The sequence below is a fragment of the Convolutriloba macropyga genome, chromosome 9, assembly GCF_964194025.1.
Source record: "Convolutriloba macropyga chromosome 9, txConMacr16.3, whole genome shotgun sequence".
In the NCBI taxonomy this organism is placed as follows: Eukaryota; Metazoa; Xenacoelomorpha; order Acoela; family Convolutidae; genus Convolutriloba; species Convolutriloba macropyga.
The window spans coordinates 23,676,022-23,816,591 of NC_134476.1; the positions used below are offsets into that span (position 1 = coordinate 23,676,022).

The 140,570-nt window shown below is 37.8% G+C and overlaps 1 protein-coding gene and 59 non-coding genes across 60 annotated transcripts; 1 reads left to right on the plus strand and 59 right to left on the minus strand.

Annotated features, from left to right (window-relative positions):
- Window positions 1-14,666: 14,666 nt before the first annotated feature.
- Window positions 14,667-14,785, minus strand: LOC142347161 (5S ribosomal RNA). The gene has a single exon (XR_012760179.1). It is a non-coding gene; the product is annotated as a 5S ribosomal RNA (ribosomal RNA).
- An 8,837-nt stretch (window positions 14,786-23,622) lies between these two features.
- On the minus strand, window positions 23,623-23,741 carry LOC142347058 (5S ribosomal RNA). The gene has a single exon (XR_012760083.1). It is a non-coding gene; the product is annotated as a 5S ribosomal RNA (ribosomal RNA).
- A 2,254-nt stretch (window positions 23,742-25,995) lies between these two features.
- Window positions 25,996-26,114, minus strand: LOC142347059 (5S ribosomal RNA). Its single transcript, XR_012760084.1, has one exon. It is a non-coding gene; the product is annotated as a 5S ribosomal RNA (ribosomal RNA).
- A 1,324-nt stretch (window positions 26,115-27,438) lies between these two features.
- LOC142347092 (5S ribosomal RNA) lies at window positions 27,439-27,557 on the minus strand. Its single transcript, XR_012760115.1, has one exon. It is a non-coding gene; the product is annotated as a 5S ribosomal RNA (ribosomal RNA).
- Window positions 27,558-29,261: 1,704 nt separating this feature from the next.
- LOC142347184 (5S ribosomal RNA) lies at window positions 29,262-29,380 on the minus strand. Its single transcript, XR_012760201.1, has one exon. It is a non-coding gene; the product is annotated as a 5S ribosomal RNA (ribosomal RNA).
- Window positions 29,381-30,517: 1,137 nt separating this feature from the next.
- Window positions 30,518-30,636, minus strand: LOC142347071 (5S ribosomal RNA). Its single transcript, XR_012760096.1, has one exon. It is a non-coding gene; the product is annotated as a 5S ribosomal RNA (ribosomal RNA).
- A 1,128-nt stretch (window positions 30,637-31,764) lies between these two features.
- LOC142347073 (5S ribosomal RNA) lies at window positions 31,765-31,883 on the minus strand. Its single transcript, XR_012760097.1, has one exon. It is a non-coding gene; the product is annotated as a 5S ribosomal RNA (ribosomal RNA).
- Window positions 31,884-33,199: 1,316 nt separating this feature from the next.
- Window positions 33,200-33,318, minus strand: LOC142347074 (5S ribosomal RNA). The gene has a single exon (XR_012760098.1). It is a non-coding gene; the product is annotated as a 5S ribosomal RNA (ribosomal RNA).
- A 1,318-nt stretch (window positions 33,319-34,636) lies between these two features.
- Window positions 34,637-34,755, minus strand: LOC142347340 (5S ribosomal RNA). The gene has a single exon (XR_012760337.1). It is a non-coding gene; the product is annotated as a 5S ribosomal RNA (ribosomal RNA).
- A 942-nt stretch (window positions 34,756-35,697) lies between these two features.
- On the minus strand, window positions 35,698-35,816 carry LOC142347214 (5S ribosomal RNA). Its single transcript, XR_012760229.1, has one exon. It is a non-coding gene; the product is annotated as a 5S ribosomal RNA (ribosomal RNA).
- A 1,706-nt stretch (window positions 35,817-37,522) lies between these two features.
- On the minus strand, window positions 37,523-37,641 carry LOC142347094 (5S ribosomal RNA). Its single transcript, XR_012760117.1, has one exon. It is a non-coding gene; the product is annotated as a 5S ribosomal RNA (ribosomal RNA).
- A 1,324-nt stretch (window positions 37,642-38,965) lies between these two features.
- On the minus strand, window positions 38,966-39,084 carry LOC142347075 (5S ribosomal RNA). Its single transcript, XR_012760099.1, has one exon. It is a non-coding gene; the product is annotated as a 5S ribosomal RNA (ribosomal RNA).
- A 1,317-nt stretch (window positions 39,085-40,401) lies between these two features.
- Window positions 40,402-40,520, minus strand: LOC142347219 (5S ribosomal RNA). Its single transcript, XR_012760233.1, has one exon. It is a non-coding gene; the product is annotated as a 5S ribosomal RNA (ribosomal RNA).
- Window positions 40,521-41,837: 1,317 nt separating this feature from the next.
- On the minus strand, window positions 41,838-41,956 carry LOC142347276 (5S ribosomal RNA). Its single transcript, XR_012760287.1, has one exon. It is a non-coding gene; the product is annotated as a 5S ribosomal RNA (ribosomal RNA).
- Window positions 41,957-43,090: 1,134 nt separating this feature from the next.
- LOC142347215 (5S ribosomal RNA) lies at window positions 43,091-43,209 on the minus strand. Its single transcript, XR_012760230.1, has one exon. It is a non-coding gene; the product is annotated as a 5S ribosomal RNA (ribosomal RNA).
- Window positions 43,210-44,157: 948 nt separating this feature from the next.
- Window positions 44,158-44,276, minus strand: LOC142347342 (5S ribosomal RNA). Its single transcript, XR_012760338.1, has one exon. It is a non-coding gene; the product is annotated as a 5S ribosomal RNA (ribosomal RNA).
- Window positions 44,277-45,412: 1,136 nt separating this feature from the next.
- Window positions 45,413-45,531, minus strand: LOC142347216 (5S ribosomal RNA). The gene has a single exon (XR_012760231.1). It is a non-coding gene; the product is annotated as a 5S ribosomal RNA (ribosomal RNA).
- A 948-nt stretch (window positions 45,532-46,479) lies between these two features.
- Window positions 46,480-46,598, minus strand: LOC142347095 (5S ribosomal RNA). Its single transcript, XR_012760118.1, has one exon. It is a non-coding gene; the product is annotated as a 5S ribosomal RNA (ribosomal RNA).
- A 1,136-nt stretch (window positions 46,599-47,734) lies between these two features.
- Window positions 47,735-47,853, minus strand: LOC142346938 (5S ribosomal RNA). The gene has a single exon (XR_012759972.1). It is a non-coding gene; the product is annotated as a 5S ribosomal RNA (ribosomal RNA).
- A 1,136-nt stretch (window positions 47,854-48,989) lies between these two features.
- LOC142346939 (5S ribosomal RNA) lies at window positions 48,990-49,108 on the minus strand. Its single transcript, XR_012759973.1, has one exon. It is a non-coding gene; the product is annotated as a 5S ribosomal RNA (ribosomal RNA).
- A 1,136-nt stretch (window positions 49,109-50,244) lies between these two features.
- On the minus strand, window positions 50,245-50,363 carry LOC142347343 (5S ribosomal RNA). Its single transcript, XR_012760339.1, has one exon. It is a non-coding gene; the product is annotated as a 5S ribosomal RNA (ribosomal RNA).
- A 949-nt stretch (window positions 50,364-51,312) lies between these two features.
- On the minus strand, window positions 51,313-51,431 carry LOC142347344 (5S ribosomal RNA). The gene has a single exon (XR_012760340.1). It is a non-coding gene; the product is annotated as a 5S ribosomal RNA (ribosomal RNA).
- Window positions 51,432-52,567: 1,136 nt separating this feature from the next.
- LOC142347345 (5S ribosomal RNA) lies at window positions 52,568-52,686 on the minus strand. Its single transcript, XR_012760341.1, has one exon. It is a non-coding gene; the product is annotated as a 5S ribosomal RNA (ribosomal RNA).
- A 948-nt stretch (window positions 52,687-53,634) lies between these two features.
- On the minus strand, window positions 53,635-53,753 carry LOC142347076 (5S ribosomal RNA). The gene has a single exon (XR_012760100.1). It is a non-coding gene; the product is annotated as a 5S ribosomal RNA (ribosomal RNA).
- A 948-nt stretch (window positions 53,754-54,701) lies between these two features.
- On the minus strand, window positions 54,702-54,820 carry LOC142347220 (5S ribosomal RNA). The gene has a single exon (XR_012760234.1). It is a non-coding gene; the product is annotated as a 5S ribosomal RNA (ribosomal RNA).
- A 948-nt stretch (window positions 54,821-55,768) lies between these two features.
- LOC142347218 (5S ribosomal RNA) lies at window positions 55,769-55,887 on the minus strand. Its single transcript, XR_012760232.1, has one exon. It is a non-coding gene; the product is annotated as a 5S ribosomal RNA (ribosomal RNA).
- A 1,136-nt stretch (window positions 55,888-57,023) lies between these two features.
- On the minus strand, window positions 57,024-57,142 carry LOC142347346 (5S ribosomal RNA). Its single transcript, XR_012760342.1, has one exon. It is a non-coding gene; the product is annotated as a 5S ribosomal RNA (ribosomal RNA).
- A 1,279-nt stretch (window positions 57,143-58,421) lies between these two features.
- On the minus strand, window positions 58,422-58,540 carry LOC142347348 (5S ribosomal RNA). Its single transcript, XR_012760344.1, has one exon. It is a non-coding gene; the product is annotated as a 5S ribosomal RNA (ribosomal RNA).
- A 953-nt stretch (window positions 58,541-59,493) lies between these two features.
- Window positions 59,494-59,612, minus strand: LOC142347349 (5S ribosomal RNA). The gene has a single exon (XR_012760345.1). It is a non-coding gene; the product is annotated as a 5S ribosomal RNA (ribosomal RNA).
- A 1,322-nt stretch (window positions 59,613-60,934) lies between these two features.
- LOC142347350 (5S ribosomal RNA) lies at window positions 60,935-61,053 on the minus strand. The gene has a single exon (XR_012760346.1). It is a non-coding gene; the product is annotated as a 5S ribosomal RNA (ribosomal RNA).
- A 1,136-nt stretch (window positions 61,054-62,189) lies between these two features.
- Window positions 62,190-62,308, minus strand: LOC142347351 (5S ribosomal RNA). The gene has a single exon (XR_012760347.1). It is a non-coding gene; the product is annotated as a 5S ribosomal RNA (ribosomal RNA).
- Window positions 62,309-68,074: 5,766 nt separating this feature from the next.
- Window positions 68,075-68,193, minus strand: LOC142347352 (5S ribosomal RNA). Its single transcript, XR_012760348.1, has one exon. It is a non-coding gene; the product is annotated as a 5S ribosomal RNA (ribosomal RNA).
- A 904-nt stretch (window positions 68,194-69,097) lies between these two features.
- LOC142347353 (5S ribosomal RNA) lies at window positions 69,098-69,216 on the minus strand. Its single transcript, XR_012760349.1, has one exon. It is a non-coding gene; the product is annotated as a 5S ribosomal RNA (ribosomal RNA).
- A 1,135-nt stretch (window positions 69,217-70,351) lies between these two features.
- Window positions 70,352-70,470, minus strand: LOC142347011 (5S ribosomal RNA). Its single transcript, XR_012760039.1, has one exon. It is a non-coding gene; the product is annotated as a 5S ribosomal RNA (ribosomal RNA).
- Window positions 70,471-70,749: 279 nt separating this feature from the next.
- Window positions 70,750-70,868, minus strand: LOC142346932 (5S ribosomal RNA). Its single transcript, XR_012759966.1, has one exon. It is a non-coding gene; the product is annotated as a 5S ribosomal RNA (ribosomal RNA).
- A 1,136-nt stretch (window positions 70,869-72,004) lies between these two features.
- Window positions 72,005-72,123, minus strand: LOC142347102 (5S ribosomal RNA). The gene has a single exon (XR_012760125.1). It is a non-coding gene; the product is annotated as a 5S ribosomal RNA (ribosomal RNA).
- Window positions 72,124-73,259: 1,136 nt separating this feature from the next.
- LOC142347354 (5S ribosomal RNA) lies at window positions 73,260-73,378 on the minus strand. Its single transcript, XR_012760350.1, has one exon. It is a non-coding gene; the product is annotated as a 5S ribosomal RNA (ribosomal RNA).
- A 279-nt stretch (window positions 73,379-73,657) lies between these two features.
- On the minus strand, window positions 73,658-73,776 carry LOC142346898 (5S ribosomal RNA). Its single transcript, XR_012759934.1, has one exon. It is a non-coding gene; the product is annotated as a 5S ribosomal RNA (ribosomal RNA).
- A 1,136-nt stretch (window positions 73,777-74,912) lies between these two features.
- LOC142347355 (5S ribosomal RNA) lies at window positions 74,913-75,031 on the minus strand. The gene has a single exon (XR_012760351.1). It is a non-coding gene; the product is annotated as a 5S ribosomal RNA (ribosomal RNA).
- Window positions 75,032-76,167: 1,136 nt separating this feature from the next.
- LOC142347356 (5S ribosomal RNA) lies at window positions 76,168-76,286 on the minus strand. Its single transcript, XR_012760352.1, has one exon. It is a non-coding gene; the product is annotated as a 5S ribosomal RNA (ribosomal RNA).
- Window positions 76,287-77,566: 1,280 nt separating this feature from the next.
- LOC142346978 (5S ribosomal RNA) lies at window positions 77,567-77,685 on the minus strand. Its single transcript, XR_012760009.1, has one exon. It is a non-coding gene; the product is annotated as a 5S ribosomal RNA (ribosomal RNA).
- Window positions 77,686-78,633: 948 nt separating this feature from the next.
- Window positions 78,634-78,752, minus strand: LOC142347358 (5S ribosomal RNA). The gene has a single exon (XR_012760353.1). It is a non-coding gene; the product is annotated as a 5S ribosomal RNA (ribosomal RNA).
- A 948-nt stretch (window positions 78,753-79,700) lies between these two features.
- On the minus strand, window positions 79,701-79,819 carry LOC142347114 (5S ribosomal RNA). Its single transcript, XR_012760136.1, has one exon. It is a non-coding gene; the product is annotated as a 5S ribosomal RNA (ribosomal RNA).
- Window positions 79,820-80,767: 948 nt separating this feature from the next.
- On the minus strand, window positions 80,768-80,886 carry LOC142347053 (5S ribosomal RNA). The gene has a single exon (XR_012760079.1). It is a non-coding gene; the product is annotated as a 5S ribosomal RNA (ribosomal RNA).
- Window positions 80,887-81,835: 949 nt separating this feature from the next.
- LOC142347360 (5S ribosomal RNA) lies at window positions 81,836-81,954 on the minus strand. Its single transcript, XR_012760355.1, has one exon. It is a non-coding gene; the product is annotated as a 5S ribosomal RNA (ribosomal RNA).
- A 1,143-nt stretch (window positions 81,955-83,097) lies between these two features.
- On the minus strand, window positions 83,098-83,216 carry LOC142347361 (5S ribosomal RNA). The gene has a single exon (XR_012760356.1). It is a non-coding gene; the product is annotated as a 5S ribosomal RNA (ribosomal RNA).
- A 1,141-nt stretch (window positions 83,217-84,357) lies between these two features.
- LOC142347036 (5S ribosomal RNA) lies at window positions 84,358-84,476 on the minus strand. Its single transcript, XR_012760063.1, has one exon. It is a non-coding gene; the product is annotated as a 5S ribosomal RNA (ribosomal RNA).
- Window positions 84,477-85,432: 956 nt separating this feature from the next.
- LOC142346974 (5S ribosomal RNA) lies at window positions 85,433-85,551 on the minus strand. Its single transcript, XR_012760006.1, has one exon. It is a non-coding gene; the product is annotated as a 5S ribosomal RNA (ribosomal RNA).
- A 1,325-nt stretch (window positions 85,552-86,876) lies between these two features.
- On the minus strand, window positions 86,877-86,995 carry LOC142347115 (5S ribosomal RNA). Its single transcript, XR_012760137.1, has one exon. It is a non-coding gene; the product is annotated as a 5S ribosomal RNA (ribosomal RNA).
- Window positions 86,996-87,943: 948 nt separating this feature from the next.
- LOC142346892 (5S ribosomal RNA) lies at window positions 87,944-88,062 on the minus strand. Its single transcript, XR_012759928.1, has one exon. It is a non-coding gene; the product is annotated as a 5S ribosomal RNA (ribosomal RNA).
- Window positions 88,063-89,009: 947 nt separating this feature from the next.
- Window positions 89,010-89,128, minus strand: LOC142347362 (5S ribosomal RNA). Its single transcript, XR_012760357.1, has one exon. It is a non-coding gene; the product is annotated as a 5S ribosomal RNA (ribosomal RNA).
- Window positions 89,129-96,636: 7,508 nt separating this feature from the next.
- Window positions 96,637-96,755, minus strand: LOC142347156 (5S ribosomal RNA). Its single transcript, XR_012760174.1, has one exon. It is a non-coding gene; the product is annotated as a 5S ribosomal RNA (ribosomal RNA).
- A 1,512-nt stretch (window positions 96,756-98,267) lies between these two features.
- Window positions 98,268-98,386, minus strand: LOC142347157 (5S ribosomal RNA). Its single transcript, XR_012760175.1, has one exon. It is a non-coding gene; the product is annotated as a 5S ribosomal RNA (ribosomal RNA).
- Window positions 98,387-99,523: 1,137 nt separating this feature from the next.
- On the minus strand, window positions 99,524-99,642 carry LOC142347034 (5S ribosomal RNA). The gene has a single exon (XR_012760061.1). It is a non-coding gene; the product is annotated as a 5S ribosomal RNA (ribosomal RNA).
- Window positions 99,643-100,597: 955 nt separating this feature from the next.
- Window positions 100,598-100,716, minus strand: LOC142347060 (5S ribosomal RNA). The gene has a single exon (XR_012760085.1). It is a non-coding gene; the product is annotated as a 5S ribosomal RNA (ribosomal RNA).
- A 956-nt stretch (window positions 100,717-101,672) lies between these two features.
- LOC142347061 (5S ribosomal RNA) lies at window positions 101,673-101,791 on the minus strand. The gene has a single exon (XR_012760086.1). It is a non-coding gene; the product is annotated as a 5S ribosomal RNA (ribosomal RNA).
- A 948-nt stretch (window positions 101,792-102,739) lies between these two features.
- LOC142347177 (5S ribosomal RNA) lies at window positions 102,740-102,858 on the minus strand. The gene has a single exon (XR_012760194.1). It is a non-coding gene; the product is annotated as a 5S ribosomal RNA (ribosomal RNA).
- Window positions 102,859-104,732: 1,874 nt separating this feature from the next.
- On the minus strand, window positions 104,733-104,851 carry LOC142347282 (5S ribosomal RNA). The gene has a single exon (XR_012760292.1). It is a non-coding gene; the product is annotated as a 5S ribosomal RNA (ribosomal RNA).
- A 1,514-nt stretch (window positions 104,852-106,365) lies between these two features.
- On the minus strand, window positions 106,366-106,484 carry LOC142347279 (5S ribosomal RNA). The gene has a single exon (XR_012760290.1). It is a non-coding gene; the product is annotated as a 5S ribosomal RNA (ribosomal RNA).
- Window positions 106,485-132,784: 26,300 nt separating this feature from the next.
- LOC142345269 (protein lin-54 homolog) lies at window positions 132,785-134,038 on the plus strand. The gene has a single exon (XM_075397251.1). The coding sequence runs from the start codon at window positions 132,842-132,844 to the stop codon at window positions 133,964-133,966; it is 1,125 nt and encodes a 374-aa protein (XP_075253366.1). The 5' UTR covers window positions 132,785-132,841; the 3' UTR covers window positions 133,967-134,038.
- Window positions 134,039-140,570: the final 6,532 nt, after the last annotated feature.

Genomic DNA, 140,570 nt, shown 5'->3' on the forward strand with positions numbered 1-140,570 from the left:
GCTCCACTTGAGCCATAGTTTGGGATAAAATAAAAAAATCTGGCACCGCGAACCATTTTGGACAAGTTTTCACCGATTTCCAAAAAAGTATCCGCGCTCGATGAGGCTTAACTTTTTCGATCACCGAACTTTGTTTTGGTCACCAAATCGTCAATTTTAGTCCGATTTGGCTCATTTTTTGTGGGCATGCTCCACTTGAGCCATAGTTTGGGATAAAATAAAAAAATCTGGCACCGCGAACCATTTTGGACAAGTTTTTACCAATTTCCGAAAAAGTATCCGCGCTCGATGAGGCTTAATTTTTTCGATCACCGAACTTTGTTTTGGTCACCAAATCGTCAATTTTAGTCCGATTTGGCTCATTTTTTGTGGGCATGCTCCACTTGAGCCATAGTTTGAGATAAAATAAAAAAATCTGGCATCACGAACCATTTTGGACAAGTTTTTACCAATTTCCAAAAAAGTATCCGCGCTCGATGAGGCTTAATTTTTTCGATCACCGAACTTTGTTTTGGTCACCAAATCGTCAATTTTAGTCCGATTTGGCTCATTTTTTGTGGGCATGCTCCACTTGAGCCATAGTTTGGGATAAAATAAAAAAATCTGGCACCGCGAAACATTTTGGACAAGTTTTTACCGATTTCCAAAAAAGTATCCGCGCTCGATGAGGCTTAACTTTTTCGATCACCGAACTTTGTTTTGGTCACCAAATCGTCAATTTTAGTCCGATTTGGCTCATTTTTTGTGGGCATGCTCCACTTGAGCCATAGTTTGGGATAAAATAAAAAAATCTGGCACCGCGAACCATTTTGGACAAGTTTTTACCGATTTCCAAAAAAGTATCCGCGCTCGATGAGGCTTAACTTTTTCGATCACCGAACTTTGTATTGGTCACCAAATCGTCAATTTTAGTCCGATTTGGCTCATTTTTTGTGGGCATGCTCCACTTGAGCCATAGTTTGGGATAAAATAAAAAAATCTGGCACCGCGAACCATTTTGGACAAGTTTTTACCAATTTCCGAAAAAGTATCCGCGCTCGATGAGGCTTAATTTTTTCGATCACCGAACTTTGTTTTGGTCACCAAATCGTCAATTTTAGTCCGATTTGGCTCATTTTTTGTGGGCATGCTCCACTTGAGCCATAGTTTGAGATAAAATAAAAAAATCTGGCATCGCGAACCATTTTGGACAAGTTTTTACCAATTTCCAAAAAAGTATCCGCGCTCGATGAGGCTTAATTTTTTCGATCACCGAACTTTGTTTTGGTCACCAAATCGTCAATTTTAGTCCGATTTGGCTCATTTTTTGTGGGCATGCTCCACTTGAGCCATAGTTTGGGATAAAATAAAAAAATCTGGCACCGCGAAACATTTTGGACAAGTTTTTACCGATTTCCAAAAAAGTATCCGCGCTCGATGAGGCTTAACTTTTTCGATCACCGAACTTTGTTTTGGTCACCAAATCGTCAATTTTAGTCCGATTTGGCTCATTTTTTGTGGGCATGCTCCACTTGAGCCATAGTTTGGGATAAAATAAAAAAATCTTGCACAGCGAACAATTTTGGACAAGTTTTTACCGATTTCTAAAAAAGTATCCGCGCTCGATGAGGCTTAACTTTTTCGATCACCGAACTTTGTTTTGGTCACCAAATCGTCAATTTTAGTCCGATTTGGCTCATTTTTTGTGGGCATGCTCCACTTGAGCCATAGTTTGGGATAAAATAAAAAAATCTGGCACCGCGAACCATTTTGGACAAGTTTTTACCGATTTCCAAAAAAGTATCCGCGCTCGATGAGGCTTAACTTTTTCGATCACCGAACTTTGTTTTGGTCACCAAATCGTCAATATTAGTCCGATTTGGCTCATTTTTTGTGGGCATGCTCCACTTGAGCCATAGTTTGGGATAAAATAAAAAAATCTGGCACCGCGAACCATTTTGGACAAGTTTTTACCGATTTCTAAAAAAGTATCCGCGCTCGATGAGGCTTAACTTTTTCGATCACCGAACTTTGTTTTGGTCACCAAATCGTCAATTTTAGTCCGATTTGGCTCATTTTTTGTGGGCATGCTCCACTTGAGCCATAGTTTGGGATAAAATAAAAAAATCTTGCACAGCGAACCATTTTGGACAAGTTTTTACCGATTTCCAAAAAAGTATCCGCGCTCGATGAGGCTTAACTTTTTCGATCACCGAACTTTGTTTTGGTCACCAAATCGTCAATTTTAGTCTGATTTGGCTCATTTTTTGTGGGCATGCTCCACTTGAGCCATAGTTTGGGATAAAATAAAAAAATCTGGCACCGCGAACCATTTTGGACAAGTTTTTACCAATTTCCAAAAATCATCCGCGCTCGATGAGGCTTAACTTTTTCGATCACCGAACTTTGTTTTGGTCACCAAATCGTCAATTTTAGTCCGATTTGGCTCATTTTTTGTGGGCATGCTCCACTTGAGCCATAGTTTGGGATAAAATAAAAAAATCTGGCACCGCGAACCATTTTGGACAAGTTTTTACCGATTTCCAAAAAAGTATCCGCGCTCGATGAGGCTTAACTTTTTCGATCACCGAACTTTGTTTTGGTCACCAAATCGTCAATTTTAGTCCGATTTGGCTCATTTTTTGTGGGCATGCTCCACTTGAGCCATAATTTGGAATAAAATAAAAAAATCTTGCACAGCGAACCATTTTGGACAAGTTTTTACCAATTTCCAAAAAAGTATCCGCGCTCGATGAGGCTTAATTTTTTCGATCACCGAACTTTGTTTTGGTCACCAAATCGTCAATTTTAGTCCGATTTGGCTCATTTTTTGTGGGCATGCTCCACTTGAGCCATAGTTTGGGATAAAATAAAAAAATCTGGCACCGCGAACCATTTTGGACAAGTTTTTACCGATTTCCAAAAAAGTATCCGCGCTCGATGAGGCTTAACTTTTTCGATCACCGAACTTTGTATTGGTCACCAAATCGTCAATTTTAGTCCGATTTGGCTCATTTTTTGTGGGCATGCTCCACTTGAGCCATAGTTTGGGATAAAATAAAAAAATCTGGCACCGCGAACCATTTTGGACAAGTTTTTACCAATTTCCAAAAAAGTAGCCGCGCTCGATGAGGCTTAATTTTTTCGATCACCGAACTTTGTTTTGGTCACCAAATCGTCAATTTTAGTCCGATTTGGCTCATTTTTTGTGGGCATGCTCCACTTGAGCCATAGTATGGGATAAAATAAAAAAATCTGGCACCGCGAACCATTTTGGACAAGTTTTTACCGATTTCCAAAAAAGTATCCGCGCTCGATGAGGCTTAACTTTTTCGATCACCGAACTTTGTTTTGATCACCAAATCGTCAATTTTAGTCCGATTTGGCTCATTTTTTGTGGGCATGCTCCACTTGAGCCATAGTTTGGGATAAAATAAAAAAATCTTGCACAGCGAACAATTTTGGACAAGTTTTTACCGATTTCCAAAAAAGTATCCGCGCTCGATGAGGCTTAACTTTTTCGATCACCGAACTTTGTTTTGGTCACCAAATCGTCAATTTTAGTCCGATTTGGCTCATTTTTTGTGGGCATGCTCCACTTGAGCCATAGTTTGGGACAAAATAAAAAAATCTGGCACCGCGAACCATTTTGGACAAGTTTTCACCGATTTCCAAAAAAGTATCCGCGCTCGATGAGCCTTAACTTTTTCGATCACCGAACTTTGTTTTGGTCACCAAATCGTCAATTTTAGTCCGATTTGGCTCATTTTTTGTGGGCATGCTCCACTTGAGCCATAGTTTGGGATAAAATAAAAAAATCTGGCACCGCGAACCATTTTGGACAAGTTTTTACCAATTTCCGAAAAAGTATCCGCGCTCGATGAGGCTTAATTTTTTCGATCACCGAACTTTGTTTTGGTCACCAAATCGTCAATTTTAGTCCGATTTGGCTCATTTTTTGTGGGCATGCTCCACTTGAGCCATAGTTTGGGATAAAATAAAAAAATCTGGCACCGCGAAACATTTTGGACAAGTTTTTACCGATTTCCAAAAAAGTATCCGCGCTCGATGAGGCTTAACTTTTTCGATCACCGAACTTTGTTTTGGTCACCAAATCGTCAATTTTAGTCCGATTTGGCTCATTTTTTGTGGGCATGCTCCACTTGAGCCATAGTTTGGGATAAAATAAAAAAATCTTGCACAGCGAACAATTTTGGACAAGTTTTTACCGATTTCTAAAAAAGTATCCGCGCTCGATGAGGCTTAACTTTTTCGATCACCGAACTTTGTTTTGGTCACCAAATCGTCAATTTTAGTCCGATTTGGCTCATTTTTTGTGGGCATGCTCCACTTGAGCCATAGTTTGGGATAAAATAAAAAAATCTGGCACCGCGAACCTTTTTGGACAAGTTTTTACCGATTTCCAAAAAAGTATCCGCGCTCGATGAGGCTTAACTTTTTCGATCACCGAACTTTGTTTTGGTCACCAAATCTTCAATATTAGTCCGATTTGGCTCATTTTTTGTGGGCATGCTCCACTTGAGCCATAGTTTGGGATAAAATAAAAAAATCTGGCACCGCGAACCATTTTGGACAAGTTTTTACCGATTTCTAAAAAAGTATCCGCGCTCGATGAGGCTTAACTTTTTCGATCACCGAACTTTGTTTTGGTCACCAAATCGTCAATTTTAGTCCGATTTGGCTCATTTTTTGTGGGCATGCTCCACTTGAGCCATAGTTTGGGATAAAATAAAAAAATCTTGCACAGCGAACCATTTTGGACAAGTTTTTACCGATTTCCAAAAAAGTATCCGCGCTCGATGAGGCTTAACTTTTTCGATCACCGAACTTTGTTTTGGTCACCAAATCGTCAATTTTAGTCTGATTTGGCTCATTTTTTGTGGGCATGCTCCACTTGAGCCATAGTTTGGGATAAAATAAAAAAATCTGGCACCGCGAACCATTTTGGACAAGTTTTTACCGATTTCCAAAAATCATCCGCGCTCGATGAGGCTTAACTTTTTCGATCACCGAACTTTGTTTTGGTCACCAAATCGTCAATTTTAGTCCGATTTGGCTCATTTTTTGTGGGCATGCTCCACTTGAGCCATAGTTTTGGATAAAATAAAAAAATCTTGCACAGCGAACCATTTTGGACAAGTTTTTACCGATTTCCAAAAAAGTATCCGCGCTCGATGAGGCTTAACTTTTTCGATCACCGAACTTTGTTTTGGTCACCAAATCGTCAATTTTAGTCCGATTTGGCTCATTTTTTGTGGGCATGCTCCACTTGAGCCATAGTTTGGGATAAAATAAAAAAATCTTGCACAGCGAACCATTTTGGACAAGTTTTTACCGATTTCCAAAAAAGTATCCGCGCTCGATGAGGCTTAACTTTTTCGATCACCGAACTTTGTTTTGGTCACCAAATCGTCAATTTTAGTCCGATTTGGCTCATTTTTTGTGGGCATGCTCCACTTGAGCCATAATTTGGGATAAAATAAAAAAATCTGGCACCGCGAACCATTTTGGACAAGTTTTTACCGATTTCCAAAAAAGTATCCGCGCTCGATGAGGCTTAACTTTTTCGATCACCGAACTTTGTTTTGGTCACCAAATCGTCAATTTTAGTCCGATTTGGCTCATTTTTTGTGGGCATGCTCCACTTGAGCCATAGTTTGGGATAAAATAAAAAAATCTTGCACAGCGAACCATTTTGGACAAGTTTTCACCGATTTCCAAAAAAGTATCCGCGCTCGATGAGGCTTAACTTTTTCGATCACCGAACTTTGTTTTGGTCACCAAATCGTCAATTTTAGTCCGATTTGGCTCATTTTTTGTGGGCATGCTCCACTTGAGCCATAATTTGGGATAAAATAAAAAAATCTGGCACCGCGAACCATTTTGGACAAGTTTTTACCGATTTCCAAAAAAGTATCCGCGCTCGATGAGGCTTAACTTTTTCGATCACCGAACTTTGTTTTGGTCACCAAATCGTCAATTTTAGTCCGATTTGGCTCATTTTTTGTGGGCATGCTCCACTTGAGCCATAGTTTGGGATAAAATAAAAAAATCTTGCACAGCGAACCATTTTGGACAAGTTTTCACCGATTTCCAAAAAAGTATCCGCGCTCGATGAGGCTTAACTTTTTCGATCACCGAACTTTGTTTTGGTCACCAAATCGTCAATTTTAGTCCGATTTGGCTCATTTTTTGTGGGCATGCTCCACTTGAGCCATAATTTGGGATAAAATAAAAAAATCTGGCACCGCGAACCATTTTGGACAAGTTTTTACCGATTTCCAAAAAAGTATCCGCGCTCGATGAGGCTTAACTTTTTCGATCACCGAACTTTGTTTTGGTCACCAAATCGTCAATTTTAGTCCGATTTGGCTCATTTTTTGTGGGCATGCTCCACTTGAGCCATAGTTTGGGATAAAATAAAAAAATCTTGCACAGCGAACCATTTTGGACAAGTTTTTACCGATTTCCAAAAAAGTATCCGCGCTCGATGAGGCTTAACTTTTTCGATCACCGAACTTTGTTTTGGTCACCAAATCGTCAATTTTAGTCCGATTTGGCTCATTTTTTGTGGGCATGCTCCACTTGAGCCATAATTTGGGATAAAATAAAAAAATCTGGCACTGCGAACCATTTTGGACAAGTTTTTACCGATTTTCAAAAAAGTATCCGCGCTCGATGAGGCTTAACTTTTTCGATCACCGAACTTTGTTTTGGTCACCAAATCGTCAATTTTAGTCCGATTTGGCTCATTTTTTGTGGGCATGCTCCACTTGAGCCATAGTTTGGGATAAAATAAAAAAATCTTGCACAGCGAACCATTTTGGACAAGTTTTCACCGATTTCCAAAAAAGTATCCGCGCTCGATGAGGCTTAACTTTTTCGATCACCGAACTTTGTTTTGGTCACCAAATCGTCAATTTTAGTCCGATTTGGCTCATTTTTTGTGGGCATGCTCCACTTGAGCCATAATTTGGGATAAAATAAAAAAATCTGGCACCGCGAACCATTTTGGACAAGTTTTTACCGATTTCCAAAAAAGTATCCGCGCTCGATGAGGCTTAACTTTTTCGATCACCGAACTTTGTTTTGGTCACCAAATCGTCAATTTTAGTCCGATTTGGCTCATTTTTTGTGGGCATGCTCCACTTGAGCCATAGTTTGGGATAAAATAAAAAAATCTTGCACAGCGAACCATTTTGGACAAGTTTTTACCGATTTCCAAAAAAGTATCCGCGCTCGATGAGGCTTAACTTTTTCGATCACCGAACTTTGTTTTGGTCACCAAATCGTCAATTTTAGTCCGATTTGGCTCATTTTTTGTGGGCATGCTCCACTTGAGCCATAATTTGGGATAAAATAAAAAAATCTGGCACCGCGAACCATTTTGGACAAGTTTTTACCGATTTTCAAAAAAGTATCCGCGCTCGATGAGGCTTAACTTTTTCGATCACCGAACTTTGTATTGATCACCAAATCGTCAATTTTAGTCCGATTTGGCTCATTTTTTGTGGGCATGCTCCACTTGAGCCATAGTTTGGGATAAAAAAAAAATCTTGCACAGCGAACCATTTTGGACAAGTTTTTACCGATTTCCAAAAAAGTATCCGCGCTCGATGAGGCTTAACTTTTTCGATCACCGAACTTTGTTTTGGTCACCAAATCGTCAATTTTAGTCCGATTTGGCTCATTTTTTGTGGGCATGCTCCACTTGAGCCATAATTTGGGATAAAATAAAAAAATCTGGCACCGCGAACCATTTTGGACAAGTTTTTACCGATTTCCAAAAAAGTATCCGCGCTCGATGAGGCTTAACTTTTTCGATCACCGAACTTTGTTTTGGTCACCAAATCGTCAATTTTAGTCCGATTTGGCTCATTTTTTGTGGGCATGCTCCACTTGAGCCATAATTTGGGATAAAATAAAAAAATCTGGCACCGCGAACCATTTTGGACAAGTTTTTACCGATTTCCAAAAAAGTATCCGCGCTCGATGAGGCTTAACTTTTTCGATCACCGAACTTTGTTTTGGTCACCAAATCGTCAATTTTAGTCCGATTTGGCTCATTTTTTGTGGGCATGCTCCACTTGAGCCATAGTTTGGGATAAAATAAAAAAATCTTGCACAGCGAACCATTTTGGACAAGTTTTTACCGATTTCCAAAAAAGTATCCGCGCTCGATGAGGCTTAACTTTTTCGATCACCGAACTTTGTTTTGGTCACCAAATCGTCAATTTTAGTCCGATTTGGCTCATTTTTTGTGGGCATGCTCCACTTGAGCCATAATTTGGGATAAAATAAAAAAATCTGGCACCGCGAACCATTTTGGACAAGTTTTTACCGATTTTCAAAAAAGTATCCGCGCTCGATGAGGCTTAACTTTTTCGATCACCGAACTTTGTATTGATCACCAAATCGTCAATTTTAGTCCGATTTGGCTCATTTTTTGTGGGCATGCTCCACTTGAGCCATAGTTTGGGATAAAAAAAAAATCTTGCACAGCGAACCATTTTGGACAAGTTTTTACCGATTTCCAAAAAAGTATCCGCGCTCGATGAGGCTTAACTTTTTCGATCACCGAACTTTGTTTTGGTCACCAAATCGTCAATTTTAGTCCGATTTGGCTCATTTTTTGTGGGCATGCTCCACTTGAGCCATAATTTGGGATAAAATAAAAAAATCTGGCACCGCGAACCATTTTGGACAAGTTTTTACCGATTTCCAAAAAAGTATCCGCGCTCGATGAGGCTTAACTTTTTCGATCACCGAACTTTGTTTTGGTCACCAAATCGTCAATTTTAGTCCGATTTGGCTCATTTTTTGTGGGCATGCTCCACTTGAGCCATAATTTGGGATAAAATAAAAAAATCTGGCACCGCGAACCATTTTGGACAAGTTTTTACCGATTTCCAAAAAAGTATCCGCGCTCGATGAGGCTTAACTTTTTCGATCACCGAACTTTGTTTTGGTCACCAAATCGTCAATTTTAGTCCGATTTGGCTCATTTTTTGTGGGCATGCTCCACTTGAGCCATAGTTTGGGATAAAATAAAAAAATCTTGCACAGCGAACCATTTTGGACAAGTTTTTACCGATTTCCAAAAAAGTATCCGCGCTCGATGAGGCTTAACTTTTTCGATCACCGAACTTTGTTTTGGTCACCAAATCGTCAATTTTAGTCCGATTTGGCTCATTTTTTGTGGGCATGCTCCACTTGAGCCATAATTTGGGATAAAATAAAAAAATCTGGCACCGCGAACCATTTTGGACAAGTTTTTACCGATTTTCAAAAAAGTATCCGCGCTCGATGAGGCTTAACTTTTTCGATCACCGAACTTTGTATTGATCACCAAATCGTCAATTTTAGTCCGATTTGGCTCATTTTTTGTGGGCATGCTCCACTTGAGCCATAGTTTGGGATAAAAAAAAAATCTTGCACAGCGAACCATTTTGGACAAGTTTTTACCGATTTCCAAAAAAGTATCCGCGCTCGATGAGGCTTAACTTTTTCGATCACCGAACTTTGTTTTGGTCACCAAATCGTCAATTTTAGTCCGATTTAGCTCATTTTTTGTGGGCATGCTCCACTTGAGCCATAGTTTGGGATAAAATAAAAAAGTCTGGCACCGCGAACCATTTTGGACAAGTTTTCACCGATTTCCAAAAAAGTATCCGCGCTCGATGAGGCTTAACTTTTTCGATCACCGAACTTTTTTTTGGTCACCAAATCGTCAATTTTAGTCCGATTTGGCTCATTTTTGTGGGCATGCTCCACTTGAGCCATAATTTGGGATAAAATAAAAAAATCTTGCACAGCGAACCATTTTGGACAAGTTTTTACCGATTTCCAAAAAAGTATCCGCGCTCGATGAGGCTTAACTTTTTCGATCACCGAACTTTGTTTTGGTCACCAAATCGTCAATTTTAGTCCGATTTGGCTCATTTTTTGTGGGCATGCTCCACTTGAGCCATAGTTTGGGATAAAGTAAAAAAATTTGGCACCGCGAACCATTTTGGACAAGTTTTTACCGATTTCCAAAAAAGTATCCGCGCTCGATGAGGCTTAACTTTTTCGATCACCGAACTTTGTTTTGGTCACCAAATCGTCAATTTTAGTCCGATTTGGCTCATTTTTTGTGGGCATGCTCCACTTGAGCCATAGTTTGGGATAAAATAAAAAAATCTTGCACAGCGAACCATTTTGGACAAGTTTTTACCGATTTCCAAAAAAGTATCCGCGCTCGATGAGGCTTAACTTTTTCGATCACCGAACTTTGTTTTGGTCACCAAATCGTCAATTTTAGTCCGATTTGGCTCATTTTTTGTGGGCATGCTCCACTTGAGCCATAATTTGGGATAAAATAAAAAAATCTGGCACCGCGAACCATTTTGGACAAGTTTTTACCGATTTTCAAAAAAGTATCCGCGCTCGATGAGGCTTAACTTTTTCGATCACCGAACTTTGTATTGATCACCAAATCGTCAATTTTAGTCCGATTTGGCTCATTTTTTGTGGGCATGCTCCACTTGAGCCATAGTTTGGGATAAAAAAAAAATCTTGCACAGCGAACCATTTTGGACAAGTTTTTACCGATTTCCAAAAAAGTATCCGCGCTCGATGAGGCTTAACTTTTTCGATCACCGAACTTTGTTTTGGTCACCAAATCGTCAATTTTAGTCCGATTTAGCTCATTTTTTGTGGGCATGCTCCACTTGAGCCATAGTTTGGGATAAAATAAAAAAATCTGGCACCGCGAACCATTTTGGACAAGTTTTCACCGATTTCCAAAAAAGTATCCGCGCTCGATGAGGCTTAACTTTTTCGATCACCGAACTTTTTTTTGGTCACCAAATCGTCAATTTTAGTCCGATTTGGCTCATTTTTGTGGGCATGCTCCACTTGAGCCATAATTTGGGATAAAATAAAAAAATCTTGCACAGCGAACCATTTTGGACAAGTTTTTACCGATTTCCAAAAAAGTATCCGCGCTCGATGAGGCTTAACTTTTTCGATCACCGAACTTTGTTTTGGTCACCAAATCGTCAATTTTAGTCCGATTTGGCTCATTTTTTGTGGACATGCTCCACTTGAGCCATAGTTTGGGATAAAGTAAAAAAATTTGGCACCGCGAACCATTTTGGACAAGTTTTTACCGATTTCCAAAAAAGTATCCGCGCTCGATGAGGCTTAACTTTTTCGATCACCGAACTTTGTTTTGGTCACCAAATCGTCAATTTTAGTCCGATTTGGCTCATTTCTTGTGGGCATGCTCCACTTGAGCCATAATTTGGGATAAAATAAAAAAATCTGGCACCGCGAATCATTTTGGACAAGTTTTTACCGATTTCCAAAAAAGTATCCGCGCTCGATGAGGCTTAACTTTTTCGATCACCGAACTTTGTATTGGTCACCAAATCGTCAATTTTAGTCCGATTTGGCTCATTTTTTGTGGGCATGCTCCACTTGAGCCATAGTTTGGGATAAAATAAAAAAATCTGGCACCGCGAACCATTTTGGACAAGTTTTTACCGATTTCCAAAAAAGTATCCGCGCTCGATGAGGCTTAAATTTTTCGATCACCGAACTTTGTTTTGGTCACCAAATCGTCAATTTTAGTCCGATTTGGCTCATTTTTTGTGGGCATGCTCCACTTGAGCCATAGTTTGGGATAAAATAAAAAAATCTGGCACCGCGAACCATTTTGGACAAGTTTTTACCGATTTCCAAAAAAGTATCCGCGCTCGATGAGGCTTAACTTTTTCGATCACCGAACTTTGTTTTGTTCACCAAATCGTCAACTTTAGTCCGATTTGGCTCATTTTTTGTGGGCATGCTCCACTTGAGCCATAGTTTGGGATAAAATAAAAAAATCTGGCACCGCGAACCATTTTGGACAAGTTTTTACCGATTTTCAAAAAAGTATCCGCGCTCGATGAGGCTTATTTTTTTCGATCACCGAACTTTGTATTGGTCACCAAATCGTCAATTTTAGTCCGATTTGGCTCATTTTTTGTGGGCATGCTCCACTTGAGCCATAGTTTGGGATAAAATAAAAAAATCTGGCACAGCGAACCATTTTGGACAAGTTTTTACCGATTTCCAAAAAAGTAACCGCGTTTGATGAGGCTTAACTTTTTCGATCACCGAACTTTGTTTTGGTCACCAAATCGTCAATTTTAGTCCGATTTGGCTCATTTTTTGTGGGCATGCTCCACTTGAGCCATAATTTGGGATAAAATAAAAAAATCTGGCACCGCGAACCATTTTGGACAAGTTTTTACCGATTTTCAAAAAAGTATCCGCGCTCGATGAGGCTTAACTTTTTCGATCACCGAACTTTGTTTTGGTCACCAAATCGTCAATTTTAGTCCGATTTGGCTCATTTTTTGTGGGCATGCTCCACTTGAGCCATAGTTTGGGATAAAATAAAAAAATCTGGCACCGCGAACCATTTTGGACAAGTTTTTACCGATTTCCAAAAAAGTATCCGCGCTCGATGAGGCTTAACTTTTTCGATCACCGAACTTTGTTTTGGTCACCAAATCGTCAATTTTAGTCCGATTTGGCTCATTTTTTGTGGGCATGCTCCACTTGAGCCATAGTTTGGGATAAAATAAAAAAATCTGGCACCGCGAACCATTTTGGACAAGTTTTTACCGATTTCCAAAAAAGTATCCGCGCTCGATGAGGCTTAAATTTTTCGATCACCGAACTTTGTTTTGGTCACCAAATCGTCAATTTTAGTCCGATTTGGCTCATTTTTTGTGGGCATGCTCCACTTGAGCCATAGTTTGGGATAAAATAAAAAAATCTGGCACCGCGAACCATTTTGGACAAGTTTTTACCGATTTCCAAAAAAGTATCCGCGCTCGATGAGGCTTAACTTTTTCGATCACCGAACTTTGTTTTGTTCACCAAATCGTCAACTTTAGTCCGATTTGGCTCATTTTTTGTGGGCATGCTCCACTTGAGCCATAGTTTGGGATAAAATAAAAAAATCTGGCACCGCGAACCATTTTGGACAAGTTTTTACCGATTTTCAAAAAAGTATCCGCGCTCGATGAGGCTTAACTTTTTCGATCACCGAACTTTGTATTGGTCACCAAATCGTCAATTTTAGTCCGATTTGGCTCATTTTTTGTGGGCATGCTCCACTTGAGCCATAGTTTGGGATAAAATAAAAAAATCTGGCACAGCGAACCATTTTGGACAAGTTTTTACCGATTTCCAAAAAAGTATCCGCGTTTGATGAGGCTTAACTTTTTCGATCACCGAACTTTGTTTTGGTCACCAAATCGTCAATTTTAGTCCGATTTGGCTCATTTTTTGTGGGCATGCTCCACTTGAGCCATAGTTTGGGATAAAATAAAAAAATTTGGCACTGCGAACCATTTTAGACAAGTTTTTACCGATTTCCAAAAAAGTATCCGCGCTCGATGAGGCTTATTTTTTTCGATCACCGAACTTTGTTTTGGTCACCAAATCGTCAATTTTAGTCCGATTTGGCTCATTTTTTGTGGGCATGCTCCACTTGAGCCATAGTTTGGGATAAAATAAAAAAATCTGGCACCGCGAACCATTTTGGAGAAGTTTTTACCGATTTCCAAAAAAGTATCCGCGCTCGATGAGGCTTAACTTTTTCGATCACCGAACTTTGTTTTGGTCACCAAATCGTCAATTTTAGTCCGATTTGGCTCATTTTTTGTGGGCATGCTCCACTTGAGCCATAGTTTGGGATAAAATAAAAAAATCTGGCACCGCGAACCATTTTGGACAAGTTTTTACCGATTTCCAAAAAAGTATCCGCGCTCGATGAGGCTTAACTTTTTTGATCACCGAACTTTGTTTTGGTCACCAAATCGTCAATTTTAGTCCGATTTGGCTCATTTTTTGTGGGCATGCTCCACTTGAGCCATAGTTTGGGATAAAATAAAAAAATCTGGCACCGCGAACCATTTTGGACAAGTTTTTACCGATTTCCAAAAAAGTATTCGCGCTCGATGAGGCTTAACTTTTTCGATCACCGAACTTTGTATTGGTCACCAAATCGTCAATTTTAGTCCGATTTGGCTCATTTTTTGTGGGCATGCTCCACTTGAGCCATAGTTTGGGATAAAATAAAAAAAATCTGGCACCGCGAACCATTTTGGACAAGTTTTTACCGATTTCCAAAAAAGTATCCGCGCTCGATGAGGCTTAACTTTTTCGATCACCGAACTTTGTTTTGGTCACCAAATCGTCAATTTTAGTCCGATTTGGCTCATTTTTTGTGGGCATGCTCCACTTGAGCCATAGTTTGGGATAAATTAAAAAAATCTGGCACCGCGAACCATTTTGGACAAGTTTTTACCAATTTCCAAAAAAGTATCCGCGCTCGATGAGGCTTAACTTTTTCGATCACCGAACATTGTATTGGTCACCAAATCGTCAATTTTAGTCCGATTTGGCTCATTTTTTGTGGGCATGCTCCACTTGAGCCACAATTTGGGATAAAATAAAAAAAATCTGGCACCGCGAACCATTTTGGACAAGTTTTTACCGATTTCCAAAAAAGTATCCGCGCTCGATGAGGCTTAACTTTTTCGATCACCGAGGCTTTTTGAGGCTCTAAAATGTGTAAATATCGAATAAAAGTTTTCTATGAGGTTTGAATACTCAAAAGAAAAAGCCTACAACACCTGGTGTTCCCAAGCGGTCACCCATCCAAGTACTAATAAGGCCCAATGTTGCTTAACTTCGGTGATCGGACGAGAACCGGTGCATTCAACATGGTATGGTCGTAGGCATTTGCGTAAGCGGGAGCGAATTTATATACAACAGTATTGTATTGTAGTCTCATATTCATATACAGGATCACTTTAACTCGCCGCCTTGCGGTTTGCAAAATAGTCACTTAATACATGCAATTTTAGCCACGGTTGTGTTATAATTTATGCAATTCGTAGCCATACAGTGTATTATGACAAACGCGCAAACTTTTTGCTTCCAACCATCCACAATACAGTGGAACGGCCGCAAAACAAAGCACAGATGAATTGGGTACGAGGAACCTGTATAACCGGACATTGAACCGGAAGTATGACTTCAGTGGGTTTAGGCCGGTAATTGGGAAAATCAGTGGCGAATTGCTTTTAGCCTAATTGTTGTGATAAACTTATTAAATAGGTAAGTATTAACTTTATTTGATAAGTTTTATTTGAGTGCACTCTGAGTTAGCGGAGTGCAGCCTAAAGAATGGAACTGAGCGATTTGCACTAAGTTAAAAGTTAGTTTAATAAAGGGAAATTATACAATTAGTATTGATGTTTCCGAGACAGTTCCAAATATCAAATATACATAATACGCAAGCAGGGGAACTATTATAATGGCCTTTACAAGTATATGGGGTGTGTTTGGAGCAATGGTTACTGCTGAAATTGTCATTTACAAAAAGTATCCGCGCTCGATGAGGCTTAACTTTTTCGATCACCGAACTTTGTATTGGTCACCAAATCGTCAATTTTAGTCCGATTTGGCTCATTTTTTGTGGGCATGCTCCACTTGAGCCATAGTTTGGGATAAAATAAAAAAATCTTGCACAGCGAACCATTTTGGACAAGTTTTTACCGATTTCCAAAAAAGTATCCGCGCTCGATGAGGCTTAACTTTTTCGATCACCGAACTTTGTTTTGGTCACCAAATCGTCAATTTTAGTCCGATTTGGGCCATTTTTTGTGGGCATGCTCCACTTGAGCCATAGTTGGGGATAAAATGAAAAAATCTGGCACCGCGAACCATTTTGGACAAGTTTTTACCGATTTCCAAAAAAGTATCCGCGCTCGATGAGGCTTATTTTTTTCGATCACCGAACCTTGTTTTGGTCACCAAATCGTCAATTTTAGTCCGATTTGGCTCATTTTTTGTGGGCATGCTCCACTTGAGCCATAGTTTGGGATAAAATAAAAAAATCTGGCACCGCGAACCATTTTGGACAAGTTTTTACCGATTTCCAAAAAAAGTATCCGCGCTCGATGAGGCTTAACTTTTTCGATCACCGAACTTTGTTTTGGTCACCAAATCGTCAATTTTAGTCCGATTTGGCTCATTTTTTGTGGGCATGCTCCACTTGAGGCATAATTTGGGATAAAATAAAAAAATCTGGCACCGCGAACCATTTTGGACAAGTTTTTACCAATTTCCAAAAAAGTATCCGCGCTCGATGAGGCTTAATTTTTTCGATCACCGAACCTTGTTTTGGTCACCAAATCGTCAATTTTAGTCCGATTTGGCTCATTTTTTGTGGGCATGCTCCACTTGAGCCATAGTTTGGGATAAAATAAAAAAAATCTTGCACAGCGAACCATTTTGGACAAGTTTTTACCGATTTCCAAAAAAGTATCCGCGCTCGATGAGGCTTAACTTTTTCGATCACCGAACTTTGTTTTGGTCACCAAATCGTCAATTTTAGTCCGATTTGGCTCATTTTTTGTGGGCATGCTCCACTTGAGCCATAGTTTTGGATAAAATAAAAAAATCTGGCACCGCGAACCATTTTGGACAAGTTTTTACCAATTTCCAAAAAAGTATCCGCGCTCGATGAGGCTTAACTTTTTCGATCACCGAACCTTGTTTTGGTCACCAAATCGTCAATTTTAGTCCGATTTGGCTCATTTTTTGTGGGCATGCTCCACTTGAGCAATAGTTTGGGATAAAATAAAAAAATCTGGCACCGCGAACCATTTTGGACAATTTGTTACAGATTTCCAAAAAAGTATCCGCGCTCGATGAGGCTTAACTTTTTCGATCACCGAACTTTGTTTTGGTCACCAAATCGTCAATTTTAGTCCGATTTGGCTCATTTTTTGTGGGCATGCTCCACTTGAGCCATAGTTTTGGATAAAATAAAAAAATCTGGCACCGCGAACCATTTTGGACAAGTTTTTACCAATTTCCAAAAAAGTATCCGCGCTCGATGAGGCTTAACTTTTTCGATCACCGAACCTTGTTTTGGTCACCAAATCGTCAATTTTAGTCCGATTTGGCTCATTTTTTGTGGGCATGCTCCACTTGAGCCATAGTTTGGGATAAAATAAAAAAATCTTGCACCGCGAACCATTTTGGACAAGTTTTTACCGATTTCCAAAAAAGTATCCGCGCTCGATGAGGCTTAACTTTTTCGATCACCGAACTTTGTTTTGGTCACCAAATCGTCAATTTTAGTCCGATTTGGCTCATTTTTTTGGGCATGCTCCACTTGAGCCATAGTTTGGGATAAAATAAAAAAATCTGGCACCGCGAACCATTTTGGACAAGTTTTTACCAATTTCCAAAAAAGTATCCGCGCTCGATGAGGCTTAACTTTTTCGATCACCGAACTTTGTTTTGGTCACCAAATCGTCAATTTTAGTCCGATTTGGCTCATTTTTTGTGAGCATGCTCCACTTGAGCCATAGTTTGGGATAAAATAAAAAAATCTGGCACCGCGAACCATTTTGGACAAGTTTTTACCGATTTCCAAAAAAGTATCCGCGCTCGATGAGGCTTAACTTTTTCGATCACCGAACTTTGTTTTGGTCACCAAATCGTCAATTTTAGTCCGATTTGGCTCATTTTTTGTGGGCATGCTCCACTTGAGCCATAGTTTGGGATAAAATAAAAAAATCTGGCACCGCGAACCATTTTGGACAAGTTTTTACCAATTTCCAAAAAAGTATCCGCGCTCGATGAGGCTTAACTTTTTCGATCACCTAACTTTGTTTTGGTCACCAAATCGTCAATTTTAGTCCGATTTGGCTCATTTTTTGTGGGCATGCTCCACTTGAGCCATAGTTTGGGATAAAATAAAAAAATCTGGCACCGCGAACCATTTTGGACAAGTTTTTACCGATTTCCAAAAAAGTATCCGCGCTCGATGAGGCTTAACTTTTTCGATCACCGAACTTTGTTTTGGTCACCAAATCGTCAATTTTAGTCCGATTTGTCTCATTTTTTGTGGGCATGCTCCACTTGAGCCATAGTTTGGGATAAAATAAAAAAATCTGGCACCGCGAACCATTTTGGACAAGTTTTTACCAATTTCCAAAAAAGTATCCGCGCTCGATGAGGCTTAATTTTTTCGATCACCGAACTTTGTTTTGGTCACCAAATCGTCAATTTTAGTCCGATTTGGCTCATTTTTTGTGGGCATGCTCCACTTGAGCCATAGTTTGGGATAAAATAAAAAAATCTTGCACAGCGAACCATTTTGGACAAGTTTTTACCGATTTCCAAAAAAGTATCCGCGCTCGATGAGGCTTAACTTTTTCGATCACCGAACTTTGTTTTGGTCACCAAATCGTCAATTTTAGTCCAATTTGGCTCATTTTTTGTGGGCATGCTTCACTTGAGCCATAGTTGGGGATAAAATAAAAAAATCTGGCACCGCGAACCATTTTGGACAAGTTTTTACCAATTTCCAAAAAAGTATCCGCGCTCGATGAGGCTTAACTTTTTCGATCACCGAACTTTGTTTTGGTCACCAAATCGTCAATTTTAGTCCGATTTGGCTCATTTTTTGTGGGCATGCTCCACTTGAGCCATAGTTTGGGATAAAATAAAAAAATCTGGCACCGCGAACCATTTTGGACAAGTTTTTACCGATTTCCAAAAAAGTATCCGCGCTCGATGAGGCTTTTTTTTCGATCACCGAACTTTGTTTTGGTCACCAAATCGTCAATTTTAGTCCGATTTGGCTCATTTTTTGTGAGCATGCTCCACTTGAGCCATAGTTTGGGATAAAATAAAAAAATCTGGCACCGCGAACCATTTTGGACAAGTTTTTACCGATTTCCAAAAAAGTATCCGCGCTCGATGAGGCTTAACTTTTTCGATCACCGAACTTTGTTTTGGTCACCAAATCGTCAATTTTAGTCCGATTTGGCTCATTTTTTGTGGGCATGCTCCACTTGAGCCATAGTTTGGGATAAAATAAAAAAATCTGGCACCGCGAACCATTTTGGACAAGTTTTTACCAATTTCCAAAAAAGTATCCGCGCTCGATGAGGCTTAATTTTTTCGATCACCGAACTTTGTTTTGGTCACCAAATCGTCAATTTTAGTCCGATTTGGCTCATTTTTTTGTGGGCATGCTCCACTTGAGCCATAGTTTGGGATAAAATAAAAAAATCTTGCACAGCGAACCATTTTGGACAAATTTTTACCGATTTCCAAAAAAGTATCCGCGCTCGATGAGGCTTAACTTTTTCGATCACCGAACTTTGTTTTGGTCACCAAATCGTCAATTTTAGTCCGATTTGGCTCATTTTTTGTGGGCATGCTCCACTTGAGCCATAGTTTGGGATAAAATAAAAAAATCTGGCACCGCGAACCATTTTGGACAAATTTTTACCGATTTCCAAAAAAGTATTTGCGCTCGATGAGGCTTAACTTTTTCGATCACCGAACTTTGTTTTGGTCACCAAATCGTCAATTTTAGTCTGATTTGGCTCATTTTTTGTGGGCATGCTCCACTTGAGCCATAGTTTGGGATAAAATAAAAAAATCTGGCACCGCGAACCATTTTCGACAAGTTTTTACCAATTTCCAAAAAAGTATCCGCGCTCGATGAGGCTTAATTTTTTCGATCACCGAACTTTGTTTTGGTCACCAAATCGTCAATTTTAGTCCGATTTGGCTCATTTTTTGTGGGCATGCTCCACTTGAGCCATAGTTTGGGATAAAATAAAAAAATCTTGCACAGCGAACTATTTTGGACAAATTTTTACCGATTTCCAAAAAAGTATCCGCGCTCGATGAGGCTTAACTTTTTCGATCACCGAACTTTGTTTTGGTCACCAAATCGTCAATTTTAGTCCGATTTGGCTCATTTTTTGTGGGCATGCTCCACTTGAGCCATAGTTTGGGATAAAATAAAAAAATCTGGCACCGCGAACCATTTTGGACAAGTTTTTACCAATTTCCAAAAAAGTATCCGCGCTCGATGAGGCTTAATTTTTTCGATCACCGAACTTTGTTTTGGTCACCAAATCGTCAATTTTAGTCCGATTTGGCTCATTTTTTGTGGGCATGCTCCACTTGAGCCATAGTTTGGGATAAAATAAAAAAATCTTGCACAGCGAACCATTTTGGACAAATTTTTACCGATTTCCAAAAAAGTATCCGCGCTCGATGAGGCTTAACTTTTTCGATCACCGAACTTTGTTTTGGTCACCAAATCGTCAATTTTAGTCCGATTTGGCTCATTTTTGTGGGCATGCTCCACTTGAGCCATAGTTTGGGATAAAATAAAAAAATCTGGCACCGCGAACCATTTTCGACAAGTTTTTACCAATTTCCAAAAAAGTATCCGCGCTCGATGAGGCTTAATTTTTTCGATCACCGAACTTTGTTTTGGTCACCAAATCGTCAATTTTAGTCCGATTTGGCTCATTTTTTGTGGGCATGCTCCACTTGAGCCATAGTTTGGGATAAAATGAAAAAATCTTGCACAGCGAACCATTTTGGACAAATTTTTACCGATTTCCAAAAAAGTATCCGCGCTCGATGAGGCTTAACTTTTTCGATCACCGAACTTTGTTTTGGTCACCAAATCGTCAATTTTAGTCCGATTTGGCTCATTTTTTGTGGGCATGCTCCACTTGAGCCATAGTTTGGGATAAAATAAAAAAATCTGGCACCGCGAACCATTTTGGACAAGTTTTTACCGATTTCCAAAAAAGTATCCGCGCTCGATGAGGCTTAACTTTTTCGATCACCGAACTTTGTTTTGGTCACCAAATCGTCAATTTTAGTCCGATTTGGCTCATTTTTTGTGGGCATGCTCTACTTGAGCCATAGTTTTGGATAAAATAAAAAAATCTTGCACAGCGAACCATTTTGGACAAATTTTTACCGATTTCCAAAAAAGTATCCGCGCTCGATGAGGCTTAACTTTTTCGATCACCGAACTTTGTTTTGGTCACCAAATCGTCAATTTTAGTCCGATTTGGCTCATTTTTGTGGGCATGCTCCACTTGAGCCATAGTTTGGGATAAAATAAAAAAATCTGGCACCGCGAACCATTTTGGACAAGTTTTTACCGATTTCCAAAAAAGTATCCGCGCTCGATGAGGCTTAACTTTTTCGATCACCGAACTTTGTTTTGGTCACCAAATCGTCAATTTTAGTGCGATTTGGCTCATTTTTTGTGGGCATGCTCCATTTGAGCCATAGTTTGGGATAAAATAAAAAAATCTGGCACCGCGAACCATTTTGGACAAGTTTTTACCGATGTCCAAAAAAGTATCCGCGCTCGATGAGGCTTAACTTTTTCGATCACCGAACTTTGTTTTGGTCACCAAATCGTCAATTTTAGTCCGATTTGGCTCATTTTTTGTGGACATGCTCCACTTGAGCCATAGTTTGGGATAAAATAAAAAAATCTGGCACCGCGAACCATTTTGGACAAGTTTTTACCGATTTCCAAAAAAGTATCCGCGCTCGATGAGGCTTAACTTTTTCGATCACCGAACTTTGTTTTGGTCACCAAATCGTCAATTTTAGTCCGATTTGGCTCTTTTTTTGTGGGCATGCTCCACTTGAGCCATAGTTTGGGATAAAATAAAAAAATCTGGCACCGCGAACCATTTTGGACAAGTTTTTACCGATTTCCAAAAAAGTATCCGCGCTCGATGAGGCTTAACTTTTTCGATCACCGAACTTTGTATTGGTCACCAAATCGTCAATTTTAGTCCGATTTGGCTCACTTTTTGTGGGCATGCTCCACTTGAGCCATAATTTGGGATAAAATAAAAAAATCTGGCACCGCGAACCATTTTGGACAAGTTTTTACCGATTTCCAAAAAAGTATCCGCGCTCGATGAGGCTTAACTTTTTCGATCACCGAACTTTGTATTGGTCACCAAATCTTCAATTTTAGTCCGATTTGGCTCATTTTTTGTGGGCATGCTCCACTTGAGCCATAGTTTGGGATAAAATAAAAAAATCTGGCACCGCGAACCATTTTGGACAAGTTTTTACCAATTTCCAAAAAAGTATCCGCGCTCGATGAGGCTTAACTTTTTCGATCACCGAACTTTGTATTGGTCACCAAATCGTCAATTTTAGTCCGATTTGGCTCATTTTTTGTGGGCATGCTCCACTTGAGCCATAATTTGGGATAAAATAAAAAAATCTGGCACCGCGAACCATTTTGGACAAGTTTTTACCGATTTCCAAAAAAGTATCCGCGCTCGATGAGGCTTAACTTTTTCGATCACCGAACTTTGTATTGGTCACCAAATCGTCAATTTTAGTCCGATTTGGCTCATTTTTTGTGGGCATGCTCCACTTGAGCCATAGTTTGGGATAAGATAAAAAAATCTGGCACCGCGAACCATTTTGGACAGTTTTTACCGATTTCCAAAAAAGTATCCGCGCTCGATGAGGCTTAACTTTTTCGATCACCGAACTTTGTTTTGGTCACCAAATCGTCAATTTCAGTCCGATTTGGCTCATTTTTTGTGGGCATGCTCCACTTGAGCCATAGTTTGGGATAAAATAAAAAAATCTGGCACCGCGAACCATTTTGGACAAGTTTTTACCAATTTCCAAAAAAAGTATCCGCGCTCGATGAGGCTTAACTTTTTCGATCACCGAACTTTGTATTGGTCACCAAATCGTCAATTTTAGTCCGATTTGGCTCATTTTTTGTGGGCATGCTCCACTTGAGCCATAATTTGGGATAAAATAAAAAAATCTGGCACCGCGAACCATTTTGGACAAGTTTTTAACGATTTCCAAAAAAGTATCCGCGCTCGATGAGGCTTAATTTTTTCGATCACCGAATTTTGTATTTTGTCACCAAACCGTCAATTTTAGTCCGATTTAGCTCATTTTTTGTGGGCATGCTCCACTTGAGCCATAGTTTGGGATAAAATAAAAAAATCTGGCACCGCGAACCATTTTGGACAAGTTTTTCCAATTTCCAAAAAAGTATCCGCGCTCGATGAGGCTTAACTTTTTCGATCACCGAACTTTGTATTGGTCACCAAATCGTCAATTTTAGTCCAATTTGGCTCATTTTTTGTGGGCATGCTCCACTTGAGCCATAGTTTGGGATAAAATAAAAAAATCTGGCACAGCGAACCAGTTTGGACAAGTTTTTACCGATTTCCAAAAAAGTATCCGCGCTCGATGAGGCTTAACTTTTTCGATCACCGATCTTTGTTTTGGTCACCAAATCGTCAATTTTAGTCCGATTTGGCTCATTTTTTGTGGGCATGCTCCACTTGAGCCATAGTTTGGGATAAAATAAAAAAATCTTGCACAGCGAACCCTTTTGGACAAGTTTTTACCGATTTCCAAAAAAGTATCCGCGCTCGATGAGGCTTAACTTTTTCGATCACCGAACATTGTTTTGGTCACCAAATCGTCAATTTTAGTCCGATTTGGCTCATTTTTTGTGGGCATGCTCCACTTGAGCCATAGTTTGGGATAAAAAAAAATCTGGCACCGCGAACCATTTTGGACAAGTTTTTACCGATTTCCAAAAAAGTATCCGCGCTCGATGAGGCTTAACTTTTTCGATCACCGAGGTTTTTTGAGGCTCTAAAATGTGTAAATATCGAATAAAAGTATTCTATGAGGTTTGAATACTCAAAAAAAAGCCTACAACACCTGGTGTTTCCAAGCGGTCACCCATCCAAGTACTAACCAGGCCCAATGTTGCTTAACTTCGGTGATCGGACGAGAACCGGTGCATTCAACATGGTATGGTCGTAGGCATTTGCGTAAGCGGGAGCGAATTTATATACAACAGTATTGTATTGTAGTCTCATATTCATATACAGGATCACTTTAACTCGCCGCCTTGCGGTTTGCAAAATAGTCACTTAATACATGCAATTTTAGCCACGGTTGTGTTATAATTTATGCAATTCGTAGCCATACAGTGTATTATGACAAACGCGCAAACTTTTTGCTTCCAACCATCCACAATACATTGGAACGGCCGCAAAACAAAGCACAGATGAATTGGGTACGAGGAACCTGTATAACCGGACATTGAACCGGAAGTATGACTTCAGTGGGTTTAGGCCGGTAATTGGGAAAATCAGTAGCGAGTTGCTTTTAGCCTAATTGTTGTGATAAACTTATTAAACAGGTAAGTATTAACTCTATTTTTTAAGTTATATTTGAATGCACTCTGCGTTAGAGGAGTGCAGCCTAAAGAATGGAACTGAGCGATTTGCACTAACTGAAAAGTTAGTTTAATAAAGGGAAATTATACAATTAGTATTCATGTTTCCGAGACAGTTCCAAATATCAAATATACATAATACGCAAGCAGGGGAACTATTATAATGGCCTTTACAAGTATATGGGGTGTGTTTGGAGCAATGGTTACTGCTGAAATTGTCATTTACAAAAAGTATCCGCGCTCGATGAGGCTTAACTTTTTCGATCACCGAACTTTGTATTGGTCACCAAATCGTCAATTTTAGTCCAATTTGGCTCATTTTTTGTGGGCATGCTCCACTTGAGCCATATTTTGGGATAAAATAAAAAAATCTGGCACAGCGAACCAGTTTGGACAAGTTTTTACCGATTTCCAAAAAAGTATCCGCGCTCGATGAGGCTTAACTTTTTCGATCACCGATCTTTGTTTTGGTCACCAAATCGTCAATTTTAGTCCGATTTGGCTCATTTTTTGTGGGCATGCTCCACTTGAGCCATAGTTGGCGATAAAATAAAAAAATCTTGCACAGCGAACCATTTTGGACAAGTTTTTACCGATTTCCAAAAAAGTATCCGCGCTCGATGAGGCTTAACTTTTTCGATCACCGAACATTGTTTTGGTCACCAAATCGTCAATTTTAGTCCGATTTGGCTCATTTTTTGTGGGCATGCTCCACTTGAGCCATAGTTTGGGATAAAAAAAAATCTGGCACCGCGAACCAGTTTGGACAAGTTTTTACCGATTTCCAAAAAAGTATCCGCGCTCGATGAGGCTTAACTTTTTCGATCACCGATCTTTGTTTTGGTCACCAAATCGTCAATTTTAGTCCGATTTGGCTCATTTTTTGTGGGCATGCTCCACTTGAGCCATAGTTTGGGATAAAATAAAAAAATCTTGCACAGCGAATCATTTTGGACAAGTTTTTACCGATTTCCAAAAAAGTATCCGCGCTCGATGAGGCTTAACTTTTTCGATCACCGAACATTGTTTTGGTCACCAAATCGTCAATTTTAGTCCGATTTGGCTCATTTTTTGTGGGCATGCTCCACTTGAGCCATAGTTTGGGATAAAAAAAAATCTGGCACCGCGAACCATTTTGGACAAGTTTTTACCAATTTCCAAAAAAGTATCCGCGCTCGATGAGGCTTAACTTTTTCGATCACCGAACTTTGTATTGGTCACCAAATCGTCAATTTTAGTCCAATTTGGCTCATTTTTTGTGGGCATGCTCCACTTGAGCCATAGTTTGGGATAAAATAAAAAAATCTGGCACAGCGAACCAGTTTGGACAAGTTTTTACCGATTTCCAAAAAAGTATCCGCGCTCGATGAGGCTTAACTTTTTCGATCACCGATCTTTGTTTTGGTCACCAAATCGTCAATTTTAGTCCGATTTGGCTCATTTTTTGTGGGCATGCTCCACTTGAGCCATAGTTTGGGATAAAATAAAAAAATCTTGCACAGCGAACCATTTTGGACAAGTTTTTACCGATTTCCAAAAAAGTATCCGCGCTCGATGAGGCTTAACTTTTTCGATCACCGAACATTGTTTTGGTCACCAAATCGTCAATTTTAGTCCGATTTGGCTCATTTTTTGTGGGCATGCTCCACTTGAGCCATAGTTTGGGATAAAAAAAAAATCTGGCACCGCGAACCATTTTGGACAAGTTTTTACCGATTTCCAAAAAAGTATCCGCGCTCGATGAGGCTTAACTTTTTCGATCACCGAGGTTTTTTGAGGCTCTAAAATGTGTAAATATCGAATAAAAGTATTCTATGAGGTTTGAATACTCAAAAAAAAGCCTACAACACCTGGTGTTTCCAAGCGGTCACCCATCCAAGTACTAACCAGGCCCAATGTTGCTTAACTTCGGTGATCGGACGAGAACCGGTGCATTCAACATGGTATGGTCGTAGGCATTTGCGTAAGCGGGAGCGAATTTATATACAACAGTATTGTATTGTAGTCTCATATTCATATACAGGATCACTTTAACTCGCCGCCTTGCGGTTTGCAAAATAGTCACTTAATACATGCAATTTTAGCCACGGTTGTGTTATAATTTATGCAATTCGTAGCCATACAGTGTATTATGACAAACGCGCAAACTTTTTGCTTCCAACCATCCACAATACATTGGAACGGCCGCAAAACAAAGCACAGATGAATTGGGTACGAGGAACCTGTATAACCGGACATTGAACCGGAAGTATGACTTCAGTGGGTTTAGGCCGGTAATTGGGAAAATCAGTAGCGAGTTGCTTTTAGCCTAATTGTTGTGATAAACTTATTAAACAGGTAAGTATTAACTCTATTTTTTAAGTTATATTTGAATGCACTCTGCGTTAGAGGAGTGCAGCCTAAAGAATGGAACTGAGCGATTTGCACTAACTGAAAAGTTAGTTTAATAAAGGGAAATTATACAATTAGTATTCATGTTTCCGAGACAGTTCCAAATATCAAATATACATAATACGCAAGCAGGGGAACTATTATAATGGCCTTTACAAGTATATGGGGTGTGTTTGGAGCAATGGTTACTGCTGAAATTGTCATTTACAAACAGTATCCGCGCTCGATGAGGCTTAACTTTTTCGATCACCGAACTTTGTATTGGTCACCAAATCGTCAATTTTAGTCCGATTTAGCTCATTTTTTGTGGGCATGCTCCACTTGAGCCATAATTTGGGATAAAATAAAAAAATCTGGCACCGCGAACCATTTTGGACAAATTTTTACCGATTTCCAAAAAAGTATTCGCGCTCGATGAGGCTTAACTTTTTCGATCACCGAACTTTGTATTGGTCACCAAATCGTCAATTTTAGTCCGATTTGGCTCATTTTTTGTGGGCATGCTCCACTTGAGCCATAGTTTGGGATAAATTAAAAACATCTTGCACAGCGAACCGTTTTGGACAAATTTTCACCGATTTCCAAAAAAGTATCCGCGCTCGATGAGGCTTAACTTTTTCGATCACCGAACATTGTTTTGGTCACCAAATCGTCAATTTTAGTCCGATTTGGCTCATTTTTTGTGGGCATGCTCCACTTGAGCCATAGTTTGGGATAAAATAAAAAAATCTGGCACCGCGAACCATTTTGGACAAGTTTTTACCGATTTCCAAAAAAGTATCCGCGCTCGATGAGGCTTAACTTTTTCGATCACCGAGGCTTTTTGAGGCTCTGAAATGTGTAAATATCGAATAAAAGTATTCTATGAGGTTTGAATACTCAAAAGAGAAAGCCTACAACACCTGGTGTTCCCAAGCGGTCACCCATCCAAGTACTAACCAGGCCCAATGTTGCTTAACTTCGGTGATCTGACGAGAACCGTTGCATTCAACATGGTATGGTCGTAGGCATTTGCGTAAGCGGGAGCGAATTTATATACAACAGTATTGTATTGTAGTCTCATATTCATATACAGGATCACTTTAACTCGCCGCCTTGCGGTTTGCAAAATAGTCACTTAATACATGCAATTTTAGCCACGGTTGTGTTATAATTTATGCAATTCGTAGCCATACAGTGTATTATGACAAAAGCGCAAACTTTTTGCTTCCAACCATCCACAATACAGTGGAACGGCCGCAAAACAAAGCACAGATGAATTGGGTACGAGGAACCTGTATAACCGGACATTGAACCGGAAGTATGACTTCAGTGGGTTTAGGCCGGTAATTGGGAAAATCAGTGGCGAATTGCTTTTAGCCTAATTGTTGTGATAAACTTATTAAATAGGTAAGTATTAACTTTATTTGATAAGTTTTATTTGAATGCACTCTGCGTTAGCGGAGTGCAGCCTAAAGAATGGAACTGAGCGATTTGCACTAAGTTAAAAGTTAGTTTAATAAAGGGAAATTATACAATTAGTATTGATGTTTCCGAGACAGTTCCAAATATCAAATATACATAATACGCAAGCAGGGGAACTATTATAATGGCCTTTACAAGTATATGGGGTGTGTTTGGAGCAATGGTTACTGCTGAAATTGTCATTTACAAATAGTATCCGCGCTCGATGAGGCTTAACTTTTTCGATCACCGAACTTTGTATTGGTCACCAAATCGTCAATTTTAGTCCGATTTAGCTCATTTTTGTGGGCATGCTCCACTTGAGCCATAATTTGGGATAAAATAAAAAAATCTGGCACCGCGAACTATTTTGGACAAATTTTTACCGATTTCCAAAAAAGTATTCGCGCTCGATGAGGCTTAACTTTTTCGATCACCGAACTTTGTATTGGTCACCAAATCGTCAATTTTAGTCCGATTTGGCTCATTTTTTGTGGGCATGCTCCACTTGAGCGAGCCATAGTTTGGGATAAAATAAAAAAAATCTTGCACAGCGAACCATTTTGGACAAGTTTTTACCGATTTCCAAAAAAGTATCCGCGCTCGATGAGGCTTAACTTTTTCGATCACCGAACTTGGTTTTGGTCACCAAATCGTCAATTTTAGTCCGATTTGGCTCATTTTTTGTGGGCATGCTCCACTTGAGCCATAATTTGGGATAAAATAAAAACATCTTGCACAGCGAACCATTTTGGACAAGTTTTTACCGATTTCCAAAAAAGTATCCGCGCTCGATGGGGCTTAACTTTTTCGATCACCGAACATTGTTTTGGTCACCAAATCGTCAATTTTAGTCCGATTTGGCTCATTTTTTGTGGGCATGCTCCACTTGAGCCATAGTTTGGGACAAAATAAAAACATTATGCACAGCGAACCATTTTGGACAAGTTTTTACCGATTTCCAAAAAAGTATCCGCGCTCGATGAGGCTTAACTTTTTCGATCACCGAACTTTGTTTTGGTCACCAAATCGTCAATTTTAGTCCGATTTGGCTCATTTTTTGTGGGCATGCTCCACTTGAGCCATAGTTTGGGATAAAATAAAAACATCTTGCACAGCGAACCATTTTGGACAAGTTTTTACCGATTTCCAAAAAAGTATCCGCGCTCGATGAGGCTTAACTTTTTCGATCACCGAGGCTTTTTGAGGCTCTGAAATGTGTAAATATCGAATAAAAGTATTCTATGAGGTTTGAATACTCAAAAGAAAAAGCCTACAACACCTGGTGTTCCCAAGCGGTCACCCATCCAAGTACTAACCAAGCCCAATGTTGCTTAACTTCGGTGATCTGACGAGAACCGTTGCATTCAACATGGTATGGTCGTAGGCATTTGCGTAAGCGGGAGCGAATTTATATACAACAGTATTGTATTGTAGTCTCATATTCATATACAGGATCACTTTAACTCGCCGCCTTGCGGTTTGCAAAATAGTCACTTAATACATGCAATTTTAGCCACGGTTGTGTTATAATTTATGCAATTCGTAGCCATACAGTGTATTATGACAAACGCGCAAACTTTTTGCTTCCAACCATCCACAATACAGTGGAACGGCCGCAAAACAAAGCACAGATGAATTGGGTACGAGGAACCTGTATAACCGGACATTGAACCGGAAGTATGACTTCAGTGGGTTTAGGCCGGTAATTGGGAAAATCAGTAGCGAGTTGCTTTTAGCCTAATTGTTGTGATAAACTTATTAAATAGGTAAGTATTAACTCTATTTGATAAGTTTTTTTTTGAATGCACTCTGCGTTAGCGGAGTGCAGCCTAAAGAATGGAACTGAGCGATTTGCACTAACTTAAAAGTTAGTTTAATAAAGGGAAATTATACAATTAGTATTGATGTTTCCGAGACAGTTCCAAATATCAAATATACATAATACGCAAGCAGGGGAACTATTATAATGGCCTTTACAAGTATATGGGGTGTGTTTGGAGCAATGGTTACTGCTGAAATTGTCATTTACAAAAAGTATCCGCGCTCGATGAGGCTTAACTTTTTCGATCACCGAACTTTGTATTGGTCACCAAATCGTCAATTTTAGTCCGATTTAGCTCATTTTTTGTGGGCATGCTCCACTTGAGCCAGAATTTGGGATAAAATAAAAAAAATCTGGCACCGCGAACCATTTTGGACAAATTTTTACCGATTTCCAAAAAAGTATTCGCGCTCGATGAGGCTTAACTTTTTCGATCACCGAACTTTGTATTGGTCACCAAATCGTCAATTTTAGTCCGATTTGGCTCATTTTTTGTGGGCATGCTCCACTTGAGCCATAGTTTGGGATAAAATAAAAACATCTTGCACATCGAACCATTTTGGACAAGTTTTTACCGATTTCCAAAAAAGTATCCGCGCTCGATGAGGCTTAACTTTTTCGATCACCGAGGCTTTTTGAGGCTCTAAAATGTGTAAATATCGAATAAAAGTATTTATGAGGTTTGAATACTCAGAAGAAAAAGCCTACAACACCTGGTGTTCCCAAGCGGTCACCCATCCAAGTACTAACCAGGCCCAATGTTGCTTAACTTCGGTGATCGGACGAGAACCGTTGCATTCAACATGGTATGGTCGTAGGCATTTGCGTAAGCGGGAGCGAATTTATATACAACAGTATTGTATTGTAGTCTCATATTCATATACAGGATCACTTTAACTCGCCGCCTTGCGGTTTGCAAAATAGTCACTTAATACATGCAATTTTAGCCACGGTTGTGTTATAATTTATGCAATTCGTAGCCATACAGTGTATTATGACAAACGCGCAAACTTTTTGCTTCCAACCATCCACAATACAGTGGAACGGCCGCAAAACAAAGCACAGATGAATTGGGTACGAGGAACCTGTATAACCGGACATTGAACCGGAAGTATGACTTCAGTGGGTTTAGGCCGGTAATTGGGAAAATCAGTGGCGAATTGCTTTTAGCCTAATTGTTGTGATAAACTTAGGTAAGTATTAACTTTATTTGATAAGTTTTATTTGAATGCACTCTGCGTTAGCGAAGTGCAGCCTAAAGAATGGAACTGAGCGATTTGCACTAACTTAAAAGTTAGTTTAATAAAGGGAAATTATACAATTAGTATTGATGTTTCCGAGACAGTTCCAAATATCAAATATACATAATACGCAAGCAGGGGAACTATTATAATGGCCTTTACAAGTATATGGGGTGTGTTTGGAGCAATGGTTACTGCTGAAATTGTCATTTACAAAAAGTATCCGCGCTCGATGAGGCTTAACTTTTTCGATCACCGAACTTTGTTTTGGTCACCAAATCGTCAATTGTAGTCCGATTTGGCTCATTTTTTGTGGGCATGCTCCACTTGAGCCATAATGTGGGATAAAATAAAAAAATCTGGCACCGCGAACCATTTTGGACAAGTTTTTACCGATTTCCAAAAAAGTATCTGCGCTCGATGAGGCTTAACTTTTTCGATCACCGAACTTTGTTTTGGTCACCAAATCGTCAATTTTAGTCCGATTTGGCTCATTTTTTGTGGGCATGCTCCACTTGAGCCATAGTTTGGGATAAAATAAAAACATCTTGCACATCGAACCATTTTGGACAAGTTTTTACCGATTTCCAAAAAAGTATCCGCGCTCGATGAGGCTTAACTTTTTCGATCACCGAGGCTTTTTGAGGCTCTAAAATGTGTAAATATCGAACAAAAGTATTTATGAGGTTTGAATACTCAGAAGAAAAAGCCTACAACACCTGGTGTTCCCAAGCGGTCACCCATCCAAGTACTAACCAGGCCCAATGTTGCTTAACTTCGGTGATCGGACGAGAACCGTTGCATTCAACATGGTATGGTCGTAGGCACTTGCGTAAGCGGGAGCGAATTTATATACAACAGTATTGTATTGTAGTCTCATATTCATATACAGGATCACTTTAACTCGCCGCCTTGCGGTTTGCAAAATAGTCACTTAATACATGCAATTTTAGCCACGGTTGTGTTATAATTTATGCAATTCGTAGCCATACAGTGTATTATGACAAACGCGCAAACTTTTTGCTTCCAACCATCCACAAAACAGTGGAACGGCCGCAAAACAAAGCACAGATGAATTGGGTACGAGGAACCTGTATAACCGGACATTGAACCGGAAGTATGACTTCAGTGGGTTTAGGCCGGTAATTGGGAAAATCAGTGGCGAATTGCTTTTAGCCTAATTGTTGTGATAAACTTAGGTAAGTATTAACTTCATTTGATAAGTTTTATTTGAATGCACTCTGCGTTAGCGAAGTGCAGCCTAAAGAATGGAACTGAGCGATTTGCACTAACTTAAAAGTTAGTTTAATAAAGGGAAATTATACAATTAGTATTGATGTTTCCGAGACAGTTCCAAATATCAAATATACATAATACGCAAGCAGGGGAACTATTATAATAGCCTTTACAAGTATATGGGGTGTGTTTGGAGCAATGGTTACTGCTGAAATTGTCATTTACAAAAAGTATCCGCGCTCGATGAGGCTTAACTTTTTCGATCACCGAACTTTGTATTGGTCACCAAATCGTCAATTTTAGTCCGATTTGGCTCATTTTTTGTTGGCATGCTCCACTTGAGCCATAATTTGGGATAAAATAAAAAAATCTGGCACAGCGAACCATTTTGGACAAGTTTTTACCGATTTCCAAAAAAGTATCCGCGCTCGATGAGGCTTAACTTTTTCGATCACCGAACATTGTTTTGGTCACCAAATCGTCAATTTTAGTCCGATTTAGCTCATTTTTTGTGGGCATGCTCCACTTGAGCCATAATTTGGGATAAAATAAAAAAATCTGGCACAGCGAACCATTTTGGACAAGTATTTACCGATTTCCAAATAAGTATCCGCGCTCGATGAGGCTTAACTTTTTCGACCACCGAACTTTGTTTTGGTCACCAAATCGTCAATTTTAGTCCGATTTAGCTCATTTTTTGTGGGCATGCTCCACTTGAGCCATAGTTTGGGATAAAATAAAAACATCTTGCACAGCGAACCATTTTGGACAAGTTTTTACCGATTTCCAAAAAAGTATCCGCGCTCGATGAGGCTTAACTTTTTCGATCACCGAGGCTTTTTGAGGCTCTAAAATGTGTAAATATCGAATAAAAGTATTTATGAGGTTTGAATACTCAGAAGAAAAAGCCTACAACACCTGGTGTTCCCAAGCGGTCACCCATCCAAGTACTAACCAGGCCCAATGTTGCTTAACTTCGGTGATCGGACGAGAACCGTTGCATTCAACATGGTATGGTCGTAGGCATTTGCGTAAGCGGGAGCGAATTTATATACAACAGTATTGTATTGTAGTCTCATATTCATATACAGGATCACTTTAACTCGCCGCCTTGCGGTTTGCAAAATAGTCACTTAATACATGCAATTTTAGCCACGGTTGTGTTATAATTTATGCAATTCGTAGCCATACAGTGTATTATGACAAACGCGCAAACTTTTTGCTTCCAACCATCCACAATACAGTGGAACGGCCGCAAAACAAAGCACAGATGAATTGGGTACGAGGAACCTGTATAACCGGACATTGAACCGGAAGTATGACTTCAGTGGGTTTAGGCCGGTAATTGGGAAAATCAGTGGCGAATTGCTTTTAGCCTAATTGTTGTGATAAACTTAGGTAAGTATTAACTTCATTTGATAAGTTTTATTTGAATGCACTCTGCGTTAGCGGAGTGCAGCCTAAAGAATGGAACTGAGCGATTTACACTAACTTAAAAGTTAGTTTAATAAAGGGAAATTATGCAATTAGTATTGATGTTTCCGAGACAGTTCCAAATATCAAATATACATAAGACGCAAGCAGGGGAACTAATATAATGGCCTTTACAAGTATATGGGGTGTGTTTGGAGCAATGGTTACTGCTGAAATTGTCATTTACAAAAAGTATCCGCGCTCGATGAGGCTTAACTTTTTCGATCACCGAACTTTGTATTGGTCACCAAATCGTCAATTTTAGTCCGATTTGGCTCATTTTTTGTTGGCATGCTCCACTTGAGCCATAATTTGGGATAAAATAAAAAAATCTGGCACAGCGAACCATTTTGGACAAGTTTTTACCGATTTCCAAAAAAGTATCCGCGCTCGATGAGGCTTAACTTTTTCGATCACCGAACATTGTTTTGGTCACCAAATCGTCAATTTTAGTCCGATTTAGCTCATTTTTTGTGGGCATGCTCCACTTGAGCCATAATTTGGGATAAAATAAAAAAATCTGGCACAGCGAACCATTTTGGACAAGTTTTTACCGATTTCCAAAAAAGTATCCGCGCTCGATGAGGCTTAACTTTTTCGATCACCGAACATTGTTTTGGTCACCAAATCGTCAATTTTAGTCCGATTTAGCTCATTTTTTGTGGGCATGCTCCACTTGAGCCATAATTTGGGAAAAAATAAAAAAAATTTGGCACAGCGAACCATTTTGGACAAGTTTTTACCGATTTCCAAAAAAGTATCCGCGCTCGATGAGGCTTAACTTTTTCGATCACCGAGGCTTTTTGAGGCTCTAAAATGTGTAAATATCGAATAAAAGTATTCTATGAGGTTTGAATACTCAAAAGAAAAAGCCTACAACACCTGGTGTTCCCAAGCGGTCACCCATCCAAGTACTAACCAGGCCCAATGTTGCTTAACTTCGGTGATCGGACGAGAACCGGTGCATTCAACATGGTATGGTCGTAGGCATTTGCGTAAGCGGGAGCGAATTTATATACAACAGTATTGTATTGTAGTCTCATATTCATATACAGGATCACTTTAACTCGCCGCCTTGCGGTTTGCAAAATAGTCACTTAATACATGCAATTTTAGCCACGGTTGTGTTATAATTTATGCAATTCGTAGCCATACAGTGTATTATGACAAACGCGCAAACTTTTTGCTTCCAACCATCCACAATACAGTGGAACGGCCGCAAAACAAAGCACAGATGAATTGGGTACGAGGAACCTGTATAACCGGACATTGAACCGGAAGTATGACTTCAGTGGGTTTAGGCCGGTAATTGGGAAAATCAGTGGCAAATTGCTTTTAGCCTAATTGTTGTGATAAACTTATTAAATAGGTAAGTATTAACTTTAAGTTTTATTTGAATGCACTCTGCGTTAGCGGAGTGCAGCCTAAAGAATGGAACTGAGCGATTTGCACTAACTTAAAAGTTAGTTTAATAAAGGGAAATTATACAATTAGTATTGATGTTTCCGAGACAGTTCCAAATATCAAATATACATAATACGCAAGCAGGGGAACTATTATAATGGCCTTTACAAGTATATGGGGTGTGTTTGGAGCAATGGTTACTGCTGAAATTGTCATTTACAAAAAGTATCCGCGCTCGATGAGGCTTAACTTTTTCGATCACCGAACTTTGTATTGGTCACCAAATCGTCAATTTTAGTCCGATTTGGCTCATTTTTTGTGGGCATGCTCCACTTGAGCCATAATTTGGGATAAAATAAAAAAAATTTGGCACAGCGAACCATTTTGGACAAGTTTTTACCGATTTCCAAAAAAGTATCCGCGCTCGATGAGGCTTAACTTTTTCGATCACCGAGGCTTTTTGAGGCTCTAAAATGTGTAAATATCGAATAAAAGTATTCTATGAGGTTTGAAAACTCAAAAGAAAAAGCGTACAACACCTGGTGTTCCCAAGCGGTCACCCATCCAAGTACTAACCAGGCCCAATGTTGCTTAACTTCGGTGATCGGACGAGAACCGTTGCATTCAACATGGTATGGTCGTAGGCATTTGCGTAAGCGGGAGCGAATTTATATACAACAGTATTGTATTGTAGTCTCATATTCATATACAGGATCACTTTAACTCGCCGCCTTGCGGTTTGCAAAATAGTCACTTAATACATGCAATTTTAGCCACGGTTGTGTTATAACTTATGCAATTCGTAGCCATACAGTGTATTATGACAAACGCGCAAACTTTTTGCTTCCAACCATCCACAATACAGTGGAACGGCCGCAAAACAAAGCACAGGTGAATTGGGTACGAGGAACCTGTATAACCGGACATTGAACCGGAAGTATGACTTCAGTGGGTTTAGGCCGGTAATTGGGAAAATCAGTGGCGAATTGCTTTTAGCCTAATTGTTGTGATAAACTTATTAAATAGGTAAGTATAAAGTTTATTTGAGAAGTTTTATTTGAATGCACTCTGCGTTAGCGGAGTGCAGCCTAAAGAATGGAACTGAGCGATTTGCACTAACTTAAAAGTTAGTTTAATAAAGGGAAATTATACAATTAGTATTGATGTTTCCGAGACAGTTCCAAATATCAAATATACATAATACGCAAGCAGGGGAACTATTATAATGGCCTTTACAAGTATATGAGGTGTGTTTGGAGCAATGGTTACTGCTGAAATTGTCATTTACAAAAAGTATCCGCGCTCGATGGGGCTTAACTTTTTCGATCACCGAACATTGTTTTGGTCACCAAGTCGTCAATTTTAGTCCGATTTGGCTCATTTTTTGTGGGCATGCTCCACTTGAGCCATAGTTTGGGATAAAATAAAAACATCTGGCACAGCGAACCATTTTGGACAAGTTTTTACCGATTTCCAAAAAAGTATTCGCGCTCGATGAGGCTTAACTTTTTCGATCACCGAACTTTGTATTGGTCACCAAATCGTCAATTTTAGTCCGATTTGGCTCATTTTTTGTGGGCATGCTCCACTTGAGCCATAGTTTGGGATAAAATAAAAAAATCTTGCACAGCGAACCATTTTGGACAAGTTTTTACCGATTTCCAAAAAAGTATCCGCGCTCGATGAGGCTTAACTTTTTCGATCACCGAACTTTGTTTTGGTCACCAAATCGTCAATTTTAGTCCGATTTGGCTCATTTTTTGTGGGCATGCTCCACTTGAGCCATAGTTATAGTTTGGGATAAAATAAAAACATCTTGCACAGCGAACCATTTTGGACAAGTTTTTGCCGATTTCCAAAAAAGTATCCGCGCTCGATGGGGCTTAACTTTTTCGATCACCGAACATTGTTTTGGTCACCAAACCGTCAATTTTAGTCCGATTTGGCTCATTTTTTGTGGGCATGCTCTACTTGAGCCATAGTTTGGGATAAAATAAAAACATCTTGCACAGCGAACCATTTTGGACAAGTTTTTACCGATTTCCAAAAAAGTATCCGCGCTCGATGAGGCTTAACTTTTTCGATCACCGAACTTTGTTTTAGTCACCAAATCGTCAATTTTAGTCCGATTTGGCTCATTTTTTGTGGGCATGCTCCACTTGAGCCATAGTTTGGGATAAAATAAAAACATCTTGCACAGCGAACCATTTTGGACAAGTTTTTACCGATTTCCAAAAAAGTATCCGCGCTCGATGAGGCTTAACTTTTTCGATCACCGAGGCTTTTTGAGGCTCTGAAATGTGTAAATATCGAATAAAAGTATTCTATGAGGTTTGAATACTCAAAAGAAAAAGCCTACAACACCTGGTGTTCCCAAGCGGTCACCCATCCAAGTACTAACCAGGCCCAATGTTGCTTAACTTCGGTGATCTGACGAGAACCGTTGCATTCAACATGGTATGGTCGTAGGCATTTGCGTAAGCGGGAGCGAATTTATATACAACAGTATTGTATTGTAGTCTCATATTCATATACAGGATCACTTTAACTCGCCGCCTTGCGGTTTGCAAAATAGTCACTTAATACATGCAATTTTAGCCACGGTTGTGTTATAATTTATGCAATTCGTAGCCATACAGTGTATTATGACAAACGCGCAAACTTTTTGCTTCCAACCATCCACAATACAGTGGAACGGCCGCAAAACAAAGCACAGATGAATTGGGTACGAGGAACCTGTATAACCGGACATTGAACCGGAAGTATGACTTCAGTGGGTTTAGGTCGGTAATTGCGAAAATCAGTAGCGAGTTGCTTTTAGCCTAATTGTTGTGATAAACTTATTAAATAGGTAAGTATTAACTCTATTTGATAAGTTTTATTTGAATGCACTCTGCGTTAGCGGAGTGCAGCCTAAAGAATGGAACTGAGCGATTTGCACTAACTTAAAAGTTAGTTTAATAAAGGGAAATTATACAATTAGTATTGATGTTTCCGAGACAGTTCCAAATATCAAATATACATAATACGCAAGCAGGGGAACTATTATAATAGCCTTTAGAAGTATATGGGGTGTGTTTGGAGCAATGGTTACTGCTGAAATTGTCATTTACAAAAAGTATCCGCGCTCGATGAGGCTTAACTTTTTCGATCACCGAACTTTGTATTGGTCACCAAATCGTCAATTTTAGTCCGATTTAGCTCATTTTTTGTGGGCATGCTCCACTTGAGCCATAATTTGGGATAAAATAAAAAAAATCTGGCACCGCGAACCATTTTGGACAAATTTTTACCGATTTCCAAAAAAGTATTCGCACTCGATGAGGCTTAACTTTTTCGATCACCGAACTTTGTATTGGTCACCAAATCGTCAATTTTAGTCCGATTTGGCTCATTTTTTGTGGGCATGCTCCACTTGAGCCAGAGTTTGGGATAAAATAAAAACATCTTGCACAGCGAACCATTTTGGACAAGTTTTTACCGATTTCCAAAAAAGTATCCGCGCTCGATGAGGCTTAACTTTTTCGATCACCGAACAATGTTTTAGTCACCAAATCGTCAATTTTAGTCCGATTTGGCTCATTTTTTGTGGGCATGCTCCACTTGAGCCATAGTTTGGTATAAAATAAAAAAATCTGGCACTGCGAACCATTTTGGACAAGTTTTCACCGATTTCCAAAAAAGTATCCGCGGTCCATGAGGCTTAACTTTTTCGATCACCGAGGCTTTTTGAGGCTCTAAAATGTGTAAATATCGAATAAAAGTATTTATGAGGTTTGAATACTCAGAAGAAAAAGCCTACAACACCTGGTGTTCCCAAGCGGTCACCCATCCAAGTACTAACCAGGCCCAATGTTGCTTAACTTCGGTGATCGGACGAGAACCGTTGCATTCAACATGGTATGGTCGTAGGCATTTGCGTAAGCGGGAGCGAATTTATATACAACAGTATTGTATTGTAGTCTCATATTCATATACAGGATCACTTTAACTCGCCGCCTTGCGGTTTGCAAAATAGTCACTTAATACATGCAATTTTAGCCACGGTTGTGTTATAATTTATGCAATTCGTAGCCATACAGTGTATTATGACAAACGCGCAAACTTTTTGCTTCCAACCATCCACAATACAGTGGAACGGCCGCAAAACAAAGCACAGATGAATTGGGTACGAGGAACCTGTATAACCGGACATTGAACCGGAAGTATGACTTCAGTGGGTTTAGGCCGGTAATTGGGAAAATCAGTGGCGAATTGCTTTTAGCCTAATTGTTGTGATAAACTTAGGTAAGTATTAACTTTATTTGATAAGTTTTATTTGAATGCACTCTGCGTTAGCGGAGTGCAGCCTAAAGAATGGAACTGAGCGATTTGCACTAACTTAAAAGTTAGTTTAATGAAGGGAAATTATACAATTAGTATTGATGTTTCCGAGACAGTTCCAAATATCAAATATACATAATACGCAAGCAGGGGAACTATTATAATGGCCTTTACAAGTATATGGGGTGTGTTTGGAGCAATGGTTACTGCTGAAATTGTCATTTACAAAAAGTATCCTCGCTCGATGAGGCTTAACTTTTTCGATCACCGAACTTTGTATTGGTCACCAAATCGTCAATTTTAGTCCGATTTGGCTCATTTTTTGTTGGCATGCTCCACTTGAGCCATAATTGGGGATAAAATAAAAAAATTTGGCACAGCGAACCATTTTGGACAAGTTTTTACCGATTTCCAAAAAAGTATCCGCGCTCGATGAGGCTTAACTTTTTCGATCACCGAACATTGTTTTGGTCACCAAATCGTCAATTTTAGTCCGATTTAGCTCATTTTTTGTAGGCATGCTCCACTTGAGCCATAATTTGGGATAAAATAAAAAAATCTGGCACAGCGAACCATTTTGGACAAGTATTTACCGATTTCCAAAAAAGTATCCGCGCTCGATGAGGCTTAACTTTTTCGACCACCGAACTTTGTTTTGGTCACCAAATCGTCAATTTTAGTCCGATTTAGCTCATTTTTTGTGGGCATGCTCCACTTGAGCCATAATTTGGGATAAAATAAAAAAATCTGGCACCGCGAACCATTTTGGACAAGTTTTTACCGATTTCCAAAAAAGTATCCGCGCTCGATGAGGCTTAACTTTTTCGATCACCGAGGCTTTTTGAGGCTCTAAAATGTGTAAATATCGAATAAAAGTATTCTATGAGGTTTGAATACTCAAAAGAAAAAGCGTACAACACCTGGTGTTCCCAAGCGGTCACCCATCCAAGAACTAACCAGGCCCAATGTTGCTTAACTTCGGTGATCGGACGAGAACCGGTGCATTCAACATGGTATGGTCGTAGGCATTTGCGTAAGCGGGAGCGAATTTATATACAACAGTATTGTATTGTAGTCTCATATTCATATACAGGATCACTTTAACTCGCCGCCTTGCGGTTTGCAAAATAGTCACTTAATACATGCAATTTTAGCCACGGTTGTGTTATAATTTATGCAATTCGTAGCCATACAGTGTATTATGACAAACGCGCAAACTTTTTGCTTCCAACCATCCACAATACAGTGGAACGGCCGCAAAACAAAGCACAGATGAATTGGGTACGAGGAACCTGTATAACCGGACATTGAACCGGAAGTATGACTTCAGTGGGTTTAGGCCGGTAATTGGGAAAATCAGTGGCAAATTGCTTTTAGCCTAATTGTTGTGATAAACTTATTAAATAGGTAAGTATTAACTTTAAGTTTTATTTGAATGCACTCTGCGTTAGCGGAGTGCAGCCTAAAGAATGGAACTGAGCGATTTGCACTAACTTAAAAGTTAGTTTAATAAAGGGAAATTATACAATTAGTATTGATGTTTCCGAGACAGTTCCAAATATCAAATATACATAATACGCAAGCAGGGGAACTATTATAATGGCCTTTACAAGTATATGGGGTGTGTTTGGAGCAATGGTTACTGCTGAAATTGTCATTTACAAAAAGTATCCGCGCTCGATGAGGCTTAACTTTTTCGATCACCGAACTTTGTATTGGTCACCAAATCGTCAATTTTAGTCCGATTTGGCTCATTTTTTGTGGGCATGCTCCACTTGAGCCATAATTTGGGATAAAATAAAAAAATCTGGCACAGCGAACCATTTTGGACAGGTTTTTACCGATTTCCAAAAAAGTATCCGCGCTCGATGAGGCTTAACTTTTTCGATCACCGAACTTTGTTTTGATCACCAAATCGTCAATTTTAGTCCGATTTAGCTCATTTTTTGTGGGCATGCTCCACTTGAGCCATAATTTGGGATAAAATAAAAAAATCTGGCACAGCGAACCATTTTGGACAGGTTTTTACCGATTTCCAAAAAAGTATCCGCACTCGATGAGGCTTAACTTTTTCGATCACCGAACTTTGTATTGGTCACCAAATCGTCAATTTTAGTCCGATTTGGCTCATTTTTTGTGGGCATGCTCCACTTGAGCCAGAGTTTGGGATAAAATAAAAACATCTTGCACAGCGAACCATTTTGGACAAGTTTTTACCGATTTCCAAAAAAGTATCCGCGCTCGATGAGGCTTAACTTTTTCGATCACCGAGGATTTTTGAGGCTCTAAAATGTGTAAATATCGAATAAAAGTATTCTATGAGGTTTGAAAACTCAAAAGAAAAAGCGTACAACACCTGGTGTTCCCAAGCGTTCACCCATCCAAGTACTAACCAGGCCCAATGTTGCTTAACTTCGGTGATCGGACGAGAACCGTTGCATTCAACATGGTATGGTCGTAGGCATTTGCGTAAGCGGGAGCGAATTTATATACAACAGTATTGTATTGTAGTCTCATATTCATATACAGGATCACTTTAACTCGCCGCCTTGCGGTTTGCAAAATAGTCACTTAATACATGCAATTTTAGCCACGGTTGTGTTATAACTTATGCAATTCGTAGCCATACAGTGTATTATGACAAACGCGCAAACTTTTTGCTTCCAACCATCCACAATACAGTGGAAGGGCCGCAAAACAAAGCACAGATGAATTGGGTACGAGGAACCTGTATAACCGGACATTGAACCGGAAGTATGACTTCAGTGGGTTTAGGCCGGTAATTGGGAAAATCAGTGGCGAATTGCTTTTAGCCTAATTGTTGTGATAAACTTATTAAATAGGTAAGTATAAAGTTTATTTGAGAAGTTTTATTTGAATGCACTCTGCGTTAGCGGAGTGCAGCCTAAAGAATGGAACTGAGCGATTTGCACTAACTTAAAAGTTAGTTTAATAAAGGGAAATTATACAATTAGTATTGATGTTTCCGAGACAGTTCCAAATATCAAATATACATAATACGCAAGCAGGGGAACCATTATAATGGCCATTACAAGTATATGGGGTGTGTTTGGAGCAATGGTTACTGCTGAAATTGTCATTTACAAAAAGTATCCGCGCTCGATGAGGCTTAACTTTTTCGATCACCGAACTTTGTATTGGTCACCAAATCGTCAATTTTAGTCCGATTTGGCTCATTTTTTGTGGGCATGCTTCACTTGAGCCATAATTTGGGATAAAATAAAAATCTGGCACAGCGAACCATTTTGGACAAGTTTTTACCGATTTCCAAAAAAGTATCCGCGCTCGATGAGGCTTAACTTTTTCGATCACCGAACTTTGTTTTGATCACCAAATCGTCAATTTTAGTCCGATTTAGCTCATTTTTTGTGGGCATGCTCCACTTGAGCCATAATTTGGGATAAAATAAAAAAATCTGGCACCGCGAACCATTTTGGACAAGTTTTTACCGATTTCCAAAAAAGTATCCGCGCTCGATGAGGCTTAACTTTTTCGATCACCGAGGCTTTTTGAGGCTCTAAAATGTGTAAATATCGAATAAAAGTATTCTATGAGGTTTGAATACTCAAAAGAAAAAGCGTACAACACCTGGTGTTCCCAAGCGGTCACCCATCCAAGTACTAACCAGGCCCAATGTTGCTTAACTTCGGTGATCGGACGAGAACCGTTGCATTCAACATGGTATGGTCGTAGGCATTTGCGTAAGCGGGAGCGAATTTATATACAACAGTATTGTATTGTAGTCTCATATTCATATACAGGATCACTTTAACTCGCCGCCTTGCGGTTTGCAAAATAGTCACTTAATACATGCAATTTTAGCCACGGTTGTGTTATAATTTATGCAATTCGTAGCCATACAGTGTATTATGACAAACGCGCAAATTTTTTGCTTCCAACCATCCACAATACAGTGGAACGGCCGCAAAACAAAGCACAGATGAATTGGGTACGAGGAACCTGTATAACCGGACATTGAACCGGAAGTATGACTTCAGTGGGTTTAGGCCGGTAATTGGGAAAATCAGTGGCGAATTGCTTTTAGCCTAATTGCTGTGATAAACGTATTAAAAAGGTAAGTATTAACTCTATTTGATAAGTTTTATTTGAATGCACTCTGCGTTAGCGGAGTGCAGCCTAAAGAATGGAACTGAGCGATTTGCACTAACTTAAAAGTTAGTTTAATAAAGGGAAATTATACAATTAGTATTGATGTTTCCGAGACAGTTCCAAATATCAAATATACATAATACGCAAGCAGGGGAACTATTATAATGGCCTTTACAAGTATATGAGGTGTGTTTGGAGCAATGGTTACTGCTGAAATTGTCATTTACATAAAGTATCCGCGCTCGATGAGGCTTAACTTTTTCGATCACCGAACTTTGTATTGGTCACCAAATCGTCAATTTTAGTCCGATTTGGCTCATTTTTTGTGGGCATACTCCACTTGAGCCATAATTTGGGATAAAATAAAAAAATCTGGCACCGCGAACCATTTTGGACAAGTTTTTACCAATTTCCAAAAAAGTATCCGCGCTCGATGAGGCTTAACTTTTTCGATCACCGAGGCTTTTTGAGGCTCTAAAATGTGTAAATATCGAAAAAAAGTATACTATGAGGTTTGAATACTCAAGAGAAAAAGCCTACAACACCTGGTGTTCCCAAGCGGTCACCCATCCAAGTACTAACCAGGCCCAATGTTGCTTAACTTCGGTGATCGGACGAGAACCGGTGCATTCAACATGGTATGGTCGTAGGCATTTGCGTAAGCGGGAGCGAATTTATATACAACAGTATTGTATTGTAGTCTCATATTCATATACAGGATCACTTTAACTCGCCGCCTTGCGGTTTGCAAAATAGTCACTTAATACGTGCAATTTTAGCCACGGTTGTGTTATAATTTATGCAATTCGTAGCCATACAGTGTATTATGACAAACGCGCAAACTTTTTGCTTCCAACCATCCACAATACAGTGGAACGGCCGCAAAACAAAGCACAGATGAATTGGGTACGAGGAACCTGTATAACCGGACATTGAACCGGAAGTATGACTTCAGTGGGTTTAGGCCGGTAATTGGGAAAATCAGTGGCGAATTGCTTTTAGCCTAATTGTTGTGATAAACTTATTAAATAGGTAAGTATAAACTTTATTTGATAAGTTTTATTTGAATGCACTCTGCGTTAGCGGAGTGCAGCCTAAAGAATGCAACTGAGCGATTTGCACTAACTTAAAAGTTAGTTTAATAAAGGGAAATTATACAATTAGTATTGATGTTTCCGAGACAGTTCCAAATATCAAATATACATAATACGCAAGCAGGGGAACTATTATAATGGCCTTTACAAGTATATGGGGTGTGTTTGGAGCAATGGTTACTGCTGAAATTGTCATTTACAAAAAGTATCCGCGCTCGATGAGGCTTAACTTTTTCGATCACCGAACTTTGTATTGGTCACCAAATCGTCAATTTTAGTCCGATTTGGCTCATTTTTTGTGGGCATGCTCCACTTGAGCCATAATTTGGGATAAAATAAAAAAATCTGGCACAGCGAACCATTTTGGACAAGTTTTTACCGATTTCCAAAAAAGTATCCGCGCTCGATGAGGCTTAACTTTTTCGATCACCGAACTTTGTTTTGGTCACCAAATCGTCAATTTTAGTCCGATTTAGCTCATTTTTTGTGGGCATACTCCACTTGAGCCATAATTTGGGATAAAATAAAAAAATCTGGCACCGCGAACCATTTTGGACAAGTTTTTACCGATTTCCAAAAAAGTATCCGCGCTCGATGAGGCTTAACTTTTTCGATCACCGAGGCTTTTTGAGGCTCTAAAATGTGTAAATATCGAATAAAAGTATTCTATGAGGTTTGAGTACTCAAAAGAAAAAGCGTACAACACCTGGTGTTCCCAAGCGGTCACCCATCCAAGTACTAACCAGGCCCAATGTTGCTTAACTTCGGTGATCGGACGAGAACCGTTGCATTCAACATGGTATGGTCGTAGGCATTTGCGTAAGCGGGAGCGAATTTATATACAACAGTATTGTATTGTAGTCTCATATTCATATACAGGATCACTTTAACTCGCCGCCTTGCGGTTTGCAAAATAGTCACTTAATACATGCAATTTTAGCCACGGTTGTGTTATAATTTATGCAATTCGTAGCCATACAGTGTATTATGACAAACGCGCAAACTTTTTGCTTCCAACCATCCACAATACAGTGGAACGGCCGCAAAACAAAGCACAGATGAATTGGGTACGAGGAACCTGTATAACCGGACATTGAACCGGAAGTATGACTTCAGTGGGTTTAGGCCGGTAATTGGGAAAATCAGTGGCGAATTGCTTTTAGCCTAATTGTTGTGATAAACTTATTAAATAGGTAAGTATAAACTTTATTTGATAAGTTTTATTTGAATGCACTCTGCGTTAGCGGAGTGCAGCCTAAAGAATGCAACTTCGCGATTTGCACTAACTTAAAAGTTAGTTTAATAAAGGGAAATTATACAATTAGTATTGATGTTTCCGAGACAGTTCCAAATATCAAATATACATAATACGCAAGCAGGGGAACTATTATAATGGCCTTTACAAGTATATGGGGTGTGTTTGGAGCAATGGTTACTGCTGAAATTGTCATTTACAAAAAGTATCCGCGCTCGATGAGGCTTAACTTTTTCGATCACCGAACTTTGTATTGGTCACCAAATCGTCAATTTTAGTCCGATTTGGCTCATTTTTTGTGGGCATGCTCCACTTGAGCCATAATTTGGGATAAAATAAAAAAATCTGGCACAGCGAACCATTTTGGACAAGTTTTTACCGATTTCCAAAAAAGTATCCGCGCTCGATGAGGCTTAACTTTTTCGATCACCGAGGCTTTTTGAGGCTCTGAAATGTGTAAATATCGAATAAAAGTATTCTATGAGGTTTGAATACTCAAAAGAAAAAGCCTACAACACCTGGTGTTCCCAAGCGGTCACCCATCCAAGTACTAACCAGGCCCAATGTTGCTTAACTTCGGTGATCTGACGAGAACCGTTGCATTCAACATGGTATGGTCGTAGGCATTTGCGTAAGCGGGAGCGAATTTATATACAACAGTATTGTATTGTAGTCTCATATTCATATACAGGATCACTTTAACTCGCCGCCTTGCGGTTTGCAAAATAGTCACTTAATACATGCAATTTTAGCCACGGTTGTGTTATAATTTATGCAATTCGTAGCCATACAGTGTATTATGACAAACGCGCAAACTTTTTGCTTCCAACCATCCACAATACAGTGGAACGGCCGCAAAACAAAGCACAGATGAATTGGGTACGAGGAACCTGTAAAACCGGACATTGAACCGGAAGTATGACTTCAGTGGGTTTAGGCCGGTAATTGGGAAAATCAGTGGAGAATTGCTTTTAGCCTAATTGTTGTGATAAATTTATTAAATAGGTAAGTATAAACTTTATTTGATAAGTTTTATTTGAATGCACTCTGCGTTAGCGGAGTGCAGCCTAAAGAATGCAACTGAGCGATTTGCACTAACTTAAAAGTTAGTTTAATAAAGGGAAATTATACAATTAGTATTGATGTTTCCGAGACAGTTCCAAATATCAAATATACATAATACGCAAGCAGGGGAACTATTATAATGGCCTTTACAAGTATATGGGGTGTGTTTGGAGCAATGGTTACTGCTGAAATTGTCATTTACAAAAAAGTATCCGCGCTCGATGAGGCTTAACTTTTTCGATCACCGAACTTTGTATTGGTCACCAAATCGTCAATTTTAGTCCGATTTGGCTCATTTTTTGTGGGCATGCTCCACTTGAGCCATAATTTGGGATAAAATAAAAAAATCTGGCACAGCGAACCATTTTGGACAAGTTTTTACCGATTTCCAAAAAAGTATCCGCGCTCGATGAGGCTTAACTTTTTCGATCACCGAAATTTGTTTTGGTCACCAAATCGTCAATTTTAGTCCGATTTAGCTCATTTTTTGTGGGCATACTCCACTTGAGCCATAATTTGGGATAAAATAAAAAAATCTGGCACCGCGAACCATTTTGGACAAGTTTTTACCGATTTCCAAAAAAGTATCCGCGCTCGATGAGGCTTAACTTTTTCGATCACCGAGGCTTTTTGAGGCTCTAAAATGTGTAAATATCGAATAAAAGTATTTATGAGGTTTGAATACTCAAAAGAAAAAGCCTACAACACCTGATGTTCCCAAGCGGTCACCCATCCAAGTACTAACCAGGCCCAATGTTGCTTAACTTCGGTGATCGGACGAGAACCGGTGCATTCAACATGGTATGGTCGTAGGCATTTGCGTAAGCGGGAGCGAATTTATATACAACAGTATTGTATTGTAGTCTCATATTCATATACAGGATCACTTTAACTCGCCGCCTTGCGGTTTGCAAAATAGTCACTTAATACATGCAATTTTAGCCACGGTTGTGTTATAATTTATGCAATTCGTAGCCATACAGTGTATTATGACAAACGCGCAAACTTTTTGCTTCCAACCATCCACAATACAGTGGAACGGCCGCAAAACAAAGCACAGATGAATTGGGTACGAGGAACCTGTATAACCGGACATTGAACCGGAAGTATGACTTCAGTGGGTTTAGGCCGGTAATTGGGAAAATCAGTGGCGAATTGCTTTTAGCCTAATTGTTGTGATAAACTTATTAAATAGGTAAGTATTAACTTTATTTGATAAGTTTTATTTGAATGCACTCTGCGTTAGCGGAGTGCAGCCTAAAGAATGGAACTGAGCGATTTGCACTAACTTAAAAGTTAGTTTAATAAAGGGAAATTATACAATTAGTATTGATGTTTCCGAGACAGTTCCAAATATCAAATATACATAATACGCAAGCAGGGGAACTATTATAATGGCCTTTACAAGTATATGGGGTGTGTTTGGAGCAATGGTTACTGCTGAAATTGTCATTTACAAAAAAGTATCCGCGCTCGATGAGGCTTAACTTTTTCGATCACCGAACTTTGTATTGGTCACCAAATCGTCAATTTTAGTCCGATTTGGCTCATTTTTTGTGGGCATGCTCCACTTGAGCCATAATTTGGGATAAAATAAAAAAATCTGGCACAGCGAACCATTTTGGACAAGTTTTTACCGATTTCCAAAAAAGTATCCGCGCTCGATGAGGCTTAACTTTTTCGATCACCGAAATTTGTTTTGGTCACCAAATCGTCAATTTTAGTCCGATTTAGCTCATTTTTTGTGGGCATACTCCACGTGAGCCATAATTTGGGATAAAATAAAAAAATCTGGCACCGCGAACCATTTTGGACAAGTTTTTACCGATTTCCAAAAAAGTATCCGCGCTCGATGAGGCTTAACTTTTTCGATCACCGAGGCTTTTTGAGGCTCTAAAATGTGTAAATATCGAATAAAAGTATTTATGAGGTTTGAATACTCAAAAGAAAAAGCCTACAACACCTGATGTTCCCAAGCGGTCACCCATCCAAGTACTAACCAGGCCCAATGTTGCTTAACTTCGGTGATCGGACGAGAACCGGTGCATTCAACATGGTATGGTCGTAGGCATTTGCGTAAGCGGGAGCGAATTTATATACAACAGTATTGTATTGTAGTCTCATATTCATATACAGGATCACTTTAACTCGCCGCCTTGCGGTTTGCAAAATAGTCACTTAATACATGCAATTTTAGCCACGGTTGTGTTATAATTTATGCAATTCGTAGCCATACAGTGTATTATGACAAACGCGCAAACTTTTTGCTTCCAACCATCCACAATACAGTGGAACGGCCGCAAAACAAAGCACAGATGAATTGGGTACGAGGAACCTGTATAACCGGACATTGAACCGGAAGTATGACTTCAGTGGGTTTAGGCCGGTAATTGGGAAAATCAGTGGCGAATTGCTTTTAGCCTAATTGTTGTGATAAACTTAATAAATAGGTAAGTATTAACTTTACTTGATAAGTTTTATTTGAATGCACTCTGCGTTAGCGGAGTGCAGCCTAAAGAATGGAACTGAGCGATTTGCACTAACTTAAAAGTTAGGTTAATAAAGGGAAATTACACAATTAGTATTGATGTTTCCGAGACAGTTCCAAAAATCAAATATACATAATACGCAAGCAGGGGAACTATTATAATGGCCTTTACAAGTATATGGGGTGTGTTTGGAGCAATGGTTACTGCTGAAATTGTCATTTCCAAAAAAGTATCCGCGCTCGATGAGGCTTAACTTTTTCGATCACCGAACTTTGTTTTGGTCACCAAATCGTCAATTTTAGTCCGATTTGGCTCATTTTTTGTGGGCATGCTCCACTTGAGCCATAATTTAGGATAAAATAAAAAAATCTGGCACAGCGAACCATTTTGGACAAGTTTTTACCGATTTCCAAAAAAGTATCCGCGCTCGATGAGGCTTAACTTTTTCGATCACCGAACTTTGTTTTGGTCACCAAATCGTCAATTTTAGTCCGATTTAGCTCATTTTTTGTGGGCATACTCCACTTGAGCCATAATTTGGGATAAAATAAAAAAATCTGGCACCGCGAACCATTTTGGACAAGTTTTTACCGATTTCCAAAAAAGTATCCGCGCTCGATGAGGCTTAACTTTTTCGATCACCGAGGCTTTTTGAGGCTCTAAAATGTGTAAATATCGAATAAAAGTATTTATGAGGTTTGAATACTCAAAAGAAAAAGCCTACAACACCTGGTGTTCCCAAGCGGTCACCCATCCAAGTACTAACCAGGCCCAATGTTGCTTAACTTCGGTGATCGGACGAGAACCGGTGCATTCAACATGGTATGGTCGTAGGCATTTGCGTAAGCGGGAGCGAATTTATATACAACAGTATTGTATTGTAGTCTCATATTCATATACAGGATCACTTTAACTCGCCGCCTTGCGGTTTGCAAAATAGTCACTTAATACATGCAATTTTAGCCACGGTTGTGTTATAATTTATGCAATTCGTAGCCATACAGTGTATTATGACAAACGCGCAAACTTTTTGCTTCCAAACATCCACAATACAGTGGAACGGCCGCAAAACAAAGCACAGATGAATTGGGTACGAGGAACCTGTATAACCGGACATTGAACCGGAAGTATGACTTCAGTGGGTTTAGGCCGGTAATTGGGAAAATCAGTGGCGAATTGCTTTTAGCCTAATTGTTGTGATCAACTTATTAAATAGGTAAGTATTAACTTTATTTGATAAGTTTTATTTGAATGCACTCTGCGTTAGCGGAATGCAGCCTAAAGAATGGAACTGAGCGATTTGCACTAACTTAAAAGTTAGGTTAATAAAGGGAAATTACACAATTAGTATTGATGTTTCCGAGACAGTTCCAAAAATCAAATATACATAATACGCAAGCAGGGGAACTATTATAATGGCCTTTACAAGTATATGGCGTGTGTTTGGAGCAATGGTTACTGCTGAAATTGTCATTTACAAAAAAGTATCCGCGCTCGATGAGGCTTAACTTTTTCGATCACCGAACTTTGTATTGGTCACCAAATCGTCAATTTTAGTCCGATTTGGCTCATCTTTTGTGGGCATGCTCCACGTGAGCCATAATGTGGGATAAAATAAAAAAATCTGGCACCGCGAACCATTTTGGACAAGTTTTTACCGATTTGCAAAAAAGTATCCTTGCTCGATGAGGCTTAACTTTTTCGATGACCGAGGCTTTTTGAGTCTCTAAAATGTGTAAATATCGAATAAAAGTATTCTATGAGGTTTGAATACTCAAAAGAAAAAGCCTACAACACCTGGTGTTCCCAAGCGGTCACCCATCCAAGTACTAACCAGGCCCAATGTTGCTTAACTTCGGTGATCGGACGAGAACCGGTGCATTCAACATGGTATGGTCGTAGGCATTTGCGTAAGCGGGAGCGAATTTATGTACAACAGTATTGTATTGTAGTCTCATATTCATATACAGGATCACTTTAACTCGCCGCCTTGCGGTTTGCAAAATAGTCACTTAATACATGCAATTTTAGCCACGGTTGTGTTATAATTTATGCAATTCGTAGCCATACAGTGTATTATGACAAACGCGCAAACTTTTTGCTTCCAACCATCCACAATACAGTGGAACGGCCGCAAAACAAAGCACAGATGAATTGGGTACGAGGAACCTGTATAACCGGACATTGAACCGGAAGTATGACTTCAGTGGGTTTAGGCCGGTAATTGGGAAAATCAGTGGCGAATTGCTTTTAGCCTAACTGTTGTGATAAACTTATTAAATAGGTAAGTATTAACTTTATTTGATAAGTTTTATTTGAATGCACTCTGCGTTAGCGGAGTGCAGCCTAAAGAATGGAACTGAGCGATTTGCACTAACTTAAAAGTTAGGTTAATAAAGGGAAATTACACAATTAGTATTGATGTTTCCGAGACAGTTCCAAATATCAAATATACATAATACGCAAGCAGGGGAACTATTATAATGGCCTTTACAAGTATATGGGGTGTGTTTGGAGCAATGGTTACTGCTGAAATTGTCATTTACAAAAAGTATCCGCGCTCGATGAGGCTTAACTTTTTCGATCACCGAACTTTGTATTGGTCACCAAATCGTCAATTTTAGTCCGATTTGGCTCATTTTTTGTGGGCATGCTCCACTTGAGCCATAATTTGGGATAAAATAAAAAAATCTGGCACCGCGAACCATTTTGGACAAGTTTTCACCGATTTCCAAAAAAGTATCCGCGCTCGATGAGGCTTAACTTTTTCGATCACCGAACTTTGTTTTAGTCACCAAATCGTCAATTTTAGTGCGATTTGGCTCATTTTTTGTGGGCATACTCCACTTGAGCCATAATTTGGGATAAAATAAAAAAATCTGGCACGGCGAACCATTTTGGACAAGTTTTTACCGATTTCCAAAAAAGTATCCGCGCTCGATGAGGCTTAACTTTTTCGATCACCGAGGCTTTTTGAGGCTCTAAAATGTGTAAATATCGAATAAAAGTATTCTATGAGGTTTGAATACTCAAAAGAAAAAGCCTACAACACCTGGTGTTCCCAAGCGGTCACCCATCCAAGTACTAACCAGGCCCAATGTTGCTTAACTTCGGTGATCGGACGAGAACCGGTGCATTCAACATGGTATGGTCGTAGGCATTTGCGTAAGCGGGAGCGAATTTATATACAACAGTATTGTATTGTAGTCTCATATTCATATACAGGATCACTTTAACTCGCCGCCTTGCGGTTTGCAAAATAGTCACTTAATACATGCAATTTTAGCCACGGTTGTGTTATAATTTATGCAATTCGTAGCCATACAGTGTATTATGACAAACGCGCAAACTTTTTGCTTCCAACCATCCACAATACAGTGGAACGGCCGCAAAACAAAGCACAGATGAATTGGGTACGAGGAACCTGTATAACCGGACATTGAACCGGAAGTATGACTTCAGTGGGTTTAGGCCGGTAATTGGGAAAATCAGTGGCGAATTGCTTTTAGCCTAATTGTTGTGATAAACTTATTAAATAGGTAAGTATTAACTTTATTTGATAAGTTTTATTTGAATGCACTCTGCGTTAGCGGAGTGCAGCCTAAAGAATGGAACTGAGCGATTTGCACTAACTTAAAAGTTAGGTTAATAAAGGGAAATTACACAATTAGTATTGATGTTTCCGAGACAGTTCCAAATATCAAATATACATAATACGCAAGCAGGGGAACTATTATAATGGCCTTTACAAGTATATGGGGTGTGTTTGGAGCAATGGTTACTGCTGAAATTGTCATTTACAAAAAGTATCCGCGCTCGATGAGGCTTAACTTTTTCGATCACCGAACTTTGTATTGGTCACCAAATCGTCAATTTTAGTCCGATTTGGCTCATTTTTTGTGGGCATGCTGCACTTGAGCCATAATTTGGGATAAAATAAAAAAATCTGGCACAGCGAACCATTTTGGACAAGTTTTTACCGATTTCCAAAAAAGTATCCGCGCTCGATGAGGCTTAACTTTTTCGATCACCGAGGCTTTTTGAGGCTCTAAAATGTGTAAATATCGAATAAAAGTATTCTATGAGGTTTGAATACTCAAAAGAAAAAGCCTACAACACCTGGTGTTCCCAAGCGGTCACCCATCCAAGTACTAACCAGGCCCAATGTTGCTTAACTTCGGTGATCGGACGAGAACCGTTGCATTCAACATGGTATGGTCGTAGGCATTTGCGTAAGCGGGAGCGAATTTATATACAACAGTATTGTATTGTAGTCTCATATTCATATACAGGATCACTTTAACTCGCCGCCTTGCGGTTTGCAAAATAGTCACTTAATACATGCAATTTTAGCCACGGTTGTGTTATAATTTATGCAATTCGTAGCCATACAGTGTATTATGACAAACGCGCAAACTTTTTGCTTCCAACCATCCACAATACAGTGGAACGGCCGCAAAACAAAGCACAGATGAATTGGGTACGAGGAACCTGTATAACCGGACATTGAACCGGAAGTATGACTTCAGTGGGTTTAGGCCGGTAATTGGGAAAATCAGTGAAGAATTGCTTTTAGCCTAATTGTTGTGATAAACTTATTAAATAGGTAAGTATTAACTTTATTTGATAAGTTTTATTTGAATGCACTCTGCGTTAGTGGAGTGCAGCCTAAGGAATGGAACTGAGCGATTTGCACTAAGTTAAAAATTAGTTTAATAAAGGGAAATTATACAATTAGTATTGATGTTTCCGAGACAGTTACAAATATCAAATATACAGTATACGCAAGCAGGGGAACTATGAGAATGGCTTCTACAAGTATATGGGGTGTGTTTGGAGCAATGGTTACTGCTGAAATTGTCATTTACAAAAAGTATCCGCGCTCGATGAGGCTTAACTTTTTCGATCACCGAACTTTGTATTGGTCACCAAATCGTCAATTTTAGTCCGATTTGGCTCATTTTTTGTGGGCATGCTCCACTTGAGCCATAATTTGGGATAAAATAAAAAAATCTGGCACAGCGAACCATTTTGGACAAGTTTTTACCGATTTCCAAAAAAGTATCCGCGCTCGATGAGGCTTAACTTTTTCGATCACCGAGGCTTTTTGAGGCTCTAAAATGTGTAAATATCGAATAAAAGTATTCTATGAGGTTTGAATACTCAAAAGAAAAAGCGTACAACACCTGGTGTTCCCAAGCGGTCTCCCATCCAAGTACTAACCAGGCCCAATGTTGCTTAACTTCGGTGATCGGACGAGAACCGTTGCATTCAACATGGTATGGTCGTAGGCATTTGCGTAAGCGGGAGCGAATTTATATACAACAGTATTGTATTGTAGTCTCATATTCATATACAGGATCACTTTAACTCGCCGCCTTGCGGTTTGCAAAATAGTCACTTAATACATGCAATTTTAGCCACGGTTGTATTATAATTTATGCAATTCGTAGCCATACAGTGTATTATGACAAACGCGCAAACTTTTTGCTTCCAACCATCCACAATACAGTGGAACGGCCGCAAAACAAAGCACAGATGAATTGGGTACGAGGAACCTGTATAACCGGACATTGAACCGGAAGTATGACTTCAGTGGGTTTAGGCCGGTAATTGGGAAAATCAGTGGCGAATTGCTTTTAGCCTAATTGTTGTGATAAACTTATTAAATAGGTAAGTATTAACTTTATTTGATAAGTTTTATTTGAATGCACTCTGCGTTAGCGGAGTGCAGCCTAAAGAATGGAACTGAGCGATTTGCACTAAGTTAAAAATTAGTTTAATAAAGGGAAATTATACAATTAGTATTGATGTTTCCGAGACAGTTACAAATATCAAATATACAGTATACGCAAGCACGGGAACTATGAGAATGGCCTCTACAAGTATATGGGGTGTGTTTGGAGCAATGGTTACTGCTGAAATTGTCATTTACAAAAAGTATCCGCGCTCGATGAGGCTTAACTTTTTCGATCACCGAACTTTGTATTGGTCACCAAAGCGTCAATTTTAGTCCGATTTGGCTCATTTTTTGTGGGCATGCTCCACTTGAGCCGTAATTTGGGATAAAATAAAAAAATCTGGCACAGCGAACCATTTTGGACAAGTTTTTACCGATTTCCAAAAAAGTATCCGCGCTCGATGAGGCTTAACTTTTTCGATTACCGAGGCTTTTTGAGGCTCTAAAATGTGTAAATATCAAATAAAAGTATTCTATGAGGTTTGAATACTCAAAAGAAAAAGCGTACAACACCTGGTGTTCCCAAGCGGTCACCCATCCAAGTACTAACCAGGCCCAATGTTGCTTAACTTCGGTGATCGGACGAGAACCGTTGCATTCAACATGGTATGGTCGTAGGCATTTGCGTAAGCGTGAGCGAATTTATATACAACAGTATTGTATTGTAGTCTCATATTCATATACAGGATCACTTTAACTCGCCGCCTTGCGGTTTGCAAAATAGTCACTTAATACATGCAATTTTAGCCACGGTTGTGTTATAATTTATGCAATTCGTAGCCATACAGTGTATTATGACAAACGCGCAAACTTTTTGCTTCCAACCATCCACAATACAGTGGAACGGCCGCAAAACAAAGCACAGATGAATTGGGTACGAGGAACCTGTATAACCGGACATTGAACCGGAAGTATGACTTCAGTGGGTTTAGGCCTGTAATTGGGAAAATCAGTGGCGAATTGCTTTCAGCCTAATTGTTGTGATAAACTTATTAAATAGGTAAGTATTAACTTTATTTGATAAGTTTTATTTGAATGCACTCTGCGTTAGCGGAGTGCAGCCTAAAGAATGGAACTGAGCGATTTGCACTAACTTAAAAGTTAGGTTAATAACGGGAAATTACACAATTAGTATTGATGTTTCCGAAACAGTTCCAAATATCAAATATACGTAATACGCAAGCAGGGGAACTATTATAATGGCCTTTACAAGTATATGGGGTGTGTTTGGAGCAATGGTTACTGCTGAAATTGTCAGTTACAAAAAGTATCCGCGCTCGATGAGGCTTAACTTTTTCGATCACCGAACTTTGTATTGGTCACCAAATCGTCAATTTTAGTCCGATTTGGCTCATTTTTTGTGGGCATGCTCCACTTGAGCCATAGTTTGAGATAAAATAAAAAAATCTGGCACCGCGAACCATTTTGGACAAGTTTTTACCGATTTCCAAAAAAGTATCCGCGCTCGATGAGGCTTAACTTTTTCGATCACCGAACTTTGTTTTAGTCACCAAATCGTCAATTTCAGTCCGATTTGGCTCATTTTTTGTGGGCATGCTTCACTTGAGCCATAATTTGGGACAAAATAAAAAAATCTTGCTCAGCGAACCATTTTGGACAAGTTTTTACCGATTTCTGAAAAAGTATCCGCGCTCGATGAGGCTTAACTTTTTCGATCACCGAGGCTTTTTGAGGCTCTAAAATGTGTAAATATCGATTTAAAGTATCCTATGAGGTTTGAATACTCAAAAGAAAAAGCCTACAACACCTGGTGTTCCCAAGCGGTCACCCATCCAAGTACTAACCAGGCCCAATGTTGCTTAACTTCGGTGATCGGACGAGAACCGGTGCATTCAACATGGTATGGTCGTAGGCATTTGCGTAAGCGGGAGCCAATTTATATACAACAGTATTGTATTGTAGTCTCATATTCATATACAGGATCACTTTAACTCGCCGCCTTGCGGTTTGCAAAATAGTCACTTAATACATGCAATTTTAGCCACGGTTGTGTTATAATTTATGCAATTCGTAGCCATACAGTGTATTATGACAAACGCGCAAACTTTTTGCTTCCAACCATCCACAATACAGTGGAACGGCCGCAAAACAAAGCACAGATGAATTGGGTACGAGGAACCTGTATAACCGGACATTGAACCGGAAGTATGACTTCAGTGGGTTTAGGCCGGTAATTGGGAAAATCAGTGAAGAATTGCTTTTAGCCTAATTGTTGTGATAAACTTATTAAATAGGTAAGTATTAACTTTATTTGATAAGTTTTATTTGAATGCACTCTGCGTTAGCGGAGTGCAGCCTAAAGAATGGAACTGAGCGATTTGCACTAACTTAAAAGTTAGTTTAATAAAGGGAAATTATACAATTAGTATTGATGTTTCCGAGACAGTTCCGAATATCAAATATACATAATACGCAAGCAGGGGAACTATTATAATGGCCTTTACAAGTATATGGGGTGTGTTTGGAGCAATGGTTACTGCTGAAATTGTCATTTACAGAAAGTATCCGCGCTCGATGAGGCTTAACTTTTTCGATCACCGAACTTTGTATTGGTCACCAAATCGTCAATTTTAGTCCGCGAACCATTTTGGACAAGTTTGGCACCGCGAACCATTTTGGACAAGTTTTTACCGATTTCTAAAAAAGTATCCGCGCTCGATGAGGCTTAACTTTTTCGATCACCGAACTTTGTTTTGGTCACCAAATCGTCAATTTTGGTCCAATTTGGCTCATTTTTTGTGGGCATGCTCCACTTGAGCCATAATTTGGGATAAGATAAAAAAATCTGGCACAGCGAACCATTTTGGACAAGTTTTCACCAATTTCCAAAAAAGTATCCGCGCTAGATGAGGCTTAATTTTTTCGATCACCGAACTTTGTTTTGGTCACCAAATCGTCAATTTTGGTCCGATTTGGCTCATTTTTTGTGGGCATGCTCCACTTGAGCCATAATTTGGGATAAGATAAAAAAATCTGGCACCGCGAACCATTTTGGACAATTTTTTACCGATTTCCAAAAAACATCCGCGCTCGATGAGGCTTAACTTTTTCGATCACCGAGGCTTTTTGAGGCTCTAAAATGTGTAAATATCGAATAAAAGTATTCTATGAGGTTTGAATACTCAAAAGAAAAAGCCTACAACACCTGGTGTTCCCAAGCGGTCACCCATCCAAGTACTAACCAGGCCCAATGTTGCTTAACTTCGGTGATCGGACGAGAACCGGTGCATTCAACATGGTATGGTCGTAGGCATTTGCGAAAGCGGGAGCGAATTTATATACAACAGTATTGTATTGTAGTCTCATATTCATTATTCATATACAAGATCACTTTAACTCGCCGCCTTGCGGTTTGCAAAATAGTCACTTAATACATGCAATTTTAGCCACGGTTGTGTTATAATTTATGCAATTCGTAGCCATACAGTGTATTATGACAAACGCGCAAACTTTTTGCTTCCAACCATCCACAATACAGTGGAACGGCCGCAAAACAAAGCACAGATGAATTGGGTACGAGGAACCTGTACAACCGGACATTGAACCGGAAGTATGACTTCAGTGGGTTTAGGCCGGTAATTGGGAAAATCAGTGGCGAATTGCTTCTAGCCTAATTGTTGTGATAAACTTATTAAATAGGTAAGTATTAACTCTTTTTGATAAGTTTTATTTGAATGCACTCTGCGTTAGCGGAGTGCAGCCTAAAGAATGGAACTGAGCGATTTGCACTAACTTAAAAGTTAGTTTAATAAAGGGAAATTATACAATTAGTATTGATGTTTCCGAGACAGTTCCAAATATCAAATATACATAATACGCAAGCAGGGGAACTATTATAATGGCCTTTACAAGTATATGGGGTGTGTTTGGAGCAATGGTTACTGCTGAAATTGTCATTTACAAAAAGTATCCGCGCTCGATGAGGCTTAATTTTTTCGATCACCGAACTTTGTTTTGGTCACCAAATCGTCAATTTTGGTCCGATTTGGCTCATTTTTTGTGGGCATGCTTCACTTGAGCCATAATTTGGGATAAAATAAAAAAATCTGGCGCCGCGAACCATTTTGGACAAGTTTTTACCGATTTCCAAAAAAGTATCCGCGCTCGATGAGGCTTAACTTTTTCGATCACCGAGGCTTTTTGAGGCTCTAAAATGTGTAAATATCGAATAAAAGTATTCTATGAGGTTTGAATACTCAAAAAAAAGCCTACAACACCTGGTGTTCCCAAGCGGTCACCCATCCAAGTACTAACCAGGCCCAATGTTGCTTAACTTCGGTGATCGGACGAGAACCGGTGCATTCAACATGGTATGGTCGTAGGCATTTGCGTAAGCGGGAGCGAATTTATATACAACAGTATTGTATTGTAGTCTCATATTCATATACAGGATCACTTTAACTCGCCGCCTTGCGGTTTGCAAAATAGTCACTTAATACATGCAATTTTAGCCACGGTTGTGTTATAATTTATGCAATTCGTAGCCATACAGTGTATTATGACAAACGCGCAAACTTTTTGCTTCCAACCATCCACAATACAGTGGAACGGCCGCAAAACAAAGCACAGATGAATTGGGTACGAGGAACCTGTATAACCGGACATTGAACCGGAAGTATGATTTCAGTGGGTTTAGGCCGGTAATTGGGAAAATCAGTGGCGAATTGCTTTTAGCCTAATTGTTGTGATAAACTTATTAAATAGGTAAGTATTAACTCTTTTTGATAAGTTTTATTTGAATGCACTCTGCGTTAGCGGAGTGCAGCCTAAAGAATGGAACTGAGCGATTTGCACTAACTTAAAAGTTAGTTTAATAAAGGGAAATTATACAATTAGTATTGATGTTTCCGAGACAGTTCCAAATATCAAATATACATAATACGCAAGCAGGGGAACTATTATAATGGCCTTTACAAGTATATGGGGTGTGTTTGGAGCAATGGTTACTGCTGAAATTGTCACTTACAAAAAGTATCCGCGCTCGATGAGGCTTAACTTTTTCGATCACCGAACTTTGTATTGGTCACCAAATCGTCAATTTTAGTCCGATTTGGCTCAATTTTTGTGGGCATGCTCCACTTGAACCATAATTTGGGATAAAATAAAAAAATCTGGCACCGCGAACCATTTTGGACAAGTTTTTACCGATTTCCAAAAAAGTATCCGCGCTCGATGAGGCTTAACTTTTTCGACCACCGAACTTTGTTTTGGTCACCAAATCGTCAATTTTAGTCCGATTTGGCTCATTTTTTGTGGGCATGCTCCACTTGAGCCATAGTTTGGGATAAAATAAAAAAATCTGGCACCGCGAACCATTTTGGACAAGTTTTTACCGATTTCCAAAAAAGTATCCGCGCTCGATGAGGCTTAACTTTTTCGACCACCGAACTTTGTTTTGGTCACCAAATCGTCAATTTTAGTCCGATTTGGCTCATTTTTTGTGGGCATGCTCCACTTGAGCCATAGTTTGGGATAAAATAAAAAAATCTGGCACCGCGAACCGTTTTGGACAAGTTTTTACCGATTTCTAAAAAAGTATCCGCGCTCGATGAGGCTTAACTTTTTCGATCACCGAGGCTTTTTGAGGCTCTAAAATGTGTAAATATCGAATAAAAGTATTCTATGAGGTTTGAATACTCAAAAAAAAGCCTACAACACCTGGTGTTCCCAAGCGGTCACCCATCCAAGTACTAACCAGGCCCAATGTTGCTTAACTTCGGTGATCGGACGAGAACCGGTGCATTCAACATGGTATGGTCGTAGGCATTTGCGTAAGCGGGAGCGAATTTATATACAACAGTATTGTATTGTAGTCTCATATTCATATACAGGATCACTTTAACTCGCCGCCTTGCGGTTTGCAAAATAGTCACTTAATACATGCAATTTTAGCCACGGTTGTGTTATAATTTATGCAATTCGTAGCCATACAGTGTATTATGACAAACGCGCAAACTTTTTGCTTCCAACCATCCACAATACAGTGGAACGGCCGCAAGACAAAGCACAGATGAATTGGGTACGAGGAACCTGTATAACCGGACATTGAACCGGAAGTATGACTTCAGTGGGTTTAGGCCGGTAATTGGGAAAATCAGTGGCGAATTGCTTTTAGCCAAATTGTTGTGATAAGCGTATTAAATAGGTCAGTTTTAACTCTATTTGATAAGTTTTATTTGAATGCACTCTGCGTTAGCGGAGTGCAGCCTAAAGAATGGAACTGAGCGATTTGCACTAACTTAAAAGTTAGTTTAATAAAGGGAAATTATACAATTAGTATTGATGTTTCCGAGACAGTTCCGAATATCAAATATACATAATACGCAAGCAGGGGAACTATTATAATGGCCTTTACAAGTATATGGGGTGTGTTTGGAGCAATGGTTACTGCTGAAATTGTCATTTACAAAAAGTATCCGCGCTCGATGAGGCTTAACTTTTTCGATCACCGAACTTTGTATTGGTCACCAAATCGTCAATTTTAGTCCGATTTGGCTCAATTTTTGTGGGCATGCTCCACTTGAACCATAGCTTGGGATAAAATAAAAAAATCTGGCACCGCGAACCATTTTGGACAAGTTTTTACCGATTTCCAAAAAAGTATCCGCGCTCGATGAGGCTTAACTTTTTCGATCACCGAACTTTGTATTGGTCACCAAATCGTCAATTTTAGTCCGATTTGGCTCATTTTTTGTGGGCATGCTCCACTTGAGCCATAGTTTTGGATAAAATAAAAAAATCTGGCACCGCGAACCATTTTGGACAAGTTTTTACCGATTTCTAAAAAAAAGTATCCGCGCTCGATGAGGCTTAACTTTTTCGATCACCGAGGCTTTTTGAGGCTCTAAAATCTGTAAATATCGAATAAAAGTATTCTATGAGGTTTGAATACTCGAAAAAAAGCCTACAACACCTGGTGTTCCCAAGCGGTCACCCATCCAAGTACTAACCAGGCCCAATGTTGCTTAACTTCGGTGATCGGACGAGAACCGGTGCATTCAACATGGTATGGTCGTAGGCATTTGCGTAAGCGGGAGCGAATTTATATACAACAGTATTGTATTGTAGTCTCATATTCATATACAGGATCACTTTAACTCGCCGCCTTGCGGTTTGCAAAATAGTCACTTAATACATGCAATTTTAGCCACGGTTGTGTTATAATTTATGCAATTCGTAGCCATACAGTGTATTATGACAAACGCGCAAACTTTTTGCTTCCAACCATCCACAATACAGTGGAACGGCCGCAAGACAAAGCACAGATGAATTGGGTACGAGGAACCTGTATAACCGGACATTGAACCGGAAGTATGACTTCAGTGGGTTTAGGCCGGTAATTGGGAAAATCAGTGGCGAATTGCTTTTAGCCTAATTGTTGTGTATTCTTCAATCACTCAAAAAGGCTTGTCAAAAGAAACCAACTCAAGTGAATTCCAGATCATGCAAATTATTCCTCCTTTTACGAAATCAATTATTTCAAACACAGATTCTTTGAACAACGCCTATCTTCAGTGTGCTAAATCAATTCTGCACGAATTCCCGCAAGAAGCACGAAATCAAATAACAATCAGCAAAACATTCGCATACATAAGAGACAAAAGACTTCATTCGCTGACTGTTGTTTCACCACCAACTGTCAAAAAGCAATACCATTCGATTAGATCCAGAGGCCTAAATTTACTAGGCAAAACCGTTTTTCCTATGGGCAAACATTTCCTCAACACAGAAAAATCATTCTATCCTAGAAGATACAATATCAAATTCAGTAATCTCCCTTATGTTTGCACAGACACTGAAGCCCTGAAACTAATAGATCTTCCAGAGGGAATAGAACATAGCCCCGCAATTATTCGAATGAAAGACAACATAGGAGGCGATCTCATCTTCAATGGTTATGCAACACTGAGTGTGACAGTGAAAAACGCAACTGAAGAGGAAAGATTAAAAACTTGGTCATATGAAAATCGGATCGCAGAATTCAAAGAATGGAACAGCTTAGAGATCAAGTTCCATGCTCCCTCATTACATAACTGCAGTTACTGTGAAGAAAGCAAACTACAGTATCGGGGACACCATAAAGATTGGTGCTACTTATGGCAAAACCAGCTACAAAGAATCAAAAATGTGCAAAACATAAACAAAGAAACAAAGAATAATCGTGCTGAAAAGCAGAAACCAACAAATTTTCATAAAGCTCCCGAAACTGAAACAATCAGTGACACCTCCTCTTGCAACTTGACCATAGATGAAGAGGAAGTGGAAGAAACTTATACAGAAGAAATTTGTAGTGGCACAACAGAAAATGCTACAGTCATAGAACAAGAAACAGAAAACGCTGACAAAACCTCAACCAACATACAAAACGCTGAATGTAATGATTCCGCCTATCTTAATACAGAGAAGTTTCAATCTTTAGAGCTTGATAATAGTGCTGTTCTCAAACAGTACAGACCAGGCGCCAAAAGGCCACTTAGTGAAACACAAAAACAACAAAACGCGCAAATCGCAAAACACTTCTTGAACGATCAGTGGATTAAGAAGAAAAATCAATTCGAACAAAACAAAAATGATTGAGCACAAAGTTTTCTGTTTGAATTCATGTGGCCTTAAGAGCCCGAAAAAATTCTTCGCAATAATCGAAAAATGCTACAAATTAGCTAGCGGAACTTTATTCATTTTGTGTATCCAAGAATTGAAAATTCCAGCTCTATCTCGTTCACACGAAACAGTTCTTGAGCAATACAAATTACGCTATCATCTAGTGCCTGCAATAAACTGCAGTGGAGGTTTAGTTACAGTTTGGAGTGAAGAACTAAAAACTGATAATCAAATACTGCAATCACGAGATCACTCTGGAATTAATTTTACGGAACTCAATCTAACTGTATTCAATGTATATCTGAATACAAGCTCCTATTGTGAAAAGTTGAAGCAATTAAGCTCAAATCTCTCGAAACTCAACACGGAACGATCTATTGTTTTAGCAGGGGATTTTAATGCTTTCAGTCATGATTCGCGAAACACATCAACTGCTCTTCGAAGCGTAGACGATAGAGTTAAGCGATTTGTAAAGCTCCAAACGGTTACAGAGCATGCTCTACTATTTGATGCAGCAGTAGAACTGGACGTACTTGATTTCACACACTATGACAAAAGAACATCGTCTTTTTCACGAATAGACTATTTTTTTACAAACCAAACCCAGTACAGCGAAATGAAAGTACATCGGAGCAATTTCTCAGATCACATGCTGTTAGAACTAAGCAACAAAAGCGAAGAAAAAGAACGAGGCCAAAGCTTTTGGAAAATGAACGATGCTATTTTATTTCCAAACAAAGAGTACATCAAAACAGAAATAGAAGCCTTTGGAATGAACTGTTTGACACATGAAAGTTATGAAGAGCTGAAGTGCCACATACGTGATGTCTGCCAAGCCTTAGCTATTAATAAATCAAAAATCTTAAGCTCGCAAATGAAAAACATCCTGGCCGAAGAGAAAAGGCTGAGAGAACAAATACAAAATCATGACTCCAATGAAAAAATTTTAAAACGATATAATGATACAGTCTCGAAAATAAATGCGTATGACAACAACAAACAAAAAGATCAGTTCATCCACTTCAAGAAACTGACCCAATCATTCGAACTTGGAAACGCGAAAGACTTGAAAACTTGGGCAAAGCAAAAAAACAACACGAACAATATTACTTCACTTAGGGTTGGTGCAAGTGTTACAACAAATCAGGAAGAAATCATCAAAGTCTTTGAAAACCATTTTTCACAGCTTTACAAAAGCAAGAAAAAAGGCTCTTTTGAGATTTTTCTTGACCATTTGAACGAGCGCAAAAACGAAGCAACAAATGATGTAAATGTAATCACCATAGATGAAGTATTGAAAGCAATTAACAAACTCAATGCAAAGAGCTCACCGGGTTCGGATGGAATAACCTCAAACTTTTACAAGATTTTTAAGAGAGAAATGGCCCCATTGCTACAAAGCGTTTTCAACAATATTGTTCGAACTGAAAAAGTCCCTGAAAGCCAAAATATTGCAATCTTAAAACTTCTGCCTAAAACTGATAATCCGAGAACTGTTGATGAATTTAGACCTATAAGCTTGCTGAACACTGACCTCAAAATTCTATCACACATTCTATCTGCCAGAATCATAATAGATCTTGAAGACATAATAGGCCAACATCAGCATGCATACTTGAGCAAACGACAAATCCATATAGCATTAAATAAAGTTCGAAAAGCCCATAAGCAACTAAATAACAGCAAATGCCTTGTGAATCTGGATTTTTCAAAAGCTTTTGACAAAGTAGACAGAGATTACATCTTCGCCCTTCTCGATAAAATTGGCATTGACCAATACACAAAATCTGCCATCAGAACAGTTTACAATGAAACGAAAGCAATTATTGAAATCAATGGCTACCTTTCCAAAACAATTGTACTACAACGCGGAGTTAGGCAAGGTTGTCCCCTTTCAGCTTTACTTTTCATACTTGCTGTTGAGCCCTTGCTTTGCTGTATAGACAACTCACCACATATTAAAGGTTTCACCAGCTCAAAAACAGTGGCTTATGCAGACGACATTACTTGCTCAATACGCATATCATCGATTGAAGGACTATTTGACACTGTCAAAGATTTTTGCGATTGCACTCAACTAGAAATCAACGTCAAAAAGAGTGAGATCCTGTCAACGAGAGACATAGCTTTCTATAAAACTGTACGTGTAACAAAAATCCTGGGCATTAAATTCTTTACTGATAAATCATCAACAAACTTACTTGATCTCATCAAAACACAAATTGCCATTTACGTGCGCTTCATTTCTCGATCGAAAACTTTAAGAGCCAAGAGACAAAACATTGAAACTTTTATCCTTCCAAAGTTCCTGTATTATTCAAGACACACGGACACAACAGTAAATATTCTGACGAATGTTCAAAAACTCATCAACAATCTACTAAAAACTGGTGACAAAATGGAAATTAGAAGTAAAGTTCTTTACCAATCTGTTGCTGTGGGCGGTATCTCTCTTCCACATATTACATCAAAAATAATCTCAGCAAAACTGATAGACGAAATTAACTCATCAAACGAGAACGATGTTTCCTTTCCAAATGACTTAACAATTTTGTTAAAATCTTTAAAGCTCAAAGTCTCTCAAAATGACAACAGTATCCTTCTGTTTAAGAACAACATCGAAACTTCCCTGAGACTTAACAAAGCCTTAAGAACAAGTGAGATTCACTGGTATATCATTGCTCAAGTTTTTCCAACAAGTTTTATCGAGGACCGCTTAAACAAATCCGTCATAAAGTACAATTGTTCAACGAAAGAATTAACTCTCTTTAGCAAAAATATCTGGAAATTTTACAAACTTTTGCCACAACAACAAAATCTTTTATATCGCCTTGCCTTCAATTGTCTTGTTGACAAACAGATTAGATGGATGAAAAATTTTTCAGAGTCACCAATTTGCAGCTATTGCGAAAAAGAGTTTGAAACATCGGAACATTTAATTCTCAAATGCGAACAATTATCTGGAGCGAGAAGTACCCTAAGGCTGAATAGTTGGCGCGACGTCTTTGTAAATATGAAAGTTGAAACTCTTAGATTTACGGCAAGTGTCCTAAATGGATCCTGGCAAGAAACCCCTGAACAAACAAAAAACTATTGGAATTTTGTACTTAATTTGTAAAGCTTCAACAATGAAATCTGATAAATTTTCCTTGTAAATACCAACTGTAACGATTCATCAATGAAACCTGCTGAATTATTTCAACATCATTGTAAATAACAACTGTAAATAATAGCATCTGAATTTATTATTTAAAAGCCTAATTGTTGTGATAAACTTATTAAATAGGTAAGTATTAACTTTATTTGATAAGTTTTATTTGAATGCACTCTGCGTTAGCGGAGTGCAGCCTAAAGAATGGAACTGAGCGATTTGCACTAACTTAAAAGTTAGTTTAATAAAGGGAAATTATACAATTAGTATTGATGTTTCCGAGACAGTTCCGAATATCAAATATACATAATACGCAAGCAGGGGAACTATTATAATGGCCTTTACAAGTATATGGGGTGTGTTTGGAGCAATGGTTACTGCTGAAATTGTCATTTACAGAAAGTATCCGCGCTCGATGAGGCTTAACTTTTTCGATCACCGAACTTTGTATTGGTCACCAAATCGTCAATTTTAGTCCGCGAACCATTTTGGACAAGTTTGGCACCGCGAACCATTTTGGACAAGTTTTTACCGATTTCTAAAAAAGTATCCGCGCTCGATGAGGCTTAACTTTTTCGATCACCGAACTTTGTTTTGGTCACCAAATCGTCAATTTTGGTCCAATTTGGCTCATTTTTTGTGGGCATGCTCCACTTGAGCCATAATTTGGGATAAGATAAAAAAATCTGGCACAGCGAACCATTTTGGACAAGTTTTTACCAATTTCCAAAAAAGTATCCGCGCTAGATGAGGCTTAATTTTTTCGATCACCGAACTTTGTTTTGGTCACCAAATCGTCAATTTTGGTCCGATTTGGCTCATTTTTTGTGGGCATGCTCCACTTGAGCCATAATTTGGGATAAGAGAAAAAAATCTGGCACCGCGAACCATTTTGGACAATTTTTTACCGATTTCCAAAAAACATCCGCGCTCGATGAGGCTTAACTTTTTCGATCACCGAGGCTTTTTGAGGCTCTAAAATGTGTAAATATCGAATAAAAGTATTCTATGAGGTTTGAATACTCAAAAGAAAAAGCCTACAACACCTGGTGTTCCCAAGCGGTCACCCATCCAAGTACTAACCAGGCCCAATGTTGCTTAACTTCGGTGATCGGACGAGAACCGGTGCATTCAACATGGTATGGTCGTAGGCATTTGCGTAAGCGGGAGCGAATTTATATACAACAGTATTGTATTGTAGTCTCATATTCATATACAGGATCACTTTAACTCGCCGCCTTGCGGTTTGCAAAATAGTCACTTAATACATGCAATTTTAGCCACGGTTGTGTTATAATTTATGCAATTCGTAGCCATACAGTGTATTATGACAAACGCGCAAACTTTTTGCTTCCAACCATCCACAATACAGTGGAACGGCCGCAAAACAAAGCACAGATGAATTGGGTACGAGGAACCTGTATAACCGGACATTGAACCGGAAGTATGACTTCAGTGGGTTTAGGCCGGTAGTTGGGAAAATCAGTGGCGAATTGCTTTTAGCCTAATTGTTGTGATAAACTTATTAAATAGGTAAGTATTAATTTTATTTGATAAGTTTTATTTGAATGCACTCTGCGTTAGCGGAGTGCAGCCTAAAGAATGGAACTGAGCGATTTGCACTAACTTAAAAGTTAGTTTAATAAAGGGAAATTATACAATTAGTATTGATGTTTCCGAGACAGTTCCGAATATCAAATATACATAATACGCAAGCAGGGGAACTATTATAATGGCCTTTACAAGTATATGGGGTGTGTTTGGAGCAATGGTTACTGCTGAAATTGTCATTTACAAAAAGTATCCGCGCTCGATGAGGCTTAACTTTTTCGATCACCGAACTTTGTATTGGTCACCAAATCGTCAATTTTAGTCCGCGAACCATTTTGGACAAGTTTGGCACCGCGAACCATTTTGGACAAGTTTTTACCGATTTCTAAAAAAGTATCCGCGCTCGATGAGGCTTAACTTTTTCGATCACCGAGGCTTTTTGAGGCTGTAAAATGTGTAAATATCGAATAAAAGTATTCTATGAGGTTTGAATACTCAAAAGAAAAAGCCTACAACACCTGGTGTTCCCAAGCGGTCACCCATCCAAGTACTAACCAGGCCCAATGTTGCTTAACTTCGGTGATCGGACGAGAACCGGTGCATTCAACATGGTATGGTCGTAGGCATTTGCGTAAGCGGGAGCGAATTTATATACAACAGTATTGTATTGTAGTCTCAAATTCATATACAGGATCACTTTAACTCGCCGCCTTGCGGTTTGCAAAATAGTCACTTAATACATGCAATTTTAGCCACGGTTGTGTTATAATTTATGCAATTCGTAGCCATACAGTGTATTATGACAAACGCGCAAACTTTTTGCTTCCAACCGTCCACAATACAGTGGAACGGCCGCAAAACAAAGCACAGATGAATTGGGTACGAGGAACCTGTATAACCGGACATTGAACCGGAAGTATGACTTCAGTGGGTTTAGGCCGGTAATTGGGAAAATCAGTGGTGAATTGCTTTTAGCCTAATTGTTGTGATAAACTTATTAAATAGGTAAGTATTAACTTTATTTGATAAGTTTTATTTGAATGCACTCTGCGTTAGCGGAGTGCAGCCTAAAGAATGGAACTGAGCGATTTGCACTAACTTAAAAGTTAGTTTAATAAAGGGAAATTATACAATTAGTATTGATTTTTCCGAGACAGTTCCGAATATCAAATATACATAATACGCAAGCAGGGGAACTATTATAATGGCCTTTACAAGTATATGGGGTGTGTTTGGAGCAATGGTTACTGCTGAAATTGTCATTTACAAAAAGTATCCGCGCTCGATGAGGCTTAACTTTTTCGATCACCGAACTTTGTATTGGTCACCAAATCGTCAATTTTAGTCCGATTTGGCTCATTTTTTGTGGGCATGCTCCACTTGAGCCATAGTTTGGGATAAAATAAAAAAATCTGGCACAGCGAACCATTTTGGACAAATTTTTACAATTTCCAAAAAAGTATCCGCGCTCGATGAGGCTTAATTTTTTCGATCACCGAACTTTGTTTTGGTCACCAAATCGTCAATTTTGGTCCGATTTGGCTCATTTTTTGTGGGCTTGCTCCACTTGAGCCATAATTTGGGATAAAATAAAAAAATCTGGCACCGCGAACCATTTTGGACAAGTTTTTACCGATTTCCAAAAAAGTATCCGCGCTCGATGAGGCTTAACTTTTTCGATCACCGAGGCTTTTTGAGGCTCTAAAATGTGTAAATATCGAATAAAAGTATTCTATGAGGTTTGAATACTCAAAAGAAAAAGCCTACAGCACCTGGTGTTCCCAAGCGGTCACCCATCCAAGTACTAACCAGGCCCAATGTTGCTTAACTTCGGTGATCGGACGAGAACCGGTGCATTCAACATGGTATGGTCGTAGGCATTTGCGTAAGCGGGAGCGAATTTATATACAACAGTATTGTATTGTAGTCTCATATTCATATACAGGATCACTTTAACTCGCCGCCTTGCGGTTTGCAAAATAGTCACTTAATACATGCAATTTTAGCCACGGTTGTGTTATAATTTATGCAATTCGTAGCCATACAGTGTATTATGACAAACGCGCAAACTTTTTCGATCACCGAGGCTTTTTGAGGCTCTAAAATGTGTAAATATCGAATAAAAGTATTCTATGAGGTTTGAATACTCAAAAGAAAAAGCCTACAACACCTGGTGTTCCCAAGCGGTCACCCATCCAGGTACTAATCAGGCCCAATGTTGCTTAACTTCGGTGATCGGACGAGAACCGGTGCATTCAACATGGTATGGTCGTAGGCATTTGCGTAAGCGGGAGCGAATTTATATACAACAGTATTGTATTGTAGTCTCAAATTCATATACAGGATCACTTTAACTCGCCGCCTTGCGGTTTGCAAAATAGTCACTTAATACATGCAATTTTAGCCACGGTTGTGTTATAATTTATGCAATTCGCAGCCATACAGTGTATTATGACAAACGCGCAAACTTTTTGCTTCCAACCATCCACAATACAGTGGAACGGCCGCAAAACAAAGAAAAGATGAATTGGGTACGAGGAACCTGTATAACCGGACATTGAACCGGAAGTATGACTTCAGTGGGTTTAGGCCGGTAATTGGGAAAATCAGTGGTGAATTGCTTTTAGCCTAATTGTTGTGATAAACTTATTAAATAGGTAAGTATTAACTTTATTTGATAAGTTTTATTTGAATGCACTCTGCGTTAGCGGAGTGCAGCCTAAAGAATGGAACTGAGCGATTTGCACTAACTTAAAAGTTAGTTTAATAAAGGGAAATTATACAATTAGTATTGATGTTTCCGAGACAGTTCCGAATATCAAATATACATAATACGCAAGCAGGGAAACTATTATAATGGCCCTTACAAGTATATGGGGTGTGTTTGGAGCAATGGTTACTGCTGAAATTATCATTTACAAAAAGTATCCGCGCTCGATGAGGCTTAACTTTTTCGATCACCGAACTTTGTATTGGTCACCAAATCGTCAATTTTAGTCCGATTTGGCTCATTTTTTGTGGGCATGCTCCACTTAAGCCATAGTTTGGGATAAAATAAAAAAATCTGGCACAGCGAACCATTTTGGACAAGTTTTTACCAATTTCCAAAAAAGTATCCGCGCTCGATGAGGCTTAATTTTTTCGATCACCGAACTTTGTTTTGGTCACCAAATCGTCAATTTTGGTCCGATTTGGCTCATTTTTTGTGGGCATGCTGCACTTGAGCCATAATTTGGGATAAAATAAAAAAGTTTGGCACCGCGAACCATTTTGGACAAGTTTTTACCGATTTCCAAAAAAGTAACCGCGCTCGATGAGGCTTAACTTTTTCGATCACCGAGGCTTTTTGAGGCTCTAAAATGTGTAAATATCGAATAAAAGTATTCTATGAGGTTTGAATACTCAAAAGAAAAAGCCTACAACACCTGGTGTTCCCAAGCGGTCACCCATCCAAGTACTAACCAGGCCCAATGTTGCTTAACTTCTGTGATCGGACGAGAACCGGTGCATTCAACATGGTATGGTCGTAGGCATTTGCGTAAGCGGGAGCGAATTTATATACAACAGTATTGTATTGTAGTCTCAAATTCATATACAGGATCACTTTAACTCGCCGCCTTGCGGTTTGCAAAATAGTCACTTAATACATGCAATTTTAGCCACGGTTGTGTTATAATTTATGCAATTCGTAGCCATACAGTGTATTATGACAAACGCGCAAACTTTTTGCTTCCAACCATCCACAATACAGTGGAACGGCCGCAAAACAAAGCACAGATGAATTGGGTACGAGGAACCTGTATAACCGGACATTGAACCGGAAGTATGACTTCAGTGGGTTTAGGCCGGTAATTGGGAAAATCAGTGGCGAATTGCTTTTAGCCTAATTGCTGTGATAAACGTATTAAAAAGGTAAGTATTAACTCTATTTGATAAGTTTTATTTGAATGCACTCTGCGTTAGCGGAGTGCAGCCTAAAGAATGGAACTGAGCGATTTGCACTAACTTAAAAGTTAGTTTAATAAAGGGAAATTATACAATTAGTATTGATGTTTCCGAGACAGTTCCAAATATCAAATATACATAATACGCAAGCAGGGGAACTATTATAATGGCCTTTACAAGTATATGAGGTGTGTTTGGAGCAATGGTTACTGCTGAAATTGTCATTTACAAAAAGTATCCGCGCTCGATGAGGCTTAACTTTTTCGATCACCGAACTTTGTATTGGTCACGAAATCGTCAATTTTAGTCCGATTTGGCTCATTTCTTGTGGGCATTCTCCACTTGAGCCATAGTTTGGGATAAAATAAAAAAATCTGGCACAGCGAACCATTTTGGACAAGTTTTTACCAATTTCCAAAAAAGTATCCGCGCTCGATGAGGCTTAATTTTTTCGATCACCGAACTTTGTTTTGGTCACCAAATCGTCAATTTTGGTCCGATTTGGCTCATTTTTTGTGGGCATGCTCCACTTGAGCCATAATTTGGGATAAAATAAAAAAATCTGGCACCGCGAACCATTTTGGACAAGTTTTTACCGATTTCCAAAAAAGTATCCGCGCTCGATGAGGCTTAACTTTTTCGATCACCGAGGCTTTTTGAGGCTCTAAAATGTGTAAATATCGAATAAAAGTATTCTATGAGGTTTGAATACTCAAAAGAAAAAGCCTACAACACCTGGTGTTCCCAAGCGGTCACCCATCCAAGTACTAACCAGGCCCAATGTTGCTTAACTTCGGTGATCGGACGAGAACCGGTGCATTCAACATGGTATGGTCGTAGGCATTTGCGTAAGCGGGAGCGAATTTATATACAACAGTATTGTATTGTAGTCTCATATTCATATACAGGATCACTTTAACTCGCCGCCTTGCGGTTTGCAAAATAGTCACTTAATACATGCAATTTTAGCCACGGTTGTGTTATAATTTATGCAATTCGTAGCCATACAGTGTATTATGACAAACGCGCAAACTTTTTCGATCACCGAGGCTTTTTGAGGCTCTAAAATGTTTAAATATCGAATAAAAGTATTCTATGAGGTTTGAATACTCAAAAGAAAAAGCCTACAACACCTGGTGTTCCCAAGCGGTCACCCATCCAAGTACTAATCAGGCCCAATGTTGCTTAACTTCGGTGATCGGACGAGAACCGGTGCATTCAACATGGTATGGTCGTAGGCATTTGCGTAAGCGGGAGCGAATTCATATACAACAGTATTGTATTGTAGTCTCAAATTCATATACAGGATCACTTTAACTCGCCGCCTTGCGGTTTGCAAAATAGTCACTTAATACATGCAATTTTAGCCACGGTTGTGTTATAATTTATGCAATTCGTAGCCATACAGTGTATTATGACAAACGCGCAAACTTTTTGCTTCCAACCATCCACAATACAGTGGAACGGCCGCAAAACAAAGCAAAGATGAATTGGGTACGAGGAACCTGTATAACCGGACATTGAACCGGAAGTATGACTTCAGTGGGTTTAGGCCGGTAATTGGGAAAATCAGTGGTGAATTGCTTTTAGCCTAATTGTTGTGATAAACTTATTAAATAGTTAAGTATTAACTTTATTTGATAAGTTTTATTTGAATGCACTCTGCGTTAGCGGAGTGCAGCCTAAAGAATGGAACTGAGCGATTTGCACTAACTTAAAAGTTAGTTTAATAAAGGGAAATTATACAATTAGTATTGATGTTTCCGAGACAGTTCCGAATATCAAATATACATAATACGCAAGCAGGGGAACTATTATAATGGCCCTTACAAGTATATGGGGTGTGTTTGGAGCAATGGTTACTGCTGAAATGGTCATTTACAAAAAGTATCCGCGCTCGATGAGGCTGAACTTTTTCGATCACCGAACTTTGTATTGGCCACCAAATCGTCAATTTTAGTCCGATTTGGCTCATTTTTTGTGGGCATGCTCCACTTAAGCCATATTTTGGGATAAAATAAAAAAATCTGGCACAGCGAACCATTTTGGACAAGTTTTTACCAATTTCCAAAAAAGTATCCGCGCTCGATGAGGCTTAATTTTTTCGATCACCGAACTTTGTTTTGGTCACCAAATCGTCAATTTTGGTCCGATTTGGCTCATTTTTTGTGGGCATGCTCCACTTGAGCCATAATTTGGGATAAAATAAAAAAATCTGGCACCGCGAACCATTTTGGACAAGTTTTTACCGATTTCCAAAAAAGTATCCGCGCTCGATGAGGCTTAACTTTTTCGATCACCGAGGCTTTTTGAGGCTCTAAATTGTGTAAATATCGAATAAAAGTATTCTATGAGGTTTGAATACTCAAAAGAAAAAGCCTACAACACCTGGTGTTCCCAAGCGGTCACCCATCCAAGTACTAACCAGGCCCAATGTTGCTTAACTTCGGTGATCGGACGAGAACCGGTGCATTCAACATGGTATGGTCGTAGGCATTTGCGTAAGCGGGAGCGAATTTATATACAACAGTATTGTATTGTAGTCTCAAATTCATATACAGGATCACTTTAACTCGCCGCCTTGCGGTTTGCAAAATAGTCACTTAATACATGCAATTTTAGCCACGGTTGTGTTATAATTTATGCAATTCGTAGCCATACAGTGTATTATGACAAACGCGCAAACTTTTTGCTTCCAACCATCCACAATACAGTGGAACGGCCGCAAAACAAAGCAAAGATGAATTGGGTACGAGGAACCTGTATAACCGGACATTGAACCGGAAGTATGACTTCAGTGGGTTTAGGCCGGTAATTGGGAAAATCAGTGGTGAATTGCTTTTAGCCTAATTGTTGTGATAAACTTATTAAATAGTTAAGTATTAACTTTATTTGATAAGTTTTATTTGAATGCACTCTGCGTTAGCGGAGTGCAGCCTAAAGAATGGAACTGAGCGATTTGCACTAACTTGAAAGTTAGTTTAATAAAGGGAAATTATACAATTAGTATTGATGTTTCCGAGACAGTTCCGAATATCAAATATACATAATACGCAAGCAGGGGAACTATTATAATGGCCCTTACAAGTATATGGGGTGTGTTTGGAGCAATGGTTACTGCTGAAATGGTCATTTACAAAAAGTATCCGCGCTCGATGAGGCTGAACTTTTTCGATCACCGAACTTTGTATTGGCCACCAAATCGTCAATTTTAGTCCGATTTGGCTCATTTTTTGTGGGCATGCTCCACTTAAGCCATATTTTGGGATAAAATAAAAAAATCTGGCACAGCGAACCATTTTGGACAAGTTTTTACCAATTTCCAAAAAAGTATCCGCGCTCGATGAGGCTTAATTTTTTCGATCACCGAACTTTGTTTTGGTCACCAAATCGTCAATTTTGGTCCGATTTGGCTCATTTTTTGTGGGCATGCTCCACTTGAGCCATAATTTGGGATAAAATAAAAAAATCTGGCACCGCGAACCATTTTGGACAAGTTTTTACCGATTTCCAAAAAAGTATCCGCGCTCGATGAGGCTTAACTTTTTCGATCACCGAGGCTTTTTGAGGCTCTAAATTGTGTAAATATCGAATAAAAGTATTCTATGAGGTTTGAATACTCAAAAGAAAAAGCCTACAACACCTGGTGTTCCCAAGCGGTCACCCATCCAAGTACTAACCAGGCCCAATGTTGCTTAACTTCGGTGATCGGACGAGAACCGGTGCATTCAACATGGTATGGTCGTAGGCATTTGCGTAAGCGGGAGCGAATTTATATACAACAGTATTGTATTGTAGTCTCAAATTCATATACAGGATCACTTTAACTCGCCGCCTTGCGGTTTGCAAAATAGTCACTTAATACATGCAATTTTAGCCACGGTTGTGTTATAATTTATGCAATTCGTAGCCATACAGTGTATTATGACAAACGCGCAAACTTTTTGCTTCCAACCATCCACAATACAGTGGAACGGCCGCAAAACAAAGCAGAGATGAATTGGTTTCGAGGAACCTGTATAACCGGACATTGAACCGGAAGTATGACTTCAGTGGGTTTAGGCCGGTAATTGGGAAAATCAGTGGTGAATTGCTTTTAGCCTAATTGTTGTGATAAACTTATTAAATAGTTAAGTATTAACTTTATTTGATAAGTTTTATTTGAATGCACTCTGCGTTAGCGGAGTGCAGCCTAAAGAATGGAACTGAGCGATTTGCACTAACTTAAAAGTTAGTTTAATAAAGGGAAATTATACAATTAGTATTGATGTTTCCGAGACAGTTCCGAATATCAAATATACATAATACGCAAGCAGGGGAACTATTATAATGGCCTTTACAAGTATATGGGGTGTGTTTGGAGCAATGGTTACTGCTGAAATTGTCATTTACAAAAAGTATCCGCGCTCGATGAGGCTTAACTTTTTCGATCACCGAACATTGTATTGGTCACCAAATCGTCAATTTTAGTCCGCGAACCATTTTGGACAAATTTTGCACCGCGAACCATTTTGGACAAGTTTTTACCGATTTCTAAAAAAGTATCCGCGCTCGATGAGGCTTAACTTTTTCGATCACCGAACTTTGTTTTGGTCACCAAATCGTCAATTTTGGTCCGATTTGGCTCATTTTTTGTGGGTATGCTCCACTTGAGCCATAGGTTGGGATAAAATAAAAAAATCTGGCACAGCGAACCATTTTGGACAAGTTGTTACCGATTTCCAAAAAAGTATCCGCGCTCGATGAGGCTTAACTTTTTCGATCATCGAACTTTGTTTTGGTCACCAAATCGTCAATTTTAGTCCGATTTGGCTCATTTTTTGTGGGCATGCTCCACTTGAGCCATAGTTTGGGATAAAATAAAAAAATCTGGCACCGCGAACCATTTTGGACAAGTTTTTACCGATTACCAAAAAAGTATCCGCGCTCGATGAGGCTTAACTTTTTCGATCACCGAGGCTTTTTGAGGCTCTAAAATGTGTAAATATCGAATAAAAGTATTCTTTGAGGTTTGAATACTCAAAAGAAAAAGCCTACAACACCTGGTGTTCCCAAGCGGTCACCCATCCAAGTACTAACCAGGCCCAATGTTGCTTAACTTCGGTGATCGGACGAGAACCAGTGCATTCAACATGGTATGGTTGTAGGCATTTGCGTAAGTGGGAGCGAATTTATATACAACAGTATTGTATTGTAGTCTCATATTCATATACAGGATCACTTTAACTCGCGGCCTTGCGGTTTGCAAAATAGTCACTTAATACATGCAATTTTAGCCACGGTTGTGTTATAATTTATGCAATTCGTAGCCATACAGTGTATTATGACAAACGCGCAAACTTTTTGCTTCCAACCATCCACAATACAGTGGAACGGCCGCAAAACAAAGCAGAGATGAATTGGTTTCGAGGAACCTGTATAACCGGACATTGAACCGGAAGTATGACTTCAGTGGGTTTAGGCCGGTAATTGGGAAAATCAGTGGCGAATTGCTTTTAGCCTAATTGTTGTGATAAACTTATTAAATAGGTAAGTATTAACTTTATTTGATAAGTTTTATTTGAATGCACTCTGCGTTAGCGGAGTGCAGCCTAAAGAATGGAACTGAGCGATTTACACTAACTTAAAAGTTAGTTTAATAAAGGGAAATTATGCAATTAGTATTGATGTTTCCGAGACAGTTCCAAATATCAAATATACATAAGACGCAAGCAGGGGAACTAATATAATGGCCTTTACAAGTATATGGGGTGTGTTTGGAGCAATGGTTACTGCTGAAATTGTCATTTACAAAAAGTATCCGCGCTCGATGAGGCTTAACTTTTTCGATCATTGAACTTTGTTTTGGTCACCAAATCGTCAATTTTAGTCCGATTTGGCTCATTTTTTGTGGGCATGCTCCACTTGAGCCATAGTTTGGGATAAAATAAAAAAGTCGGGCACCGCGAACCATTTTGGACAAGTTTTTGCCGATTTCCAAAAAAGTATCCGCGCTCGATGAGGCTTAACTTTTTCGATCACCGAGGCTTTTTGAGGCTGTAAAATGTGTAAATATCGAAAAAAAAGTATTCTATGAGGTTTGAATACTCAAAAAAAAAGCCTACAACACCTGGTGTTCCCAAGCGGTCACCCATCCAAGTACTAACCAGGCCCAATGTTGCTTAACTTCGGTGATCGGACGAGAACCGGTGCATTCAACATGGTATGGTCGTAGGCATTTGCGTAAGCGGGAGCGAATTTATATACAACAGTATTGTATTGTAGTCTCATATTCATATACAGGATCACTTTAACTCGCCGCCTTGCGGTTTGCAAAATAGTCACTTAATACATGCATTTTTAGCCACGGTTGTGTTATAATTTATGCAATTCGTAGCCATACAGTGTATTATGACAAACGCGCAAACTTTTTGCTTCCAACCATCCACAATACAGTGGAACGGCCGCAAAACAAAGCAGAGATGAATTGGTTTCGAGGAACCTGTATAACCGGACATTGAACCGGAAGTATGACTTCAGTGGGTTTAGGCCGGTAATTGGGAAAATCAGTGGCGAATTGCTTTTAGCCTAATTGTTGTGATAAACGTAATAAATAGGTAAGTATTAACTCTATTTGATAAGTTTTGTTTGAATGCACTCTGCGTTAGCGGAGTGCAGCCTAAAGAATGGAACTGAGCGATTTGCACTAACTTAAAAGTTAGTTTAATAAAGGGAAATTATACAATTAGTATTGATGTTTCCGAGACAGTTCCAAATATCAAATATACATAATACGCAAGCAGGGGAACTATTATAATGGCATTTACAAGTATATGGGGTGTGTTTGGAGCAATGGTTACTGCTGAAATTGTCATTTACAAAAAGTATCCGCGCTCGATGAGGCTTAACTTTTTCGATCACCGAACTTTGTATTGGTCACCAAAGCGTCAATTTTAGTCCGATTTGGCTCATTTTTTGTGGGCATGCTCCACTTGAGCCGTAATTTGGGATAAAATAAAAAAATCTGGCACAGCGAACCATTTTGGACAAGTTTTTACCGATTTCCAAAAAAGTATCCGCGCTCGATGAGGCTTAACTTTTTCGATCACCGAGGCTTTTTGAGGCTCTAATATGTGTAAATATCGAATAAAAGTATTCTATGAGGTTTGAATACTCAAAAGAAAAAGCCTACAACACCTGGTGTTCCCAAGCGGTCACCCATCCAAGTACTAACCAGGCCCAATGTTGCTCAACTTCGGTGATCGGACGAGAACCGGTGCATTCAACATGGTATGGTCGTAGGCATTTGCGTAAGCGGGAGCGAATTTATATACAACAGTATTGTATTGTAGTCTCATATTCATATAAAGGATCACTTTAACTCGCCGCCTTGCGGTTTGCAAAATAATCACTTAATACATGCAATTTTAGCCACGGTTGTGTTATAATTTATGCAATTCGTAGCCATACAGTGTATTATGACAAACGCGCAAACTTTTTGCTTCCAACCATCCACAATACAGTGGAACGGCCGCAAAACAAAGCAGAGATGAATTGGTTTCGAGGAACCTGTATAACCGGACATTGAACCGGAAGTATGACTTCAGTGGGTTTAGGCCGGTAATTGGGAAAATCAGTGGCGAATTGCTTTCAGCCTAATTGTTGTGATAAACGTATTAAATAGGTAAGTATTAACTCTATTTGATAAGTTTTGTTTGAATGCACTCTGCGTTAGCGGAGTGCAGCCTAAAGAATGGAACTGAGTGATTTGCACTAACTTAAAAGTTAGTTTAATAAAGGGAAATTATACAATTAGTATTGATGTTTCCGAGACAGTTCCAAATATCAAATATACATAATACGCAAGCAGGGGAACTATTATAATGGCCTTTACAAGTATATGGGGTGTGTTTGGAGCAATGGTTAGTGCTGAAATTTTCATTTACAAAAAGTATCCGCGCTCGATGAGGCTTAACTTTTTCGATCACCGAACTTTGTTTTGGTCACCAAATCGTCAATTTTAGTCCGATTTGGCTCATTTTTTGTGGGCATGCTCCACTTGAGCTTTAGTTTGGGATAAAATAAAAAAATCTGGCACCGCGAACCATTTTGGACAAGTTTTTACCGATTTCCAAAAAAGTATCCGCGCTCGATGAGGCTTAACTTTTTCGATCACCGAGGCTTTTTGAGGCTCTAAAATGTGTAAATATCGAATAAAAGTATTCTATGAGGTTTGAATACTCAAAAGAAAAAGCCTACAACACCTGGTGTTCCCAAGCGGTCACCCATCCAAGTACTAAGCAGGCCCAATGTTGCTTAACTTCGGTGATCGGACGAGAACCGGTGCATTCAACATGGTATGGTCGTAGGCATTTGCGTAAGCGGGAGCGAATTTATATACAACAGTATTGTATTGTAGTCTCATATTCATATACAGGATCACTTTAACTCGCCACCTTGCGGTTTGCAAAATAGTCACTTAATACATGCATTTTTAGCCACGGTTGTGTTATAATTTATGCAATTCGTAGCCATACAGTGTATTATGACAAACGCGAAAACTTTTTGCTTCCAACCATCCACAATACAGTGGAACGGCCGCAAAACAAAGCACAGATGAATTGGGTACGAGGAACCTGTATAACCGGACATTGAACCGGAAGTATGACTTCAGTGGGTTTAGGCCGGTAATTGGGAAAATCAGTGGCGAATTGCTTTTAGCCTAATTGTTGTGATAAACGTATTAAATAGGAAAGTATTAACTCTATTTGATAAGTTTTATTTGAATGCACTCTGCGTTAGCGGAGTGCAGCCTAAAGAATGGAACTGAGTGATTTGCACTAACTTAAAAGTTAGTTTAATAAAGGGAAATTATACAATTAGTATTGATGTTTCCGAGACAGTTCCAAATATCAAATATACATAATACGCAAGCAGGGGAACTATTATAATGGCCTTTACAAGTATATGGGGTGTGTTTGGAGCAATGGTTACTGCTGAAATTTTCATTTACAAAAAGTATCCGCGCTCGATGAGGCTTAACTTTTTCAATCACCGAACTTTGTTTTGGTCACCAAATCGTCAATTTTAGTCCGATTTGGCTCATTTTTTGTGGGCATGCTCCACTTGAGCCATAGTTTGGGATAAAATAAAAAAAATCCGGCACCACGAACCATTTTGGACAAGTTTTTACCGATTTCCAAAAAAGTATCCGCGCTCGATGAGGCTTAACTTTTTCGATCACCGAGGCTTTTTGAGGCTCTAAAATGTGTAAATATCGAATAAAAGTATTCTATGAGGTTTGAATACTCAAAAGAAAAAGCCTACAACACCTGGTGTTCCCAAGCGGTCACCCATCCAAGTACTAACCAGGCCCAATGTTGCTTAACTTCGGTGATCGGACGAGAACCGGTGCATTCAACATGGTATGGTCGTAGGCATTTGCGTAAGCGGGAGCGAATTTATATACAACAGTATTGTATTGTAGTCTCATATTCATATACAGGATCACTTTAACTCGCCACCTTGCGGTTTGCAAAATAGTCACTTAATACATGCATTTTTAGCCACGGTTGTGTTATAATTTATGCAATTCGTAGCCATACAGTGTATTATGACAAACGCGAAAACTTTTTGCTTCCAACCATCCACAATACAGTGGAACGGCCGCAAAACAAAGCACAGATGAATTGGGTACGAGGAACCTGTATAACCGGACATTGAACCGGAAGTATGACTTCAGTGGGTTTAGGCCGGTAATTGGGAAAATCAGTGGCGAATTGCTTTTAGCCTAATTGTTGTGATAAACGTATTAAATAGGAAAGTATTAACTCTATTTGATAAGTTTTATTTGAATGCACTCTGCGTTAGCGGAGTGCAGCCTAAAGAATGGAACTGAGCGATTTGCACTAACTTAAAAGTTAGTTTAATAAAGGGAAATTATACAATTAGTATTGATGTTTCCGAGACAGTTCCAAATATCAAATATACATAATACGCAAGCAGGGGAACTATTATAATGGCCTTTACAAGTATATGGGGTGTGTTTGGAGCAATTGTTACTGCTGAAATTGTCATTTACAAAATGTATCCGCGCTCGATGAGGTTTAACTTTTTCGATCACCGAAATTTTTATTGGTCACCAAATTGTCAATTTTAGTCCGATTTGGCTCATTTTTTTGGGCATGCTCCACTTGAGCCATGAGCCATAGTTTGGGATAAAGTAAAAAAAATCTGGCGCAGCGAACCATTTTGGACAAGTTTTTACCGATTTCCAAAAAAGTATCCGCGCTCGATGAGGCTTAACTTTTTCGATCACCGAACTTTGTTTTGGTCACCAAATCGTCAAATTTAGTCCGATTCGGCTCATTTTTTGTGGGCATGCTCCACTTGAGCCATAGTTTGGGATAAAATAAAAAAATCTGGCACCGCGAACCATTTTGGACAAGTTTTTACCGATTTCCAAAAAAGTATCCGCGCTCGATGAGGCTTAACTTTTTCGATCACCGAGGCTTTTTGAGGCTCTAAAATGTGTAAATATCGAATAAAAGTATTCTATGAGGTTTGAATACTCAAAAGAAAAAGCCTACAACACCTGGTGTTCCCAAGCGGTCACCCATCCAAGTACTAACCAGGCCCAATGTTGCTTAACTTCGGTGATCGGACGAGAACCGGTGCATTCAACATGGTATGGTCGTAGGCATTTGCGTAAGCGGGAGCGAATTTATATACAACAGTATTGTATTGTAGTCTCATATTCATATACAGGATCACTTTAACTCGCCGCCTTGCGGTTTGCAAAATAGTCACTTAATACATGCATTTTTAGCCACGGTTGTGTTATAATTTATGCAATTCGTAGCCATACAGTGTATTATGACAAACGCGCAAACTTTTTGCTTCCAACCATTCACAATACAGTGGAACGGCCGCAAAACAAAGCACAGATGAATTGGGTACGAGGAACCTGTATAACCGGACATTGAAGCGGAAGTATGACTTCAGTGGGTTTAGGCCGGTAATTGGGAAAATCAGTGGCGAATTGCTTTTAGCCTAATTGTTGTGATAAACGTATTAAATAGGAAAGTATTAACTCTAATTGATAAGTTTTATTTGAATGCACTCTGCGTTAGCGGAGTGCAGCCTAAAGAATGGAACTGAGCGATTTGCTAACTTAAAAGTTAGTTTAATAAAGGGAAATTATACAATTAGTATTGATGTTTCCGAGACAGTTCCAAATATCAAATATACATAATACGCAAGCAGGGGAACTATTATAATGGCCTTTACAAGTATATGGGGTGTGTTTGGAGCAATGGTTACTGCTGAAATTGTCATTTACAAAAAGTATCCGCGCTCGATGAGGCTTAACTTTTTCGATCACCGAACTTTGTATTGGTCACCAAATTGTCAATTTTAGTCCGATTTGGCTCATTTTTTTGGGCATGCTCCACTTGAGCCATGAGCCATAGTTTGGGATAAAGTAAAAAAAATCTGGCGCAGCGAACCATTTTGGACAAGTTTTTACCGATTTCCAAAAAAGTATCCGCGCTCGATGAGGCTTAACTTTTTCGATCACCGAACTTTGTTTTGGTCACCAAATCGTCAAATTTAGTCCGATTTGACTCATTTTTTGTGGGCATGCTCCACTTAAGCCATAGTTTGGGATAAAATAAAAAAATCTGGCACCGCAAACCATTTTGGACAAGTTTTTACCGATTTCCAAAAAAGTATCCGCGCTCGATGAGGCTTAACTTTTTCGATCACCGAGGCTTTTTGAGGCTCTAAAATGTGTAAATATCGAATAAAAGTATGCTATGAGGTTTGAATACTCAAAAGAAAAAGCCTACAACACCTGGTGTTCCCAAGCGGTCACCCATCCAAGTACTAACCAGGCCCAATTTTGCTTAACTTCGGTGATCGGACGAGAACCGGTGCATTCAACATGGTATGGTCGTAGGCGTTTGCGTAAGTGGGAGCGAATTTATATACAACAGTATTGTATTGTAGTCTCATATTCAGATAGAGGATCACTTTAACTCGCCGCCTTGCGGTTTGCAAAATAGTCACTTAATACATGCATTTTTAGCCACGGTTGTGTTATAATTTATGCAATTCGTAGCCATACAGTGTATTATGACAAACGCGCAAACTTTTTGCTTCCAACCATCCACAATACAGTGGAACGGACGCAAAACAAAGCACAGATGAATTGGGTACGAGGGACCTGTATAACCGGACATTGAACCGGAAGTATGACTTCAGTGGGTTTAGGCCGGTAATTGGGAAAATCAGTGGCGAATTGCTTTTAGCCTAATTGTTGTGATAAACGTATTAAAAAGGTAAGTATTAACTCTATTTGATAGGTTTTATTTGAATGCACTCTGCGTTAGCGGAGTGCAGCCTAAAGAATGGAACTGAGCGATTTGCACTAACTTAAAAGTTAGTTTAATAAAGGGAAATTATACAATTAGTATTGATGTTTCCGAGACAGTTCCAAATATCAAATATACATAATACGCAAGCAGGGGAACTATCATAATGGCCTTTACAAGTATATGGGGTGTGTTTGGAGCAATTGTTACTGCTGAAATTGTCATTTACAAAAAGTATCCGCGCTCGATGAGGCTTAACTTTTTCGATCACCGAACTTTGTATTGGTCACCAAATTGTCAATTTTAGTCCGATTTGGCTCATTTTTTTTGGGAATGCTCCACTTGAGCCATGAGCCATAGTTTGGGATAAAATAAAAAAATCTGGCACCGCAAACCATTTTGAACAAGTTTTTACCGATTTCCAAAAAACGTATCCGCGCTCGATGAGGCTTAACTTTTTCGATCACCGAGGCTTTTTGGGGCTCTAAAATGTGTAAATATCGAATAAAAGTATTCTATGAGGTTTGAATACTCAAAAGAAAAAGCCTACAACACCTGGTGTTCCCAAGCGGTCACCCATCCAAGTACTAACCAGGCCCAATGTTGCTTAACTTCGGTGATCGGACGAGAACCGGTGCATTCAACATGGTATGGACGTAGGCATTTGCGTAAGCGGGAGCGAATTTATATACAACAGTATTGTATTGTAGTCTCATATTCATATACAGGATCACTTTAACTCGCCGCCTTGCGGTTTGCAAAATAGTCACTTAATACATGCATTTTTAGCTACGGTTGTGTTATAGTTTATGCAATTCGTAGCCATACAGTGTATTATGACAAACGCGCAAACTTTTTGCTTCCAACCATCCACAAAACAGTGGAACGGCCGCAAAACAAAGCACAGATGAATTGGGTACGAGGAACCTGTATAACCGGACATTGAACCGGAAGTAACCGGACTTCAGTGGGTTTAGGCCGGTAATTGGGAAAATTAGTGGCGAATTGCTTTTAGCCTAATTGTTGTGATAAACGTATTAAAAAGGTAAGTCTTAACTCTATTTGATAAGTTTTATTTGAATGCACTCTGCGTTAGCGGAGTGCAGCCTAAAGAATGGAACTGAGCGATTTGCACTAACTTAAAAGTTAGGTTAATAAAGGGAAATTACACAATTAGTATTGATGTTTCCGAGACAGTTCCAAATATCAAATATACATAATACGCAAGCAGGGGAACTATTATAATGGCCTTTACAAGTATATGGGGTGTGTTTGGAGCAATGGTTACTGCTGAAATTGTCATTTACAAAAAGTATCCGCGCTCGATGAGGCTTAACTTTTTCGATCACCGAACTTTGTATTGGTCACCAAATCGTCAATTTTAGTCCGATTTGGCTCATTTTTTTTGGGCATGCTCCACTTGAGCCATAGTTTGGGATAAAATAAAAAAATCTGGCACAGCGAACCATTTTGGACAAGTTTTTACCGATTTCCAAAAAAGTATCCGCGCTCGATGAGGCTTAACTTTTTCGATCACCGAACTTTGTATTGGTCACCAAATCGTCAATTTTAGTCCGATTTGGCTCATTTTTTTGGGCATGCTCCACTTGAGCCATAGTTTGGGATAAAATAAAAAAATCTGGCACAGCGAACCATTTTGGACAAGTTTCTACCGATTTCCAAAAAAGTATCCGCGCTCGATGAGGCTTAATTTTTTCGATCACTGAACTTTGTTTTGGTCACCAAATCGTCAATTTTAGTCCAATTTGGCTCATTTTTTGTGGGCATGCTCCACTTGAGCCATAGTTTGGGATAAGAAAAAAAATCTGGCACCGCGAACCATTTTGGACAAGTTTTTACCGATTTCCAAAAAAGTATCCGCGCTCGATGAGGCTTAACTTTTTCGATCACCGAGGATTTTTGAGGCTCTAAAATGTGTAAATATCGAATAAAAGTATTCTATGAGGTTTGAATACTCAAAAGAAAAAGCCTACAACACCTGGTGTTCCCAAGCGGTCACCCATCCAAGTACTAACCAGGCCCAATGTTGCTCAACTTCGGTGATCGGACGAGAACCGGTGCATTCAACATGGTATGGTCGTAGGCATTTGCGTAAGCGGGAGCGAATTTATATACAACAGTATTGTATTGTAGTCTCATATTCATATACAGGATCACTTTAACTCGCCGCCTTGCGGTTTGCAAAATAGTCACTTAATACATGCAATTTTAGCCACGGTTGTGTTATAATTTATGCAATTCGTAGCCATACAGTGTATTATGACAAACGCGCAAACTTTTTGCTTCCAACCATCCACAAAACAGTGGAACGGCCGCAAAACAAAGCACAGATGAATTGGGTACGAGGAACCTGTATAACCGGACATTGAACCGGAAGTATGACTTCAGTGGGTTTAGGCCGGTAATTGGGAAAATCAGTGGCGAATTGCTTTTAGCCAAATTGTTGTGATAAACGTATTAAATAGGTCAGTTTTAACTCTATTTGATAAGTTTTATTTGAATGCACTCTGCGTTAGCGGAGTGCAGCCTAAAGAATGGAACTGAGCGATTTGCACTAACTTAAAAGTTAGTTTAATAAAGGGAAATTATACAATTAGTATTGATGTTTCCGAGACAGTTCCAAATATCAAATATACATAATACGCAAGCAGGGGAACTATTATAATGGCCTTTACAAGTATATGGGGTGTGTTTGGAGCAATGGTTACTGCTGAAATTGTCATTTACAAAAAGTATCCGCGCTCGATGAGGCTTAACTTTTTCGATCACCGAACTTTGTATTGGTCACCAAATCGTCAATTTTAGTCCGATTTGGCTCATTTTTTGTGCGCATACTCCACTTGAGCCATAATTTGGGATAAAACAAAAAAATTTGGCACCGCGAACCATTTTGGAAAAGTTTTCACCGATTTCCAAAAAAGTATCCGCCCTCGATGAGGCTTAACTTTTTCGATCATCGAGGCTTTTTGAGGCTCTAAAATGTGTAAATATCGAATAAAAGTATTCTATGAGATTTGAATACTCAAATTAAAAAGCCTACAACACCTGGTGTTCCCAAGCGGTCACCCATCCAGGTACTAACCAGGCCCAATGTTGCTTAACTTCGGTGATCGGACGAGAACCGGTGCATTCAACATGGTATGGTCGTAGGCATTTGCGTAAGCGGGAGCGAATTTATATACAACAGTATTGTATTGTAGTCTCATATTCATATACAGGATCACTTTAACTCGCCGCCTTGCGGTTTGCAAAATAGTCACTTAATACATGCATTTTTAGCCACGGTTGTGTTATAATTTATGCAATTCGTAGCCATACAGTGTATTATGACAAACGCGCAAACTTTTTGCTTCCAACCATCCACAATACAGTGGAACGGCCGCAAAACAAAGCACAGATGAATTGAGTACGAGGAACCTGTATAACCGGACATTGAACCGGAAGTATGACTTCAGTGGGTTTAGGCCGGTAATTGGGAAAATCAGTGGCGAATTGCTTTTAGCCAAATTGTTGTGATAAGCGTATTAAATAGGTCAGTTTTAACTCTATTTGATAAGTTTTATTTGAATGCACTCTGCGTTAGCGGAGTGCAGCCTAAAGAATGGAACTGAGCGATTTGCACTAACTTAAAAGTTAGTTTAATAAAGGGAAATTATACAATTATTATTGATGTCTCCGAGACAGTTCCAAATATCAAATATGCATAATACGCAAGCAGGGGAACTATTATAATGGCCTTTACAAGTATATGGGGTGTGTTTGGAGCAATGGTTACTGCTGAAATTGTCATTTACAAAAAGTATCCGCGCTCGATGAGGCTTAACTTTTTCGATCACCGAACTTTGTATTGGTCACCAAATCGTCAATTTTAGTCCGATTTGGCTCATTTTTTGTGCGCATACTCCACTTGAGTCATAATTTGGGATAAAACAAAAAATGTGGCACCGCGAACCATTTTGGAAAAGTTTTCACCGATTTCCAAAAAAGTATCCGCCCTCGATGAGGCTTAACTTTTTCGATCATCGAGGCTTTTTGAGGCTCTAAAATGTGTAAATATCGAATAAAAGTATTCTATGAGATTTGAATACTCAAAACAAAAAGCCTACAACACCTGGTGTTCCCAAGCGGTCACCCATCCAAGTACTAACCAGGCCCAATGTTGCTTAACTTCGGTGATCGGACGAGAACCGGTGCATTCAACATGGTATGGTCGTAGGCATTTGCGTAAGCGGGAGCGAATTTATATACAACAGTATTGTATTGTAGTCTCATATTCATATACAGGATCACTTTAACTCGCCGCCATGCGGTTTGCAAAATAGTCACTTAATACATGCATTTTTAGCCACGGTTGTGTTATAATTTATGCAATTCGTAGCCATACAGTGTATTATGACAAACGCGCAAACTTTTTGCTTCCAACCATCCACAATACAGTGGAACGGCCGCAAAACAAAGCACAGATGAATTGGGTACGAGGAACTTGTATAACCGGACATTGAACCGGAAGTATGACTTCAGTGGGTTTAGGCCGGTAATTGGGAAAATCAGTGGCGAATTGCTTTTAGCCTAATTGTTGTGATGATGATTAAAAAGCTATTAATGTCACTTGCGGATCACTACCTCAAAGTGTGAGAGGAAAGCCACAAGCAAGTACTCCACTTTGTGTAGGAACGTCCTTTGGGAGTGAGTCTTTTTTAAAAAGAGATTTTTCACTAAAAGTTGCTTAAGTTTTAAAATCCCCACTTTTCTCTTACCTTTTTCTCTTACCTTTTTGCTCTTAGCCTTCGCTCTTTAGAATTTCTTTTAAATACACGCCTCATCAGCTCTAGCTTTTTAAGTTGTTTAAGTTAGAGAGCTCCCTTTCAATCGTTTACGAGTTTTTAAGCTGTTTTCCCCAATGGGGGAGAACACTTTCCCTTCAATAATAGCCACAACCGCGAGCGAAAATCGGAACATGTATTCCACTGCGATCCAAAACGGCCTTTCAAAAATAGCAGCTTCTAATGACTTTCAAATCATGCAAATTATCCCTCCTTTTACTAAATCGATGCTTGCAAACACAGGATCTTTGAACGATGCTTACATTCAGTGTGCTAAATCGATTCTGAAAGAGTTCCCACAAGAAGTACGATCTCAAATAACCATTAGCAGAACATTCGCGCAGATAAGAGAAAAAACGCTGCACACACTGACAGTTACTTCCCCTCCAACTGTTAGAACGCAATATCACTCGATAAGATCGCGAGGCCTCAATTTGCTGGGCAAAACTGTATTTCCAATGGGCAAGCATATCCTCAACAAAGAAAGAAACTTCTACCCCAGAAGATACAACATTATATTTGTAAATCTCCCTTACGTTTGTTCGGATACCGAAACTCTTAAATTGATCGAACTCCCAAAGGGAATAGAGCACAACCCGACAATCAATCGCATGAAAGTAAATATTGATGGGGACTTGATTTTCGACGGATATGCAACTTTAAGTGTTACTGTCCACAATGCTAACGAAGAGGAAAAGCTAAGAAAATGGTCCTATGAGAGCAAAATTGCCAATTTTAAAGACTGGAATGGCCTAGAAATCAAATTCCATGTTCCCGCGCTCCATAGCTGTAGCTTTTGCGAAGAAAAAAGCCGCCAATGTATTGGACACCATAAAGACTGGTGTTTTCTATGGCAAAAGGAAATGCATAAAGTCGAAAGGCAAAATCGTCAAAATGTAAGCACAGAACAGAAAAACACCCATCTGAAAACACAAGAAACAAATCCTGACAACGCCCAGGAACAAGAAATGCTCGATCAAGACTCTTTTGGCAATCTAACTATAGACGAAGAAGAAATTCAAGAAACGTTTGTAGAAGAAATTTGTAGCGGATCAACAGAAAGCCCTGAAATGTGTACCAAAGCAACAGAAAGCTCAAAAACCACAGAACAAATTGATTCTTTGTCTAACCAAATTTCAACTGAAAAACAAAGCAACAACATTATGAAATCAAACTCTCCAAAAAGACTAAATTCATCAAACGTCGAGCCTCTCAAAGGAGTTGTTTTGAAACAATACAAGACAGTCAACAAACAAACTCAAAACCATCAACGAAAGCAACAGAACATTGAAATACCAAGACACTTTCTGAACACTGAATGGCGTAAAAAAAACGAGTTGAATAACAATAGCAAATGATTGAGCATAAAATTTTCAGCTTGAATTCCTGTGGCATTAAGAGCCCGAAAAAATTTTTCTCAATAATTGAAAAGTGTTACCAACTAGCTCCAGGAACCTTCTTTTTCCTATGTGTTCAAGAAACGAAAATTCTCACTCTACCTCGCTCACATGAAGCAATTCTTGAACAATACAAATTGAGCTACCATTTAGTGCCGGCAATAAACTGTAGTGGTGGTTTAATAACAGTTTGGAGCGAAGAAATCAATACCAACGAACAAAGATTGCAATCAAGAGATCATTCAGCAATAACGTTTCCAAATTTAAACCTTGTCTTAATCAATACTTATTTAAATCCAAACAATTACACATCAAAGCTCAAACAATTAAGCTCAAGTCTCACTAAAATTGAACTTGGACGATTCGTAGTTTTAACAGGAGATTTCAATGCATTTAGCCATGATCCAAGAAACACCTCAAATGCTCTGAGAAGTGAAGATGACAGGATAAAGCGATTCGCTAAACTAAAGCCGGTCATCGAGAAAGCGCTCCTTCTTGATATAGCAGTCGAACTAGACGTCCAAGACTTCACAAATTATGATAAGAGAACATCATCTTTCTCGCGCATAGATTGCTTTTTTACTAATGATCTCAATTACAGCATCATGAAAATACATAGAAATAACCTCTCGGATCACATGCTTTTGGAGCTGAGCAACAAAGTTGAAGAAAAAGAACGTGGTCAGAGCTTTTGGAAAATGAATGACACTGTTTTAGTAGAAAATAAAAACTATATCAGAGAAAAACTGAAACAATTTGGTAATCTTTGTCCGATTGAGGACACATATGAAGAGTTGATGTGCCATATACGAGATGTGTGCCAAGCTTTAGCGATAAACAAATCTCGAGTGATAAGCTCAAAGATGAAAGGCAGCTTACGTGAAGAAAAGGAACTAAGAGAAAAAATTCAGCAAGGTAAATCAGACCAATCAGCAAGGTAAACCAAACCATTTTAAATCGATACAATGCAACACTATCCCAAATCAACGAGCACGAGAACAACAAACAACGATTGAGCTTTAAACACTTTAAAAAATTGATGCAATCCTGTGAAATTGGTAATGCCAGAGATTTCAAATCATGGTCGAGAACTAAAAATAACACAAATAGTATTACATCATTGAAAGTTGGTGACAGTGTAACAAGTAATCAAGACGAGATCATTAAAATATTTGAGAATCATTTCTCAAAACTGTATGAAAGTAAAAAGAAATGGTCCTTTGAAAGCTTGCTTGATCAACTGCAGAAGCAAGAAACTGATATGACAACAGAAAACGAATTCACCTTAGACGAAGTGAATAAAGCTATCGACAAACTAAACGCAGATAGTTCACCAGGATCAGACGGTATAATTTCGAATTTTTATAAAGTATTTAAACGAGAAATGGCTCCCATATTGAAAAAAGTTTTCAACAATGTAGTCAACACCAATAGACTTCCAGACAACCAACAAATTGCAATATTGAAACTCATTCCAAAAACCGAAAACCCCAAAACAGTAGACGAGTTCAGACCCATAAGCCTGCTGAACACTGACTTAAAAATTCTGTCGCATATTTTAGCTAACAGGCTAATCAAAAACCTCGAAGACGTAATTGGTCAACATCAACATGCCTACCTAAACAAACGACAAATTAATATCGCACTGATTAAGGTACGCAAAGCTCACAAACAATTGAATAACAGTAAATGTATCGTAAATCTAGACTCCTCGAAAGCTTTTGACAAAGTAGATAGGGATTATATATTCGCTCTTCTCGATAGAATTGGTGTAGATAATTTTACGAAATCTGCAATAAAAGCAATATATAAGCAAACCAAAGCAATTATTGAAATCAGTGGCTACCTCTCCCAGACAATTGTTCTCGAACGTGGAGTAAGACAAGGTTGTTCTCTATCAGCTATGCTTTTTATTCTTGCTATTGAGCCGTTACTTTGTTCTGTTGACAACTCAACTCACATCAAAGGTTTCGTAAACGCAAAAACTGTTGCTTATGCTGATGACATTACATGTCTAGTTCATAAATCATCGATTGAAGTGCTCTTTGATACTGTAAAAGAATTTTGTGATCAAACTCAGCTAGAAATTAATGTGAAAAAGAGCGAAATCCTGTCTACTACCAACATTCCCTTTTATGAAACTGTGCAATCAACAAAAATCCTTGGTATAGTTTTCCACGCTGACAAATCTCAACCGAATCTTCTTGGTCTCCTGAAAACACAAATAGCTATCTACAGTCGTTTTATTTCACGAGCGAAAACACTGAAAGCCAAGAAAAATATTATTGAAACATTCATTCTTCCAAAATTCCTTTACTATGCTCGACACACAGACACGACCATGAAAAGCTTGGGAATAATGCAAAACCTCGTTAACAACCTTTTTGAAAGCTGGTCAGAAAATGGAAATTAGAAGCGAAGTCCTATACCAGTCATCAGCTAGAGGCGGGATCTCCCTTCCACACATTATCTCAAAAATCGTTTCTGCAAAATTTTAAATTTTATATAGACGAATTAAATTCATCTGACGAGAACTCGATCACCTTTTCGAAAGAACCATCCATTTTAATAACCTCTTTAAAGCTCAAAGTTGTCCAGAACGAGAATGTTCTACTTCTAATCAAAAACAACAGAGAATCCTCGCTCAGGTTGCATAATCACATGAAAACAAAAGAAATCTACTGGTACATAATCAATGAAATTTTCCCCTTCAGTTTTATTGAAAATCGTTTACGCAAAGCTGTCATTAAATACCATTGTTCAACGGAAGAATTAACCCGCTTTTGTGCAGATATTTGGAAAGTAAACAAGCTCCTACCTCAACAGCAAAATTTGTTGTATCGACTAGCATTCAACTGTCTCGTTGACAAACAAGTCAGATGGCTGAAAAATTTCTCTGACTCGCCACTTTGCAGTTTCTGTGAAAACAAATTCGAAACATCTGAACACTTGGTTTTTGAATGCGACAAATTAACTGCAGCAAGAAATATATTACAATTGACGAACTGGCGTCAGATATTTGTCCATATGAGAGTCGAAACTCTACGATTTACTGCAAGTGTTTTAAACGGATCATGGCAAGAAACTCCTGAGCAAACTAAAAACTATTTAACTTTTTACTCAATCTCTAATGTTGTCTCTTTCAAGCGACTTGCAATTTTCTAATTAGCATTTGTAAATACCTACTTCGGAAGTTTTTAATTAATGGCCTAATTGCTGTGTAAAGCCTAATTGGTGTGTCTTAGCCTATTTTTGTAACTATTTGTAAAGCTTCAACGATGAAGCCTAGTTAATTTCCTTTTAACTTCTTTGTAAATACCAAATGTAAATTTTCGTCAATACTTACCTCCTTTGTAACTTTGTAATAACCAACTGTAAAAATAGCATCTAAATTTATTATTTAAAAGCCTAATTGTTGTGATAAACTTATTAAATAGGTAAGTATTAATTCTATTTGATAAGTTTTATTTGAATGAACTCTGCGTTAGCGGAGTGCAGCCTAAAGAATGGAACTGAGCGATTTGCACTAAGTTAAAAATTAGTTTAATAAAGGGAAATTATACAATTAGTATTGATGTTTCCGAGACAGTTCCAAATATCAAATATACATAATACGCAAGCAGGGGAACTATTATAACGGCCTTTACAATATATGGGGTGTGTTTGGAGCAATGGTTTTTGCTGAAATTGTCATTTACAAAAAGTATCCGCGCTCGATGAGGCTTTACTTTTTCGATCACCGAACTTTGTTTTGGTCACCAAAACGTCAATTTTAGTCCGATTTGGCTCATTTTTGTGGGCATACTCCACTTAAGCCATAGTTTGGGATAGGATAAAAAAAATCTGGCACAGCAAACCATTTTGGACAAGTTTTTACCAATTTCCAAAAAAGTATCCGCGCTCGATGAGGCTTAACTTTTTCGATCACCGAACTTTGTTTTGGTCACCAAATCGTCAATTTTAGTTCGATTTTGCTCATTTTTTGTAGGCATGCTCCACTTGAGCCATAGTTTGGGATAAAATAAATAAATCTGGCACAGCGAACCATTTTGGACAAGTTTTTACCGATTTCCAAAAAAGTATCCGCGCTCGATGCGGCTTAACTTTTTTCGATCACCGAACTTTGTTTTGGTCACCAAATCATCAATTTTAGTCCGATTTGGCTCATTTTTGTGGGCATACTCCACTTAAGCCATAGTTTGGGATAGGATAAAAAAATCTGGCACAGCGAACCATTTTGGACAAGTTTTTACCGATTTCCAAAAAAGTATCCGCGCTCGATGCGGCTTAACTTTTTCGATCACCGAACTTTGTTTTGGTCACCAAATCGTCAATTTTAGTTCGATTTGGCTCATTTTTTGTGGGCATGCTCCACTTGAGCCATAGTTTGGGATAAAATAAATAAATCTGGCACAGCGAACCATATTGGACAAGTTTTTACCGATTTCCAAAAAAGTATCCGCGCTCGATGCGGCTTAACTTTTTCGATCACCGAACTTTGTTTTGGTCACCAAATCGTCAATTTTAGTCCGATTTGGCTCATTTTTGTTGGCATACTCCACTTAAGCCATAGTTTGGGATAGGATAAAAAAATCTGGCACAGCGAACCATTTTGGACAAGTTTTTATCAATTTCCAAAAAAGTATCCGCGCTCGATGAGGCTTAACTTTTTCGATCACCGAACTTTGTTTTGGTCACCAAATCGTTAATTTTAGTTCGATTTTGCTCATTTTTTGTAGGCATGCTCCACTTGAGCCATAGTTTGGAATAAAATAAATAAATTTGGCACAGCGAACCATTTTGGACAACTTTTTACCGATTTCCAAAAAAGTATCCGCGCTCGATGCGGCTTAACTTTTTCGATCACCGAACTTTGTTTTGGTCACCAAATCGTCAATTTTAGTCCGATTTGGCTCATTTTTGTGGGCATACTCCACTTAAGCCATAGTTTGGGATAGGATAAAAAAATCTGGCACAGCGAACCATTTTGGACAAGTTTTTATCAATTTCCAAAAAAGTATCCGCGCTCGATGAGGCTTAATTTTTTCGATCACCGAACTTTGTTTTGGTCACCAAATCGTCAATTTTGGTCCGATTTGGCTCATTTTTTGTGGGCATGCTCCACTTGAGCCAAAATTTGGGATAAAATAAATAAATCTGGCACAGCGAACCATTTTGGACAAGTTTTTACCGATTTCCAAAAAAGTATCCGCGCTCGATGCGGCTTAACTTTTTCGATCACCGAACTTTGTTTTGGTCACCAAATCGTCAATTTTAGTCCGATTTGGCTCATTTTCTGTGGGCATACTCCACTTGAGCCGTAGTTTGGGATAAAATAAAAAAATTAGGCACAGCGAACCATTTTGGACAAGTTTTTACCAATTTACAAAAAAGTATCCGCGATCGATGAGGCTTAACTTTTTCGATCACCGAGGCTTTTTGAGGCTCTAAAATGTGTAAATATCGAATAAAAGTATTCTATGAGGTTTGAATACTCAAAAGAAAAAGCCTACAACACCTGGTGTTCCCAAGCGGTCACCCATCCAAGTACTAACCAGGCCCAATGTTGCTTAACTTCGGTGATCGGACGAGAACCGGTGCATTCAAAATGGTATGGTCGTAGGTATTTGCGTGAGCGGGAGCGAATTTATATACAACAGTATTGTATTGTAGTCTTATATTCATTTACAGGATCACTTTAACTCGCCGCCTTGCGGTTTGCAAAATAGTCACTTAATACATGCAATTTTAGCCACGGTTGTGTTATAATTTATGCAATTCGTAGCCATACAGTGTATTATGACAAACGCGCAAACTTTTTGCTTCCAACCATCCACAATACAGTAGAACGGCCGCAAAACAAAGCACAGATGAATTGGGTACGAGGAACCTGTATAACCGGACATTGAACCGGAAGTATGACTTCAGTGGGTTTAGTCCGGTAATTGGGAAAATCAGTGGCGAATTGCTTTCAGCCTAATTGTTGTGATAAACTTATTAAATAGGTAAGTATCAACTCTATTTGATAAGTTTTATTTGAATGCACTCTGCGTTAGCGGAGTGCAGCCTAAAGAATGGAACTGAGCGATTTGCACTAACTGAAAAGTTAGTTTAATAAAGGGAAATTAGACAATCAGTATTGATGTTTCCGAGACAGTTACAAATATCAAATATACAGTATACGCAAGCAGGGGAACTATGAGAATGGCCTCTACAAGTATATGGGGTGTGTTTGGAGCAATGGTTACTGCTGAAATTGTCTTTTACAAAAAGTATCCGCGCTCGATGAGGCTTAACTTTTTCGATCACCGAACATTGTTTTGGTCACCAAATCGTCAATTTTAGTCCGATTTGGCTCATTTTTGTGGGCATACTCCACTTAAGCCATAGTTTGGGATAGGATAAAAAAATCTGGCACAGCGAACCATTTTGGACAAGTTTTTATCAATTTCCAAAAAAGTATCCGCGCTCGATGAGGCTTAATTTTTTCGATCACCGAACTTTGTTTTGGTCACCAAATCGTCAATTTTGGTCCGATTTGGCTCATTTTTTGTGGGCATGCTCCACTTGAGCCATAGTTTGGGATAGGATTAAAAAATCTGGCACAGCGAACCATTTTGGACAAGTTTTTATCAATTTCCAAAAAAGTATCCGCGCTCGATGAGGCTTAATTTTTTCGATCACCGAACTTTGTTTTGGTCACCAAATCGTCAATTTTGGTCCGATTTGGCTCATTTTTTGTGGGCATGCTCCACTTGAGCCAAAATTTGGGATAAAATAAATAAATCTGGCACAGCGAACCATTTTGGACAAGTTTTAACCGATTTCCAAAAAAGTATCCGCGCTCGATGAGGCTTAATTTTTTCGATCACCGAACTTTGTTTTGGTCACCAAATCGTCAATTTTGGTCCGATTTGGCTCATTTTCTGTGGGCATACTCCACTTGAGCCGTAGTTTGGGATAAAATAAAAAAAATTAGGCACAGCGAACCATTTTGGACAAGTTTTTACCAATTTACAAAAAAGTATCCGCGATCGATGAGGCTTAACTTTTTCGATCACCGAGGCTTTTTGAGGCTCTAAAATGTGTAAATATCGAATAAAAGTATTCTATGAGGTTTGAATACTCAAAAGAAAAAGCCTACAACACCTGGTGTTCCCAAGCGGTCACCCATCCAAGTACTAACCAGGCCCAATGTTGCTTAACTTCGGTGATCGGACGAGAACCGGTGCATTCAAAATGGTATGGTCGTAGGTATTTGCGTGAGCGGGAGCGAATTTATATACAACAGTATTGTATTGTAGTCTTATATTCATTTACAGGATCACTTTAACTCGCCGCCTTGCGGTTTGCAAAATAGTCACTTAATACATGCAATTTTAGCCACGGTTGTGTTATAATTTATGCAATTCGTAGCCATACAGTGTATTATGACAAACGCGCAAACTTTTTGCTTCCAACCATCCACAATACAGTAGAACGGCCGCAAAACAAAGCACAGATGAATTGGGTACGAGGAACCTGTATAACCGGACATTGAACCGGAAGTATGACTTCAGTGGGTTTAGGCCGGTAATTGGGAAAATCAGTGGCGAATTGCTTTCAGCCTAATTGTTGTGATAAACTTATTAAATAGGTAAGTATCAACTCTATTTGATAAGTTTTATTTGAATGCACTCTGCGTTAGCGGAGTGCAGCCTAAAGAATGGAACTGAGCGATTTGCACTAACTGAAAAGTTAGTTTAATAAAGGGAAATTAGACAATCAGTATTGATGTTTCCGAGACAGTTACAAATATCAAATATACAGTATACGCAAGCAGGGGAACTATGAGAATGGCCTCTACAAGTATATGGGGTGTGTTTGGAGCAATGGTTACTGCTGAAATTGTCTTTTACAAAAAGTATCCGCGCTCGATGAGGCTTAACTTTTTCGATCACCGAATATTGTATTGGTCACCAAATCGTCAATTTTTTTCTGATTTTGCTCATTTGTTGTGGGCATGCTCCACTTGAGCCATAGTTTGGGATAAAATAAAAACAATCCGGCACAGCGAACCATTTTGGACAAGTTTTTACCGATTTCCTAAAAAGTATCCGCGCTCGATGAGGCTTATTTTTTTCGATCACCGAACATTGTATTGGTCACCAAATCGTCAATTTTAATCCGATTTGGCTCATTTTTTGTGGGCATGCTCCACTTGAGCCGTAGTTTGGAATAAAATAAAAAAATCTGGCACTGCGAACCATTTTGGACAAGTTTTTACCGATTTCCAAAAAAGTATCCGCGCTCGATGAGGCTTAACTTTTTCGATCACCGAGGTTTTTTGAGGCTCTAAAATGTGTAAATATCGAATAAAAGTATTCTATGAGGTTTGAATACTCAAAAGAGAAAGCCTACAACACCTGGTGTTCCCAAGCGGTCACCCATCCAAGTACTAACCAGGCCCAATGTTGCTTAACTTCGGTGATCGGACGAGAACCGGTGCATTCAAAATGGTATGGTCGTAGGCATTTGCGTAAGCGGGAGCGAATTTATATACAACAGTATTGTATTGTAGTCTTATATTCATATACAGGATCACTTTAACTCGCCGCCTTGCGGTTGGCAAAATAGTCACTTAATACATGCAATTTTAGCCACGGTTGTGTTATAATTTATGCAATTCGTAGCCATACAGTGTATTATGACAAAAGCGCAAACTTTTTGCTTCCAACCATCCACAATACAGTGGAACGGCCGCAAAACAAAGCACAGATGAATTGGGTACGAGGAACCTGTATAACCGGACATTGAACCGGAAGTATGACTTCAGTGGGTTTAGGCCGGTAATTGGGAAAATCAGTGTCGAATTGCTTTTAGCCTAATTGTTGTGATAATCTTATTAAATAGGTAAGTATCAACTCTATTTGATAAGTTTTATTTGAATGCACTCTGCGTTAGCGGAGTGCAGCCTAAGGAATGGAACTGAGCGATTTGCACTAACTGAAAAATTAGTTTAATAAAGGGAAATTATACAATTAGTATTGATGTTTCCGAGACAGTTACAAATATCAAATATACAGTATTCGCAAGCAGGGGAACTATGAGAATGGCCTCTACAAGTATATGGGGTGTGTTTGGAGCAATGGGTACTGCTGAAATTGTCATTTACAAAAAGTATCCGCGCTCGATGAGGCTTAACTTTTTCGATCACCGAGTTTGTATTGGTCACCAAATCGTCAATTTTTTTCCGATTTGGCTCATTTGTTGTTGGCATGCTCCACTTGAGCCATAGAGCCATAGTTTGGGATAAAATAAAAAAATCTGGCCCAGCGAACCATTTTGGACAAGTTTTCACCGATTTCCAAAAAAGTATCCGCGCTCGATGAGGCTTAACTTTTTCGATCACCGAGGCTTTTTGAGGCTCTAAAATGTGTAAATATCGAATAAAAGTATTCTATGAGGTTTGAATACTCAAAAGAAAAAGCCTACAACACCTGGTGTTTCCAAGCGGTCACCCATCCAAGTACTAACCAGGCCCAATGTTGCTTAACTTCGGTGATCGGACGAGAACCGGTGCATTCAACATGGTATGGTCGTAGGCATTTGCGTAAGCGGGAGCGAATTTATATACAACAGTATTGTATTTTAGTCTTATATTCATATACAGGATCACTTTAACTCGCCGCCTTGCGGTTTGCAAAATAGTCCTTTAATACATGCAATTTTAGCCACGGTTGTGTTATAATTTATGCAATTCGTAGCCATACAGTGTATTATGACAAACGCGCAAACTTTTTGCTTCCAACCATCCACAATACAGTGGAACGGCCGCAAAACAAAGCACAGATGAATTGGGTACGAGGAACCTGTATAACCGGACATTGAACCGGAAGTATGACTTCAGTGGGTTTAGGCCGGTAATTGGGAAAATCAGTGGCGAATTGCTTTTAGCCTAATTGTTGTGATAATCTTATTAAATAGGTAAGTATCAACTCTATTTGATAAGCTTTATTTGAATGCACTCTGCGTTAGCGGAGTGCAGCCTAAGGAATGGAACTGAGAGATTTGCACTAACTGAAAAATTAGTTTAATAAAGGGAAATTATACAATTAGTATTGATGTTTCCGAGACAGTTACAAATATCAAATATACAGTATACGCAAGCAGGGGAACTATGAGAATGGCCTCTACAAGTATATGGGGTGTGTTTGGAGCAATGGGTACTGCTGAAATTGTCATTTACAAAAAGTATCCGCGCTCGATGAGGCTTAACTTTTTCGATCACCGAACATTGTATTGGTCACCAAATCGTCAATTTTTTTCCGATTTGGCTCATTTGTTGTGGGCATGCTCCAATTGAGCCATAGAACCATAGTTTGGAATAATATAAAAAAATCTGGCACAGCGAACCATTTTGGACAAGTTTTCACCGATTTCCAAAAAAGTATCCGCGCTCGATGAGGCTTAACTTTTTCGATCACCGAGGCTTTTTGAGGCTCTAAAATGTGTAAATATCGAATAAAAGTATTCTATGAGGTTTGAATACTCAAAAGAAAAAGCCTACAACACCTGGTGTTTCCAAGCGGTCACCCATCCAAGTACTAACCAGGCCCAATGTTGCTTAACTTCGGTGATCGGACGAGAACCGGTGCATTCAACATGGTATGGTCGTAGGCATTTGCGTAAGCGGGAGCGAATTTATATACAACAGTATTGTATTTTAGTCTTATATTCAAATACAGGATCACTTTAACTCGCCGCCTTGCGGTTTGCAAAATAGTCACTTAATACATGCAATTTTAGCCACGGTTGTGTTATAATTTATGCAATTCGTAGCCATACAGTGTATTATGACAAACGCGCAAACTTTTTGCTTCCAACCATCCACAATACAGTGGAACGGCCGCAAATCAAAGCACAGATGAATTGGGTACGAGGAACCTCTATAACCGGACATTGAACCGGAAGTATGACTTCAGTGGGATTAGGCCGGTAATAGGGAAAATCAGTGGCGAATTTCTTTTAGCCTAATTGTTGTGATAAACTTATTAAATAGGTAAGTATCAACTCTATTTGATAAATTTTATTTGAATGCACTCTGCGTTAGCGGAGTGCAGCCTAAAGAATGGAACTGAGCGATTTGCACTAACTGAAAAGTTAGTTTAATAAAGGGAAATTATACAATTAGTATTGATGTTTCCGAGACAGTTCCAAATATCAAATATACAGTATACGCAAGCAGGGGAACTATTAGAATGGCCTTTGCAAGTATATGGGATGTGTTTGGAGCAATGGTTACTGCTGAAATTGTCATTTACAAAAAGTATCCGCGCTCGATGAGGCTTAACTTTTTCGATCACCGAACTTTGTATTGGTCACCAAATCGTCAATTTTAGTTCGATTTGGCTCATTTTTTGTGTGCATGCTCCACTTGAGCCATAATTTGGAATAAAATAAAAAAATCTGGCACAGCGAACCATTTTGGACAAGTTTTCACCGATTTCCAAAAAAGTATCCGCGCTCGATGAGGCTTAACTTTTTCGATCACCGAGGCTTTTTGAGGCTCTAAAATGTGTAAATATCGAATAAAAGTATTCTATGAGGTTTGAATACTCAAAAGAAAAAGCCTACAACACCTGTTGTTTCCAAGCGGTCACCCATCCAAGTACTAACCAGGCCCAATGTTGCTTAACTTCGGTGATCGGACGAGAACCGGTGCATTCAACATGGTATGGTCGTAGGCATTTGTGTAAGCGGGAGCGAATTTATATACAACAGTATTGTATTTTAGTCTTATATTCATATACAGGATCACTTTAACTCGCCGCCTTGCGGTTTGCAAAATAGTCACTTAATACATGCAATTTTAGCCACGGTTGTGTTATAATTTATGCAATTCGTAGCCATACAGTGTATTATGACAAACGCGCAAACTTTTTGCTTCCAACCATCCACAGTACAGTGGAACGGCCGCAAATCAAAGCACAGATGAATTGGGTACGAGGAACCTCTATAACTGGACATTGAACCGGAAGTATGACTTCAGTGGGATTAGGCCGGTAATAGGGAAAATCAGTGGCGAATTTCTTTTAGCCTAATTGTTGTGATAAACTTATTAAATAGGTAAGTATCAACTCTATTTGATAAGTTTTATTTGAATGCACTCTGCGTTAGCATGGAACTGAGCGATTTGCACTAACTGAAAAGTTAGTTTAATAAAGGGAAATTATACAGTTAGTATTGATGTTTCCGAGACAGTTCCAAATATCAAATATACAGTATACGCAAGCAGGGGAACTATTAGAATGGCCTTTACAAGTATATGGGGTGTGTTTGGAGCAATGGTTACTGCTGAAATTGTCATTTACAAAAAGTATCCGCGCTCGATGAGGCTTAACTTTTTCGATCACCGAACTTTGTATTGGTCACCAAATCGTCAATTTTAGTCCGATTTGGCTCATTTTTTGTGTGCATGCTCCACTCGAGCCATAGTTTGGGATAAAATAAAAAATCTGGCACAGCGAACCATTTTGGACAAGTTTTTACCGATTTCCAAAAAAAGTATCCGCGCTCGATGAGGCTTAACTTTTTCGATCACCGAACTTTGTTTTGGTCACCAAATCGTCAATTTTAAGTCCGATTTGGCTCATTTTTTGTGGGCATGCTCCACTTGAGCCATAGTTTGGGATAAAAGAAAAAATCTGGCACCGCGAACCATTTTGGACAAGTTTTTACCCATTTCCAAAAAAGTATCCGCGCTCGATGAGGCTTAACTTTTTCGATCATCGAACATTGTTTTGGTCACCAAATCGTCAATTTTAGTCCGATTTGGCTCAATTTTTGTGGGCATACTCCACTTGAGCCATAGTTTGGGATAAAATAAAAAAATCTTGCACAGCGAACCATTTTGGACAAGTTTTTACCAATTTCCAAAAAAGTATCCGCGCTCGATGAGGCTTAACTTTTTCGATCACCGAACTTTGTATTGGTCACCAAATCGTCAATTTTAGTCCAATTTGGCTCATTTTTTGTGGGCATGCTCCACTTGAGCCATAGTTTGGGATAAAATAAAAAAATCTGGCACAGCGAACCAGTTTGGACAAGTTTTTACCAATTTCCAAAAAAGTAACCGCGCGCGATGAGGCTTAACTTTTTCGATCACCGAATTTTGTTTTGGTCACCAAATCGTCAATTTTAGTCTGATTTGGCTCATTTTTTGTGGGCAGGCTCCACTTGAGCAATAGTTTGGGATGGAATAAAAAAATCTGGCACCGCGAACCATTTCGGACAAGTTTTTACCGATTTCCGAAAAGTATCCGCGCTCGATGAGGCTTAACTTTTTCGATCATTGAACATTGTTTTGGTCACCAAATCGTCAATTTTTGTCCGATTTAGCTCATTTTTTGTTTGCATGCTCCACTTGAGCCATAGTTTGGGATAAAATAAAAAAATCTGGCACTGCGGACCATTTTGGACAAACAAGTTTTTACCGATTTCCAAAAAAGTATCCGCGCTCGATGAGGCTTAACTTTTTCGATCACCGAGGCTTTTTGAGGCTCTAAAATGTGTAAATATCGAACCAAAGTATTCTATGAGGTTTGAATACTCAAAAGAAAAAGCCCGCAACACCTGGTGTTCCTAAGCGGTCACCCATCCAAGTACTAACCAGGCCCAATGTTGCTTATTTTCGGTGATCGAACGAGAACCGGTGCATTCAACATGGTATGGTCGTAGGTATTTGCGTAAGCGGGAGCGAATTTATATACAACAGTATTGTATTGTAGTCTTATATTCATATACAGGATCACTTTAACTCGCCGCCTTGCGGTTTGCAAAATAGTCACTTAATACATGCAATTTTAGCCACGGTTGTGTTATAATTTATGCAATTCGTAGCCATACAGTGTATTATGACAAACGCGCAAACTTTTTGCTTCCAACCATCCACAATACAGTGGAACGGCCACAAAACAAAGCACAGATGAATTGGGTACGAGGAACCTCTATAACCGGACATTGAACCGGAAGTATGACTTCAGTGGGATTAGGCCGGTAATAGGGAAAATCAGTGGCGAATTTCTTTTAGCCTAATTGTTGTGATAAACTTATTAAATAGGTAAGTATCAACTCTATTTGATAAGTTTTATTTGAATGCACTCTGCGTTAGCGGAGTTCAGCCTAAAGAATGGAACTGAGCGATTTGCACTAACTGAAAAGTTAGTTTAATAAAGGGAAATTATACAGTTAGTATTGATGTTTCCGAGACAGTTCCAAATATCAAATATACAGTATACGCAAGCAGGGGAACTATTAGAATGGCCTTTACAAGTATATGGGGTGTGTTTGGAGCAATGGTTACTGCTGAAATTGTCATTTACAAAAAGTATCCGCGCTCGATGAGGCTTAACTTTTTCGATCACCGAACTTTGTATTGGTCACCAAATCGTCAATTTTAGTCCGATTTGGCTCATTTTTTGTGGGCATGCTCCACTTGAGCCATAATTTGGGATAAAATAAAAAAATCTGGCACAGCGAACCATTTTGGACAAGTTTTTACCGATTTCCAAAAAAGTATCCGCGCTCGATGAGGCTTAACTTTTTCGATCACCGAACTTTGTTTTGGTCACCAAATCGTCAATTTTAGTCCGATTTGGCTCATTTTTTGTGGGCATGCTCCACTTGAGCCATAGTTTGGGATAAAAGAAAAAATCTGGCACCGCGAACCATTTTGGACAAGTTTTTACCAATTTCCAAAAAAGTAACCGCGCGCGATGAGGCTTAACTTTTTCGATCACCGAATTTTGTTTTGGTCACCAAATCGTCAATTTTAGTCTGATTTGGCTCATTTTTTGTGGGCAGGCTCCACTTGAGCCATAGTTTGGGATGAAATAAAAAAATCTGGCACCGCGAACCATTTCGGACAAGTTTTTACCGATTTCCGAAAAGTATCTGCGCTCGATGAGGCTTAACTTTTTCGATCATTGAACTTTGTTTTGGTCACCAAATCGTCAATTTTAGTCCGATTTAGCTCATTTTTTGTTTGCATGCTCCACTTGAGCCATAGTTTGGGATAAAATAAAAAAATCTGGCACTGCGGACCATTTTGGACAAACAAGTTTTTACCGATTTCCAAAAAAGTATCCGCGCTCGATGAGGCTTAACTTTTTCGATCACCGAGGCTTTTTGAGGCTCTTAAATGTGTAAATATCGAACCAAAGTATTCTATGAGGTTTGAATACTCAAAAGAAAAAGCCCGCAACACCTGGTGTTCCTAAGCGGTCACCCATCCAAGTACTAACCAGGCCCAATGTTGCTTATTTTCGGTGATCGAACGAGAACCGGTGCATTCAACATGGTATGGTCGTAGGCATTTGCGTAAGCGGGAGCGAATTTATATACAACAGTATTGTATTGTAGTCTTATATTCATATACAGGATCACTTTAACTCGCCGCCTTGCGGTTTGCAAAATAGTCACTTAATACATGCAATTTTAGCCACGGTTGTGTTATAATTTATGCAATTCGTAGCCATACAGTGTATTATGACAAACGCGCAAACTTTTTGCTTCCAACCATCCACAATACAGTGGAACGGCCGCAAAACAAAGCACAGATGAATTGGGTACGAGGAACCTGTATAACCGGACATTGAACCGGAAGTATGACTTCAGTGGGTATAGGCCGGTAATTGGGAAAATCAGTAGCGAGTTGCTTTTAGCCTAATTGTTGTGATAAACTTATTAAATAGGTAAGTATCAACTCTATTTGATAAGTTTTATTTGAATTCACTCTGCGTTAGCGGAGTGCAGCCTAAAGAATGGAACTGAGCGATTTGCACTAACTGAAAAGTTAGTTTAATAAAGGGAAATTATACAATTAGTATTGATGTTTCCGAGACAGTTACAAATATCAAATATACAGTATACGCAAGCAGGGGAACTATTAGACTGGCCTTTACAAGTATATGGGGTGTGTTTGGAGCAATGGTTACTGCTGAAATTGTCATTTACAAAAAGTATCCGCGCTCGATGAGGCTTAACTTTTTCGATCACCGAACTTTCTATTGGTCACCAAATCGTCAATTTTAGTCCGATTTGGCTCATTTTTTGTGGGCATGCTCCACTTGAGCCATAATTTGGGATAAAATAAAAAAATCTGGCACAGCGAACCATTTTGAATAAGTTTTTACCGATTTCCAAAAAAGTATCCGCGCTCGATGAGGCTTAACTTTTTCGATCACCGAACATTGTTTTGGTCACCAAATCGTCAATTTTAGTCCGATTTGGCTCATTTTTTGTGGGCATGCTCCACTTGAGCCATAATTTGGGATAAAATAAAAAAATCGGGCACAGCGAACCATTTTGAATAAGTTTTTACCGATTTCCAAAAAAGTATCCGCGCTCGATGAGGCTTAACTTTTTCGATCACCGAACTTTGTTTTGGTCACCAAATCGTCAATTTTAGTCCGATTTGGCTCATTTTTTGTTGGCATGCTCCACTTGAGCCATAATTTGGGATAAAATAAAAAAATCTGGCACAGCGAACCGTTTTGAATAAGTTTTGACCGATTTCCCAAAAAGTATCCGCGCTCGATGATGCTTAACTTTTTCGATCACCGAACTTTGTTTTGGTCACCAAATCGTCAATTTTAGTCCGATTTGGCTCATTTTTTGTGGGCATGCTCCACTTGAGCCATAATTTGGGATAAAATAAAAAAATCTGGCACAGCGAACCATTTTGAATAAGTTTTTACCGATTTCCAAAAAAGTATCCGCGCTCGATGAGGCTTAACTTTTTCGATCACCGAACTTTGTTTTGGTCACCAAATCGTCAATTTTAGTCCGATTTGGCTCATTTTTTGTGGGCATGCTCCACTTGAGCCATAATTAAAACAAAAAAATCTGGCACAGCGAACCATTTTGAATAAGTTTTTACCGATTTCCAAAAAAGTATCCGCGCTCGATGAGGCTTAACTTTTTCGATCACCGAACTTTGTTTTGGTCACCAAATCGTCAATTTTAGTCCGATTTGGCTCATTTTTTGTTGGCATGCTCCACTTGAGCCATAATTTGGGATAAAATAAAAAAATCTGGCACAGCGAACCGTTTTGAATAAGTTTTGACCGATTTCCCAAAAAGTATCCGCGCTCGATGATGCTTAACTTTTTCGATCACCGAACTTTGTTTTGGTCACCAAATCGTCAATTTTAGTCCGATTTGGCTCATTTTTTGTGGGCATGCTCCACTTGAGCCATAATTTGGGATAAAATAAAAAAATCTGGCACAGCGAACCATTTTGAATAAGTTTTTACCGATTTCCAAAAAAGTATCCGCGCTCGATGAGGCTTAACTTTTTCGATCACCGAACTTTGTTTTGGTCACCAAATCGTCAATTTTAGTCCGATTTGGCTCATTTTTTGTTGGCATGCTCCACTTGAGCCATAATTTGGGATAAAATAAAAAAATCTGGCACAGCGAACCGTTTTGAATAAGTTTTGACCGATTTCCCAAAAAGTATCCGAGCTCGATGATGCTTAACTTTTTCGATCACCGAACTTTGTTTTGGTCACCAAATCGTCAATTTTAGTCCGATTTGGCTCATTTTTTGTGGGCATGCTCCACTTGAGCCATAATTTGGGATAAAATAAAAAAATCTGGCACAGCGAACCATTTTGAATAAGTTTTTACCGATTTCCAAAAAAGTATCCGCGCTCGATGAGGCTTAACTTTTTCGATCACCGAACTTTGTTTTGGTCACCAAATCGTCAATTTTAGTCCGATTTGGCTCATTTTTTGTGGGCATGCTCCACTTGAGCCAAAATTTGGGATAAAATAAAAAAATCTGGCACAGCGAACCGTTTTGAATAAGTTTTCACCGATTTCCCAAAAAGTATCCGCGCTCGATGATGCTTAACTTTTTCGATCACTGAACTTTGTTTTGGTCACCAAATCGTCAATTTTAGTCCGATTTGGCTCATTTTTTGTGGGCATGCTCCACTTGAGCCATAATTTGGGATAAAATAAAAAAATCTGGCACAGCCAACCATTTTGAATAAGATTTTACCGATTTCCAAAAAAGTATCCGCGCTCGATGAGGCTTAACTTTTTCGATCACCGAACTTTGTTTTGGTCACCAAATCGTCAATTTTAGTCCGATTTGGCTCTTTTTTTGTGGGCATGCTCCACTTGAGCCATAATTTGGGATAAATAAAAAAATCTGGCACAGCGAACCATTTTGAATAAGTTTTTACGGATTTCCAAAAAAGTATCCGCGCTCGATGAGGCTTAACTTTTTCGATCACCGAACTTTGTTTTAATCACCAAATCGTCAATTTTAGTCCGATTTGGCTCATTTTTTGTGGGCATGCTCCAATTGAGCCATAATTTGGGATGAAATAAAAAAATCTGGCACAGCGAACCATTTTGAATAAGTTTTTACCGATTTCCAAAAAAGTATCCGCGCTCGATGAGGCTTAACTTTTTCGATCACCGAACTTTGTTTTGGTCACCAAATCGTCAATTTTAGTCCCATTTGGCTCATTTTTTGTGGGCATGCTCCACTTGAGCCATAATTTTGGATAAAATAAAAAAATCTGGCACAGCGAACCATTTTGAATAAGTTTTTACCGATTTCCAAAAAAGTATCCGCGCTCGATGAGGCTTAACTTTTTTGATCACCGAGGCTTTTTTGCTTCTTAACACAAAAAGTTGGTATAAAAATTGTAAATACAAATCATAAAACAAAGATAACAAATTAAATACATTTTTTTCTAATTTCAAGATACAAAAGAGGATTATCAATTATGACATGACAATTCAACAAACAATCAACATTTTTTTTGAATTCAGTCTCATGCTTTGATTTTCTAAGCGAATGAATTCTATCCAGAAAAGATGTGACAAGGGTTTGAGTACTCGCATTTCTTTTTTCAGCGCGTAGTAGGCGACGCTTGAACTTCTTTCTACTCAATCATTTATGGAGACACTGGGTACTTCTCCCACGTACTTATTCTCCAAGTTCTGCTCCTCCGCTCTGGTTAACTGGGTAAAGACCAGGCCTGACTCTTCTATAATGAAAAAGAACTGATGTTTATAGAGTGTGTATAAACAATCTACTGTTTGATAAATATAAGACAAGTTTTCAATTTTCTCTAGTGTCTCTTTCACTGAGCATGAAATGAGAATAATGTGGTAGCGAAAAGTCTTTAATGAACAAAAACTGTTGTTTTGAGTAGCAACGGAGTATTTTTTATTGCGTAGATAAGGTTTACACTCCTTAGATGATACAGAAATGAATAAAGTTTTGTCGCTAAAGTCTCTGTAAAATTGATGTAAAACCTGACATATTATTGCTGCCATTTTAATATTGGGATAACAGAGTAGAACCTATATATGGAAACCAAAAAAACTGTAACGTAAATTTCTATTTTTAGAAGTAACAAATTCTGTTTCGATAAAAAATTTTAAAAAATCATTTTCGAAACGATACAATTCAAGAAACATCAGGCTAAAAGAATTCGTTTTTCTACTTGTTCGAAGTATTTCAAGCACTACTTTTCTATAATGCAACACAGACAAGCAAAACACCAGGATCCTTTTAAAACTCTGGTTAAAAAATTTGGGAACCTCATTTCCATAAAAAGAGATTTTTAGTTATTGAGATGAGTTGGATACAAATTTAAATCATTTATACTGTTTTTCTTTCTCAGCTCAAGTTGTAGAAAAGTCTCTCTCTAAAATATCACCTTTTCTTTTGAGTGCTCCTTGTATGTGCACTCAATCCCCTTCAAAACCAGGAACTGATTCGGTTCCTTTTTATATGGACTTTGGTCAGAAATCAAAAAGATTTGGGAGATTTAGTGTGTCCCAGATTTCAAGAAAAGGACAACGTCACACTGAACCAACCTTCCAAGTCTTCAGAAAAAACAATTCTGGGACTTTTGAAAAGTACCAGCAACTGCGATTTGGAGACTATGAGTTTCAAAATTTCAGCTTCCTCCATGGGGATCTTCTGAATGGAGAACTAGATATGAGAGAAAACCAACCTCAATTTGACAAAAAATACAGGCATGGAACACGTGCTGGAACAGTGTCACAAATTGAGAGAGATCAGCATTGGACGAAACCGCAGACTCTAGGTTATTTTCCTCCAATACATCAGAGACAACCTAGCTTCAACTTATGTGCAAGTTTAACTTTTGTGTTCGAACTCAAACAAGTGACAGATATCAGCTACACTCTGGATGAATTTGAAGGACTTTTGTAATATTCAACAGTGTACATTTCAATAAATATGTAATTTTTTAATGTATTTGTCTTTTTAATTGATATGTTTCGTTCATTTTTCTTTTTTTCAAACTTGAAATGATTTGGAATATTGTTCCCTCTAGAAATATTTTTCTGAGCCTAAGGAATAAATCAAAAATATTCCACGTTAGACTTCACTACGAACTATAAAGTCTTCTTATGCGGTTCTTGAAGCTCTAAAATTTCCCAAAATTGATAATTTTGAAAGTGAGTCCTATTTTTCAGAACTAAAGTGCCTTATTCATAACGGACTACGACGCACTAATTTAATATATCAATCTGATAAACAAAAAATTTCCATTCGACAACATCGTTGGAAAAGAGTTCAATGGAGTTTTTCTTACAATAAATGAAATAAAAAATAGGAATACAAAAAATTATTGGATCATCTTCCCGACCATTTATCTTATGTAGAGACTTTCAAAAAGACCAGTATCACTTTAGATAAATAAAGAAAAAAATTTGATGGATATTGTCACACTTTTGAAGATTTTCGATTGTTGCCGTAGTATTTTCCCAATTTTTCCCAACAACGAAAAACGAAAAAATTGTTGCCTGGCTGCATGTAAAGTTTAGGATCAAAACATTAATTTGGAGGAAAATAACCAAAATTTTCCCCTTCGGCTAACTTATTGGTTACGGTAATTCAATTTCCGGAATTTTTTTAAGCAAGATCGACAGTGTTTCGTTTACATGCAATTTTACACTTTGACGCTTTTACACATTTTTTTTCTCATTTTCGACGCTTTTTCTCACTGATTTTTTTTATGGAAATTTCTTGGTTATGTGTTATGTTTAGTTCACATATATTTTTGTTATTTTTTTGCATTTTGTTTTTTTTTACGTTCCAATTACTTTATTATCCTTTCATAGTCTTAATCCTAATTTTGGTATTGTTTTTCAATTTGATGCTTTTCCTCACTGATTCCTTTGTTGAAACAGTTTTTTGTTTGTGCGTTATGTTTCTTTTGTTTTTTTTGAATTTCAATTGTGTTGCACAGTTCCTTTTTCTTAGGGAAGAAGATAGCGCATAAATGACTGATCACATTGATAACGGACTTCAGTTAGGTAATTTCATCTTTGATGACAACAATCAAGAACCTCAATCTTGGAAATGTTTTGGACAGTTGGTGTTTAGTGGTTTTTTGGTCCCAGTTTTTTTTCATACTATTGATATTAGCTTGTTGAATCGTAAGAATTACATTAGCTCAGACTTGTGAGGAGACAACAGTTTGGATCGCCATTTTATCGAGTACAGTTGGGATATATTTCCTTCTCCAAAATTATGAACAAAAAAAATTCCACGAAAGAACGAGTCTTTATTTCTTTGGTTGGACCAAGTGGATCTGCGAAGTTTCATCACATCCATGATTGGTTAGTTTTTGGATTTTTTCAACCAGAATTTGACAAAATTTACTATTTTTATCAACACAATCAATCTCTTTCGGACGAATGTCAAAAAATTTTAAGAACAATGAATTCGTTCAAGGTGTTGATTTGGAGTTGATACAGAATTTACCTAATAGCGGAACGAACTATTTACTTATTTCTGATGACTCCTGTGAAGAAATTTCTACTTCTAAAGCATTTGTTAAAATAACTACTGCTGGTAGTCATGAAGGTTTAAATACAGTATACATAAAGCACAATCTCTCTCATCAAAGCCAACTATGAAAAGATATTGAGCTACAGAACACCCATATCGTTTTATTCAGATCACCCAGAGACGTCTTACAAATAAACACATTCAGTCAACAGTTGGTTTTGAGATCTCAACAAAAAAACTGGTATATTTTGACTTGACTCCGAAAACTGTCGACTCTCTAAGATACTGTACTAACAGTGGTTCAACGCCATCATAATTTTTTCTACCTCAAAGCAAGCAACAGATTAAGTTTTTGAACGATGAGCACACAAAATCTCTCTACTCTGATCGCGTTCAAGAAAGGTTCAGATAACTTCAAAATAAATTTCCTCAAATATTGTCCCAAAATTTTTGTCTTTTTAATGTATTTGTCTTTTTGATTGATATGTTTCGTTCATTTTTCTTTTTTTCAAACTTGAAATGATTTGGAATACTGTTTCCTCTAGAAGTATTTTTCTGAGTCTAATAAAAATAAATCAAAAATATTCCACGTTAGACTTCACTACGAACTATAAAGTCTTCTTATGCGGTTCTTGAAGCTCTAAAATTTCCCAAAATTGATAATTTTGAAAGTGAGTCCTATTTTTCAGAACTAAAGTGCCTTATTCATAACGGACTACGACGCACTAATTTAATATATCAATCTGATAAACAAAAAATTTCCATTCGACAACATCGTTGGAAAAGAGTTCAATGGAGTTTTTCTTACAATAAATGAAATAAAAAATAGGAATACAAAAAATTATTGGATCATCTTCCCGACCATTTATCTTATGTAGAGACTTTCAAAAAGACCAGTATCACTTTAGATAAATAAAGAAAAAAATTTGATGGATATTGTCACACTTTTGAAGATTTTCGATTGTTGCCGTAGTATTTTCCCAATTTTTCCCAACAACGAAAAACGAAAAAATTGTTGCCTGGCTGCATGTAAAGTTTAGGATCAAAACATTAATTTGGAGGAAAATAACCAAAATTTTCCCCTTCGGCTAACTTATTGGTTACGGTAATTCAATTTCCGGAATTTTTTTAAGCAAGATCGACAGTGTTTCGTTTACATGCAATTTTACACTTTGACGCTTTTACACATTTTTTTTCTCATTTTCGACGCTTTTTCTCACTGATTTTTTTTATGGAAATTTCTTGGTTATGTGTTATGTTTAGTTCACATATATTTTTGTTATTTTTTTGCATTTTGTTTTTTTTTTACGTTCCAATTACTTTATTATCCTTTCATAGTCTTAATCCTAATTTTGGTATTGTTTTTCAATTTGATGCTTTTCCTCACTGATTCCTTTGTTGAAACAGTTTTTTGTTTGTGCGTTATGTTTCTTTTGTTTTTTTTGAATTTCAATTGTGTTGCACAGTTCCTTTTTCTTAGGGAAGAAGATAGCGCATAAATGACTGATCACATTGATAACGGACTTCAGTTAGGTAATTTCATCTTTGATGACAACAATCAAGAACCTCAATCTTGGAAATGTTTTGGACAGTTGGTGTTTAGTGGTTTTTTGGTCCCAGTTTTTTTTCATACTATTGATATTAGCTTGTTGAATCGTAAGAATTACATTAGCTCAGACTTGTGAGGAGACAACAGTTTGGATCGCCATTTTATCGAGTACAGTTGGGATATATTTCCTTCTCCAAAATTATGAACAAAAAAAATTCCACGAAAGAACGAGTCTTTATTTCTTTGGTTGGACCAAGTGGATCTGCGAAGTTTCATCACATCCATGATTGGTTAGTTTTTGGATTTTTTCAACCAGAATTTGACAAAATTTACTATTTTTATCAACACAATCAATCTCTTTCGGACGAATGTCAAAAAATTTTAAGAACAATGAATTCGTTCAAGGTGTTGATTTGGAGTTGATACAGAATTTACCTAATAGCGGAACGAACTATTTACTTATTTCTGATGACTCCTGTGAAGAAATTTCCACTTCTAAAGCATTTGTTAAAATAACTACTGCTGGTAGTCATGAAGGTTTAAATACAGTATACATAAAGCACAATCTCTCTCATCAAAGCCAACTATGAAAAGATATTGAGCTACAGAACACCCATATCGTTTTATTCAGATCACCCAGAGACGTCTTACAAATAAACACATTCAGTCAACAGTTGGTTTTGAGATCTCAACAAAAAAACTGGTATATTTTGACTTGACTCCGAAAACTGTCGACTCTCTAAGATACTGTACTAACAGTGGTTCAACGCCATCATAATTTTTTCTACCTCAAAGCAAGCAACAGATTAAGTTTTTGAACGATGAGCACACAAAATCTCTCTACTCTGATCGCGTTCAAGAAAGGTTCAGATAACTTCAAAATAAATTTCCTCAAATATTGTCCCAAAATTTTTGTCTTTTTAATGTATTTGTCTTTTTGATTGATATGTTTCGTTCATTTTTCTTTTTTTCAAACTTGAAATGATTTGGAATACTGTTTCCTCTAGAAGTATTTTTCTGAGTCTAATAAAAATAAATCAAAAATATTCCACGTTAGACTTCACTACGAACTATAAAGTCTTCTTATGCGGTTCTTGAAGCTCTAAAATTTCCCAAAATTGATAATTTTGAAAGTGAGTCCTATTTTTCAGAACTAAAGTGCCTTATTCATAACGGACTACGACGCACTAATTTAATATATCAATCTGATAAACAAAAAATTTCCATTCGACAACATCGTTGGAAAAGAGTTCAATGGAGTTTTTCTTACAATAAATGAAATAAAAAATAGGAATACAAAAAATTATTGGATCATCTTCCCGACCATTTATCTTATGTAGAGACTTTCAAAAAGACCAGTATCACTTTAGATAAATAAAGAAAAAAATTTGATGGATTTTGTCACACTTTTGAAGATTTTCAATTGTTGCAGTAGTATTTTTCCAATTTTTCCCAACAACGAAAAACGAAAAAATTGTTGCCTGGCTGCATGTAAAATTTAGGATCAAAACATTAATTTGGAGGAAATTGACCAAATTTTTCCTCTTCGGTGAACTTATTGGTTACGGTAATTCAATTTGCGGACTTTTTTAAGCAAGATCGACAGTGTTTCGTTTACATGCAGTTTTACACTTTGACGCTTTTACACATTTTTTTTCTCATTTTCGACGCTTTTTCTCACTGATTTTTTTGATGGAAATTTCTTGGTTATGTGTTATGTTTAGTTCACATATATTTTTGTTATTTTTTTGCATTTTGTTTTGTTTTTTACGTTCCAATTACTTTATTATCCTTTCATAGTCTTAATCCTAATTTTGGTATTGTTTTTCAATTTGATGCTTTTCCTCACTGATTCCTTTGATGAAACAGTTTTTTGTTTGTGTGTTATGTTCCTTTTTTTTGAATTTCAATTGTGTTGCACAGTTCCTTTTTCTTGGGGAAGAAGATAACGTATAAATGACTGATCACACTGATAACGGACTTCAGTTAGGTAATTTCATCTTTGATGACAACAATCAAGAACATCAATCTTGGAAATGTTTTGGAAAGTTGGTCTTTAGTGGTTTCTTTGTCCCAGTTTTTTGTCATACTATTGATATTAGCTTGTTGAATCGTAAGAATTACATTAGCTCAGACTTGTGAGGAGACAACAGTTTGGATCGCCATTTTATCGAGTACAGTTGGGATATATTTCCTTCTCCAGAATTATGAACAAAAAAAATTCCACGAAAGAACGAGTCCTTATTTCTTTGGTTGGACCAAGTGGATCTGCGAAGTTTCATCACATCCATGATTGGTTAGTTTTTGGATTTTTTCAACCAGAATTTGACAAAATTTACTATTTTTATCAACACAATCAATCTCTTTCGGACGAATGTCAAAAAATTTTAAGAACAATGAATTCGTTCAAGGTGTTGATTTGGAGTTGATACAGAATTTACCTAATAGCGGAACGAACTATTTACTTATTTCTGATGACTCCTGTGAAGAAATTTCTACTTCTAAAGCATTTGTTAAAATAACTACTGCTGGTAGTCATGAAGGTTTAAATACAGTATACATAAAGCACAATCTCTCTCATCAAAGCCAACTATGAAAAGATATTGAGCTACAGAACACCCATATCGTTTTATTCAGATCACCCAGAGACGTCTTACAAATAAACACATTCAGTCAACAGTTGGTTTTGAGATCTCAACAAAAAACTGGTATGTTTTGACTTGACTCCGAAAGCTGTCGACTCTCTAAGATACTGTATTAACAGTGGTTCAACGCCATCATAATTTTTTCTACCTCAAAGCAAGCAACAGATTAAATTTTTGAACGATGAGCACACAAAATCTCTCTACTCTGATCGCGTTCAAGAAAAATTCAGATAACTTCAAAATAAATTTCCTCAAATATTATCCCAAAGTTTTCATGCAGTTTCTAAACGAATGCATAATAAACTTTCTAAGAGGAGAGCTAAGAGAAATTTAAAAACAAGTTTTAAAATTAAGAGCAGAAGTTCATCTTATTCTAAAAAGATCTATTCTCAGTAAAAAAACGACAGATGCTGAGCTCCAAAAAAGGGGATCAATCTTATCTGAATTTTACCTCCGTCAATCATTACCCGTTTCTCTTGAAATGAATCAGTTTGTTTTGATTCCTCAACAACTTTATGAGCAAAAAATCAGGTTATCACCTCAAAGATTGGACAAATGTAACGAAAAACAAGAGTTTGTTCCAAAATATTTAGAAACTGTTTATGAAAAAGTTAACGATAAACAAAGGCTTCCAGCAACGAATCACTTATCAATGAAATTTTAAATTTACCTCGCATTAAGTTATCCCTATCTGACTCCATTTTGATATTCAGATGAGACACATACGCTGCACTTGTCAATTTTGTAAACGCTCCGAAGAAGGAAAACGTTTTATGTCCCGATTTTTAATACACAATTCTAGGCGCAATTGGCTTTAAACCACATAAAAATATAAACAAAGATGCTAAAAGCAAAGAACAAGGAAGCTGGATTCCATTCCGAATCTGAAAGAGCCAAGCTACAGAGGTTGTACAGGGAAGGAAAAGCCGCATATGATTCAGTTCAAAAATATCGGAAAGCTAGCGGATTTTCAAAGACCAAGTTTATTGATTTTTTTTACACAAAAAAAAGAATTCTTATGCTAAATTTCGACAAACAATTCGACATTTCAAAAATCTACCTGCTTTTGCAAAACGTATCAATGAGATATGGTGTCTCGATCTGGCTTTCATGGTTAAATTGTCTGAATAAAATAACGGAGTGAAACATTTATTGATATATGTTGACGTCTTTTCTTGCCTGGTCCGTGTTCAATCAATTAATTCAAAATATGTATGTATCTGATGCTGTATTAGCCTTATAAAAAATGTTAAGGAAGAACACTAAAACTGATTGAGTGTGGGTTGATCAAGGTACTGAGTTTGGAGGAGGATTAAAAAAAATGCAAGAGTAAAGACATCAAAATCTACTCTACGCGAAGTGAAACAAAATCTGTTGTAGCATCACAAAAGCTGTAACAAAAAACTTGTGACAAAAGCTGTTGTGAAACAAAAGCATCATAATTTTTTCTACCTCAAAGCAAGCAACAGATTACGTTTTTGAACGATGAGCACACAACATCTCTCTACTCTGATAGCGTTCCAGAAAAATTCAGAGAGCTTCAAAATAAATTTCCACAAATATTGTCCCAAAGCTATCGTCCAGTTTCTAAACGAGTTCATAGTAAACCTTCTAAGAAGGGAGCTAAGAGAAATTCAAAAACAAGAAGTTTTAATTTTTAGAGAAAAAAATTATCTTCTTATTCTAAAAAGAACCCGTCTCAGTGAAAGAAGACAGATCCTGAGCTCCAGAAAATGGATCATTCTTATCTCAATTTTACCAACGTCAATCATTAGTCGTCTCTCTTGAAATGAATCAGTTTGCTTTGATTGCTCAACAATATTTTGAGCAAAAAATCAAGTTATCACCTCAAAGACTGGACAAATATATCGAAAAACAAGAGTTCGTTCCATAAAATTTAGAAACTGTTTATAAAAAAGTTAACGCTAAACAAAGTTTTCCAGCAATGAATCACTTATCAATGAACTTTTAAACTTTCCTCGCATTAATTTATCCCTATATGACTCCATTTTGATAGTCAGAAGAGATACAAACGCTGCATTTGTCGGTTTTGTATACGCTCTGAAGAGGGAAAACGTTTAATGTCCCGATATTTATTACACAATTTTTGGCGCAATTGGCTTAAAACCACAAAAAATTGTAAACAAAGATGCTAAGAGCAATGAACGAGGAAGCTGGTTTCTTTTCCAAATCTAAGAGAAGCAAGCTACAGAGGTTGTACAGGGAAGGAAAAGCTGCATATAGTTCAGTTCAAAAACATCAGGAAGCTAGCGGATTGTCAAAAAAAAAGGTTGTGTATATTTTCTACAAAAAGAATTCTTATACTAAATTTCGACAAACAATTCGACATTTCAAAAGTTTACCTGATTTTGCAAAACGTATCAATGAGATTTGGTTTCTTGATGTGGATAACGGTGTGAAATATTTATTGATATATGTTGACGTCTCGTCTCGCCTGGTCCGTGTTCAATCAATTAAGTCAAAATATGTCTCTGATGCTCTAGCTGCCTTTAAAAAATCTTAGGGAAGAACACTAAACCTGATTGATCAAGTACTAAGTTCGGGGGAGAAATCAAAAAAAAACTTGCAAGAGTAAAGACATCAAATCTACAAGAAGTGAAACAAAAGCTGCTGTAGAAGAAAGAGCGATCAGATCTTTGAAAAACATTAGTTATCGCCACATGGCCAAAAACGGTGATAAATACGTTCAGAAAATGGATAGTTACGTCAACAATTTGAACACAAGAGTTAACAGATCAATAGGTAAAACTCCCAAAAACGTTAAAAAATCAGATTATTTAATAAATTTTTTACAAAAAAGTCTATTATTGAGTACAAAAAACCACTCTTTAAAATTGGAGACAAAGTTGAATCTCCACGTACGATGTCCCATTTATAAAATATTACAAGTCTCAATTCACAAGTGAGATTTTTCAAATTGTTAAAATTGCAACTTCAAAACCACCAACCTATACTCTTTAAGGAGAACAAAATGTCGAAATTCCAGGAAAATTTTATGAACAAGAGCTTGCAAAGTTTATCATTTAGAGATAAATTTTTTCACTCGAGAATTGGTTTCGGAGGCTTCCTTTGATTGTTACCCAAAACATACATTAAGTTCTTTCACAATTTTTCTTCCGAAACAAATAAATTTTGAAGGAAACTGGGAGGTTGCAATTACAGAACTATCTTATCCTGCCTTGTACCAAAACATCACGGAAGGAGAATTCTTCTATCTAGATGACGCAACAACGAATACAAAACCCTCAGACTTTTACACACTTGATCCAGGTCTATATCCCTCGATCTCTGATATTGTAAACAAAATGATAAAAAAATTTCAGGAACGTGAAGAGCATGAAAAATAACCAATCAGATTACACGTTAACAAAATTAAACAGCGAATTTCTTTGAGGGTTCTCAATGAGAATTCTTTAATTGTTATATTTAGTGCTAGTCTTTGTCATGTCTTTGCATGTGAAGAAGCTGTTTATGGGATGGGTGTTTTCCTGAGTGCTGCCGGTCCACTTTTTCCCAAGTTCCCTTTGACATTGTACGAATACATACCTTAATGATATATAGTGATATTGTTGAATACAACATAGTGGGTGATACAAAATCTGCTCCTTTACGATGCATTCTTTTTACATCAAAGATTAAGAATGGTGACATCATCTCAATTAGACAATACATGAACTATCAACATTTTCCAAACCTACAGATGAAAAAAGTTCTGAAAAAACCATTCCACAGCATAAAATTTGAGCTCCGGGACTCTTATGGTAAAAAAAGGTACCTTTCAACTCTGTTGTAGTAACTGGAGCAGTGCTAATGTTTAGAAAAATTTCAGATAATCATTTTTAGAATTAAAGTTGTAAAAAATGGTTGCTCATAGTGATTTACCGTTTTTTTGTGTATATGCCAGACAAGGAGGTAGTGGATTCGGATTTTTAGCGCAAACAATTGGGAGGACAGCAATTCCGTTTTTGAGACGATATGTTGTCCCACCAGCAAAAACGAGTTGGTGCTGAATTAATTGAAATGGCTGCTCCTGAAATGTTTTGACTTGGAAGAAAAAACTCAAATCTAATGCTGCTGAAGTTGGAAAGAAAACATTACGTAAACATCTAGGTGCAAGAAAAACAAGAAGACGTCGCATTTTTCGTAGATAATCTCCAAAAATCAGTCAAAGTCGTCGAACAAGAAAAGATATACTTGCTAATCTAAAATGAATCCTAGATCAACAAACGATTCTAGTTTTTGATATGGACAGTTTACAAACTCTTGCTTGGAGATTTTTAAAAAAATTCCTGTTTTGGAACCAATTAAGTCTTCTCATGTTCAAGAAGTTTATCTTGGTACTTCATGGGATGAAAGCAGCATTGAATTTGAATTTGAAACAGATAGAATTATCTATCTTGATATGAGAGATTTCCACCTTCAAATCAAAGCTGGGCTACAAAAGGGAAGATTGTTTGATGACTTTATGAAATAAGATGAGCATGGAAAAGCAGAAAAGGGCATGTCCTTCTCAGATGACGATTTACCTTATCTAACTCACGTCAATAATATATTACACTCATTCTTCTCCACATGTTAAGTTTATCTGAACAATCAACAAGTATACAACTCGAATGGTCTCTATGGACACAAGGCTAAAATTTTCAATGAATTTAATGCCTCAAAGAGAAGTAATGAAGATATTTTGGCTTGTCATGGATACGAAATTGAGAAAGAACCTAGCGATTATGTGAAGAGCCTGTTTATAGATCGAGAGGAAAAACTTTTACTGAACAATGGAAGCACTTACTACGTCAAATTGGCTATTGATTTATTCCAAAGTGCAAAGTTACTGCTTCCAAATACAAAAGTTAGACTTAAATGGATTCGTTCAAGACCTAATTTTTACACGATTTCCTAGATTTCTCTAGTTTCCCTTAAATTTCTTGACTGATCCTTATTTACACGAATTGTTTTTGTTAACGAAATGTATCAACAGACTATCAAATACCAATTAACCCATCAAACTGCTTGTTACAACTTTATGGAAACAATTTCACGTTCATTTATTTTTCCTTCGGTACAGAACCAGTTTATTCAGGAAAATGTTTTTAATAATGCTCCAATCAGAAGAGTAGCTATTCTGATGAACAACAATTCGGCATTCACAGAACATTTTCAAAGAAATCCTTTCCATGATCAAAAATTTGATTTGCGAGAACTTAGAAAAGTTCGCTGAGGGAGAGTTATGGTATCACTTGATGCAACTAATGTCTGTAGAGTATACGTATCAAAAATGAAAGCAATGAATTTTATTGAGGAGATTCCTGCGTTTCCGATTCATCAATTTCAGAACCATTACATACTGGAATTGGATCTTACTTCACTTTATGACGCTGGAGAAAATATTCATTGTCCTGAACGCAGCGGTGAAATCTTCCAATTGGAAATGATTTTCGATCGTTTGCTAAGAAACGTGGCAGAAATAATTTTTCTAGGATGAAGAATTTTTACTGTTAAAATTGATCATTTTGGAACGGTTGCTAAAAACGTTTGAGAATATTTTAAAACTTTTTTTTGATTTTATATATTTGCTTTCCACTTTGAAATATTTGTAGGTTTTATCTCTTCATCTAGTTGTCGTTCTCTACATGAAATTAACTAACTAATGGATGTCACCTGGGGTAGATTAACTACAAAAATATATATTTATATTCCTGTGCTAATTTTCTTTGGATTTATTTTTTATTTTTGTTTTGTTTTATCCCAGCACCTAGGAAGAAACTGTCGACAAAATCACACAATCCAAAAAATTCTTGCATTTTTTAACAGACCGAATTTTTTCAACTTGATTGCCACGTCAGGAATTCTTGCAAAAACGGTGCTTGTGAAATAAAAAGAAAACTTATTTGTCTTGGATAACACCTCACTTCATCACATTATTGAACGTATTCCAGAGCTCAAATTCCGGGATATTGGTTCTTTTCCAGCTGATTTTGTTCCAAATTTACCCTATTTCAGTTTTGCAATCATCAACACTTACCCAAGCAGTGAGGTTGGTGAACATTGAATAATGATTGGCCGCCTCTGTAGGAACTATTACTACGCGGATTTTCTAGCACGATCAGTCACACATAACAAATTTTTGACTAAAAGTATCAGAAATTGATACACAAACCACTTCAGAATATGCAAAATTTGTGTGGATTCTACACTATTTATGTGCTGCATTTCATCTATTTAAATTTCTAAAAACAAAATTGAACCATGTGCATGTACTAAATTTTATTAGTAATTATATTTAAATTTGATTACTCCGGTATACACTAAGCTGGTGGATAATAAAGTCGATATTAGTTTTTAACAATTGTACCTTTTAATCAGTTAACAACGCAAGTTTTTCATTTTTGTCGACTTTATTAACCCACCCGGCTAAATATACTTCGGTTTTCACTTATTTTGATAGTGATTTATACTTATCTAATGTAAATATCCGAGTGATTTTGTAACTCGAAGTGCATAATTTATAACGTGTCTGTTATTTATGACTTTTCCAAATCAATTTTTTTAAAAAAGCTGTTATTTTCAACCAATCAAAAATAAGTTTTTAGAACACTTTAAAGAAAAAAACACAAAAAAACTTTAAATTGCTAAAAATAACAAATTTCTATTATTAATGGCGCGAATCCAAATTAGCTAATCCAGTAAGCGCGGATCACTACTAGCTAAATTTTTGAGCCGAGCATCAATTTCTACTCCTATGATGTAATTTGAATCCAAAAACAGAAAAATCTTACAAAAAGTTTGCAAAAACTGCAGAAAATCTGCAAAAACTGCAAAAAATCAAAAACTGCAGAAATTCTGCAAAAACTGCAATAAATCTGCAAAAAATTGTGCAAAAAATTACCTAGATGCTATCCCTTTTCCTAATACATTAGGGAAGACCCTAATCGGTCAAAGTTGCTATACCTAATCTCAATACTTTTTTTAATCTGCAAACATGTAAATTAAACTAACCACTTGGTTAATGTTACATGTTAGAAATTTATTAATCAAACATTATTTTTTTCTAATTTATAACAAACTAAGGTTCGGTTTTCGTTAAAAAATTTAATAAAAAATATGTTTAAATCCTGCAACCCTTCTGTCTATTGGAACTCTTTCGTGTCGTTTAAGCATTTCCGCTGTAACTTTTTGTTTAAATTTGGTCTTCGACGTTTCTTTTCTAATTGTAATTGGAAGTGTGTTCCATTTTCGAATAAAGTTACGAACAATTAAACCATTATTCCATTTTGACTTACATTTTTGTTCTAAGAAAAGGTTATGGGTTCGTTTGTTTACAATAATAGGCACGTTTTCTAAAAATTTTAAATGTTTATAAGAGCGATTTCTTGTTTGTTGGAGAATATTGAAAAACCTATTTAAAGACACCCGTGTTATTTGGAGCTCTGCTGGAAGAATTTTAGTCTCCAGAAGTAGATCTCTGGCAGTATCGTATTTGGTTTTCATAAAGCAAACTTTTATTCCCCAGTTTATTTGTTTGTTAATTCTGTCAATAGAGTAAGATGGTAAATTTTGAAAAAAATTGCGCTAAAATCTAAATGAGACAAAACTAGTGATTTAAAAAGATTTATTCTTTTTTTAGCGGTACCTGATAACGAACCAAATATAATGATCTGATTGCTGAAGCCATTTTACTGATAACCTTATTTAGTTGATTTTGGTATGTCAGTTCCCCATCAAATATTACACCTAAATATCTACATTTTTCAGATGCTTCCAATCGGTGTCCCTTGAAATCGACAGTTTCAATGATCGGCAATTTTTCATTCCTGAACACCATTAACTCCGTTTTTTTCTCATTCAAAGTTAACCTGTTTTGTTTCATATATTGATCTGTCTTGTTTAATGTATCTTCAGCTATTAGCTGCAAATTTGCTTCATTCTTTGCATGACATAGAATTGCTGTATCATCGGCAAACTGTAATACATCACAATTCGTTGATACAGCTTCACTGAAATCGTTGACATAAAGTATAAAAATTAGAGGCCCTAAGACAGTTCCCTGAGGAACACCGTGATTTATGACAACCCAATCTGATTTTGCTATCCCATTTTTTACACACTGTTTTCTATCACAAAGGAAAGAGTTTAATAAGATTCTTGCATTTTCTCCAATTCCATACCTTTTTAGTTTGTTCATAAAAACATCTATAGATATTGAGTTGAAAGCCTTTGCTAAGTCTAAAAAGAGTGTGACAACAATTTCGTTTTCGTCAACGCATTGGTTTATCTTTTCAGTTAATGAAATGATAGTATCGAGACAGGACTTTTGCTTTTGAAAGCCGAATTGATTCTTGTTAATCAGACCATTAAGAGTTAGGTGGTGAGTTAGTTGTTCAAGTAGTAATCGCTCAAAAATTTTCGCTAGAGTTGGTGTGACTGATATGGGTCGATAGTTTTCTGGTTCTAGTCAGTCTCCTTTCTTATAGACAGGTGTAACATGCGCTGTTTTCAAAATATTAGGAAACGTGTTTTTGTTTATACATTCATTGACGACAAATTGTAAGTGAGTTCCAATAGACAGTTTACTATCTTTTAGCGCCCATGCTGGTATATAGCCCGGTCCGGGAGATTTATGCTTAGGTAGATTATCAATAACATTATACAATTCTTTTCTGGTGACTGGTCGGAAGCTAAATTCCGGTCCATCAAATGTTAGGGAAGAACAATTTGGAGCAGCGTCTTTGCCTTTGTATAATCCTAGTCTCGCAAAACAATTATTAAGAACATTGGCAATCTCTCTGTCATCCTCAACAAAATGACTATCTTCCCTTAATTTGTCAATTTTTTTCTATTTGGCTGTTGGAATTGATCCTGTTTTTGATGAATTTTCATTGTTCTCTTGAAGTTGGTAGCTGCTGGAAAAAATTCTTTGTGTAATCATCTGCAGCTTTTTTCAGTTTTCTATTCACTGAATTGCGTAAAGATTTGTAAATGTTATAAATCTCTGAGTTTGGGTTTTTCTTCCACGCATTAAAGAGACGGTGTTTTTCATTTATGAGACCACGTAATTCTTTTGTGAACCATTGCTTTTGTTGTTTTTTGGTACTACTTTCTACCAACTTCAAGGGTGCATGACAACTCAGTATATTTTCAAAAATTTCGATAAATTTTAAAAACATTTCGTTTGGCTCATTTATCTGGTACATAGGCGACCAATCTTGCAGCGCAATGTCACGATTGAAATTTGATCTTAAATATTTCATGGTAATACGTATCAAAAACTGCCTTTTCTTATCACTGTGATCTATTTTTAATGATGACTGATATACTATTGTGAAGTGATCAACTTCAGGAGTCGACTCTAGAACACTGGCTTCAAAAATTTGGTTCTTCGAGATAAAGCAGTGATCAATTAACGAATAATTTTCACCATTTGTCCATGTTGCCTCCGTTTCTTTAACGTAACATAGCCCATTGTTTGCTGTGAAAATATCAAGTGACTGTCTACCTTTTGTGCCTAACAAGTTTATATTGTAATCTCCAAATAAAATTAGATTATCTGTATACGAATACACATTTGAGATTTCTACAGTCGTTTCATCCAAAAAAAAGTTAGAAAGATTTACATTGGGGCAGTATGCTACATTAATGAGTAGTTTTTGTGTTGAAGGCTTACCAATTTCAATCCACATTGACTCAAAAAAACTTCTATTGATTGTGTTCAAATCATTTCTCATTTTTACTTCAAACTGTTTGGGAATCCAAGTACCTACCCCTCCACTTCTCTGTACCTTATTTAATGATGATCTTGGTTGGTGAATGAAATGATGACTATTGCACAGATAAAACTCGGGAATGTCAGTTTTTTCGTTTTCCATGTTTCGGTAACAACTAGGAATGAGGTTTCATTAAGATTTTTCAAAAAACGAGACAATTGCTCAGGTTTATTATTGAGGCTTCTACAGTTCATATACCAAAACTTGGGGAACTCCGATTTTCTCGCACACTCACCATTGTATTTTTCAATTGTTGTTATTCCATCCAAATTTGATGGACCCGGGTTTCTTTCAATGTCACCACATTTTTGTAGAATAACTACGATGATCATAACTAGATATTTTATGTTAAATATTCCGAACCATAGTAAAAAGTTTTTAATCTGATCGATATGACGGTAGTTAGGTTTTTTAAGTTTACATAAATTTGAGTGACTTTTGAGAAACTCAATCGTTTCTAGAAAAAAAAGCAAACTTAATCAAAATTGAAACCAAGATAAAAATCCACCTACACCTCAAATAAAACATTTTCAATGATTTCTAAAAAGTCACCCAAATGTATCAGAAGTCAATACGATTGTTGAAATTATTCCATTCATCTCTCATGGGTACAAAAAGATCTTTGCGCTTTGGTGGAATATGTCTCAAAGAGACATCGTTTGTCGAACAATTGTAATCAATCTTTTTCAAGTGGTTTCTCAGAGTCGCTACTGTTTTATTGATTCCATGTAAATTAGGGTGAACACCATCATGCCTTATATCTGTGTTTTCCAAATCGTAATTCAGGACATTTACTTTACACGACTGAAATTCACCATTAAGTTGATCGGCTATACTATCGACTTCCTTGTTGTATTCATTAATTTCTTTGTTATTTACATCTCTTCCATACAGACCATTCTTTACATTCGGTATTTTGCAAATTGCAACTTTGTGTGGTTTGAACTTTGTTACACATTTGCCAACCAGATCACCAATTTGCTCTGCTGCTTTTTTTCCGTCAGTACCCTGATCAATAGTGTTATGCCCAAGGTGAAATATAAGGCTTTCCGACTTTGTTCCTGTTGAATACGAATCAATGGTACTGTTGACGTCATTAATGGTTGCAGATGGGTAGGAGTGTATAGCTGTTTCGTTACTGATATCGCTTTGTTTTACAAATTTGAACGTGCTGTCCGAAATAATTAAATTTTTGGCAAACCTAGGTACAAACTTGGGGAAAAATTTTCTGCTAGCACTCTCAGACGCTTTACGTTCGTTGTCAACGATACCATCAATAATTTGTATCAGCATTTTATCATTTTGAGCTCTCAAGTAAATGATTTCCGACGTTGACTGATCGTATAATCTTTTTTCGTTGTCTAAAGCTGCTCGAAGTTCTTTGTTTTCTTGTTCAATGATTGCAGCTTTTTCTTTATATAATTCCACACCTTTCCTGAGCTCATCAATTTCACATTGTTGCAAACTACTATTAAGTGATGTTCTTTTGCTTTCTCTTAGTTTCAAAATTTCTTGTATCAACTTGTCTTTATTCCATTTTGCTAGTGCAGTTGTCTCCATTTTGATGTCGGATACTTTGGGTTTTTATGACAAAGTCTTAGTTAAACATAGCAAAAAAAATATGTTGACCTGAAAAGAAAGAAAAAGAAACTGGTTTGATCTCACCGGCTGACGAAATACAATAAGTCAAGATAGCTCCAGTAACGTAGAATACCCAATCAATTGTCGATAAAATTGTTTTCCAAAAAAAAGAGAATTTGTCTTGTTTGATAATATGAGGATTTTTGAAGAAGTCTATACTGAGCTTATATAGCAGTTAAAAAGGGTTTTTCAAAACATCGCATGTGTTTTAAGAAAAGTCTATGTCGCTGACTTCTAACTTCTTTTCTTTTAGGTCTGCAGAGGTCTGCAATACGTAGAGGTCTGCACAACAACCCTCCCCCCTTCATCGGGTAGGGTGGCTCACCCATATACTACTCATCTAACAGATTGTCATAGTTCAAGTATTGAGTTCTGACTTTGACTTCATTTAAGTAACAAATGCCTTTATTGTTTTGGCAAATAGTATTGATTCAAAATCACTGCATATTATACTTTAATTGCTACTTACCATATCTATCTTGTTCATAATTCTGATGCTTTATTTTCTTTATCCTTTGCATCTGATGCTTCAATTTTTGACTACTGTCAGAATTTATAAATACACATAGGAGTTGACTTGCTGCCCCCGAGTTGACCGACTACCCTTTTAGGGGAGGGGCTTTCTCTTAATTGACCATTTTTAATAGTGGAGCTGCCTCTATGTCCCCCTGATGAGTTCTTTGCTTCAATGATGTATTAGAATCTCAATAGTAAGGAAATTTTAATTACTATAGAAGGCGTATGTACAGTCAGTTGAAAAATAATCAACCTGACATTGCATAAATGTTTAAGCAATACTTTATGTATTGTTTCTTTATTTATGGATTTGAAGCACTTTTTAAAATATAGTTTGAGTAAAACATTGGATTTGGAACAAGATAGTGACAAATAAGTTTGTATAGAGATGAGCTCCTTTTTCTGCAACTTCGCAAGTTCGCAACAAGCATATGTTTTAACTAAATACGTCCTACGTGAGTCAATGGCATTTGATCCCGCACATTTGAACAGAACTCTACATATTGCATTTCCAACAGCTATTTCAAGAAGATAATCGTCAGCTTTATTTACCGCAATCAGTTTTGCTTGAAAAAGGATGGGTTGCACTCTCAGGTAGTTTTTGTTTGAATTCAGGTTCACTAGTTCAGTTCAACGTCTCAAAAACTCTAAACCTGCTGTATATTGGACTCACAGACCACATTATTTCAAAAAATGGGGGACCAGATAATCAGAAATCGATTATGCTTTTTAAACAATCTTGATCGGTTGTGGTGAAGGGTTTCGAAAAACCAGGAGAAGGAGCATTTATATTCGACCGCTTTGGGTGCTTTTAAAAAACTTCTCCTATTAGATTTTTTTGGTATGTGCCAAATCTGATGTCGGAGCACGCTCGTTTACGCCTAAACCAGCCTCCCAAATACACCTCATTTCCTAACAATTTTCCATCTCTGATTCAAGCTTGCCGCTCTAAGCCAATCTAGTACCTGGTAACCGCTCGTCAGTCATTTGAAAGCAAGTCGCCCAATTTCAGTCGATTAGATTAAAGATTTTTGTTTAGTTTTTTTTGATCATTTGATACAATAACGTAGTCCGTTTCCCAAAGCAATTATCCCAATGAACATCACACGGATCTTGATTTTATATGGATTGAAAAAAAATGAAAACATCCGTCCCCAACACTAAAATGAGAACGAGCACTGTGTGGTCATCTACGCTTTCCTTCAACAAAAACGGTTTTGTTTCGCCTATCAGAATCATCTATCCTCAGAACAAACAAAAGATGAGGATAAATTAAAAAAATGGAGATAAAGACAACTTGATATTTATACTGAAATTTATGCACATGATATATGAGAAATTTATTATGAAAGACATCGGCAGATGAAATAAAGAAACCCAGCCTCCCAGTTTCGACAGCTGCTACTTTTGAATCAGTTGTCCAAAACGGGAGGCTGTGTTACTTTATTTAATCTACAGGTGATCTGTACTTTAAAGAAGTTCTCATACTTCATGTCCTCAAATATCCTTTTAAAAAATCGGTATGGAAATCAGCACAAACAAACTCAAACTTCTTAAAATAGATTGATCTAAGAGTACATCTTTACACAACAGCAAACTTCTAGTCTGACCTGGACTGAAGATTGTGGTAGGCGTGTTTAAAAAACTTTCAGGGAACTCTGTCATCTCAAACACAACGTGTCGTCCATCTGTTCTTGCACCAATAAACTACGTTCTCTCGCAAAATGCATTGTGTCTCCATCATTGCGTATTGCTCACAGGCATGGCTCCCTAGCAAAACAAACCTTATAAAATTTAATAGAGTGCAAGTATTGGCAACATTGTTTCTACCATCCACGATCATAAATGAAGACCGTTAAATCTGCTGTAGAAGAAACTAATTTGGCAAATTAAATATTAGTCCAATGTTTAAAACAAACGTTTTTGAACTATAGGTTCATCGTCAGGTTTAGATTGTTTCAAAAATTGTTAAGGAATAAAAAGAAAATGTATTTACGTTTGTCTTAGACTACCATTTGAACAATTTTCGAAACTATCTTTAAAGTTTGAAACAAAAAATGTTTCCCTCTATACAATGTTTAGCCTATTTACAACTCATATTAACAGCTGTTATCAATTTCCCTTAAAACATTCTTATTCCGGATTTTTCGAATTTGACCTTGTTATTGAATTTCCATGTCTATTCTGATTTTTCTCTAACCCTATGTATCCATGTTGTGGGGTTTTGTCATGCATAAAAAAATTTTTGTCCTATTTTTCTTTCCAAAACAAAATTTTTACTGGGAACTGTTTCCTAACATGATTTCGTGCCCCCTATATTCATCGCGTGTATTTTGACCGGGGCGTCAGCTTGCTCATTTATATAGCTTCGATGGTCATGAGTTTCTCTACTCTGCAACAGGCATCCAGATTTTGCCATTCAATGTCCTTCGTGGAGAATCTACGTTCAACAATATGACGACCTTCCTGTGAATCCTTCTTCTGATGTTCTGATATCCTAGTGGTAACACGCCGGCTTGTCTGCCCAACAAAGATGGATCCGCATCCATTACATTTTATCTCATATAGCACGTGCGAGACTTCAGGTCTCTATCGAAACATGATTTTAGGGTGGGGGGGAATTATCTTTTTTTCGCGTTATAAAACTACATGCAAATCGGATAGTTTCTTCCATTTGCTTGCAATGTTTTGAGTATTTGCCTCTGTATTCTCAAAAAATTGTTGGTTTATCATGAGATCTAGAATTACTTTTTTGATGTTCTTTTGGTGTTCCTTTCAATTGCTATTTACTGCCAGTTTTTGTCTCTTCTAAGGTCTGATTCGCTATTCATCTGACAATTCATCTGGAAGCTGTTTTTGGTCCAGCATGTGTTTTTCTTTTCAAGCGCCTGATCGAAGGCGAACCAATTAGATGTTGCGTTAAAATCCCTGTGAACCGTCACTTGAATCACATTTTCCTTATGTTGAAGCGGTGCACAGCTGCAAAAATTATGTATTATTCCTGTGTCAGTTGGTTTTTGATACCAATAACTGGTGATTTGGTTTTCGCTGCTCACATTTACGTTGATATCAAGAAAATCCACTTCCGTATTCACTTTTTCTACGGTAAATCGCAGGTTTGGTGTATTGAATTTGCTATTAAAACTCAAATTACTACCTCATAGTCGCTATGTTGAGATGCAGGAACTGCTACTCTTTTTATCACTCATAAATTCCAATTACATTCGAAAAAGCATGCGACGACAGAACAAGACAATATAACGGAGAATAAACTATAACAAAACCGGCTGATAAAGTTCGACGAAAACCACTTCCATCGAACAAAACTTTGTAGTTTTTGGACTTGATGGAGTGAAATGAACAAAAGGACAATTAGAGATAGGTATTGGAGTGTCTTTGCCAACAAATACAACTACGATTATAAATCAATGTGGCGAATCATTTGCAAGTGCCCAAACTGCAATAGCTGGAAGAAATTAGAATAAACCTTCTGTCCACTAGCAATCTAAAAACTCTATAAACTTGATGAGCCATGTTCAGATTGATTGTCACCCCCCTTGAGGCGATACCTCAAAAGCCTTGACTACTGCTACTACTATAAACTTCGCGCAGCCTTAATTTTTCATTAATTTGAGAGCATAGGATTACCCCTCAACGGAGAAAATTGAGGCTCTTTCTCATGGCGTTGATCTACTAAGAGATTTTAATTGATACTTATTAGTTCTAGATCAGAATTGTGAATGGAAAACGAACCCGTGCCTTCGTCCTCTGCGAAACTTATTAAAGTTCCGCGGATGCCTCGACATATGCAACCTGTTGCTGGAGCTGCCAAAACGCTTAGCTCTTCAAATATTACGCCCGGGAAGCGTGACGACGCTACACCGACCGTATTCCAAATCATACCTAGTCAAAATGTGATAACTGCGGCGAATCTTCTACCTTCCGGTACGCAGCAAATCCGTTCAAATTCATTTCAAGCCACCTCTAGTGAGCAAACATCAAGTGCAACCTTAAGTCAACGCTCGAATTCAAGTACAGTCACTGCCTTGCCTTTAGCTTATCAACGAAATAAGGAAATTGCTTCTCATGGCTTGCAAAAAATGATTGTAACCCAAAATACAAGGCCAGAGTCAAAAGACACCCCACCTGAGCATTCTCAAAGTAAATATCAATACACTTCTGCGTCAAAACAGCTGTGGGAAAGTATTGGAGGAAAGAAAAAATCTTGTAGCTGCGCTCGTTCTCTTTGTCTTAAACTTTATTGTGAATGTTTTGCGAACGGAGAGTTTTGCTTTTCTTGTAATTGTACAAATTGTTATAACACGCTAGAAAATGATTTTGAAAGAAATGAAGCCATCAGAGCGATTTTGAACCGAAATCCGAATGCATTCCACCCAAAAGTTGGGAAAGTAACTTTCAGCGAGGAAAAATCTCATTACAAGGGCTGCAATTGCAAGAAAACAAATTGCATAAAGAATTATTGCGAATGTTATGAAGCTAAAATTTTGTGTACAAATTTATGCAAATGTGTTGATTGTTTCAATTGCCAAGAGCGAGCCGGTTTGAGATCGGTTGGTGATGTTACTGCTTTGCGTATTCTCAAGGAAGGAACAATACGCGACATGGCTTTTTATCGCAGTGATTTTTTCGACAAATTACCTTTCACGTTGATGACACAAGAAGTTATTGAGGCTATTGTGCAATGTTTAATAGCCCAAGCAGAGTCATCTGCAACGGCAGCAATGTCACAGGAAGAAACAGAGCGTCTTTTGATGCAAGAGTTCGGACAATGCACAAATCAGATTATCGAAAACGCGCCATCATTTAAGCCCACTAGTTCTCTTTCAGGAACTTCGAGAAACTAATTGTAGATAGTTTTTATTTGAACTATTTTGTTTAAAGTATTTGGAAGTTTTGAATTTGATTTTTGAAATATATAGACCAAGAGGATTATTCTTAATTTTTTGGAGCCACCAAATTGGGGTATATTCTATGCGAGATCACATTTAGTGTGCTTTTGTGCAAGATTTAGTTGTTGCCTTGATCGGAGGACGTTTGAGACAAAAATTTGAGTATCGGGTTGACATTGTAGGAACCTTTGATTATCGGAAGGAGGAGCACATTGTGTTAATCAACATACAAACGGTGATGAACCTTGACAAACTGTTGGAAACAGTTTGACATGACAAATTAAGTAACCTGCCCCCTTTTTTGGAATCATTCAATCACTAATGCTGATTTTCAAAACAGCCTTGAATAAAAGATACATTCATCATATTGGAAAATCAGCGAGGTGATACCTATTTTCAAGGACAAAAACAGAGCAGTGATTGAGCAATACCGTCCTATAAGTTTGCTCTGCAACGTGTCAAAATTCCTTGAAAAACTCATCTTTGACGAACTTGAAAACCAAAATGGATGAATCACATAATGGGTTCCGAAGACATAGGTCTGTTATAACACAGCTTCTACTGTTTTTAGACCTATTGTATAATGAAATAGCTGAATGAACAAACTATTTATATTATATCTTGATTTTAAAAAAGCTTCTGATAGCTTGCCTCATGATTTGCTGCTTTAAAAAAAGATGTAGGCGTTGGTGTAGATTTCTTGAAAATAATTGCAGGTTCTTTATCAGATCGAAACAGTATATCAAAGTGAAGGGTAGTGTTTCTGAGACCGTGCCTGTAACAAGTGGTGTCCCTCAAGTCTCACTGCTTGGACCTCTGCTATTTATTATCTACGTCAATGATTTACACAAATAAGTGAAGGAGTGCAAAGCATTCGGCTATGCAGATAATTTTAAACTGGTATCTTCTAAACCAGACTCAATTCAAAAAAGACTTGTTAAGCATTGAAAAATGGTCAAAAAAACGAAATGAATTTCAATGGAAAAAAACGTCATATACTCTTAGTCAAAACTTAGCAGCATAAGGAGCTAACTATGCGTTCTAGGCGTAATCATGACCGCAAAGTTGTCGTGGAAATAGAATGCTCACGAAAGATGTACGTGGAAAGCCTTTTACTTCGTCAAGAGAATAGTGTCATCTTTCGCGGGCAAAATGACTAAACTAAATGCGTACGTTGGATATGTGATACCTGTCATAAGCTTTGCCTCACCTATATTGTTCGCAAATTAAACCAAATCAATGAACGCGTTCAAAGGAAAGCTACATCATGAATACGATGCAAAAGTTCCAAAAGCTACAAAGAACGGTTAAACTGCTTCCACTGTCACACTACTTTGAATTGCATGGCTCATTGATGCCATGCACAAATGGTTATTACAACATCAAAATTCCAATTAAATTAAACGAAAAAGTTGAAGATCACTCAAGTACAATACAAAACGAGCAAATCATGATACCCAAAAACCAGACCCAAGAAAGCCGAGGAAAATTTTTGAACAAGAGCCAGTTAGTTTTTATAATACTGAAAGTAGGAAAAGTAAACCGCGAACAATTAGACAAAAAATTTCTGACAAAATTATACTGGAATTACTTTCGCAAAGACTATTCGGAGGTCAATCTGTGTTCCTGTTGATCAATTGCAGCTGTGGAAATTGCAATCCAATGCCGAAAGTCAGCTCAGCCGTAAATGAAGGGTGAAAAAAACCCCAGCGAAAAACTCACTAAAGCCTAAGCCCTCTCTCCTATTCGATCTACGCTAGAATTCATTGGTACTTATAGTTTCAGCACGCAGCTAATAAACATTACGGGTAACTGTGAGCAAATATCTACATGTATTTTAAATTGCTCTTAAATAAAGCTTGAAGAAATTATTATAAACGTGGTGGTCTTTTAATGCAAATTTTTACCTGACTGTTTTGACGTTTCGAGTGACTTTTGCGCGCTTGACTTTGTCGTTTTGCTTGATCTAAATTTCTCTCAAGTGGCGGCAGATCTCTATTAGAAGTTAAATGAAAAGTGAGACGAAAACTGTTTATTTTTTTATTCAATTTTTGTTAGTGGTATACAATAGCCTCTAATGACGTCATTTGATTTAATAACACTCCACCACCCATGCCGACTGAAGCAGGCTGCAATAGATTCGGGCTGACTTTAGTCGTTCGAGATGAGGTCTTCCGACGTTTGTAGGCTATGTTATATATTGAAAATTTAAGCTCAGTTTTTTAAGCAAGTTATTTAAAGAAAGTTTGGCAACTTTTTGCATCAATGGTGGAAGATTTGCTCTCAAATGGTAGGCGAGGGTTTGGCTGTGGTTGTAGCCAGCTTAAGCTTAAGAAGGCCTTCAACACTTGGTAAGAGAAAGGTCAAACTTACGCCCTTCAAACCTATTCAGCGGTTGATAGTTCCCCGCTCGCTGGTGATGGTCCAAAATAGAAGAGCCCAGACAAAATTATAATTACGAATGAGTTCTCTTGCAAAGCGGTTTACAGACTTCAAAATGTGGTAGAAGGTACTCGCATTTGGCTTTCTGCCAATTTTCTACTTTTGCGAAGTTCGGTCCCAGCTTGATGCTTCAACGCTTGTTTATTTAATACAATTTGCCACTTCTGGTACATCGATAGTCAAAGCTTGCTACCACGTCAACCAGCATTTTAAGTTTATTCCTCCAAGCACAAGGCAAGCAGAAGGAAACCAATTTCGTAGAGGTGATCAGGGCAAAACCACCGAGGCGATCGAGTGAACTACTCGATATAATGAAAAGACAAACAAAACTCGAGATTGAACTCTTAAATAAAGCTCGCTTGTTTCCTATACCCTGGAAGTTCTCGATGAGAACACTCAGAACTAAATTAGTGCCCATGGAATTAACTATATTAGCAGAATTTGCATCCAATTTCTTTGCTAAAAATTGTTATTGACTCTTTGACAATTTCTCTAATAATAATAATTATTATTGTTCCGACCCCTCTTGAGGGGGGGGGGAGGAACTATATACTCAACTGGGTTTTTTTTTTTTTGTTCAGTCAATTTTGGCCGATCGATATATTCATCGTAGAGAAATGAGACTGGTATCATTAGAAAGCTTGTCCAGCGTAGAATGTGGAATTAAAAAGATTTTTTTGATTTTCGTTTTTGACAGGGAGATATCGGGGTTTAAACTTTCGAGAAAATAGAGTGAATTCCGTTGATTTCATTCACCTTTTTTCGGCATTTTTGACTAAAATTTCGCCAATTTTGATAAAATTTAATAAAATTTTTCAAGAAAATGTTGTTGATTTTATGTTTAAAGACAAAATACATTGTCGGCTATTTTCATTGAATTTTTTGTCACAAATTCCGGCTAAAAATTTCACAAAATTCAGACTTTTTCATCAAAAACAGCACGAAATAAGTTTCTTTAGTCCCTTCTGATTAAATTTGCAGGAAGAGCACATCCAAACACCACAAACACAATCTTTGTAGAATTAAAAGGGGGCTATTTCCACTTTAACTTCCGTTGAGGGTGCTCTGTAAATAAAACTTTGCCGTTTTTTGCTAACTTTATTCGTTGATTATCAAAAACGCAGCATTTACTTATGATTTTTAACAAACAAAATATCTATATCAATGACATTCCAACAATTAAACACTCTTGATGCACAATCAACATTAGCTGATTCTGTACCAATCTTGGACCGTTACTATCCAAAAATAATTCGGATTGTCATCAGTCGGTTTTTTATTTAAAAAAATTCGATCATTTTATACTAATTAAATAGCAGAACATTTCAAATCAAAGCTCACTAGTGATTGGTCTTATTGGCTTCCTAAATAGCTTGCAATTAGTTTATCTAGTTGATTGCTTAAAAGCTTATGGTCGTTTTGACTTTTTAAAATATTTGATTTTTAAATATAAAATAGCTTATTAAACTTTGCCTCCTTTTTTCTCTTATTTTGGTCAACTTGTAGCTTATGGTCAGCAATCAAAGAGTGCTTTTTCTTTCTGCTGAAATAAAATTTAGTCTTTATTCCGGTTTTACGCCTTAAGGTATTGTGTTCTGGCTTTAATACTACTAGATTTAACAATTTTTTTTTTTTCTTAGGGCATTTGGCCATTTTTCAAGTTTTCAAATTTTGTCAAATTATCACGTTTTTGTTTATCCATATATCACATTTTTCTTGTTCAAAATAACTCAAAATTGATACTATTTAAATTCTTAAAGATATAGATTGTGGTTCTTTACCGCTTCGACAATACTTTCTCGAAGAATTTAATTGAAATTTTTAAATTTGTCTTTAACTGTCGTTTTACTTTGTTTTTTAGTCGTATTTATTTTCCTGTACAATGACCGATTTGATTGGCTTTTCCTGAAAGAGTAGATGAGCCGATGTTCTGATATTAGAAGATAGATAATGGCTTTCATGACTTTGAAAACAATTGTTTTCCAAAATGAAAAAAAAATTTATTTCAACTTCGCAATTTTGTTCCTTTTATTGTCTGTTTGTTACCTGGTCTCGTTAATTAAAGGTCAAAGATGACATTGTTTTTGTCAGGGGAAGGTGTCAAAGCGATTGTTGTCACAAAATCTAATGTTTCTAAAGAATTCGTTCTGATTTTACCGGCTTCGACACGGGTTTTTCACAAAAAAAAGTAAACTATTAATTGGTTTTTGTCATATTTGGCGTTCTTTTTGTAGACTTAAGACAAATTCTGGATAATTGCAGATCTCAAGGGCTTCCTTTGGAAGAATGGATGAACCTATTCAAAGTTTTCATTTTGTAATTTATGGCTTTCATGTTTTTGGAAATAAATTTTTTTTGAAAAAAAAACAAGTATTACATAAGTTTGCATTCTTTTTTTCCTTTTTGTCTAATTGTTGCTTATTTTAATTAATGAGCGGCCACATAATACATTATCGGTGTTTGACGAAGGTGCAATCGAACATACTTTGGGGGCAAAAGTATGGCTTTATGGCTTCCAAAGCATTTTCTGACAAGTTTTAATTGATTTTTATTTTGTTGTCTATTTGCTGTTTTTTTTTTTGTAATTGCATAAAAAATTGAATACCAAGAGTACTTAATTCCCTTCTATAGAAGTATTGGTAACTCTAAACCTATGGGAAATTTTAGTTGATTCCTGATGGTTTTCATTACTTTGAAATTAGTTGTTTTTTCTAAAAATTCAGCGAATTTTCTAACTTTAAAGTTTCTGTTCTTTATTGTCAAATTGTTACCAAGCTTTATTATGAACTGGTGAATAACCATTTTTTTTCTGGTGAATTACAATTTATTTCGTTTATTTTCAGTGTTATCTGACGCTGTTTTGACTTTTTTATTAAGTTTTATTTTTTAAAACGGACATAAATTTTTTGATGTAATTAATGTTTGTTGTTGTTGTTTGATTTTGCCGTTCGTGTTCGCTCGCTTTCTTAATATCGGCATATCTCATCAATCTAATGCATCACTTTTTACTTCACTGACTTATTTGCTTTGGAGGCTATCTTTTCGTTCATACACCAATTTTTTTTTTGAAAAATACTTGAACTTTTTGTGTTTTTCTATCTGTTCCTCGTTTGGTAGACAATTATGCCAAAATTGTGGATGAGCGGGGTCGGAACCTTATGTGCGATCGCACATTACCGAGCCGCCTTGTTATTATTATTATTATTATTATTGTTATTATTATTATTATTATTATTATTATTATTATTATTATTATTATTATTATTATTATTATTATTATTATTATTATTATTATTATTATTATTATTATTAAAATTTCTAGCAGTTATTTTTAAAACTCATTTCGGATTAAAACTGATCATACTTTGCTCGTACGTGGTTTATTTCCACATAGTTGTAACTGTTTGCAGAATAGAATGTTTGATCTTGGGGGCTCTTTAATTTTGGCGCAGCATATCCGCAAAGTAATCAATAGGAACCCGAGTAACCAGAAAGCCATAGAAATTAGCTTGAAATGAATTTTTAATAATGAAAAAAGTTGACTTCCATGAGTTTTGAAAATATACCTGCTGCCATAAATTAGTAGATATAATTAATTGATGCTTTTGCTGTATTGATTTTTTCTTGCAATGTACACCCAATATCTCCATACTTAGAAGTGATCTATTTTCGCTGATATTTGAAGCAAGTTTGGTCATAGTTGTCTGCGTTCATCAACAAGAAGTGTCATTGTTCTCAGGGTGTTTGGTCTAGTGGTTTGGTCATAGTTGTCTGGGTTCATTTTTTTTCTCAGGGTTCATGTAGTCTCCAGTTTAGTCAAATTTTTGCCTCCAACAACAAGCCTTTTTCTGAAGTACGAAAACACACGTCGCCAAAAACAGTTTCTGAACTTAAATTATTTATGCACCCGCTATTTTCCTTATATTAATTATGAGGCATGCAAATTGAAATCTTGTTTTCCTTAAATTAATTGATGTTCCAGTGGGGAGCTTTTGATTCAGACCCATAGTCACAATGCCAATGTTTCGGGGACTTTTTAATAAACTTAATTGATGTTCTCGATAGCATTCGAGTAATCAATTTGTGCTCTAACAGTCGTCTAGCTCCATGTATAAGT

What these genes read in the sequence shown, in the direction of transcription:
- LOC142345269 (XM_075397251.1), top strand. Translation starts at nt 132,842, where the DNA reads ATGGAAAACGAACCCGTGCCTTCGTCCTCTGCGAAACTTATTAAAGTT.